The 144,179-nt window shown below is 36.7% G+C and overlaps 2 protein-coding genes and 3 long non-coding RNA genes across 6 annotated transcripts; 3 read left to right on the top strand and 2 right to left on the bottom strand.

Annotated features, from left to right (window-relative positions):
* The first annotated feature begins 51,913 nt into the window (after nucleotides 1–51,913).
* LOC148305064 (neogenin-like) lies at nucleotides 51,914–106,698 on the top strand. Its single transcript, XM_088267286.1, has 32 exons — nucleotides 51,914–51,932; nucleotides 53,460–53,631; nucleotides 54,859–55,010; nucleotides 56,181–56,347; nucleotides 57,127–57,278; nucleotides 64,131–64,237; nucleotides 64,320–64,407; nucleotides 65,240–65,381; nucleotides 66,864–67,027; nucleotides 71,079–71,194; nucleotides 73,034–73,637; nucleotides 74,571–74,697; nucleotides 75,268–75,432; nucleotides 75,695–75,922; nucleotides 76,524–76,697; nucleotides 79,588–79,708; nucleotides 79,818–79,979; nucleotides 80,554–80,837; nucleotides 81,486–81,633; nucleotides 82,059–82,217; nucleotides 84,294–84,488; nucleotides 85,884–85,925; nucleotides 87,409–87,556; nucleotides 88,722–88,828; nucleotides 91,219–91,368; nucleotides 92,219–92,389; nucleotides 94,606–94,742; nucleotides 96,282–96,402; nucleotides 96,744–96,876; nucleotides 99,169–99,290; nucleotides 102,324–102,443; nucleotides 102,895–106,698. The coding sequence occupies exons 1-32, from the start codon at nucleotides 51,914–51,916 to the stop codon at nucleotides 103,035–103,037; spliced, it is 5,040 nt and encodes a 1,679-aa protein (XP_088123412.1). The 3' UTR covers nucleotides 103,038–106,698.
* A 12,662-nt stretch (nucleotides 106,699–119,360) lies between these two features.
* Nucleotides 119,361–121,732, top strand: LOC148305063 (uncharacterized). Its single transcript, XM_088267297.1, has 3 exons — nucleotides 119,361–119,489; nucleotides 119,570–120,267; nucleotides 120,369–121,732. Exons 2-3 carry the CDS (start codon nucleotides 119,601–119,603, stop codon nucleotides 120,881–120,883), a joined length of 1,182 nt encoding a protein of 393 aa, XP_088123423.1. The 5' UTR covers nucleotides 119,361–119,489; nucleotides 119,570–119,600; the 3' UTR covers nucleotides 120,884–121,732.
* A 9-nt stretch (nucleotides 121,733–121,741) lies between these two features.
* On the bottom strand, nucleotides 121,742–125,555 carry LOC148305062 (uncharacterized). 2 transcript variants are annotated; one of them, XR_015838248.1, is made up of 3 exons: nucleotides 125,427–125,555; nucleotides 124,151–124,711; nucleotides 121,742–123,917 (listed from the first exon to the last, which is right to left on the bottom strand). It is a non-coding gene; the product is annotated as an uncharacterized LOC148305062 (long non-coding RNA). The 2 variants fall into 2 exon arrangements; XR_015838249.1 differs by having other exon boundaries at nucleotides 125,485–125,555.
* A 354-nt stretch (nucleotides 125,556–125,909) lies between these two features.
* Nucleotides 125,910–128,480, bottom strand: LOC148305061 (uncharacterized). The gene is made up of 2 exons (XR_015838246.1): nucleotides 127,606–128,480; nucleotides 125,910–127,201 (listed from the first exon to the last, which is right to left on the bottom strand). It is a non-coding gene; the product is annotated as an uncharacterized LOC148305061 (long non-coding RNA).
* Nucleotides 128,481–135,120: 6,640 nt separating this feature from the next.
* Nucleotides 135,121–137,708, top strand: LOC148305060 (uncharacterized). The gene is made up of 3 exons (XR_015838247.1): nucleotides 135,121–135,322; nucleotides 135,430–135,885; nucleotides 136,564–137,708. It is a non-coding gene; the product is annotated as an uncharacterized LOC148305060 (long non-coding RNA).
* The last annotated feature ends 6,471 nt before the right edge of the window (nucleotides 137,709–144,179 follow it).

Below are 144,179 nucleotides of genomic sequence, written 5' to 3'. Positions count from 1 at the left end.
TCACAACCCTCAGCAATGAGGATTAAGACGGAGAAGAAGAAGTTCCATATAAAGGCCAAATTATGAATTATCTTGAAAATTTAGAAATACAAAAAAACCTGAATTCTAATAATAATTTATTAAATAATATATTGTTTCAAAATTCTTCGCCATTGCTTTCAATTTTTCCTTTGTTTTCAAACTCCGTTCCTTGACTAACCCCTTCCCCTTACTTTCCCCTCTCCTTATTTATAGAAAAATTTTATATTTTATATTTTAGTTATTATACAGACCTGAATGATGGAAGTTTAACTTCTGAAACATGTAGTCTTTAATAAAAACTCAAGTGGTAAAAAACAAAGTGTTTTCTTTAATTATTGTAAAATTTACTGACATTAAGGAAAATATTTTAAAAAATATTCGATCTATCTTAATTAAATCGTATTAAAATGTGGACAGTAGTAATGGGTCTTTGTCAGACGGGAGGAATATCTAATTTAACACACTCAACCTATAAAGGATTGTATTAGACTCGTGAAGTGTTTATAACAGCCGATATAATCAATATTTTCATTCATCATTTTCTTTTGGGTAATTCGCCTTCGAAAAAAAGTTATTTTCGTAAAATGGCAATGAACGACGTCACAGAAACGATGGAGTTATTTTAATATTGGTGACCTTGCTAAATTATTGGCGGCTCTATTTGTTGATGTCAATAGTTTAGAGTTTTAGAGACTAGAAGGAATGTGTATTTAATTACGCATTTTTATCGATTGTTCCGCGGTATGATCGATAATCCTGAAATTATCCGGAGCATTGGTATGTATGTTTCCGGTAGTTACCTAAGACAGCGTCGGCATAGATTGTTTCACATTCCTATACACAGGAGCAACCTGCCGATGGTTATGCCTGTAGGAAGACCTACCGCTATGTTGAACAATATCACATTGGATATTGATCTGTTCCATGTGTCCGAGGGAGTTTTCCGAAGCGGGATTCTTCTACACCTTTAAGTCTTCTTGCTTACTTTTAATATATACGCCTTGAATATTGTTTGTTATGTATATATTATTTTTTTTATTGAATAAATTGAAATTGAAATCGAAATTGAAACTGAAAATTGAATGTCTATGGAAGACCCTCCCGCCCCCCCCACTCCTCATATTTGTATAACACAAATAAATAGTGGTAAAGAAACAATCCACACTACTACTATTACAGCTCTAAACTATAGATATAACAAACCATATGACGTCATAAAACGTTCGACGACGGAAATTTGATGACGTATGCGAACGCACGTTTTTCGTTTTATAAAAATATGTAAAGTTTGAACCTTCATATCTCCCTTAGTTCCCTACAGATTTCAATAAGAATGCTACCGATAGTCTTGTGATTTTTCAAATTAATTTAGTAGCCAATAATCACTATATATATATATATATATATATATATATATATATATATATATATATATATATATATATATATATATATATATATATATATATATATATATATATATATATATATATATCCATTTACAACATTTTGAGTGTGTCCAAATACTTGTTCACGACGGTCGTCAGCCCCGTAAATGCCCAGACTTCCATATTCTTCTTCATCTTTGATGAGATGTCAAAAATAATATGAAAATAACTCCTGTAATTGGAGATAATCCAGATTTTGTGAACAAGTATTTGGACACACTCAAAATGTTGTAAATAAATTGTCTGGTCAAATTATAAGCTTAAACAATAAAAATGAAAATGATATTTTCTGGCGTTTCTCATGTGTGTGATTATAATCCAGGATTCGGACCTCACATACTAATATAAGAGTTTCTGCTTAGTAAAAAGCTTCTTTACATCTCACCAATAGATGTCTCTAGTAAAGTTCTAGTGATTCAAGAACAAGGTTTCTAAATTGGTTCATATATACAGAACTTCCAAGAATTTGAGTGGTGTGGTTGTCAATAATGGGTAGAATTAGTGAATGTTACACGTGTGTAAAGTGATCACTTAAACCAGCCTATGACGGTCGTCAGCCCCGTAAATGCCCAGACTTCCATATTCTTCATCTTTTATGAGATGTCAAAAATAATATAAATCCATTATTGTTACCTTCAATGTGGAGGTCCTCACCAAAACGTTACGTTTCCATTATAAATGATTTTAAGTAATCAGGAATTCTAGCTTGTAAAATTGCTGCGTTTTGGTGCGATTTAATGATTTCATATTGGTTTAACACAGGATTGGTCACGTTTTGTCGCGACTTTAATTAAGATTTCTATAGACTACAGTAAACAGAACAGATTTGCATTTAAAGGATTTTCGTGCAATATTGAAATTGTACACTTTTTGGTGGGGACCTCTACATATGTACCAATGAAATTAGGGTCATATACACACTCATATATCGCTCACTCCTTTTAACAACGTCATATATCAAAAATCGTCAATTTTCAGTTGTACGTGTTTTTGGAATGCCCAGAAAATGTATTATATTCCAGCAAAAGCGGCATATTTTTAACTTAATATTTACCCGCTACAGGGCAGAAAGTGTTGTTTTATTTTTTTATTCATTTAATATATTTACATTTTTATTTATAACCTAATACATTTGAATCATTTATACATATGGAGAACTTTTATATTTCGATTCGCTGTGCCTCTCCATAAAAGAGTCTGTGCTTTTGTGCTTGGAAAGGGACTTACACTCGTGGTTTAATGTTATATAATAGTTTTTTTTTTTTTTTAAGATTTAAATGTATAGAGCTTTAATTTTTTTCTTCAGGATTTTTATATCATCAATTTGTGTTGTTTTTGCATTTTGAAGAAAAGGTATTATTTAATTATTTTTTAAAATATACTGAATATTTTTCTAATGGAGAAAAAAATCTTCAGGTTTTACCTAAAAAGATCTGTTGCACAGTAAAAAGTTCAATAAGTGGCTTGATATTTATTTTTAATACATTTCATTATATGTTTAAACTTTAAAAACGATCTCCTGAAAATCAAATTTTTTGATTTATGACGTTCTTGAAAGGCGTGAGCGATATGCATTATTTTAAAGGCTTTAGCCGTTCAATTAATAAATTCAATATTATTCTTCATCTATTTTAAGATATCAATATAAAAACATATAACTCCAAGTGGACAAAACCCTAATTTGTGAACATGGATTTGGACACACTCAAAATGTTTGAATCTGAAGAACGTACTTTGTTTCATTGTGCGGAAAATGAGGCTTATTACGCACTTATTATTTTCTAGTGTCGATATGTAATTTAACTGATCCGATCGAATCAGCGTTGATAGTGTTCTTCGAATGCGTCGATAAGATAGTTGTAATCGCATAGATTACAATGTATTTTATTTTATGTCGATGTTAGTCATACGATTTTTTTACGATACACAAAATACCGTTATTATTATTTATACTTAACTTTTTCTTGTAACTCATGAGACATCGTGTCGGGCTGTGGTCCCGTGGTTAGTGTCGCGGACTATTGAGTCAGAGTTTCTCGGTTCGAACCCACTCTACCATAATTTGATACCTATTTCTAATAATGAGCCGCTTAGACTCACAGAAATAGTATGAAATTGAAGTGTTTTGAATATTGAAAGCATTAACTTTGTGGATCATATTGATATATTATTTCGAAAAATAAAAATACTTTGTGTTTTGATCCACTCACATTTTTTTAACCAACTAGTTTCGGCAACAACCTGTTGCCCTGTTGCCCTCTTGTCCCAACAGTTAAATATGGAATTCTACCAACTGTCTGCAGTTACAATAAATCTTCTTCTTCTTCTAACCCTCATCCGCACCCCAATGGTGCATAGGGCACTGCATCGTATAGAAGCAGTGTTATCTTGATCGTTTAATACACGAAGGAAAGGTGATCAGCCTTGCGCTTCAGGTACCAGTCCAGGGTCATATTAAATAAATATTAGACTGAAAAATCACTAATATTTATTTTTACCCTCTTGGGAATCGAACCAGGGACCTCCAGCATGGTAGCCTAGCGCGCTAACCACTACACTATGGAAGAATAAATAAGTCAATATATATATTATACTTTTGATTATAATTAATTAATTAATAATTAATTACAGTTTTAAATCCTTTGGGATGTTTTTCGGGACAATATTAAGCTAGTAAGATATCAAATAGTCAATGATCACGTTTTTGTAAAAAATGCACTTTTTTTGGTCACTTTCTCCTGTATGACAGATCCTGTATCTACGATATGTGAGGAGAGGCGCTCGTAGATCGATCGGTAGGTACTTTTGCTTTTCAAAATCACGTGTTTTACGACTAATCGTAAAGCTACGTCACGGCAGGGGTGGGGTGTAGCCAGTGGCGTCCGCAGAATCATTTTTTTAACATATCATTCTTTCCTTTCAACAACGTCATATATAAAAAAACTTGATTTTTCAGGAGATCGTTTTGAATGATTAAAAATATAATAAAATGTATTAAAAAAAATGTCAAGCCACTTATTGAACTTTTTACTGTGCAACAGATCTTTTTAGGTAAAACCTAAATGTTTTTTCTCCATTGAAAAATATTTAGTATATTTAAAAAAATAATCAACCAATACCTTTTTTCAAAATGTAAAAACAACACTTTCTGTCCTGTAGCGGGTAGATATTAAGTTAAAAATATGCCTCTTTTGCTGGGATATAGTACATTTTCTGGGCATTCCGAAAACATGCACAACTGAAAATGGGCGATTTTTGATATATGACGTTGTTGAAAGGAGTAAGCGATGCAAGCGGGATTTTTTTATTTGTTAATTTACATATATTTCGTCATACACATAATTACAGATTACACAATAATGTGCCCTCACTGAGTTTTCCCATGCCGAGGGCACATTTGATACCTATTTCTAATAACGAGCCGCTTAGGCTCACAGAAATAGTATGAAATGAAATAATTTTTGGAAATAAATAATAAAATAAAAATCCGTGCAGTGCACAAGCGCCCTAAGGCGCCGCGCCCCACGGTTGTAGGATCTTCGGTAGCTGGGTTCCGTTCGTATCGCAGCTAGCTCGCGCGTGAACAAAATCGCTTTTCCACTTACTCGTTTTGTCACATAAAAAGTCGACATCCCCATCCCCCCCCCATCTCCTCCCCAGCGCCACGCACACCTCACGCGTCCCCTGTGGAGCGAGTTCCGTGAAGGCACGTCAAACGTGCCTACCCTACCTAGCGGGCTGGAATATATATATATATATATATATATATATATATATATATATATATATATATATATATATATATATATATATATATATATATATATATATATATATATATATATATATATATATATATATATATATATATATATATATATATATATATATATATATATATATATATATATATATATATATATATATATATATATATATATATATATATATATAATTGTGTATATATATATATATATATATATATATATATATATATATATATATATATATATATATATATATATATATATATATATATATATATATATATATATATATATATATATATATATATATATATATATATATAATATATATATTTGTATATATATATATATATATATATATATATATATATATATATATATATATATATATATATATATATATATATATATATATATATATATATATATATATATATATATATATATATATATATATATATATATATATATATATATATATATATATATATATATATATATATATATATATATATATATATATATATATATATATATATATATATATAAATATACATATATACATATCGTGACAGGAGAAAGTGACCAAGTGCATTACAAAAACGTGATTATTGGCTATCTTACTAGGTCAATATTGCCCTGAAAAAAATCCCAAAAAGGATTTTAAACTTGGAAGTATAATATATTGATTAGCCCCATAAATGCCCAGACTCCCATATTCTTCTTCGTCTTTGATGAGATATGAAAAAATAATACGATTTTGATTTTTTTTTTCATTGTTGATCAATCTTAAATTATTTTTATTTATTTTTCAGGTAAGATGGAGTTTCTTTAAATAATTCACACCATCGCACTTCATCCCTTGCGTATTAGTGGTAAGTTATCATATATTTATTATTATTATATTTCCCTTTCCCAAACTTAAAAAAAATATCTAGTTAGACAGTTACATTCCAATTGGAACTTTTTACTGTGCAACAGATCTTTATAGGTAATACCTGAAGGGTTTTTTTCTATTTGAAAAATATTTAGTTTACTAAAAAAAAAAATTAAACAACACCTTTTCTTCTAAATGCAAAAACAGCACTTTCCGCCCAGTACCGGGTAAATATTAAGTTAAAAATATGCCGCTTTTGCTGGGATATAGTACATTTTCTGGGCATTTCGAACATGCACAACTTAAAATTGACGATTTTTGATATCCAACGTTGTTGAAAGGAGTGAGCGATATATGCTCCACTTAGGGAGCAGATATGGTGAAATTAAAAATTTAATTGTTGGGTAATATATCTAAAATAAAACAAGGTTTGTTGGATTGAATTCTACATTTATTTATGTATATGTTAATAAGTGACGCGTTTGTCTTCTTAGGACATTATCAAACACAATGAGTGTGTTTGATAATGTTCTGAGAAGTCGAAACGCGTCACGTATTAACATATACATTAATAAATGTAGAATTCAATCCAAAAAACCGTGTTTTATTTTGGATATTTTACCAACCAATTCAATATGGAATTCTACCAACTGCCTGCAGTTACAATAAAAAAAATAATGTTTTGGTTGATTAGCCTGTCCTCCTCCGTGGTGTAATGGTCAGCGTGTATAGCTACCGTGCTGGATGTCCCGATTTCGATTCCCAGGGGGGGGGGGGGGTGAAAATAAATATTAATGATTTAACATTGTAATTTTTATTTAATATTACCCTGAACTGGTTCCTGAGGCGCAAGAGTGATCACCTTGCCTTCATGTAAGTAATGATCAAGATTGTCGATTTTTGATTTATGACGTTCTTGAAAGGAGTGAGCGATACGTCAGGACAGAAGATTGTGGCATTCCTTCCTTTCTGTCTAGCCCTGCGGGGAAACGGCGTGATGGTAGTAGTTAGTAAAAATGTGCTGTTAAATTCACATCTCTCAGCTTTCCATATTGGCGTCGGTCCGTAAAATTGAGCTCGCGATGTTATGGGACGAAGAGGCCCTATTTGGTATCGCGCGAGCCATAGTTGGTCGTGCCATACATTGTATTCCGTTATCGACTCACGAAACCATAATCTCCCGGCGATGATCTCTCGCCGCCTCCTATATTACGAATGTCGTGCTGCGATATTGGTCCGGCAACTCCGGACAGCGAGGTGTACCGAAACGACAGTGATGCCAGAACTGCGATATATATACACACACATATATATATATATATATATATATATATATATATATATATATATATATATATATATATATATATAAATATAAATATATGAGTAACTAACTAACCAACCATCACGCCACTTCACCGCAAGGGTAGGCAGAGAGAATAGAACCTTTCTTAATTTCATCGATAATAACGCGAGATTTATATAAAAGGGTGTTTTTTTTTAAGTTTGATTTTTAAACAGGCAACATTGTTTCTACTGACTGTCAATTTGACAGTTGATTTGTAGTCAGTAGTTTTGCCATTTCACCATGAATAGGCTGACGTCAGAACTTCTTCTTCTTCTTTATAAGCCCTCTGACCTCCACTGCTGGTTATAGGCTCTAAAATGGCTATAAAACTTATGTAGCAGAGACCTTTTAATATTCTTCACGGATTATTTTACGCATTAGGAAGCGCTTGAAGACATGATTTGATATTTTTATAAATTTTATATTGCGACTAGTTTTTTTTATATATTTTAAGTTATTTTCCAACTCTATGCCTCACTCCCATACATTACGATCGGATCCAGTCAAATACTGTCGATCAGTGTGATCTATTATGACCTTCCATCCTTTACGTTCATCCCTTAAGGTGCTAATCTGGAGGTAACGCGTGTAGCGGGCGATAGATGGCTCTGCAGTTGCCACCCCGTAGAGCATGTAGTACACCATCCCTCTCCCCATAGAATCTCCATAGAACACAGACAAGTCGCTCTTCATTTGGGTGAGAAAACGTAGCGTCATCCCTTCGCATCCGCCTTCTTTAAACCCCCCGCACACTATCGTTTCGCGAGATTGTCTGATGAATACCGTGATAACGCGATCGCTTATTATATCGCACACCTACATCAAAACTGTATCAACTCAAAATTCATGATTTTTTTTAGATAATCACTTATTCGGATTCTACAAACGAAGACTCATGTATCAATTTATCCGATTTGCCAAGAAGGGGAAGATGGAGTTTATCGATCGATATTCATGCCAAGTTTAGATTTTTTTAAACCCTTATCCGCACCCGATGGTGCATAGGGCACTGCATCATATAAACACATCGTATCTTGATTGTAAACATATGAAGGAAAGGTGATCAGCCCTCCGTTTCAGGCACCAGTCCAGGGTAATATATATAAGGCTATATATGGTATCAAACGTTTTGATCAATATCACTAGTCCGTCTTTGGTCGGTTGGAAGATATTGCTTTTTAGCAATAAGCCCGCCAATGTACTTTTTATTTTCTGTACATGAAGTTTAAATAAATAAATAAATAAATAAATAAGTATTAGAGTGAAAAAATCACATATTTATTTGACCCTCCCCCAGGGAATCGAACCCGGGACCTCCAGTACGGCAGCCCAGCGTGCTGACCATTACACTAAGGATGTAAGGCTGAGATATGCATTATCGATAAAATTAAGAAGGGTGTATTGAGATGGTTTGGACATGTGGAACGTATGAGTGAAGAAAGAACGGTTAAACAAATTTATGAGGCGAATGTAGTTGGAAAAAGAAGCAGAGGACGACCGAGGAAAACTTGGCACAATCAGGTATGTCAAATACTTGAAAGCGGCCGGGTCAAGAGTCGTAATAATCGTCGGGTATGAATGAGGAGATGCATGAATGTAGAAGAGACAAAGAATGTTTGCAAAGACAGAGTGGTGTGGCGTTCGATTATCTCTGCCTACCCCTGCGAGGAAGCGGCGTGATGGTTAGTTGGTTAGTTAATGAAAACACCTCATAAGGGTGTATTCTCGCAAATGCCCCTTGCGGCAGACGCGACAGCGACCGCAGACGCGACGCGACACGACACTGACCCGTGCGCGGCGACCCTTACTGACCCCCCTCCGGCTGGCGGGCGGCCGGGGGCGGGAGCCGCGGAGCCCGTAATTAAAAGGGATTCGACAAAGTAAATCAGCGCCACGTGCGCTACAAGTTTAGAGCGACGAAATTAAAGTTTCGCAGTGGGGAAGGTTGACATTGCCATTGGCTGTGACTACTAAATTGTTTTGCCGAATTGATTAGCATGCAGGGTGAGGAAATTTTATACGCTCAACACGTTGATGCTGTGTGCTATAAGTACGCGCTAGGCGCGTACATAAATGATTGAAAAAAACTTAATAAAAAACTCGTTTAAATTGTACTCGGTAGGCGCGTAGTCACCGCATCTCGTCAAGTGGGCAATACGCGCCTACCGCGTAATATTTATATATTCTGGGAGGTTGTTTAACCGAATTGATAAGCGCGCGCGTACGGAAATTTTGCACGCGTAGCACGTTGATTGCTGTGTGCTGTGAGTACGCGTTCGGCGGAATACGCGCATTTGTGATCCCGGTAGTACGCGCCTACCGCGTACATGAGTATAAACGACTTTTATTCACGCACATCATCTCAATACACTTCTTCATCTGTTGAGATGATAAAATTTTTTTGATTAATTAAATAGAAATACGTTAATCCAGAGCTTTCCTACCGTCTTAAGGGGGTACTCGCAATCAAATAATTTAGTAAGCTAACGGCTGCGCTAGAAGCCAGACGTGTCTATGCGCAATAAAAAAATTGTCTCCTTTTTTTAATCTTTCCCCATCAATAACTTTGTCCGCCTTCGTAGTGTAATGGTCAGCACGCACGGCTACCGTTCTGGAGGTCCCGGGTTCGATTCCCAAGAGGGGTAAAATAAATATAAGTGATTTTTTCACTGTCATTTATTCAATATTACCCTGGACTGGTACCTGAAGTGGAGGGCTGATCACCTTTCCTTCATGTGTAAACGATCAAGTTGACACTGCGTTTATATGACGCAGTGCCCTATGCACCATTCGGGTGCGGATAAGGGTTTTATTTTTTTATTTATTTATCAATAACTATTTTCTTTTCAAAGAAGAAAAGCTTATTTTTACAACGCGGTGTTTAAAGCAATAAATAAAAATACGTAAAATGCTACCTATGTTTAAAGAAAGTATTTTTGCGGGCTATCCAATATCCCGCCTTTGAAGAATACTGCCGACAAATTTTGCGATGGCAGCATACCGAATGTGTGGAGCGCGGGATCAGGAAAGGTGTTGCGGGGAGGGGGGTAAAAACAAAAAAAAACATAATAATAAATCACTCATCGAATGAATGAGTGAATAGAACAAACGCAGAACTGAAGACCAACTTAGAATAATAATTTTTTAAAAAATCACGCCATCTTATTTTTTTATGAAAAGACTTCGCGAAACCCGCGCAAAATGAATGAGGACTACGTCCATTTTTAATTTTGCTGCCGAAAAAACCCCTTTGACGATTTTACGCGGTCATTGTGTGAGGACAAAAGGTGGCTCGATTCGGAGAGACGTGCTCTCGGCTGGGAGCGTGTGGACACTAACCGTTCCGTGGGATGGCTTCGTCGTCGGAGCGTTCTGTACTGTCCGTATTGTCATGGTAAAAAGGCGGCTGAATATCATAGATCGTTGGATAGTTTCTGCATAACACGGTCGACTGGACCGTGTTACGCGGAAACCGTCCGATCCACAATTTGCAAAAATTGACTTTCTGACGGATGCTACTCGGCTGTCCAAACTTAAAACACAGTAAGGGACAATTTTTTTGTAGTACCTACGTTTTTTTGCATTTTGAACTAAGTTGAATCTACATAGTCCAAAAATGCAAAAAAAACGTACTACAAAAAAATCTTACTACAAAAATCAAAAGAGTCTTCTTCTTCTTCTTCTTTTTCTAGATCCTAAGGATCTGTTTGTGCCTCCGCTTGCAGCTCTTGGGATGTTGACTCCCAGCTGTTTTTCCACCTTTTTGTAGGTCTGCCTGGGGGTCTGCGTCCTTCAGGGTTCCCTTGGAGGGCGATACGTGGAAGTCTGTCTTCTGATATTCTGTTTTTAGTTGCTTGCTGTATGCGGATGACGCCGTACTGCTAGCGAGCAGTGCGGAGGATTTGCAGCTAATAGTGTCAAGAATATATCGCTCACTCCTATCAAGAACGTCATAAATAAAAAAAAACTTGATTTTTCAGGAGAACGTTTTTAAAGTTTAAAAATATAACACAATGTACTTAAAATAAATATCAATCCACTCATTGAACTTTTTACTGTGTAACAGATCTTTTTAGGTAAAACCTGAAGGTTTTTTCTCCATTTGAAAAATATTTAGTATAATTAAAAAAATAATTAAACAATACCTTTTCTTCAAAATGCAAAAACAACACTTTCAGCCCTGGAGCGGGTAAATATTAAGTCAAAGATGTGCAGCTTTTGCTGGGATATAGTACATTTTCTGGGTATTCCGAAAACGTGCACAACTGAAAATTGACGATTTTTGATTTATGACGTTCTTGAAAGGAGTGAGCGATATGATGTATGAATGGAAAATGAAATAATTCAAAGGTCATGGTGTTTGAAAGAGAGAGAGATATGACAGAATGCAAGATTATCGTACACAATGAATCCCTGGAACAGGTGCAAGAATTTTTATATCTAGAAAGCATGTTCACAAGGGATGGAAAAGTGGATAAGGATATTGAGAGAAGAGTGAAGCAGGGAATAGAATAAATGGTGCTTTGAACAGAGTGATTGCAAATAAAAATATGTCCATGGAAGCCAAGCTAGCGGTTCACAACGGCGTGCTGCTACCATCGCGCCGTTTCCCCGCAGGGGTAGGCAGAAAAGATGGAACGCCACACTCTTCTGTCCTGACATACACTCCTCGCCTCCTTCACATCCATACATCTAGTCATACGTGCCCTCCGATTACGCAGACTCATGACACCGCCAGATTTTAGGTTCTGATTGATCTGATCGTGCCAAGTATTTTTCGGTCGTCCTCGTTCTGTTTCCCCGCTTACATTCGCCACATATATTTCCTTAGTCTTCCTAATCTTTTCAATAATCCCTTGTTCAGCCTTACATACCTTTCTTATATCTTCGTTTTTAATTCTGTCATACAGTGATTTTTCACACTTTCGTCCAAGGGAACGCATTTCAACAGCGTCCATTCTGCTTTCATCCTTCCTTTGCCAGTTCCACGTTTCGCTTCCATGCATTAGTGTCGGTACCATCGCACCATTGGGAACCGCTAGTTTGAATCAAATGAGATTTTAAGTTAATTTTGAGCAAGTTCTTTAGTTAAGTTATCAGGAGCGCAGAGAGTCGCCAGTTTCCTTAACGTGTCGCTGCGAAGTATTATTCATGCAGTCTCCTGTCGCCATTAGCGTAACTCTTCGCGCTAATGAAGCCTCCAGCCGCTACCTAGCGCTCGGCGACAGCCCGCTCGCGTTATGGAGCACCGCACCGCCCGGCCCGCGTCATAGGTCGGCGAACTTACTAGCCAGAGAGCTAAATATTGTAAAAAAATGCACCTTCTCTAGTAACTGGAAGGAATAATAATTGGAAGGGACAAGGTAGAAAGTGATTTGATTTAAGTCCAGGCGTAATTATTTTATTGTAAAACCTTTGTTCTGTAAATTGTTATTGGATCTATTGTATGTAATGTATATAATCTAATAAAAAAAAATGATAATACAAAATTGTGAAAACAGAACGAGGACGACCGAAAAGCACGATCAGATCAATCACAACATAAAATCTGGCGGTGTCAAAAGTCTTCGTAATCATGAGGGTATCTATATAGATGTATGGATGTGAAGGAGGCGAGGAGTGTATGTCAGGACAGAAGAGTGTGGCGTTCCATCCTCTCTGCTTACCCCTGCGGGGAAACGGCGTGATGGTAGTAGTAGTAGTAGATTTCACCAAAGTTTCACAAAGCTAACGTATCTTCTCAGCCGTTTTATATCTCCCTGTCGTACATCGCTCTACCGCAGAGTCCTCTGCGTCCCTCATATCATGTATGCGCTCTACCGTGTACCGTGTAACGTAATACATGCATAATACATGTCGTTTTGTGTTCCCCTGGCGCGCTAAAAGCTTTTGGTCCTTCGACTCTAGATGTATCGCCCATTGGGCGCGTGTTTACGCCTCGCAATGGACCTAAACAATGCCCGGCCAATGTCGTCGGACGGCAGACCGAATTCACCCGCGGTAATAATACAAGGGAAACGATGATATAACAGTCGAACCCCGATATAACGGACTAATCGAGTGAAAGGGGTGTCCGTCATAGTCGATAGTTCGTTACATAAATATCTTATTGTAACCCTTATCTTTTTGTCCGCCTCCGTAGTGTAATGGTCAGCACGCTCGGCTACCGTTCTGGAGGTCCCGGGTTCGATTACCAAGAGGGGTAAAATAAATATTAGTGATTTTTTCACTGTCATATTTATTCAATATTACCCTGGACTGGTACCTGAAGCGGAGGGCTGATCACCTTTCCTTCATGTGTAAACGATCAAGATAACACTGCGTTTATATGACGCAGTGCCCTATGCACCATTGGGGTGCGGATAAGGGTTTTATTATTATTTATTATTATTAACCCTTATCTTGATCGTTACTTACTTGGAGTAGTGTTTACATTGTTGACAGATATTTTACGCTTTTTTATTATTATTTATGCTTTAATTAATTGAATTATTTTTAAAAAATTGAGGTAAAATAACTGTGATCTCGAATACGATCTTTGTTGTATTTAAAATAACAACTTTGATATTCGGCATTCAACATCGATGTTTGGTGTTCAACATTGATATTCGGTATTCACCATTGATATTCGGCATTCAACATTGATATTCGTTATTTCGAAAGACACCCTCAGCGCACCCTCGGTCGTAAATCCGAGCGTAACAAACGAATGAAACACTCGAGACAATAATGAGCCCATATATTAATTTAACGGTCGCAATCAGCGGTAATTTCAAATTAGCAACGGTGCTCTCGGCATACCGGCTGTACTAGGGGAGGGGGGTTATCTTTACACGACTCGACTACATACCCGCCTGTGCTGTGCTGGGAATGAATTGCAGCATCTCAGATACAAGATTAGGTAGGCGATACGAGACAATTGATATAATTAAGGCTCGCAATGCTTTTCCCAAATTATACGCTTATGAATTTATATCTTTTTTAAGGAATAACCTGAAAAGTCTCTATTTTAGAGCCATGTCTGTCATGTAGGGCAGTTTGAGCTTATGCACTATATCGAAGTGCCCTACGTAAAGTGCTCTAACTACATTTTTGTCAATTTTGAGATATTTGGTGTATGTTATCAACTGACCGTTATCTACAAATATAAACAAACAAAAAAATATATATAAAATAAATTACGCCTAGTTTTCAGGCGTATAAGACGCTATCTACATCGAATTTTCGAAATGAACTAACTAACTAACTAACTAACCATCACGCCGCTTCCCCGCAGGGGTAGGCAGAGAGAATAGAGCGCCACACCACTCTGTCCTTGCAAACATTCTTCGCCTCTTCCGCGTTCATGCATCTCCTCATACATACCCGCCGATTGTTACTAGTCCTAACCTGACCACTTTCAAGTATTTGGCGTACCTGTTTGTGCCACGTTTTTTTCGGTCTTTCTCTGCTCCTTTTTCCATTTACATTCGCCTAGTAAATTTGTTTTACCGTTCTTTCCTCACTCTTACGTTCCACATATGTCCAAACCATCTAAACACACCTTTCTTAATTTTATCGATAGTGCTCATCTCAGCTCTGCATTCCTTCCTTATTTCACTATTCGAACACCTATCATACATCGTTTTGTCGCACATTCTTCTGAGAGATCGCATTTCGACTGCATTCAGTTCTCACATGATATTTTTCAATGCCACACTACGAAATAGTGGTTTAATTCCATACCCATCTAACATCTCTGGCTGTAGTATACTACTCGGCTGTCCAAACTCAAAACACAGTAAGGGACATTTTTTGTGGTACGTTTTTTTTGGATTTTTTGACTAGTCCAAAAATGCAAAAAAATGTACTACAAAAAAATGTCCCTTACTGTGCTTTGAGTTTAGTTTAGTTTGTATATAAAAACGTCTTCACAACAATATGACTGTAACACCATTTAAATTAGATAAGGCATTGTAATACTGTACATTCTTGTCCTGTCTCTTATATGGGGGAGTTCCCGAAATAGGATGATAATCACCAAAATACACAGTCGCGCATTGTTTGTGCCTCGCTACCTCGCACACGTCATCAATCACGGGCGCACGCTGGCGCTAGGGGGGCTAAAAAATCGTAACGAACGCCTCGAAAATGAGCCCTAAAAAAGAGCGACTAATGAGGCAGCTAGAGCGCAAATCGCCCCGAACCGAAAAAAAGCCGAAATGGTGGTCATATGACGGTCGTCAGCCCCGTAAATGCCCAGACTTCCGTATTCTTCTTCATCTTTGATGCGATGTCAAAAAATAATATGAAAATAACTCTTGTAATTGGAGATTATCCAGATTTTGCGAACAAGTGTTTGGACACAATCAAAATGTTTTTTTTTAAAACCCTTACCGCACCCCAATGGTGCATAGGGCACTGCTTCATATAAACGCAGTGTTATCTCGATCGATTACATATGAAGAAAAAAGGTGATCAGCCCTCCTCTTCAGGCACCAGTCCAGTGTAATATTGAATAAATATTAGAGTGAAAAAATCACTTATATTTATTTTACCCCCCTTGAGAATCGAACCAGGGACCTACAGAACGGTAGCCGAGCATGCTTACCATTACACTACGGAGGCGGACACTCAAAATGTTCTAATAAATAATACAAATAACAATTGTGGTATGAATAATACCTTGGAACCAACTGAAATTTATATTTAAATAAAAAAAAGGATTTTACAGTGCCTTTAGCGAAAGTGGAGTTAGATACACGATTTAAAAAAAAGATATACATATTTTTGTGTATACGACATTTTGAGTGTGTCCAAATACTTGTTCACAAAATCTGGATTATCTCCTATTACGGGAGTTATTTTCATTTTGTTTTTTGACATCTCATCAAGGATAAAGAAGAATATGGAAGTCTGGGCATTTACGGGGCTGACGACCGTCATAGGCTGGTTTAAGTGATCACTTTACACACGTGCAACATTTACTAATTCTACCCATTATTGACAACCACACTACTCAAATTCTTGGAAGTTCTATATACATATAACCCAATTTAGAAACCTTTGTTCTTGAATCACTAGAACTTCACTAGAGATGGTGAGATGAAAAGAAGTTTTTTATCCAGCAAAACATTAAACCAGCCTATGACGGTCGTCAGCCCCGTAAATGCCCAGACTTCCATATTCTTCTTCATCTTTGATGAGATGTCAATAAATAATATGAAAATAACTCCTGTAATTGGAGATAATCCACATTTTGCGAACAAGTATTTGGACACACTCAAAATGTTGTGAACAAATATTTCTCTTCATTTAAAAAAAAAACAAAAAACATCCTGTACTCATAGCGTTTTCAGCTCCCGGCTTCAAATGTCGCGGCTGGATGTGGAATTATCGCGGTGTAATTACAAAGATTTATTTCCGAAATATGTATACACAATAAATAGTCTACCCTGGAGGTGAGTTATGGGCCTGGCTTGGAATTTTTACCACCGTTAATAGTACTACAAAAATGTTTGTTTTACTTACAAAACGGTGACGGGAGAAACATTGCCATGGTGTTGACACATAACCCCAACAGATTCTACTCCTGTGTCCCCCATAGCACGCATACAATGGTGCATAGGGCACTGCGTCGCACAACGCAGTCTTTTCTAGAATGTAAGCTACACTAAGGCAAGGCAAACGGTCCCAAAACTAAAATATTGAGCTATATCTTTTAACATTTTTTTGGCATCTCAATGTAGATGAAGAAGAATATGGATGTCTAGGCATTTACAGGGCTTACGACCGTCATAGGCGTAGTTAAGTAACCACTTTACACACGTGTAACATTCACAGATTCTTTATTTATTGTTTCGGCATTAACTTTGTGGTAAGACATGTTACAATAATTAAAGAAAACACTTCGTTTTTTACCACTTGAGTTTAATTATAGACTACATGTTTCAGAAGCTAAACTTCCATCATTCAGGTCTGTATAATAACTAAAATATAAAATATAAAATTGTTCTATAAATAAGGATAGGGGGAAAGTAAGGGGAAGGGGTTAGTCAAGGAACGGAGTTTGAAAACAAAGGAAAAATTGAAAGCAATGGCGAAGAATTTTGAAACAATATATTATTTAATAAATTATTATTAGAATTCAGGTTTTTTTGTATTTCTAAATTTTCAAGATAATTCATAATTTGGCCTTTATATGGAACAAGGTGTAATAATTTTAATTTATGGGAGTGAAATGAGTGATTAGTATTTTTTTCACAGATTCTATTCATGATTGACAACCACACTGCTCAAACTTCATGCTGCTGTGAAAAAAAAGTAATAAAGAACTCCAAAGTAGAGATAATCCAGATTTGTGTACAAGTATTTGGACACACTCAAAATGTTGTAACTATATTTTTTCGTTTCATATATTTTTATTTATATATCTTCTTCTTCAAACCCTTATCTGCACCCCAATGGTGCATAGGGCACTGCATCATATAAACGCAGTGTCATCTTGATCGTTAATACATGTATGAAAGGTGATCAGCCCTCCGCTTCAAGTACCACTCCAGGGTAATATTGAATAAATATTTGAGTGAAAAAATCATTCATATTTATTTGCCTCCCCCTGGTAATCGAACCCGCGACCACCAGTACGGTAGCCGAGCGTGCTGACCATTACACTACGGAGGTGGACAAAATAAAAAACAATTAAATTTAATAATGTTTCAAAATTGGTTCACGTATATAGAACTTCCAAGTATTTGAGTAGTGTGTTTGTCAATAATGGGTAGAATTCGTGAATGTTACACGTGTGTAAATTGATCACTTAAACCAGCCTATGACGTTCGCCAGCCCCGTAAATGCCCAGACTTCCATATTCTTCTTCATCTTTGATTAGATGTCAAAAAAATATATGATTAAAATTAATACTAGATGTATATTATCACATCCGCCTCCATGGTGTAATGGTCAGCGTGTTTAGCTACCGTGCTGGAGGTTCCGGGTTCGATTCCCAGGGGGGGGTGAAAATAAATACTAGTGATTTTACACTGTTATATTTATTTAATATTACCCTGGACTGGTTCCTGAAGCGCAAGAGTGATCACCCTGCCTTCGTGTAAGTAATGATCAAGATAACACTGCGTCAATTCGATGCAGTGCCCTATGCACCATTGGGTGCGGATAAGGGTTATAAATAATATTATCACAAATGCCGAATATAAATGAATGAAACTTCCCTCTTAGTAATGATAAAAAGATGCTTTAATAGGGATGTGTTATACAAATGAAAACAAGAGGCCCCAAAAGGGCGTTTCGAAACTTAAACAACTGGCCCCGAAAAGGAGCGCGTTCCCATATCATAATAGCACTAATAATAATAATATAATAAAACCCTTATCCGTGGCACCCCAATGGTGCATAGGGCACTGCGTCATATAAACGCAATGTTATCTTGATCGTTTACGCATGGAGGAAAGGTGATCAGCCCCCCGCTTCGGATACCAGTCCAGAGTAATATTGAATAAATATAACAGTGAAAAAATCACTTATATTTATTTTACCCCCCCTTGGGAACCGAACCCGGGACCTACAGAACGGTAGCCGAACGTGCTGACCATTAATTACACTACGGAGGCGGACATAATAGCACTAGTGAAAAATAATTAATTCAGGAAACTGAACAAATTTTAGCTGAATCGTAAACGCGAACAAGGTCTCGGACTCGCTCCTAACCTTAATGAATTCAATCTCAATTGCGGGGCTTTCCCTCAAATACACGCGCTGTTTATTGCGACCCTCCGCTTGTATAAAATTAGCATTTCCGCCCTTGTGCTGATAATATTTATCCGCTAGTTTCTTATAGCAGGAGGCTATTTGCTGATATTATACTCGTATATCGCTCACTCCTTTCAAGAACGTCATAAATCAAAAATCGTAAATTTTCAGTTATGCATGTTTTCGGAATGCCCAGAAAATATACTATATCCCAGCAAAAGAGGCATATTTTAACTTAATATTTACCCGCTACAGGGCAGAAAACGTTGTTTTTGCATTTTGAAGAAAATGTATTGTTTAATTATTTTTATAAATAAATTAAATATTTTTCAAATGGAGAAAAAACCTTCAGGTTTTACCTTAAAAGATCTGTTGCACAGTAAAAAGTTCAATAAGTGGCTTCATATTTATTTTGAATACATTGTATTATATTTTTAAACTTTAAAATCGTTCTCCTGAAAAATCAAGTATTTTGATTTATGACGTACATATTATGTACGCACTCCCTCGCGGATCGACTGAAGTATGTACCTCGGGATATTACCTTGATTTACGTCTATTCGATTTGCGGCGGATATATCGACGTGCCCTACGTAAAGTGCTCTAACTACATTTTTGTCAATTTTGAGATATTTGGTGTATGTTATCAACTGACCGTTATCTGCAAATATAAACAATCAAAAAATATATAAAATAAATTACGCCTAGTTTTCAGGCGTGTAAGACGCTATCTGCGTCGAATTTTCGAAATGAACTGAACCCCTAAAACGCCAACTACTTCATTTTGACAAAGCATAAAGTTTAAAACGATTTAATACATTATTTTATCGTGTTTTTTAATGTAAAATTACTAGTTTAGAATCTCAGATAAAACCGTTAATTAATTGAAAAAGAATACGTTGAAAAAATCTTCTAAGCTCTCTCCTGTAAAGTAACAGATTTGCAGATAGAGTACTTTGCGTAGGGTCCGTCGATATGGTATACGAGAGACTCAAAATGTTGTAAATAAATTCACTGCTCAAGCAAAAATAATAATAAAATGAAAATGATATTTTCTGGCGTTTCTCATGTATGTGATTATAACCCAGGATTCGGACCTCACATACTAATATAAGAGTTTTCGCTCAGTAAAAAAGCTTCTTTTAACCTCACCAACTGATGTCTCTAGTGAAGTTCTAGTGATTCAAGAACAAGGTTTTTAAATTGGTTCATATATCGCTCACTCCTTTCAAGAATGTCATAAATCAAAAAACTTGATTTTTCAGGAAAACGTTATTAAAGTTTAAAAATAAATATCAAGCCACTTATTGAACTTTTTAATGTGCAACAGATCTTTTTAAGTAAAATCCGAAGGTTGTTTCTCCATTTGAAACTTATTTAGTATATTTTTAAAAAATAATTAAACAATACCTTTTCTTCAAAATGCAAAAACAACACTTTCTGCCCTGTAGCGGGTAAATATTATGTTAAAAATATGCCGCTTTTGCTGGGATATAGTACATTTTTTGGACATTTCGAAAACGAAACTGAAAATTGACGATTTTTGATTTATGACGTTCTTGAAAGGAGTGAGCGATATGATGTATGTATGGAAAATGATCTGGCAATGAATGAAAGTAAGTCAAAGGTCATGGTGTTTGAAAGAGAGAGAGATATGACAGAATGCAAGATTATCGTACTTCACTGTGTTTTGAGTTTGGACAGCCGAATAGATGTCTCTAGTGAAGTTCTAGTGATTCAAGAACAAGGTTTTTAAATTGGTTCATATATATAGAACTTCCAAGAATTTGAGTGGTGTGGTTGTCAATAATGGGTAGAATTGGTGAATGTTACACGTGTGTAAAGTGATTACTTAAACCGGCCTATAACGGTCGTCGGCACCGTAGATGCCCAGACTTCCATATTCTTCTTCATCTTTGATGAGATGTAAAAAAATAATATGTAATATTTATTCAATATCACCCTGGACTGCTACCTGAAGCGGAGGGCTGATCACCTTTCCTTCATGTGTAAACGATCAAGATAACACTGCGTTTATATGAAGCAGTGCCCTATGCACCAATGGGGTGCGGACAAGGGTTCTATTATTTATTATTATTGATAATAATAATTTTACAAAGGCTCCTATTAAGGTAGCATCGCACCAAGTCATGAATGTGGGTCATCCCCTTAAGTGGTGTCCGAACGGCTCACCCAACCCTTGTATCGTGATCGCAACGGGTTATTGGTCCATTTCCGGTTATCCGGCCGCCGGAAGTGATGCAATAAAGGTGCATTACTCCTTACAGACGTCTCCATAATCTATGATGGGATTAATCGGATAATCAACAGTCGAGATGTCTTAACACATATCGCTCACTCCTTTCAAGAACGTCATAAATCAAAAAACTTTTTTTTTCAGGAGAACGTTATTGATGTTTAAAAATAAAACACAATGTATTATAAATTAATATCAAGCCACTTATTGAACTTTTTACTGTGCAACACATATTTTTAGGTAAAACTTGAAGGTTTTTTTCTCCATTTGAAAAATATTTAATATATTTAAAAAAAATGATTAAACAATACCTTTTCTTCAAAATGCAAAAACAACATTTTTTGTCCTGTAGCGGGTAAATATTAAGTTAAAAATATGCTTCTTTTGCTGGGATATAGTACATTTTCTGGGCATTCTGAAAACATGCACAACTGAAAATTGTCGATTTTTGATTTATGACGCTCTTGAACGGAGTGAGCGATATATAAAATCGTCAATTTTCAGTTGAGCATGTTTTCGGAATGTCATGAAAATTTTCTATATCCCGGCAAAAGCGGCATATTTTTAACTTAATATTTACCCGCTACAGGGCAGAAAGTGTTATTTTTGCATTTTGAAGAAAATTTTTTTTTTTCAATATACTAAATATTTTTCAAATGGAGAAAAGGCATTCAGGTTAAAAAGATCTGTTGCACAGTAAAAAGTTCAATAAGTAGCTTGATATTTTCATATTATTTTTTGACATCTCATCAAAGATGAAGAAGAATATGGTCATAGGCTGGTTAATGTGATTACTTTACACACGTGTAACATTCACCAATTCTACCCATGATTGACAACCACACAACTCAAGAAAAAATTTCGTTCTATAAATATGAACCAATTTCGACACATTGTACTAGAATTTTCACTAGAATTTTCAATGGAGACATCTATAGGTGATATTAAGAGGCTTTGATTAACTCTGACAACAAGTATTTGGACACACTCAAAATGTCGTAGGACACTGTCACGTGAAATTTTTGTTAAATTTTTTTTATTGTCGCCACTTTCGAAGACAATTCAATTCGGCGATTTGAATCCTGGCGCCGATACGGCGACACTCCGAGTGTGTTTGTCGACTCGCGGCTTAAAAGGCACTATCTCTCCCGCGCAGGGAGCAGAAACTTGTACAATATACATTATTATAAGCCCCCGGATTTGCCGAAAGTCTTTTTGTATTTCTCAGAGTAAAAAGTGTCCCGCGAGAATCGCTGACTTAGTGTCGCGCGAAACATGACGGTGGCTCTCAACCTTTTCTTAGTTACTACTACTCATCGTAGTCGTACAGGAGAAAGTGACCAACTAACAAAACGTAAAATGTTCAGGAGGGCCATTTAAGTCACTTTTGCTTGGCAAGAAAATAAACATCAATGCAGTTAGTCATTTTTACCAAGTCAATATGTTATTCTTCCAAGTTTAAAATCCTTCGGGCTTTTTTCAGGGTAATATTAAGCTAGTAAGATATCAAATAGTCAATGATCACGTTTTTGTAAAACAATGCACTTGGTATTATTTATTGATTCGGTATGTTTGACGACAGATGTTTTCATCTTCTGGTACAAATTAAAACTTAAAGTTTATATATATATATATATATATATATATATATATATATATATATATATATATATATATATATATATATATGTATATAATTTTGCTACTCGTTTTAAATTGCTATGATTATTCGTAAGATACTTAAACCTTTCGAGACTCCCCGATGGAGAATCGCTGGTCTGTATATATATGTACTTCCGATATATCTCTCTCTTTTTTCAATTTCCCAAAAGAAGAAACTTGGCCAACTAATGCAAGGGTCGTAAACTGATATCCATCATCGTTTTTATTCTAGTACCTACCTAAATACACACACACATGTATGTATATATATATATATATATATATATATATATATATATATATATATATATATATATATATATATATATATATACATATATATATATATATATATATATATATATATATATATATATATATATATATATATATATATATATATATATATATATATATATATATAACGTGGTAATATTTTCCTTTTGAAAATTAAGTGTAAATAATATGTAAAGTGGGTGTATAATAATAAAATAAACAATGTGTTGCTTTGTAATTAAAGTTTATTCTTAATTTATCTTTACAATAATTTTTATATCTATATGATTCTGACAGTTAATAATATTATCGGAAGTCTTTTGTTTTCTACTGAGCGACGCATGCGACATCTGGTGGTAGAACTGTTTTATGTAGGTACTAATTGTAGGTACTTAATAAAATGTATAGGTAGGTACCTAGTTATTTTATTACATCTCCCCCCTTGGGGATGAAAATTCATAGTAAAATTTTCACTCGTCCTCCGGATCATCTTCTTGTAGTGAAGGGACTGGTATAAGTTTAGTGATATGATAAAGGTTTGATTTTATTTTTTTGTGACCTGTATCAATTCTGTATATTGAGTTAGAAATTTTTTCAATAATTTTATAAGGTCCAATTTTTAGTTCATCCAATTTTTTTCTGTTTAGCTTGTTTCCATTTTCCACATACACCATGTCTCCTACGTTGAATTCGCAGCCTATTCTATTTTTGTCAAATAATGTTTTATTGTAATTATGTGATTTTATTGTATTTTCAAGGGCTATTTTCCTGTCTCTAATCCAGTCATTATTAGATTTTCCTTGTTTTAATTCGTTGGGTAAAATATTTACATCTGTACCATATAAAAGATAACTTGGGGAAAAGTCAGTGACTGAGTGATTAGTATTATTATATTTACTAACACATTCTTGAGCTATTGTGGTCCATGCTCTTCTTTTCCCTTTTTCATTTATTTTGCATCTGATTTTGTTCACCAATGTTTGATTCAGCCTTTCATTTAGGCCATTTGAGAATGGTGCATTTACTGCAGTGAAGATTATTGGGATCTGCTTGTCATTTAAGAATTCCTTGAATTCTTTCGAGTTTATTCCTGGGTATTGGTCGGTGAGAAGCATACCAATATCCTCGGTTTCTGTTATTTTCATGACTAGTTTTATAAAATCATTTGCATTCTGAGTTTTCGAGGTTAAAATAAATGCGTATCTTGTAAAGTGATCCACTAAGAGATGTAGATATTTTTTTGTTGATCTTGAACCTCCTAAACCTCCAATTGTGTCTAAAGATATTATTTTAAAAGGCTTTGTGGCCGGGCCTAGATGAGACAAAAATCCAAATTTCTTTTGTCCTCTTGATTTATTTTTAATACAAATTTCACAATTTCTACAAATTGTTTTTATGTTTTTCGTCAAATTTTTGGCTGTGTAATGTGGACTAATAGTCTTTTGCATTTGTCCAATTCCAATATGGCATAGGTTTTCATGTATGTCTTTTATGATTTCGATGCTAAACGGTTCTGAAAGAATTATTTTTTCTTTTTTCTTGACCTTTTTAAAATAGACATTGTTTTTTTCAATCCATTTGTTTTTTTTCTGTTGAATTCTTTCATTTTTATTCTGATCTCTTAAAATATCTTCTAATTTAACCAAATTTACAACTTTTAATTGTTCATCTGCATTTTCACTCGATTCTAATACTGGATTCCTGCTTAGACAATCTGCTTCTAAATTCTTCTTTCCTGGATTATATTTTATTTCAAATTCATATTGCGATAAATAATATGTTAAATCACCTAACTCTTCATCGGTCCTAGATTTCAGATTCATATTTTCCAAAGGTTTGTGATCTGAATAAACCGTAAATGATTTACCTATTAACCAGTATTGCCAGTATCTTACTGCTTCCTTAATTGCTAAACATTCTAAATATATTGCATTTTTTTTCTTCTGGGCTTCATTTAGTTTTTTTGAAAAGTATGCCACTGGTTTTTCTCTACCATCGGGCTGCTTTTGTTTCAAAATGGCCCCAACACCTTCTAAAGAAGCATCGGTATAAATGTTGATTGGTAAATCCTGATCAAAAATTTCTAGAACGGGCTGTCAGCAAAGCATGCTTTTTGTTATTTCAAATGCTTTTTGGCATTTATCACACCAAATAAATTTTTGATTTTTCCTTAGTAAGTTATGCAATGGATCTAGTATAATTGCACTCTTTGGTATGTATTCATGGTAAAAGTTTATTTTCCCCAGAAATTGTCTTACATTTTTTATCGTTTTTGGAACAGGAAAATTCTTTATTGAAATCAAATTATCCTTTACTGGTTTTATTGAATTATTTTGAATTATATGACCTAGATATTTTACCAAGTCTGACGCAAATGCGCATTTTGTAAATTTTAACCTGAAACCTTCCGTTTCGATCGCTTCCAGCAACTGTGTTAGATGTTTAATGTGCTCAGCAAAAGTTTTAGAAAATATAAGAATATCATCTATGTAATTAACGGTGAAATCTGTAAGTTTATACTTTCTTAATATGTTACCTAGTATCCTTTGAAAAATTGCTGGTGAGGTCTTCAATCCAAATGGTAGGCAAGTCCATTGGAAATGTCCTTCTTGTGTAACAAATCCCGTCTTTTTTCTGTCTTCGATTCGTAAAGGAATAGACCAAAACGCTGAGTTTATATCTAGTGTTGAAAAAAATTTGCAATTCCTGGTCTTTATCATTAGGTCTTCAATTAAAGGAAATGGTTGAGCTTGAGGCACTACTATTTTATTCAAGTCTCTGAAATCTATACACAGTCTGGATTTTTTGTTTTCCTCTTTTTTAAATGCCAATGTAACAGGTGCAGCAAATGGACTGTAGGATTCTTCTATTAGCTTATTATCCAGTAATTTTGCAATTTGTTTTTCTATCTCCTTTTTATCTTCTACAGTACATCTGTAAGGCCTCTTACTGCAATATCTGTCTACTAGTAAGTCTATCCTCGCTTCGTATCCACTAACAGTGCCGATATCATATTTGTCTTTTGCAAAAACGGATTTATATTTGCAAATCAGTTCATTTATTTTAGATTTTTGAAATTGATTTAAATGATTTATTTTTATTTCAAAATCTTCTTCTTTTACATGTTCATTATAATTTATTTTGCATTCCTCGCTGTTGTTATTTTCTGTATTTTTAAATTCAGTATTTTTTATTTTATATTTTGTAGAAATTTTTTCTACTTTGTTTTTATTTTCATTTTTCAAGCATTGTCTCTGTGTTATTTTTAAGTCTTCATTTTGGATTAGTTTAAATTTTTTTATCATATCTAATCCTATCAAAAAATCATATTTGAAATTTTCTTCATCAATAATATATACATCAACGTTTTTTTCCAATTCAAATATTTTTATTTTCAAAGTCGTCAAACCGTTTGTCTTTTTAACACCATTAATTGTTACTAAATCTGCTTCATTCATATTGTTTCCTTTTCCTTTTAGTTTTAATAACTTAGAATTTATTAGAGAAACATTTGAACCTGAATCGTAAATTCCAAATATTTCAATTTGATCATTTAGTAATAGTTTGACATTTATTAATGGTGTTACTATTCGTTTTTTTGATCGGTTTCATTTAACTTAGCTTCTATAACTGAATTGTTTACATGTCTGATAGTATTTTTATTATTAAACTTATCATCCTCCTTTGTTCTAAACCAGCACGTTACTTCAGGGTGATATCGAGTTCCCTTATTTAATTTTTCACAAATCTTACATGGACTTTTATCTTTAATTTTACCACTAGTTCTTAGATTTCCATATCTTCTTTGATCCGAAAACCTTTTTTTATTTACAATGTTTTCGTGTTTTTTTACTTCATTGAATAAATCGACTGAATCTTCTAATTTTTCTCTATCAATCTTATTAATTATAAATTCTGGTAAACCAGCCACAATAAGATCTACTAAGGTACCCATGTCGATCGTTCTTCTCATCTCCAACAAAAGTTTTTCCTTCCTTATGGCATAGTCTAACAAGGATCCGTCATTATATTTAAAAGATAATGCAAACATTACATGGTTCCATCCCTTGTTTGTAAATGTTTTACAAAAGTTGTTTTTCCATACTATCCATTCTGAGTTCATGGAAAACTTTATCATCATCGAACTGTACCAATCTTCACAACTTTTATCCATAAACAATCTTAATATTTCAATTTTTTTCTCTTCCGTTGTCACCTCAAAACGTGTACATTCTTTTTCAAAAATATCCATCCACTGGTTTGCATTAGGATTTTTGCTTGTAAATTTTTCAATGATGAACTTCTCTGAAATATCTTTTAAATTTTGATGTTTGCTTACCTGAGCATTTTGTATTAATTTTTCTAGTAAGTTTTCTAATGTTTGAGGAGCAGTATTCATTTTTTTTAAATTTTGTTTCTTCATTTTTGATTGACAAAATTGTCGTTTTATAACGTGGTAATATTTTCCTTTTGAAAATTAAGTGTAAATAATATGTAAAGTGGGTGTATAATAATAAAATAAACAATGTGTTGCTTTGTAATTAAAGTTTATTCTTAATTTATCTTTACAATAATTTTTATATCTATATGATTCTGACAGTTAATAATATTATCGGAAGTCTTTTGTTTTCTACTGAGCGACGCATGCGACATCTGGTGGTAGAACTGTTTTATGTAGGTACTAATTGTAGGTACTTAATAAAATGTATAGGTAGGTACCTAGTTATTTTATTACATATATATATAAATATATATATATATATATATATATATATATATATATATATATATATATATATATATATATATATATATATATACATATATATATATATTGTTTATTTCTCCTCATTACATTTTGAGTGTGTCCAAATACTTGTTCACAAAATCTGGATTATCTCCAATTACAGGAGTTATTTTTATATTATTTTTTGACATCTCATCAAAGATGAAGAAGAAAATGGAAGTCTGGGCATTTACGGTAATATTTAAGTATTTGAACACACTCAAAATGTTGTGAATAAATTATCTGGTAAAATTATAAGCTTAAATAATAAAAATGAAAATGATATTTTCTGGCGTTTCTCATGCGTGTGATTAATCCAGGATTCGGACCTCACATACTAATACAAGAGTTTCCGCTCAATAAAAAAGCTTCTTTTCATCTCACCAATAGATGTCTCTAGTGAAGTTCTAATGATTCAAGAACAATGTTTCGAAATTGGTTCATATCAATAGATCATTTAAGAATTTGAGTAGTGTGGTTGACAATAATGGGTAGAATTGGTGATTGTTACACGTGTGTAAAGTGATCACTTAAACCAGCCTATGACGGTCGTCAGCCATTACTATACGGATATATATATATATATATATATATATATATATATATATATATATATATATATATATATATATATATATATATATATATATATATATATATATATCCGTATAGTCACGGCAATGTCGTAACACGGTAACGCAGTGCGTAGCCGCACCCATCATGTGACATTTCGCGATGACAATGGAACAGAGCTTTTTTTTATCCGAAGCAATCTTCTCTTCGTGATCGCACCGCGAGTGACTTTTTCCTACACCTCAAAATAATTATTTTTCTTTTTCTAACATTCTTCTCCTCCCATTAACTGAGGCCAGAGCATATACAGTATCGAACAGATTAATTATTATGTACGATAATCAAAGATCCCTGGCCGAAAGTCAGGTAAGAAATATACCAATACATTATCAAACAGATTAATTGAAACACAACTTTTTGTTGTTGTATTTTCGTAAAAAGTTTTGTAAAATCTTTTGTTTATTAGTTATATCACAAATTAATATTTAATATGATCTCATTTGGGCTCAATCAAAGATTCTACTCTTCTTGGCATGTATTATACAAGGTTTTGGCACGTGGATGCCATTTTAACGTCTCGAAACCATACCTGAATTACGGACAAAATGAGCTTTTCCACCGTAGTGCAATCAATTTTGGAGAGCCGATTCTTACAGATTGCCGATAGATTTTCAATAACGTTTATGTCTGGCGAAATTCTTGACCAGTCCAACACAGTTCATTGTTTTTGTGTGAAATATTTCATCGTTTTTTTTGGATTAGTGGCAGGGGGTTGAATCCTGCTGAAATATTCCATTACCATTTGACTTTCGTTTTTGTAGCTCTGGTAGTATCTTTTCCAGTAGAATTGGGTGATACTCCTCGCTATTCATCATCTCAGTCACTGAAAGAAGCAGCCCTGGTCCGTAATACGAGGATAACCCCCAAATCATTATCAAACGAATTCTTATTCTTATGAATTAATTATGACATTCGTTTGATAATGCCATAACTAGGCGAAACAATTGTCATAATATAAATTTTTTATGTGTTTTTGTTAATAAAATACAACTTAGTAGACTCAAAAAATCTGTGTTTGATATAAAATTAATACATATCGCTCACTCCTTTCAAGAACTTCATACATCAAAAATCGTCAATTTTCAGTTGTGCATGTTATCGGAATGCCCAGAAAATGTACTATATCCCAGCAAAAGAGGCATATTTTTAACTTAATATTTACCCGCTACAGGGCGGAATGTGTTGGTTTTGCGTTTTGAAGAAAAGATATTGTTTAATTATTTTTTTAAAATCAAGTACTTAATATTTTTCAAATGGAGAAAAAACCTTCAGGTTCTACCTAAAAAGATCTATTGCACAGTAAAAAGTTTAATAACTGGTTTGATATTTATTTTTAATGTATTGTATGATAATTTTGAACTTTAAAAACGTTGTCCTGAAAAGTCAAGTTTTTCGATTTATGACGTTCTTGAAAGGAGTGAGCGATATGTTATATTTCTGTTCAGTTATTTATCCGCGCTTTGTTCTTGAGCTGTGGCAGTGCAGTGGTTAGCGCACGTGCGTCGGTAATGGGTGTAGCAGACCTCGCGCCCGCTGTGCACTGTATGTATACCCGGAGTTATGGTCCATCGATGCCGGAGCAATACTACACTGCGAATTTCTGAGATGATACTCTGACGCGCTTACATAGCGTTGCACAGTACATACTGTGAGGTCAATCGTATGAGGGGGGGATTTAAAATAAATCGGGAATTGTACAGCTTAACATATTAATTTTTCAAACCCTTATCCGCACCCCAATGGTGCATAGGGCACTGCATTATATAAACACAGTGTTATCTTGATCGTTTACACACAAAGGAAAGGTGATCAGCCCTCCGCTTTAGGTACCAGTCCAGGGTAGTATTGAGTAAATATTAGAGTGAAAAAATCACTTATATTTATTTGACCCCCCCTGGGAATCGAACCCGAGATCTCCAGAATGGTAGCCGACCGTGCTGACCATTACACTATGGAGGCGGACATATAAAAATATAAAAAAAACTTTACATATAAAAAAATGATATAATAAACTGATAAAATGATATAAAAAAGATGAAAACATGGAAGGATACGGATGAGACCTATATCCAGGAGTGGGAGACAGAGGCCTCATGAAGAAGAAGAAAAATAAGAAGTATTTTTATTATTTTTATTTTTCGGGAATTGTATAGCTTTACATATAAAAACGTTATATAATATACAATAGTTACATTAAGGATAGTAAATATTACATTACATTAACAAAAATACAATAGTTACGTTAGAAAAAACAATTAAACAATTCCACATTTATGTTATAATAACTATTAAAAAACATTCAGAGATTTAAAAAAAAGGTATGGTATAAAAAAATAGATTTTTCAGGAAGGAGAAGGAAAGGAGAGGAATTAATGAGGGTGGTAATTACCAGAGCTAGGTAACTTTTGAAAAATCTTTGTGTTTATATCTCAATATGAAGAAGATTATATCTCAACGTAGAGAAACTGAACATCATATTGTAAACCAGGCGATCGCCATGTATCTTCCTTCCAGGAGTTTGTGAAAAACCTGTGATATTTTCCTTTAAACATGCTTCTTACCTTATATTCATTTCTTGTGCCTATTCGCTGTTTTGTCCGCTTCCGTAGTTTAATGGTCAGCACGCTTGGCTTTTGCATTGTAGGTCCCGGGTTCAGGGGTTCCCATTCCCAGGGGTTCCCATTCCCAGGGGAAGGTCTAATAAATATAAGGGCAAATAAATTAGTGATTTTTTTACTGTAATATTTATTTCATATTACCTTGGACTGGTACCTGAAGCGGGAGGCTGATCACCTTTCCTTTATGTGTTAACTATTTGGATAACACTGCGTTTATATGATGCAGTGCCCTACGCACCATTGATTCCGGATGAGGGTTAAAAAAACTGTATTTTACATTTCGCCCTGTGTTTTCTTATTTGCCTACTTACTCATTAGTTTTTCAGTCTTGTTAACCTCAATATTTAAGCTTGCAATTTGACCAGATAATTTATTTACAACATTTTGAGTGTGTCCAAATGCTTGTTCACAAAAATCTTGATTTTGTGAACAAGTATTTGGACACACTCAAAATGTTTTAGCATCATTTTTAGTTAATTTTAAACTCGATTATCTCAAAACTACTGTTTTTAACTTGCGGCTATTTGCTTTTGCATTGTAGCAGTGTAGTATTTGGACACACTCAAAATGGTAGCATCATTTTTAATAATAATAATAAAACCCTTATCCGCACTCCAATGGTGCATAGGGCACTGCGTCATATAACGCAGTGTTATCTTGATCGTTTACACATGAAGGAAAGGTGATCAGCCCTCCGCTTCAGGTACCAGTCCAGGGTAATATTGAATAAATATTACAGTGAAAAAATCACTTATATTTATTTGACCCCCCCTGGGAATCGAACCCGGGACCTCCAGAACGGCAGCCGAGCGTGCTGACCATTACACTACGGAGGCAGACGATCAGCAGAGCATCATTTTTAGTTAACTTAAAACTCGTTTATCTCAAAACTACTGTTTTTAACTTGCGGCAATTTGCCTTTGCACATTGGTATTGTACACTGTATGGAATGGCGCTCCATACAAACTGATCCGTACACACTCCTATAAGGAGGCAATGAAATGGATCTCTATGGAATGATAATAATCATATTGTGTGCGGAGTGGTGGGATGAGGATAGCAGTAGGGGGGGGGGGGGAGGGACTGTTCCTCTCCCTCCACCCCCCCTCTCCTTCACCCGTCATCGGAGATCCCAAACAGCCATTGCCTACTTGGCTGTCCAAACTTAAAACACAGTAAGGGACATTTTTTGTAGTATGTTTTTTTTTTGCATTTTTGGACTAAGTAGAATCTACTAAGTCCAAAAATGCAAAAAAAAATATACTTAAAAAAATGTCCCTTACTGTGTTTTGAGTTTGGACAGCCGACTTACTCTAAATTGATAGTCGATGTCAGGGGGACCTCGGCTATCCACACTCAAAACACAGTAAGAGACATTTTTTTGCAGTACGTTTTTGGTGTATTTTTGGACTAAGAATGTTCTACATAGTCCCAAAATGCAAATAAAATGTAACTAACTTACTAACTAACCATCACGCCGCTTCTCCGCAGGGGTAGCAGAGAGAATCGAATGCCAAACCACTCTGTCTTTGCAAACATTCTTCGTCTCTTATACATTCATACATCTCCTCATACATACCCGACGATTATTACGACTCCTGACCCGGCCGCTTTCAAGTATTTGACATACCTGATTGCAACATATATATTAATATTTATATTTTTATTATTATCACATTGTTTGCAGGATTCTACTCCTTTCCTAAGTTTTCTCTTATTTCTCCCATCTAATATTTTAAGGCATGGGTGGCCAACATTTTCAGTAGCCGGACCAGATTTGAAAAATGAGAATACCTGCCGGGCCATAAAACAAAATTTATTTCATTATTCAATGCAACACAATTATACTTTTTCAAGATAGAAACAGAATCATTGCATATCGGGCATGTTGGCTTTGTTTTAAATTCCACGAAAAAATAGTTTATCGTCCGTCTGTCGTTAAAACTTGTCAGTTCTTCTGTTACTCTTCTCTTCTTCAGTCCAACGTCTTTACTACTTGACGCCATTATGGGTCTTGAAATGACAGGATAGTGAAATACTCCCATATATGGGGTATGATACGAACTACGCACGGTGGAATGTTCTTTTGGTGGTTTTGTGTATACTAAAGGAAAAAATGTGTGATTTGCTCCGCGGGCCGCTGGTTGGCCCACCCTTGTTTTAAGGAAACCTCACGTCAGATCAGATTGATGCTGAATATTCAGCTTTTATTTTTAGTTTTTGAGAACATCTGTAGTTCTCGAAACGTGTCGTGTTTACATTGATAAACACAAAAAGCGATTATTAAAATAAAGTTTTTATTTTAAATCATTATAAATATTTTATTATAACTTAATTATAATGTCTACCGGTTTCGAAGCTAACCGCTTCTTTATCAAGACTGATAATACTAATAAATTATAATAAGTGCTGTTTAATACTTGTTGAGATGGTTTGGACATGTGGAACGAATAAGTGAGGAAAGAACGGTAAAACAAATTCATGAGGCGAACGTAATTGAAAAAAGGAGCAGAGGAAGACCGAGAAAAACTTGGCGCGATCAGGTATGCCAAATGCTTGAAAGCGGTCAGGTTAGGAGTCGACACAATCGGCGGGTGTGTATGAGGAGATGTATGAACGTGGAAGAGGCGAGGATGTTTGCAAAGACAGAATGGTGTGGCGTCCTATTCTCTCTGCCTACCACTGCGGGGAAGCGGCGTGATGCTTAATTAGCTTGATAGTCAACGGTGTTCTAATCGCAGAAACGGACTCCGCATACCCTTCACCTAGCGATGATGAAAGCGCTCATTAAAAAAATATCAAAAAGTTATATATATTTTTTTACATTTTCTATATCCGTATTAATTCCCTATATCCGGATTTGCCGCGATCCCTTGTTACGCGAGTCGAGAGCCATCGTAATGAAAGGGCTCCGATTGTAATAACATCGCAAAGGTCACAGAGTCGCTCCCCTGCACGCCCCAGCCCGCGAGAGGTGTGGGTTGTGCGTACGTTCAGTTTCGTGACGTAGGCCAGCGGTCCTCAAAGTGGGGTCCGCGTGCCGCGAGGGGCGTGCGGATAGTTCGACACGTTTGCCTTAAATAATAATTAAATGGTGGTGTGGCGTTCTATTCTCTCTGCCTACCCCTGCATGGAAGCGGCGTGATGGTTATTTAGTTGGTTTGTTAGTTAGTAAATTTAAAAAAAAAAATCAATTTATGACTTAACGCTTTTTGCCAGCGCAATGTGCGCAATGCTCAGCTATGATGGCTCGCTTTCTGACGCACTTGTGCATGTTCTCAAAGGCGTGATAGGAATATCGAGACGACACCCTCTTCCTCCGCCCTCGCAATAAGGGCCGCATTCGTTGCCCTTTGAAAAACGATAAAAATATTCAAATTCGACTTTGGCATTCTAATTTTCTGGCCATATTATTTTTCCACGTGCTCGCTCTCCTCGCCCGACCCAGCTCGACCAATTCACCCCCCTCCCCTCAGCAAATAAGTCATCCCTTTAAAATATTTTAAGTATCCATTTCAAGAACTGGCCAAGGGTGAAATCGGAGTTAAAAACATTGAGTTTTCAAGACGTAATTTAAAGTGTATTTTGACATATTTTTTTTGGGGTCAAGGGATCTTGCATCCCTTACGTCACTGCGACCATATTAGGTCTATTGTGACCTCCTCACTGCCAAGACCTACGTGAGTCATGTAACTCACGACCTGTCTTGGTGGTAGGAGCTTCACCTTCTCGGAGTCCAGTACCTAGAGGTCGTCCAAGGATGTGACTTCGTTTGTGAGCGAGTGCGTCACATATCAACATACAGTATCGAACAGATTAATTGAAAAAAAACTGTTTTTCGTATATTAAACTAAAACACCCTCTAAAAATTTTTGGCGGTGTTCTTCGTATTATGGACCAGGGCTGCTTCTTTCAGTGACTGAGATGATGAATAGCGAGAAGTATCACCCAATTCTACTGGAAAAGATACTACCAGAGATACTAAAACGAAGGTCAAATGGTAATGGAATATTTCAGCAGGATTTAACCCCCTGCCACTAATCCAAAAAAAACGATGAAATTTTTCACACAAAAACAATGAACTGTGTTGGACTGGTCAATAATTGGAAAGATAGTTTATCATATCGCTCACTCCTTTCAAGAACGTCTTCAAGAAGTCTTTCAAGACGAAAAATCGTCAATTTTCAGTTGTGCATGTTTTCGGAATGCCAGAAAATGTACTACATCCCAGCAAAAGAGGCATATTTTTAACTTAATATTTACCCGCTACAGGGCATAACGTGTTGTTTTTGCATGTTGAATAAAATGAAAAATAAAATAAAATAAAATAATATCAAAAAATAATTTGAATAAAATGTATTATTTAATTATTTTTTAAATAAACTAAATATTTTTCAAATGGAGAAAGAACCTTCAGGTTTTACCTAAAAAGATCTGTTGCACAGAAAAAAGTTTAATAAGTGGCTTTGATATTTATTTTTAATACATTGTATTATATTTTTAAACTTTAAAAATGTTCTCTTGAAAAATCAAGTTTTTTCATTTATGACGTTCTTGAAAGGAGTGAGCGAAATGGTATCAAACGTTTTGATCAATGTCACTTCGTCTGTTTTTGGTTGGTTGGAAGATATTGCTTTTTAGCAAAAAGCCATCCAATGTAAATATTTCTTTCAATTTAAATAAATAAATGATTGGAAAGATGGTTTTGGTTGAAGATGTTTTCAAATTTCCCTTTTTGCGTGTACATATATTTTTTTTAAAGCCCTTATTCGCACCCCAATGGTGCATAGGGCACTGTGTCATATTAACGCAGTGTCATCTTGATCGTTAACACATGAAGGAAAGGTGATCAGCCCTCCGCTTCAGGTACCAGTCCATGGTAATATTGAATAAATATTACAGTGAAAAAATCACTAATATTTATTTTACCCCCCTTGGGAATCGAACCCAGGACCTCCAGAACGGTAGCCGGGCGTGCTGACCATTACACTACGGAGGCGGATATACATGTTGAATATTTGCAAATATATTTGGTTTGGAGAGCATAGTTTGTTTGGCCAGTGGGGACAGGCGACAATATCGCTCACTCCTTTCAAGAACGTCATAAATCAAAAATCGTCAATTTTCGGTTGTTCATGTTTTCGGAATGCCCAGAAAATGCACTATATCCCAGCAAAAGAGGCATATTTTTAACTCAATATTTACCCGCTACAGGGCAGAAAGTGTTGTTTTTGCATTTTGAAGAAAAGGTATTGTTTAATCATTTTTTTAAATAAACTAAATATTTTTCAAATGGAAAAAAAACCTTCCGGTTTACCTAAAAAGATCTGTTGCACAGTACAAAGTTCAATAAGTGGCTTGATATTTATTTTTAATACATTGTATTACATTTTTAAACTTTAAAAACGTTCTCCTGAGAAATCAAGTTTTTTGATTTATGACGTTCTTGAAAGGAGTGAGCGATATAGTAAACAGTGCAATGTTTGCACGCTTTCGGTTCACTTCCCGGTATAGCCAAATTCCATCGGCAGTTTCGTTATTCACACATCCTGTCGTGTGTGTACTTTTTTCTGTCATCGCGTTCAAATTTTAACGTATCGCGATTATCGCTAATTCCTCATCGCGAATAAACAAAACGAAATATACAATTTATAAACTACAACTCTAGGTTTTGATTATTGAAACAATTAACTCTGTGGATCATATTGGTATATTATTTCGAGAAATAAAAATACTTTGTGTTCTGATCCACTCTCGTTTTTATTAACCAACTAGTTTCGGCAACAACCTGTTGCCCTCTTCGGGGTTTAAAGTAATAAATTAAACCCTGAAGAGGGCAACAGGTTGTTGCCGAAACTAGTTGGTTAATAAAAATATGAGTGGATCGTTTCGGCAACAACCTGTTGCCTTCTTCAGGGTTTAAAGTAATAAATTAAACCCTGAAGAGGGCAACAGTTTGTTGCCGAAACTAGTTGGTTAATAAAAATGTGAGTGGATCGTTTCGGCAACAACCTGTTGCCCTCTTCAGGGTTTAAAGTAATAAATTAAACCCTGAAGAGGGCAACAGGTTGTTGCCGAAACTAGTTGGTTAATAAAAATGTGAGTGGATCGTTTCGGCAACAACCTGTCGCCCTCTTCAGGGTTTAAAGTAATAAATTAAACCCTGAAGAGGGCAACAGGTTGTTGCCGAAACTAGTCGGTTAATAAAAATGTGAGTGGATCAGAACACAAAGTATTTTTATCTCTCGAAATAATATATAACTCTAGGCCTTGCACACTCTCAACTCTAACAAAAAATACACTAATACAACACGGCTCACGGTGCGTTATATTGGCAATCTAGCGGAACTTTATTATTTTTTCGATGGCTTATATTTTGAAAAAAATATTTTATTCCAATAGAAAACAAACCATTTTACTAAACTGTTTAATTATTTTTAAATTAAGTCATTCCGAAAAATACATAATCGTATCGGAAACCCGAGCTTCAGCGCGCCGTTGGGGGTGAGCGGTTTTAAACGAATGCGCATCAGTCGCTTGAGTCATCATATTATAAATTTGTGTTATGTATGTGTAATATTTGTTTATATTTTTATAGTATTAATTTATCAAGGTATACTGTACGTGTTTTTATTTGAGTAAATATTATTTCATTAGCCTGCAAAGTCTTGTTGAACTTATGGCTCGTAAATATAAATTATATTGGTTTATTCCAATTATAACTAGGCTTTTAGTATGCCATACCCTAAAATACCGTACTATGACAGTATTTTTATAAAAGCTTAACTTATATTCTTATTAGCATATATAATAACTTTTTGCTTAATTTGCCATACCCATACATTTTTTTCTCAATTTCAGAATGACTACGTAAATTTCTCGTCAGGCTATTTTTGACATATGGGTCGTAGATTCGAAACGCGTGAGAGTTGAAGCCATAATTGCATATATTTTGGAGCAATTTAATATGCTTTCAGTGTTATTTAAGATTTTGACTAGTTTTAAAACAAAAATCAGAAGTGTTTGTCAAAAAATTGGGCAAAAGTGGAATAAATCGGGTAGATCTCGAAAACAATTCTTGAGTTCAAATTCTTTATAGATTATTCAAGGAAATCTTATGTTTTCTAATATTTTTACTCAAGTTCTATCAAGTACTTTGAAAAGTAGCTCAACTTGTAAGCCTTGTAGGCCTTGAAAGGTTTTTGAATCGTGTGCATCGAAGGTTAAAAAACGAAAAATACAAAATCATGTTAAATTAACAACCCAACAAGAGTTGTCCTTGGCCACAGTAATCAAACTGAGAAAAACTGGAAAAAGAGATTCTACCGCCTTCATCAGAGAGTTATCTTCTGCTTTCCTCACAGTAAAAAAATATTTCAATAAAAAATAAGCCGAATTATCTGCGGATTAAGCACTGCCTATAAAATAATCTAAAAACCCATCAGTATGATATCATGAGGCAACAAATGATAGATATAAATAGGAAACAATATCCACCTTACTAAGCGAAAGAATCTGTGAAATTCTCCAGCAATCACCATCAACGAAATTTCAGCTGAAATTCCGCTTTAGTCACTTAACGATCATACTGGGGCGCGATTATCCAAGGTTCAAGAAGAAGTGCTTGAAACTCTTTGTTACTCGAAAAACATTAGTTAAAATAAAATTTTAAAGTGGGTCTGTCATGGTGCCGACAAAATAGGTACCGACAAAATTTTCAGAAGACCATCATACAGACGAAAAGTTGTTTAGTATTACTATGATGTCAATACAAATATGTATACTTATAGTGGAACGGTTAAACACAACAAAAAATATATTTGGCAAAATCGTTCACCATTGTCGACTAGATATTGGCACCCCATTTAATTGGTTTTGATTAAAGAAACGGTGAACACAATAATTACAGAAGTCGATGAAAGAAAAAAATTTGGATGAAATTACGACACTTTCTCCAACAAAAATACTTGTGAATGAAATAAAAATGCACGTGAAGCTTACGATGAATTTTGTATGATAGACGGTAAAGTATCCGATGCCATGTGATCATGTTTATCTATTCAAACAGAACTTAAAATATGAGTTTAATGAATCAGAAGAATATTTAAATAATGGTGATTCTGAATAAAACATAACTTGAATATTCTCCATTTTCAAATAATTCCTGGCCTTATATACGAATATATACCTTTCTTTTACAAACATTGGTGATGACGTTTTATGCATATATGCATCTACAACAAATATTAAAATAATATTAATATCTGCCAAAACATTTAAGTGTAAATACAAACACATTTAACTGTGACCTCTTTTCATAAAGCATAAAAGTTGTTTTAATACCCATTTTATCATATCTTTCTAGAAATACTATAAGATAAATACAAAATGTACACTCATTCATGTATTTTATAAGTGATAGTATCCAAAAACCTAATAAAACCGGTATATTTTAAGCGTAATAATAAAGTACCCCTAGATTGCCAAAATAACGCACTGTGCGGCTGTCCAAATTTAAAACACAGTAAGGGACATTTTTTTTTGTAGTACATTTTTTTTTGCATTTTCGGACTAAGTAGAGTCTACTTAGTCCATAAATGCAAAAAAAACGTACCACAAAAAAATGTCCCTTACTGTGTTTAAATTTGGACAGCCGAACACACCACACCACACCACACCACCGCCACATCAGGCAAACACATTTTATTTTGAGCTTAATAGTATTTTCACTCTTTCTACTACTACTACTACCATCACGCCGTTTCCCCGCAGGGGTAGGCAGAGAGGATGGAACGCCACACTCTTCTGTCCTGACAAACACTCCTCGCCTCCTTCACATCCACACATCTAGTCATACGTGCCCTTGGATTACGCAGACTTTTGACACCGCCAAATTTTTAGGTTCTGATTGATCTGATTGTGCCAAGTCTTTTTCGGTCGTCCTCGTTCTGTTTTCCCTCTCGCATTCGCCACATATATTTTCTTAGTCATTCTCTCGCTATCCATACACATGGTTTTTAAATATGTAAAAGAAAAGAAAACGTCGAATTAAGCGAACGATAACGAAATTGGATTATTTGGTGTTTTTCCTACATTATTGGGGCGAGTTTTATGCCTTTGCAAGTTCGCTAATTCGCTGCCAATCGAACTGTCTGCAAGTTGAGCGCGAAGTTCGAGCGAACTTACTCTATCAAACTTTTTATATGTACGAGTATGTATATACCATACATATCGCTTCCTTTCAACAACGTCGTATGTAAAAAATAGTCAGTTTTCAGTTGTGCACGTTTCCGGAATGCCCAGAAAATGTACTATATCCCAGCACAAGCGGCATATTTTCAACTTAATATTTACCCGCTACAGGGCAGAAAGTGTTGTTTTTGTATTTTGAAGAAAAGGTATTGTTTAATTGTTTTTTTTTAAATATACTAAATATTTTTCAAATGGAGAAAAAACATTCAGGTTTTACCTAAAAAGATCTGTTGAACACACACACACACACACACACATATATATATATATATATATATATATATATATATATATATATATATATATATATATATATATATATATATATATATATATATATATATACATATATATTAAAATAAATATTTAAGTAAAATTTTAATAAATGGATATAAATAACCATCACGCCGCTTCCCCGCAGGGGTGGGCAGAGAGAATAGAACGCCACATCACTCTGTCCTTGCAAACATTCTTCGCTTCTTGTATCTCCTCATACATACCCGCCGATTGTTTCGACTCCTAACCTGACCGCTTTCAAGTATTTGGCATACCTGATCAAGCCAAGTTTTTCTCGGTCTTCCTCTGCTCCTTTTTCCAATTACATTCGCCTCATAAATTTGTTTTACCGTTCTTTCGTCACCCATTCGTTCTACATGTCCAAACCATTTCAACACGCCTTTCTTAATTTTATCGATAATGCTTATCTCAGCTTTGCATTCCTTCCTTATTTCACTATTCGAACATCTATCATACATCGTTTTGTCGCACATTCTTCTGACAGATGGCATTTCGACTGCAATCAGTCTACGTTCATCCTTCTTTTGCCAACTCCATGCGTCACTTCCACACATTAGGGTCGGAACCAGGACTCCTTTGCGAAATGGAAATATGGAGTATGTTACTCCTAAGTGAGATTCGTGAATCACAATTTGAACACATTCAAAATGTCATAATTAGAATTGCTAGCATTCGCGATTTTGTTTTCTGAAAATTTCCCCGTATTTTACATTTTTTCCTTCGCTATCTTCCTTATTCTTTCATCTTCCCTCACACTATTTGCGAAATTGATGAAACACATACATCTCCTTGCGCGACGCTCGCAAATTGGCCTTACGCCTTTTCCGCTCTCCACCGTCGATGTGGCAATCTCTCAAACCAAATGTATCTGTCGCAAACAGTCCTCGAAATGGACCGCTTTATTTCGGCCCGCCTAACGAAGGGTTAGGTAAATATTTCCCCATTCGTGTTTGCCCGAGGACCGAGGCATTAGTCGGAAAAGTAATAGTCATGTGAGTCGAACGTTCACGGTGGAGTTTCGCTATTCGCGTGACGCGATATTCGTCGTTTTTTTTTTATTTGTTGACATAACATTAATTAAAAATAAAATAAACATAAGTTCTCCGCCTCCGTAGTGTAATGGTCAGCACGCTCGGATACCGTTCTGGTGGTTCCGGGTTCGATTCCCAAGGGGGGTAAAATAAATATATGTGATTTTTCACTGTAATATTTATTCAAAATTACCATGGACTGGTACCTGAAGCGGAGGGCTGATCACCTTTCCTTCATGTATAAACGATCAAGATAACACTGCGTTTATATGACAGTGCCCTTTGCACCATTTGGGTGCGGATAAGGGTTTTATTATTATTATTAAGTACTCCAACGAAACTTTATGCGGCGAAAGTGATTTAATGTGACACCTGAGCTTATCAGCTTGTATAAATTTCAGTGGTATTAGGTCTTATATTTATTTTGATATTCACACCATTTTGACTGTGTACAAATACAGGAGTCATTTTCATATTATTTTTTGACATCTCATCAAAGATGAAGAAGAATCAAGGAAGTCTGGGCATTTACGAGGCTGACTACCGTCATAGGCTGGTTTATGTGATCAGTTTACACATGTGGAACATTCACCAATTCTACCCATCATTGTCAACCACACTACTCAAACTCTTGGAAGTTCTATATATATATGAACCAATTTTGTTCTTGAATCAATAGAACTTTACTAGAGACATCTTATGGTGAGATTTATTCGATGTAGCTACTCTCATTTCTTCCTCCAAACTGCTAAGCCAAGGTATACAAATCAAGGGTCACAAATGCTTTTATTGAACCTACCATTGATGGAGCACCGTCTGTACAAATTCCTAAACATTCCCATGATAATTTCAATTGCTGTAAGTATGATGACATCGTAGTCATTCAGGAGAAAGTGACCAAGTGCATTTTTAACAAAAACGTGATCATTGACTATTTGATATCTTACTAGCTTAACATTGCCCTGAAAAAAATCCCAAAGGATTTTAAACTTTGAAGCATAGTATATTGTCTCGTTAAAAATGACTAACTGCATTGATGTTTATTTTGTTGGCAAGCAAAAGTGACTTAAATGGCCCTCCTGAACCTTTTACATTTTGTTAGTTGGTCACTTTCTCCTGTACGACTACGATATGGAATCAAAGTTATCGTGACCGCTGTTGTGAGGTGAACTCATACAACTTCACTTTGCCAGGGTGCTGCCATCTAGGCATTATATTTGCAACTCAAATCGCACAGTTAATGTGCCAACATTGAATTTTCGCCTTTATAATTTCGCGTAGCACCGGTTAAGAACCGCTGTCTTAGCGCGTTTGTCCACTACCCGGAATTACACGGAATTTTACCGTCCGACATGTCAGTTAGCGTTTTAAAACGACGATTGGCTTGTGCTTTTGTACATCTTTCTTCGGATCGGAGCTCTTGATCGGTGCGTGAACACGTTGCGCGTAAATTCCATCACGCTAAACTGTCGCAGTCGCTTTCTTTTTTCAAAAACGGACTGCCTGACGGTGAAATCCCGTGTAGTGGACAAACGCCCAAAAGCATAAGCCAATCTTCCATTTTATCATGCTAACCGGACTGCCGGACAGTAAACTTCCGTGTAGTGCACAAGCCCACTTAGACTCTTCGGCTGTCCAAACTTAAAACACAGTAAGGGACTTTTTTTTGTAGTACGTTTTTTTAAAATTTTTGGACTAAGTAGAATCTACTTAGTCCAAAAATGCAAAAAAAACGTACTAGAAAAAAAATGTCCCTTACTGTGTTTTGAGTTTGGACAGCCGTCTTGCCAGATATTCTTTTACACAATATTGCAATATTTTTTTACGGGATATTTGAGATATTCGTGCGGTTCGCTATTCGACCAGTACGAATACGGAGGTTTCGCCGTACGTGCTGTGTTTTATACTGTCGCGTGCAAGTCTGGGTACTTCCAAACTCAATTTACTTCGAGTCGTATAGGATAAACACGATATTTCGAATCGCGGGTCAACTTTCCGAACTGTGTAACTCAGTTCCGGCGGTAGCTCGCTACAATGGCAGATTTATTAAATTAAACTATGTAATGGTGCTTTGAACAGAGTGAGTGAAGATAATATGTCCATGGAAGCCAAGCTAGCGGTTCACAACGGCGTGCTGGTACCGACACTAATCGGCTTTCAAAACTCAAAACACAGTAAGGGACATTTTTTGTGGTACGTTTTTTTTTGCATTTTTTTGCGTTTTAAATACAAAAAAAGATCCCACAAAGGCATGGCCTGTGTGTGGGTGTATACATTATATTTTAGGTTATAGTAAAGGGCACTGGCAAGAATGCAATAGATTTCAGAAATAAAATTAGATTAAAATTGCTAATATAAACCACAAATATTTGTAATTTATATTTGAAGCACTAATTTTGTGAGTTTCCATTTTATAATTAAAATGTAAATTTGTTTTAAAATCACTATAAATATTTTATTATAACTTAATTATAATGTCTACCGGATTCCAAGCTAACCGCTTCTTTATCAAGACTGATTAATACTAAAACGCTATAATATTGTTAAGTAGATAGTATAAATATTTTATTATAACTTAATTATAATGTCTACCGGTTTCCAAGCTAACCGCTTCTTTATCAAGACTGATTAATACTAAAACGCTATAATATTGTTTAGTAGATAGTATAAATATTTTATTATAACTTAATTATAATGTCTACCGGTTTCCAAGCTAACCGCTTCTTTATCAAGACTGATTAATACTAAAACGCTATAATATTGTTTAGTAGATAGTATAAATATTTTATTATAACTTAATTATAATGTCTACCGGTTTCCAAGCTAACCGCTTCTTTATCAAGACTGATTAATACTAAAACGCTATAATATTGTTTAGTAGATAGTATAAATATTTTATTATAACTTAATTATAATGTCTACCGGTTTCCAAGCTAACCGCTTCTTTATCAAGACTGATTAATACTAAAACGCTATAATATTGTTTAGTAGATAGTATAAATATTTTATTATAACTTAATTATAATGTCTACCGGTTTCCAAGCTAACCGCTTCTTTATCAAGACTGATTAATACTAAAACGCTATAATATTGTCTAGTAGATAGTGTTTTAGTATAAATCAGTCTTGATAAAGAAGCGGTTAGCTTCGAAACCGGTAGACATTATAATTAAGTTATAATAAAATATTTATAGTGATTTTAAAACAAAGCAACATTTTAATTATTCACAAATATTTGATTTCAACCGAGAACAAAAAATCAAAAAGATGAAAATGAAAAAAAGCAAATATGTATTATTTGAGTTATACGTTTAAAAGAAGAGGGTTTTGAGCCAGCAGTTTGTCTTTGGGTAGGCTGTCGGCTGACCACCCTTACTGGGTCCATGGGGGCCGGTCTCTGATTGCTCTCGCGACACCATTATCGTCCCCATGACCGTCTAAGGGCGCCCATGGGAAATATGCGAACTGCGTGTTGACAATGGGATGGAGAGTGCCCCTCCAGGCGAGACAAAACCCCATCGGAGACTGCTGTCGAGAGCGAATATGGGATTTGCGTTAGGTTTGAAATCGCGGTCGTTTGAATTCAGAACGCGAGCGGCCGCGCTAGAGGTTAAACGTGTCTCCACGCACATTTTTATTTATTATCAAATACATATATTACGATAATTTTTTTGTAGAATGTCAAACCAGCCTATGACGGTCGTAAGCCCCGTAAATGCCCAGACTTACATATTCTTCTGCATCTTTGATGAGATGTCAAAAAATGATATGTCGAAAGAGAATGAAAAAAACCTTTGTCCAAATGTGACGATGCAGCGTCCAGACCCCGCCGTTGCGTCCATATATCGCTCACTCCTTTCAACAACGTCATAAATAAAAAAAAACTTGATTTTTCAGGAGATCGTTTTTAAAGTTTAAGAATGTAATGAAATGTATTGAAAATAAATATCAAGCCACTTATTGAACTTTTTACTGTGCAACAGATCTTTTTAGGTAAAACCTGAATGTTTTTTCTCCATTTGAGAAATATTTAGTATATTAAAAATAAATAAACAATACATTTTCTTCATAATGCAAAAAGAACACTTTCTGCCCTGTAGCGGGTAAATATTAAGTTAAAAATATGCCGCTTTTGCTGGGATATAGTACATTTCCTGGGCGTTTCGAAAAAATGCACAACTGAAAATTGACGATTTTTTATATATGGCGTTGTTGAAAGGAGTGAGCGATATGTCTTTTATCGTAATAAAGAAATGAATTACCGAAAAAGTTGCTTTATTCGCTTTTACGACTGTCCCATGAAATGTCAACTGACGCTCTTGGTTCAGAAACCCCATTAGATTCAATCGCTCGTCGAGTCGGGGATTGAACTTAAACTCGGATTACGTCCAGCCGAAATGTACGGGCCAATCCTTCGGTAGCTGTTGAGCGCCTGCCTGCCTTAACCGTGCGGTGACTGTTGTATGGAGAGATGCTGATAGAATTGCGATGGGTGAATTTCATGATGTGCTGTTATTGGATAATATATTAATATGAAAAATCACAAGACTATCGGTAGCATTCTTATTGAAATCTGTTGGGAACTAAGGGAGATATGAAGGTTTAAACTTTGGATATTTGAATAAAACGAAAATCGGACGTCCGTATACGTCATCGGGTGTGTTATGGGGCGTATCCCTTTACGTATCTGCTTTATAGAGCTGTAATAGTAGTAGTGTGTACAGTTTGTGTACCACTACACTACCATTTGTGTTATACAAATATGGTGGAAGGGTGGACCATAGACACCAACAAATAGAGCCGCCAATAATTTAGCAATGTTTCCAATACTAAAATAAGTATATCGTTTCTATGACGTCATTCTTTACCAACTTACGAAAACAACGTTTTTACGAAGTTGAATTTTCCTAAAGAAAATGATGGATGAAAATATTGATTATATCGGGTGTTATAAACACTTCACGAGTCTAATACAATCCTTTATAGGTTGAGTGTGTTAAATTAGATTTTCCTCCCGTCTGATAATGATGATATAAAAAAAAAGAGACATACAATGCGAGAGACAAAGAAAGAGCATCTCAAAAGAAATACAACAATACGCGTGTTGGGTTCGTGGTCCCGTCTTCTCGGTTCGACCCACTCTACCACAATTTGATACCTATTTCTAATAATGAGCCGCTTAGGCTCACAGAAACATTATGAAATTGAATTCTTTTTTTGTAAATAATAAAATAAAACACTTTAGAACCAGTTTTACATAAATCGTTTTGCCGCACATTAGTCTGAGAGATCGCACTCCGACTGCACCCAGTCTACTTTCTTCCTTCTTTTGCCAACTCCACGCTTCACTTCCATACATAAGGGTTCGGAACCAGATAAGCATACAACGTTTTGCCGCACATTCGTCTGAGAGATCGCACTCCGACTGCACCCAGTCTACTTTCTTCCTTCTTTTGCCAACTCCACGCTTCACTCCCATACATAAGAGTTCGGAACCAGATGAGCATACCACGTTTTGCCGCACGTTCGTCTGAGAGATCGCATCTCGACTGCAACCAGCAGTCTACTTTATTCGATCCACAAGTGACGAAAATAAGTCAATTTTACTTTTTACCCCGGTTCGAATCAGGCAGATGTTTTTTTTCGCTTGTCCGATTGAGGGTTAAACGCGGGTCGGGTTTAAGTGACGGTTAAACCCCGCCGAACAGTGTTTGACGAGCGCGCGTAATGCGGGCGAAAGCCGATTCCAGCTGGGAGTATAGGGTGTTCTTTTAGAGGTATACAAATTCAAATTTCCCGCAATAAGTCGATGGCGGCGCCCGCCGTGTGGCATGTTGCGCCATCTTGTTTATTGATTTGGCGTTTAATTTGTAGAACTCCATTTTAATTTATATATTAATTTCAAATAAAACACAGATTTTTTGAGTCTACTGAATTGTATTTTATTAACAAAAACACATAATTTTTTTTATTGTGACAGTTGTTTCGCCTAGTTATGGCATTTTGAAACGAAATACAACTTAGTATACACAAAAAATCTGTGTTTGATTTAAAATTAATACATAAATTGCGCCATCTTGTTGAAACCACAGGTCTGTCACATCAACTGAGGCACGAAGAAGTCAGTAATCATGGTTCTGTAGCGCTCTCCATTGGGTAGCATAGCTTGTTTTAGAGGTAAACAAATTTAAATTTCCCGCAATAAATCGATGGTGGCGCCCGCCGTGTGGCATGTTGCGCCATCTTGTTGAAACCACAGCTCTGTCACATCAATGCCATCCAACTGAGGCACGAAGAAGTCAGTAATCATGGTTCTGTAGCGCTCTCCATTGAGTAGTATAGGTTTTTTTAAGAGGCAAACAAATTCAAATTTCCTGCAATAAATTGATAGTGGCACGCGCCGTGTGGCATGTTGCGCCATCTTATTGAAACCACACCTCTGTCATGATGTCAATGCCATTCAACTGAGGCACGAAGAAGTCAGTAATCATGGTTCTGTAGCGCTCTCCATCGGGTAGTATAGATTTTTTTTGGGGGTAAACAAATTCAAATTTCCCGCAATAAATCGATGGAGGCGCCCGCCGCGTGGCATGTTGCGCCATCTTGTTGAAACCACAGCTCTGTCACATCAATGCCATCCAACTGAGGCACGAAGAAGTCAGTAATCATGGTTCTGTAGCGCTCTCCATTGACCGTAACATTCTGGCCGGCATCGTCTTTAAAAATATATGGGCCAATGATTCCGCCTGCCCATAAAGCACACCAAACAGTGACTATGAACGGATGTAAGGGCGTCTCGACAAAGGCTTCTGGGTTTTCTCCACTCCGAATTCGGCAATTCTGCTCGTTGACATACCCATTGGTGATTGGTTGGTGTGCCGTGGAAAAAAACGTCTAGTTTTGTGAAAATAACACGATTGCTCAAAATTTTGATTGCCTGTGCTCAGTCGAGTAGGCTCACATTTCGCATTAAACATATTATCGCTCACTCCTTTCAAGAACGTCATTTAAACCCTTATCCGCACCCAATGGTGCATAGGGCACTGCGTCATATAAACGCAGTGTTATCTTGATCGTTTACACATGAAGGAAAGGTGATCAGCCCTCCGCTTCAGGTAATATTGAATAAAACAAGAACGTCATAAATAAAAAAAAATCGTCAATTTTCAGTTGTGCATGTTTTCGGAATGCCCAGAAAATGTAGGTACTATATCCCAGCAAAAGAGGCATATTTTTAACTTAATATTTACCCGCTACAGGGCGGAAGGTGTTGTTTTTGCATTTTGAATAATATGTATTGTTTAATTATTTTTTTAAATATACTAAATATCTTTCAAATGGAGAAAAAAAATTCAGGTTTTACCTTAAAAGATCTGTTGCACAGTAAAAAGTTCAATAAGTGGCTTGATATTTATTTTTGATGCATTGTATTATTTTTTTAAATTTTAAAAACGTTCTCATGAAAAATCAAGTTTTTTGATTTATGACGTTATTGAAAGGAGTGAGCGATATGTTAAATATGTTACCATAATATGGTAAAATGTCTTAATTTGGTTGGTGTACCTTGAATAGAAAATGTTTGCGGAACCCTGCTCTAAAAAACACCCTATAGTTTGGCTCGCGCACAGAATCGAGTGCACACATCTCCATTTTGCTCCTTTTTTCGGTTTTGCTATCGCCGCCGCTGTCTGTTGTGCCGGCGATTCCTGGCCGCGCGCCAGCACGGCCCGCGTCTCCGCGTGACGCGGTAATGCATAATGGCAGCCCTCGGGAGCGTCTGGCGTTTCGAATGCGAAAAGGAGCCGTTTGCGTAATGCTTTTTTGCGTTTTCAATGCGTTTTTACGTAATTTTTGCTGTGCGCCTAAAAAGGCGCTTTAAAATTGCTTTTGAGAGGTGGTCATCGATGGTATTATGAGGATGCATATCTAGACAAGAAAAAAGCTTTTAATTTAGGCTTGTTTCCGATCTCGCGCAGAGTGTGGGAATTATAGGGCGATAAGCCTGCTAAGCTCTGTCGGTAAACTCTATAGTAAGATTATAATTGGAAAAGTTAGAATGGTGACGAAAGAACGGATTTGGGATGTGCAAGGTGCTTTTATGAGTGGAAGAGGTTGCACAGATCAAATTTTTGCACTACGAATGCTGACGGAAAAGTTTTTGGCTAAAAATCAGAAACTCTTCTGTGCTTTCGTGGATTTGCAGAAAGCGTATGATAAGGTTGATAGGATAAAATTATGGAGCGTGCTGGAAAAATATGGAGTAGACAATAAACTTATACAAGCAGTTGCTTCCCTCTACGAGGGCAGCACAGCTAGTGTAAGAGTGAATGGGGACATTACATCATGGTTTGCAATATCCAAAGGCGTAAAGCAGGGATGTGTAATGTCACCATGGTTGTTTAATCTCTATATGGACCATTGTATGAAAGAGATTGAAAGTATGGGAGTCGGAGCGAAAATGATGAATATAACTGTTAGTTGCTTGCTGTATGCGGATGACGCCGTACTGCTAGCGAGCAGCGCGGAGGACTTGCAACTAATAGTGTCAAGAATGTACGATGTATGTATGGAAAATGATCTGGCAATGAATGAAGGTAAGTCAAAGGTCATGGTGTTTGAAAGAGAGAAAGATTTGACAGAATGCAAGATTATCGTGCACAATGAATCCCTAGAACAGGTGCAAGAATTTTTATATCTAGGAAGCATGTTCACAAGGGATGGAAAAGTGGATAAGGATATTGAGAGAAGAGTGAATGCAGGGAATAGAATAAATGGTGCTTTTAACAGAGTGATTGGGAATAAGAATATGTCCATGGAAGCCAAGCTAGCGGTTCACAACGGCGTGCTAGTACCGACACTAATGTATGGAAGCGAAACATGGAACTGGCAAAGGAAGGATGAAAGCAGAGTGAATGCTGTTGAAATGCGCTCCCTCAGACGAATGTGTGGAAAATCATTGTATGACAGAATTAAAAACGATGATATAAGAAAGGAATGTAAGGCTGAACGAGGAATAATTGAAAAGATTAGAAAGAGCTCTTTGCGGTGGTATGGACATGTGGAGCGAATGGATAGCGAGAGAATGACTAAGAAAATATATGTGGCGAATGTGAGAGGGAAAACAGAACGTGGACGACCGAAAAAGACTTGGCACGATCAGATCAATCAGAACCTAAAATCTGGCGGTGTCAAAAGTCTGCGTAATCGTAGGGCATGTATGACTAGATGTATGGATGTGAAGGAGGCTAGGAGTGTATGTCAGGACAGAAGAGTGTGGCGTTCCATCCTCTCTGCCTACCCCTGCGGGGAAACGGCGTGATGGTAGTAGTAGTAGTAGTAGTGTTTAGTGTTTGAATTAGACACGGTCGATCGAATTGAAAAACCGAATTAGACTTTGAATACTTTCAAAGACCTTTTATAGATCTATAAAGGAACCTTTAAAGACCTCTTGTAGATCTACGAAGGACTTTTTAAAGACCTTTTATGTATCTATGAAGGTGCCTTTAAAGACCTTTTATAAATCTATGTAGGAGCCTTTAAAGATCCCTTATAGGTTAAAAAAGTAGCCTTGAAAGACCTCTTGTAAGTCTATGAAGGAGCCTTTAAAGACCTTTTATAAATCTATGTAGGAGCCTTTAAAGATCCCTTATAGGTTAAAGAAGTAGCCTTGAAAGACCTCTTGTAAGTTTATGAAGGATACTTTAAAGACCTTTTATAAATCTATGTAGGAGCCTTTAAAGATCCCTTTTAGGTTAAAAGAAGTAGCCTTGAAAGACCTCTTATAAGTCTATGAAGGATCCTTCAAAGACCTTTTAAATATCTATATAGGAGCCTTTAAAGATCCCTTTTAGGTTAAAGATGTAGCCTTTAAAGACCTCTTGTAGGTCTAAGAAATGGCTTCAAAGACCTTTTGTAAGTCTACTAAGCGACATTTTAAGACCCGAGATAAATTTATATAGACGCCTTTAAAGACCTCTTTTTGGCCTACAAATAAGCCTTTAAATAACTCTTTTAGGTCTACGAAGAAGTTTTAAAAGACCTCTTTTTGGCCTACAAATAAGCCTTTAAATAACTCTTCTAGGTCTACGAAGAAGTTTTAAATGACCTCTTATTGGACTATTAAGGAGCCTTAAAAGACCTCTTGTGTGTGTACGACGGAGCTTTCAAAAACCTCCTGTACATTTTCAAAAGAGCCTTTAACGATCTCTTGTTGGTCTATGAAGGGCCCTAAAATGATCTCTTGTAGGTCTACGATATAGCCTTTGACACCCTCTTGTAGGTCTGCAAATGAGCCTTCAACGACCTCTTGTTGGTCTATGAAGGAGTCTTAAAGAACCTCTTAAAGACTTCTTGTAATTTTACGACGGAGCCTTTTATAACCTATTGTATGTCTACGACGGAGCCTTCAATGACCTCTTGTTGGTCTATGAAGGCTCCTGCCTTTAACGATCTCTTGTAGGTCTATAAAGTGGCCTCAAAAGACCTCTTCATCTAGACTCTTAAAAACCCAGCCAAACCTCGTGGAAAGCTTAAATTATTATTTTTCTTTATCGTGTAACTATCATTGCCATCCCTGCTAAAGCCCGACCCGTTTATGGAGTCGTCGCTGTGTACTTTGCACCCAGACTGAGGAGAACCCCCCCCTACCCTCCCACTTCCGGCGCCGTGACGTCACGCCCGAAATTGCCCGGAACTGCACGTACCGACACGATAGACGATAATGACCTTATCGTCTATTTGCCCGACTATTGACTGACTGTGCGCCGAAGATTGACCGTTTTTAGTTGATGTTGTTTTATTGATCGATCTGGCATTAATTTACAACGTCGCAATAATCGGCGGGTATGTATGAGGAGATGCATGAACGCGGAAGAGGCGAAGAATGTTTGCGAAGACAGAGTGGTGTGGCGTTCTATTCTCTCTGCCTACCCCTGCGGAGAAGTTAGTTATACTACTTTAATGAGTTTTATTTATATTTACGACTAGTTTCGAAAACGACAGATGTTTTCATCTTCTGGTACAAATTAAAACTAATTTAGTTTTAATTTGTACCAGAAGATGAAAACATCCGTCGTTTTCGAAACTAGTCGTAAATATAAATAAAACTCATTAAAGTAGTATATTTATTTATTTTATTTTATTTTATTTATTTTATAAATACATAGATACATTCACAGATACATATTTATTTCATATGTACATTTACTATATGTATTACGGCTCTTTAGGCATGGCAATAATAATACAATTTTTATATATTTTTTTAATTTTATTTGTTATTTTTTTTAATTATTAGATTATATACATTACATACAGGAAATACAATAATAATTTACAGTATAAAGGTTTAAAGTGTTTGATTATAAGTGTTAAATATTCAAGTGTTTAATTTTATTAAAATATTATTAGTATTGTTATTAACCCCCTGTTTGTCCGCAGGCGCCGCGGCGCTCCGGTTCGCGGCGGAGCCGGCAGACGCGGCGGCCGCAGCGGGCGGCGCGCTGGCGCTGCACTGCGCCCCCGCGGAGCCCGGGGCGCGGGCGCGCTGGCGCTGGGCGCCCGCGCCGCCGCTCGACGAGGCGCCGCCCCTCGATGCCAGGGACCCATACAGGTAACGCGCGTGACGTCTACGTTATAGCTGCGTCTACATAAGTACATCAACACTATATCTACAAAAGTACACCTACATTATAAACACTTTACATACACGTATTACATCTACATTATATCTACAAAAGTAACCTACATTATATCTACAAAAGTACACCTACATTATGAACACTTACATACATACATGTATTACATATACAGTCTATCTACATAAGTACACCTACATTATGTATACTTTAATCTACATGTATTACATCTGCGTTCTATCTACATATGTACCTATGTACCTTAGATCTACAAAATTACATCTAAATTATATCCATTTTTCCTTACATGTATTATATCTACATAAGTACATAAATATTATATATACTTGTATCTACGTAAGCATATCTACATTCTATCTACAAAAATAAATCTACATATATTACATCTACTTTCTATCTACAAATAAGTACATCCAAATGTGTACTTCCACCTATATTTTATATACGTGAGTACATCTACATTCTATCTACATAAGTACATCCACATTACATCTACAAAAGTTCATCTACATGTGTACATCTACCTATATTCTATGTACGTGACTACATCTACATGAGTTCATTTAGAAAAGCGCCTTAATACAACTTAGCACACTCAAAAAATCTGTGTTTGATTTAAAATGAATACATGAACATATATTTCTCTTGTTAAGATCTACAAAACTTGTGTCCGACCCATCATGAAGTATGGAATCCAAAGTAGAGCGGACACCGCTGCCACACAAAACGCGCTTAGAGTGTCAGAAATGAAGACTCTGAGAAGCATATCAGGCAAGAGTCTTCGAGATAGAATCAGAAATGCAAGGACCAGGGAAATATGCGAGATGGAAGATGTCGTTAGGTGGGGAAGGCAACGAAGGAGACAATGGTGTGCGGAGAATGGAACCATCCAGACTCCCCCACATCGCACTGTACGGCCGACCGCATGGTAGACAACTCCTGGGCAGACCACCAAAGAGATGGGCCGATAGCTGGGAATCGACGTCGCAGGAGGCTAATCCCTCTTAAAAACAGGCCGCAAGGCCTATAATAATAAGAAGAAGAAGAAGAAAAAGATATTTCTCTTCTAAAAACACATATTTCTCTTTATTTAACTTTTTTTTTAAATGTATGCATGAGTAGAACTATGATCTATAAACTTTGATGCCCATATAATACTCCGACTTGATGCATTTCTCAAGACCTTCCTTTGCTGACAGAGTGATGCTGCCCAACGGGAGCCTGCAGCTGGAGCAGCTGGGCACGGGGGCGCCGGCCGGGGGCTACCAGTGCCTGCTGAGCGCCGACGGAGCCGGGACCATCGTGTCCAGGGTGGCCACCGTGCAGCTGCCGGGTGAGTCCCAACACTTCACTAATCTTATAAGTATTAGGACATCTACATCGTAGAATGCTGCGCACTCCATGGACCGATATGGTCAGCATATCGCTCACTCCTTTCAACAACGTCATATATAAAAAAACTTGATTTTTCAGGAGATCGTTTTTAAAGTTTAAAAATATTCATTCATTCAAACCCTTATCCGCTCCCTAATGGTGCATAGGGCACTACATCATATAAACGCAGTGTTATTTTGATCATTAACACATGAAGGAAAGGTGATCAGCCCTCCGGTTCCGGTACCAGTCCAAGGTAATATTGAATAAATATTAGAGTGAAAAAATCACTTATATTTATTTGACCCCCCCCCTGGGAATCGAACCCGGGACCTCCAGTACGGTAGCTGAGCGTGTTTAGCTACCGTGCTGGAGGTCCCGGGTTCGATTCCCAGGGGGGTGAAAATAAATACTGTATTAGTGATTTCACACTTTAATATTTATTTGATATTACCCTGGACTGGTTCCTGAAGCGCAAGGGTGATTACCTTGCCTTTGTGTAAGTAATGATCAATAAAACACTGCGTCAATTCGATGCAGTGCCCTATGAACCATTGGGTGCGGATAAGGGTTATAAGTTGTGTATTAAAAGCATTTGTTAGCATTGTGGTATACTGTATTATGGTTAGTTCGTTACTGAGTAAGTTAGTAAGTCAAAACAACGATGTGTGAACCGCTTCTGTACATATATCGCTCACTCCTTTCAACAACGTCATAAATCAAAAAACTTTATTTTTCAGGAGATCGTTTTTAAAGATTAAGAATATAATGAAATGTATTAAAAATAAATACCAAGCCACTTATTGAACTTTTTACTGTGCAACAGATCTTTTTAGGTAAAACCTGAAGGTTTTTTCTCCATTTGAAAAATATTAAGTTTATTAAAAAAAATAATTAAACAATACCGTTTCACCAAAATGCAAAAACAACACTTTTTGCCGTATAGCGGGTAAATATTAAGTTAAAAATATTCCGCTTTTGCTGGGATATAGTACATTTTCTGGGCATTCCGAAAGCATGCAGAAGTGAAAACTGACAATTTTTAATATATGACGTTGTTGAAAGGAGTGAGCGATATACCTTCCCCAGTCGAACCACCATAGGTGATGACGTAATGTCTCCATTTCAGGTCTGCCGGTTTTCGATGCGGAGCCGCACGACCTCACGGTCTACCCCCGGGAGTCCGCCTTCTTCGCCTGCTCCGTGAGGTCCCGCGTGCCCACCTACACCAAGCCCATGGCCGTGGCGAGGCAGCATCACTCTGCTGGACACCCCCCGGGGCCGCTGGACATCAAGGTGAGAGTCCCGGAAACTTTTAGCTATGAAATGCTTTATTTTAAGTTTACAAGTTCTTGCGCACACGCAAGTCTCGCGTCCAAACAAGACGGTGTTGTCCCCGCCTCACGATATCCTCCGCCTTACACATGCTTCGGATATCGGTGTTTCTTACTCGGTCTCGCAATGTGTTTCCAGTTATGGATCGGAGCGTCTTCATATCGGAGGTATCTGCTCTTGCCTCAATCCCATAAGTGGCTATTATATCACGTATATATAATCCTATAAGTGGCTATTATAGTACGTATATATAATCCTATAAGTGGCTATTATATTACGTATAAATAATCCTATAAGTTTTGAATATTGAAAGCATTAACTTTGTGGATCATATTGATATATTATTTCGAGAAATAAAAATACTTTGTGTTCTGATCCACTCACATTTTTATTCACCAACTAGTTTCGGCAACAACCTGTTTCCCTCTTCAGGGTTACATTTATTATAATTCAGGGTTACATTTATTATAATTATTTGTAATAAATGTAACCCTGAAGAGGGCAACAGGTTGTTGCCGAAACTAGTTGGTTTATAAAAATGTGAGTGGATCAGAACACAAAGTATTTTTATTTCTCGAAATAATAAATCCTATAAGTGGCTATTATATACGTATACCAAGTTGGACTTATACAAAGCAGACATATACCGAGATTCCACTGTATTAAAAAAATAATAAAATGGAGATTGTCAGATTTTCAAACTTGTCATCTTTTTAAATGAATTTCTTGATTGATTTTAGATCCAGTGGCTGAAGAACGAGGCCCCCATCCGATTGGACGCGACTCGGATGACTGTGCTGCCCTCGGGGGCCCTGGAGATAGACCCCGTCGTGCCGCAAGACAGCGGGGCCTACCGGTGCAACGTGTCGCGCCACGGGGGCACCGGTTACAGGTCGGTACACCATAATAACGTTTTATTTTTTGACATCTCATAAAAGATGAAGAAGAATATGGAAGTCTGGGGCTGACGACCGTCATAGGCTGGTTTAAGTTATCACTTTACACACGTGTAACATTCACCAATTCTACCCATTATTGACAACCACACCACTCAAATTCTTGGAAGCTCTATATATACGAACCAATTTAGAAACCTTGTTTCTGAATCACCAGAACTTCACTAGAGACATCTATTGGTGAGATGTAAAGAAGCTTTTTACTAAGCAGAAACTCTTATATTAGTATGTGAGATCCGAATCCTGGATTATAATCACACACATGAGAAACGCCAGAAAATACCATTTTCAAATAATAATATTTTTGTAAATAATGTTTTATTATTTCAAGTTTAATGGCCGAAGCTAAACTAGCCGTGCAAAACGGAGTCCTGGTAGCAATGTCACTGAATGGAAATGACGCGTGGAGTTGGCAAAAGAAAGGATGAACGCAGTCGAAATGCGATCGTTCAGACAAATTTCCGGCAGGAGTTTGTATATTTAAAAAAAATATATATACAAACTCTTGCGAATAAAAAAAGAGAAACATTTGTGTTTATATTATTTACACGATTTGGAAAATAAATTAATATGAAAAATCACAAGACTATCGATAACCTTCTTATTGAAATCTGTAGGGAACTAAGGGAGATATGAAGGTTTAAACTTAAGATATTTGAATAAAACGAAAAACGTGCGTTCGCATACGTCATCAAATTTCCGTTATCAAACGTTTTATGACGTCATATGGTTTATTGTCTATGGTTTATAGAGCTGTAATAGTAGTAGTGTGGATTGTTTGTTTACCACTACACTACCATTTGTGTTATACAAATATAAGGGGAGGGGGCACAACACGACGAACTGTCAAACATACAACTGCTTAGTTATAGTGCTCCTAGTTTTTTGTGTTTAAAAATAATATAATCGAAGTTTTGTGAACCAAATGTTATCGTAGTTTATTAATTATATAGTTTTGCATTAAAACTATCGTTTTCTGTGCCCTTTATTTATAAAACTAGAGTCCTTTTAAACATTTCAAGTTATAAATCATTTTTTTGCAACAATAATATTTTTATTTTTTTTTTATAATTTTTTTATATATTTTTTTTGTTCTTTATATTTAAAGTCTTTTACTTTAAAACTTATTAAATATGGAGGCAGGTGAAAAACCTCCAGATCCCCCAGATCCTAGATTTGAAGATTACTCCAATGTGGGTTCGCCCATTATTCACCCAACGGTGAGGTATAAGCGAAACCTTAAGGCAGATTCTTTTGAAGAAGGTCCTCCACCGTCAAAGCAGGTAAGTATGAACACTCATTCGAGAGATGAAACAATGAAAAATTTGTATACAGAAAAGGATGTCGGTCCTTTTATTGTTTATATTCAAAAAATTGCAGAAAATTCCTCCATCAATAGCTTAGAGGTAGGAAAACTCCTTTTTAATAATAAAATACAGGAAATCATACCTCGAGGTGGTATACGGGCTATTGGCCGCAATAGGATTGCCATAGAACTTAATTCATTCGAGGCTGCAAATAGTTTTGCAGAGAAACAAGGTATTCTCAATCAAAATAATTACAAGGCATACATCCCATATCATATGGTGTCACGCATGGGTTTGGTTAGGGGCATTCCGACAGAATGGTCCCATGAGGACATTCTGGAGAATGTGACCCTCCCAGATAATTGCGGTAGAATTATCAAATCTCGCCGTCTCTCTCGGAAAGTAACATCTCCAGACTCTTCTAATCATACATGGGTACCGACCCAAACAGTCGTGCTTACGTTTCAAGGACAAATTCTCCCTAAAAAAATTTTCTTTTTTTACTCCGCTGTAGAGGTGGAATTTTATATGTTTCCCACAATGCAATGTTTTCAATGCTGTAGATTTGGTCATTCGAAACCAGTATGCCGTTCCCAGCCTCGGTGCTACAAATGTGGATCCAACCACCTAGGAGAGTCATGTTCCGCTTCCTTAGAAAACGCCAGCTGTATACACTGTTCTGGCAACCATTTTTCTACCAATCGTAATTGCCCAGAGTTTATACGCCAAAATTTGATTAAGAAAAATATGTCAGAATTAAATATTTCCTATTTTGAAGCTTCTAAACAGACGTTTAGTAAGGGGAAATCCTATGCGGATAGCTTAAAATCCTCAAATAAACATCCTTCTCAAAACATTTCAAAATCCTCTTTAGATGGTGAAGCTACACTCAATTCATTACCCGCCACAATTACCGCTCCCCAAAAAAATCGTGCCAAATTTACATACAAAACTCCCAGAGCTCCTCTTATTCCCGGCTACGACCGATCCAACCATAACTCCCTTCTCATCCATCCCAATGGCTCGGTAAATTACCAATCACCCGATGGATGTGCTATCAATCAAAGCTCTTCTCCAGCCATCAACTCAAACTCTGCTGAAAGTTTATCACAGAGTCTCGCCTTCTCTAATGAATCTTTCTCTAAATCCATTCTAACCATATTACTTGATCTCTTACTCTCCCAAAAATCCTTACCGTCCAACGTTGCTATTATTATTCCTGTCCTTCAAGCTTTCATACAAAATGGCCCAAATCACTTCAATTAATTCTCTTTCGATTCTCCAATGGAACTGTCGTAGCGCAGTATCCAACAGAGATGACATCAATCTTTTAATCCGCTCTCACAAAATTGATATTGCGACCCTATCTGAAACCTGGTTCTCTCCGGGTTCAGTTATCTCATTCCCTGGCTATTCTTGTGTCAGAGACGACCGCCTTGACGGAAGGGGCGGTGTAGCTATCTTAATAAAAAATAATTTAATTTTCGATTTGATTCCACTTCCATCACATCCCAGAATGCAAATATTAGCCATAAAAATTCTAGATTTATCAATTGTTTCCGTTTACTCAGCTCCCAGAAACGTATTTAAGCAATCATACTGGAGATCTATCGTGAGTTGTCTCTCCCCAAATTTCTACATTTTGGGAGACCTTAATGCTCATTCTACGTCCTGGGGCTGTACGTCGTCCGACACTGCAGGAAGGGCCATCGTTGATTTCATGGAGGAATCAAACTTATGTATATTGAACAATGGTGATCCAACGCGTATTGCTCCGGCTAATCATAGCCAAAACGCCTTGGACATCTCAATCTGTTCCTGCAACCTGGCAAGCTTGTCCTCTTGGAATCTATTGAGTGACCCTTTCTCCAGTGATCATTTCCCTATCATCATCAAAATGATTAATTCCTCAAATCACAGTCATCATAAACCCAAGAGATCTAACTATTTGATCGGTAGGGCTGACTGGAAAATCTTTGAAGATTCATTGAATGCTAAGTCCAAGTCCCTGTCGATCGATGGTGACAATAACAACCCCAACACAATAGCTAACAAAATCCACGAGTTGATAATCGAGGTGGCCAACGTTGCTATCCCCATATCTAAAAAGGTTTTGCACAAGTACTCCCCTCCTTGGTGGGATAAGGAATGCACGGAAATGGTTAAAAATAGAGCATCCAGTATAAGAAAGTATAAAAGAAATATAACTTCTGACAACTTTTTGGAGGTTAGACACGTACAGGCCCTAACTAAAAAATTTCTTAGAAAAAAAAAAAGACAGGGTTGGCAAAATCTCTGTAACTCTTTGTCTCCCGAAACCCCGCTCGGGGATGTCTGGGATTCAATAAGAAGATTCAGAGGATCATACTCTCCGAAGGTGAACACTTCCAAATGTACATCCTGGATAGAGGATTTTGTTGGGAAACTTGCTCCATCTTACGTTCCCAGTATTTCCGAACTCCCTAGAGAACCCCCAATCCTTCCAGGCGCTGACTACCTAACATCTCCGTTTTCACTCGATGAATTATCGATGGCAATCCAATCTTCTGGAGATTCTTCTCCGGGCCATGACATGATTCCCTATTCCTTTTTCAAACACTTTCCTAAACCATTTATGATCCTAATCCTAAAAATGTATAATCTCATTTTAAAATCTTGCACAATCCCAGACTCCTGGAAAAGACAAATCATAGTCCCGATCCCCAAACCTGGTAAGGATATATCCCTTGGAACTTCATACAGGCCAATTGCCCTCTCATGTTGTTTTCTCAAAATTCTGGAACGCATGGTAAAGACTAGGCTCGAGTGGTTTGTAGAGAGAAATAACCTCCTACCGCACTGGCAATTTGGTTTTCGAAAAAATAAATCCTGCATCGACAACCTAAGTGTACTAATTACTGATATCCATGTTTCACGGTCCTGTAAAACCGACTTAATCGCCTGCTTCTTGGACGCAAGTAGTGCTTATGATAATGTCCTTCTCCCATTACTGCTGGAAAGAATGAATGCCCTCGGGATCTCCAGTGGTGTTGGCTGCCTGATATTTAATATGATGTGCAATAGAGATATTACCATAGATACTCCAAAAGGATCCGTGATTAGAACGGTGTACAAAGGTCTGCCACAGGGATCGGTATTGAGTCCACTGTTATTTAACATCTACACTCAGGATCTTCAAACACATATTCCCCCTGAAATCTCCATTTTGCAGTATGCGGATGACTTCGTGCTGTATACATCAGACAAATCCACACCTCGCGCTTCGAGTGTATTGAATAGGGCACTGGAACCCGTCGGGGCATGGTTCGAGGAAAGTAATTTGGAATTGGCTCCGTCCAAAAGCCAAATAGTAGTATTTTCTAGAAAGCGTAACATCCCCGAGTTAAATATAAAATTGAGGAAAATTCGGATTCCTGTGAAGGACAATGTAAAATTTTTGGGCGTCACATTGAATAATAAGCTGTCATGGAACAAACACATTGAAAACATTGTGGCTAAGTGTGAAAAGAATATTAACATCCTACGGGCAGTTTCAAGAGTGTGGTGGGGTGCCCACCCGACTACAATGAACATGCTTTACTGCGCTCTTGTCCGAAGTCATATTGATTATGCGTGCTTTATAATGGACCCTCTTCCAAAGTATCTGCAATCTAAATTAGATAGGATACAATATAAATGCCTCAGATTAATTTTGGGAGCAATGAAATCATCTCCTGTGATTGCCTTACAAGCGGAGTGTGTTGATATGCCGTACTCTTTGAGGAAAAAACTATTATCCAACAAATTCATCCTCAATAGGACTAACGATAGTAATCATCCAATTTTTCCGAGGCTTCAACTTCTTCATGCTTTTTTTCAATCAACCTCAAACAAAAATACTGACAGTCCTCCTATTCTCTGTAGATCCTGGCATCACATTGTAAACACCATGTCATGTCCTCTTGAAGCCACTCTTCCGTTATATAACATTTCATATGAAGCTGCTATTTATAAACCTGATGTATTTCTTTCTATTGGAATAGATAAGACCTCGTTGGTTCTTAATGCCTCTTATGTTAAACGATTATTCATACAAAAGTTGGAAGAACTTTGGCCTAACCACGTTGCAGTATATACTGATGGCTCAAAAAGTGCCGTAGGAGCGTGTGGTGCTGCATTATATATTCCTTCCCTTAATATAGAAGAGCAATTCCAATTACCTCGTGAAGCATCCATATTTACAGCGGAATGTGTGGCCCTTAGAGAGGCTCTGAGAATAATTATTAAACAATCCTTGTCACCGACAGTAATTTTTACTGATTCTCTCAGCGTTGTGAACCTTTTATCTTCAAATAATAATCACTCTGTCCTTAAGAATAATCATATTCTTTGTGATATAAAAAGAATGTTATATATGGTTAATGTTGAAAATAAAATTGTCTCGATAGTTTGGATTCCATCTCATATAGGAATTACAGGTAATGAGAGGGTGGACTCCATGGCCAAGGAAGCCCGGGACTGTGGCGTGGTTCCCAGTCTATTCACCCTTCCCATTCCTGACTACCTTAGTGGGCTCAAAGCTGGTGCAAGCGAGGAATGGAATGAAATGTTCTCCATAACATCCACTGGATCCTATTACAAGTCAATCCAACCCGTGATACCCAAATCCCCTTGGTTCCGCAAAGTTAGGATTCCCAAGCTGAATGTGTCCCTTCTGTGTAGGCTGAGGATCGGACACACAGTACTTGCATCCCACCTCAAAAGGATTAATATTCTAACTTGTTCGTTGTGCGCGTGTGGACAGGAGGATGAGACTGCTGACCACGTATTTTTCAACTGCCCCTTACTCCCTAACCTCGAGTTCATTCAGGACATTCGGTCTGAGGGTTTGTCCTTCCCGCTGAATGTCCAACACCTATTGTCAATGAACTCGAAAAATGTTAACGGTGCGATTATTAAACATTTAAAAAAGTATAGCAAAAGCGTGTGACCCCAAAAAAAATCAATAAAAAAAAAAAAATTATTTAAGTATATAAAATCACTAGTATGGCAGGTATCACCCAAAATTGGGTGCTTTGCCAAAAATAAACAAAAATAAGGGGAGGGGGGGGAGTGGTAGGGTGGACCATAGACATCAACAAATAGAGCCGCAAATAATTTAGTAATGTAACCAATATGAAAAAAAGTCCATCGTTTCTGTTACGTCGTTCATTACCTACTTACGAAAACAACGTGTTTATGAAGGCGAATTTTCCAAAAGAAAATGATGAATGAAAATATTAATTATATTGGCTGTTATAAACACTTCACGAGTCTAATACAATCCTTTATAGGTTGAGTATGTTAAATTAGATATTGCTCCCGTCTGACAATGATCCATTGGAAGGAGAGAGGCTCTTGATGAGGTGCTTTCATTAACTTGCGTTTTTTTTAAGTGGCATTGCAACGCATGCCGGGTACACGTTGGTAATAAAAAAAAATTGTATTTTTTTGTATTTCCAGACTCAGCAACAAAGCGCAGCTGACCATCAACTCGGATCTTTCCCTCGCGGAAACGGTGACGCCTCCCAAGTTCATAGCGGAACCGCTCTCTCACACCGTCATTGAGGGTAAGGGGTCAACGACACCTTTCAGACAAATCATTACCATCTTTTACTTGGTGTCACAGTTGAATTAATGAATATCTTACAGGGTCGCCCGTTGCGATGGATTGCGCGGCCTCTGGCAACCCTCGCCCAGATATCATTTGGCTCAACAACGGTGTCGCCATAGATCTAAGGTAAGTACTCTTTCTCTCTCTGCTAATAGAAACAAGATGGCATCATTTCCCCACCTTCTGACCTACCCAGACCAAGGGGAATTTCAAATCCTTCTTAAACAATAATAATAAAATTAATAATAAAATTAAATTACTTTTTGTTATCTTCAAAATTAAACTTACCATATTTTATACGGACTATAAGATGCACCATGATTTAAAAGCAATATTTTTTTATAATGTCTCCCAACTCTTGATGCAACGGAATACTGGATCTCTCGTGGAATCCTTGTCGGAGTGGATGTTCATTGGCATTACGCAATTGTGTGTTTTGGAATTACACAATATGTAAAATACGGTAGCAACAACTGGAATTTTATGTTTTGGTAATATTTCACTGATACCCCTCTGCCTTGGAGTGAGTGTACACACAGACATATTTCCCTAATTTCTCTCTGCCCTGGAGTGAGTGTACACACAGTAATGTTTCCTGATTCCTCTCTGCTCCTGAGTGAGTGTACACACAGTAATGTTTCCTGATTCCTCTCTGCTCCTGAGTGAGTGTACACACAGTAATGTTTCCCCGATCCCTGTCTGCACCTGAGTGAGTGTACAAACAGTAATGTTCCTCTGATTCCTCTCTGCCCCGGAGTAAGTGTACACTCAGTAATGTTTCACTGATCCCCCTCTGTACCCGAAAGAGTGTACACACAGTAATGTTTCCCTGATCCCTCTCTGCCCTGAGTGAGTGTACACACAGTACACTCACTCGGGGTAGAGAAGGATCAGTAATGTTTCCCTGATTCCTCTCTGCACCTGAGCGAGTGTACACACTGCACGTCTCCCATTGCAGCCACCTGGACAGCCGCTTCAAGCTGCTGGGCAGCGGGGTGCTGTACATCAGCGCAGTGGCGGAGAGTGACGCCGGCACCTACCAATGCCGGGCTGACAACCGCGAGGACTCCCTGGACGCTACGGCCATCCTAGACGTTCAGGTAACTCAATCAGACAAGTTTCTTGAGATGTAAATGCAGAGATCTGAATGGTGGTATTTACCAAGTAAAGTTTGAATTGAAAATGGATGGAAATCACATTGATATGACCTGATTTTTAATTTTTAAAAATTTATTCACGATTATTTTTTTAACATTACTTTATACAATACTGTAATATAATTTTTTACTATATTAAATATATATTTTTTGAAGAACGCCTCACTAAGCATAGCCTGTCAGGAGACGTGCGGTTACATTATTTAAAAAAATATAAGAGAATGATAGAATGATAGAATTGTTATTCCGAAACCGGAAGTCTTTAAGTAGAGTTTTTAAGCGGTAATACACAAATTCCGCCTCCGTAGTGTAATGGTCAGCATGCTCGGCTACCGCCCTGGATGTCCCGGGTTCGATTCCCAAGGGGGGTCAAATAAATGTAAGTGATTTTTTCACTCTAATATTTATTCAATATTACCCTGGATTGGTACCTGAAGCGGAGGGCTGATCACCTTTCCTTCTAGTGTTAACAATCAAAATAACACTGCGTTTATATAATGCAGTGCCCTATGCACCATTGGGGTGTGGATAAGGTTTTGAATGAATGAATGAATGAATACACAAAGTGTTATATTACCATACCACACAAACTTAACACACTGTTTGCGGGAAATGCTTAAAAGTGTCTTTTACAAACTTCAGATACTCAGTCTAGGGTAATATTGAATAAATATTGTAGTGAAAAATCACTTTTTTAAATTTTTTATTTATTTAACCCCCCCCCTGGGAATCAAACCCAGGACCACCAGTACGGTAGCCGAGTGTGCTGACCATTGCACTATGGAGGTGGACTACAGTCGTAATAATTAAAGAAAAAAACTACAAACTACAGTCGTGTAAACATTGTATATATGGGAATTGGGTGTTGCGGCTACTTGTGATTAGTATACTGAGGGTCGGGCGGCAGACTGCCAGAGTATAATTAGGGTCCTTTTCCATACTGTTGGTAGAGAGCGGGAGACGCTTGCGAGCGTTCTATTTGCTTACTTTAGGTAGAGCGCGAGAGACGCCTGCAAACATTGTACAGATGGGAATTGGGTGTTGCGGCTACTTGTGATTAGTATACTGAGGGTCGGGCGGCAGACTGCCAGAGTATAATTAGGGTCCTTTTCCATACTGTTGGTAGAGAGCGGGAGACGCTTGCGAGCGTTCTATTTGCTTACTTTAGGTAGAGCGCGAGAGACGCCTGCAAACATTGTACAGATGGGAATTGGGTGTTGCGGCTACTTGTGGTTAGTATACTGAGGGTCGGGCGGCAGACTGCCAAAGTATAATTATAGGGTTGGGGTTGATGAACAAAGCTGCTCGAAAACAATGTGTTGAATATACAAAACACTCAAAATATTTGAGTGATATGAGTTCTGAGCTCGTATTTGATTGTTGTCCTGTGTGGAAAGTACTAATTTGTAAATGGTGGTTTGTCAGGTGCCCCCGCGGTTCGTGAAGCGCCCGGCGGACACGGCGGCCGCGGAGCGCCAGGACGTGGAGCTGCCCTGCGAGGTGTACGGGCGCCCCGAGCCCCTCGTGCGCTGGCTCAAGAACGGGGAGCTCATCACGCCCAACAACCATGACATGGCGCTGGTCGGCGGGTAAGAATACTAAAGACAGAATACTCCCCTATAGAATATAGAAGACAAATATATAGAACTCATACAGATAAAAGGATTCTCCTGTTTTCTTTTTCGGATGGGAATTGCATTTATTATTTATGTACGAGGTTTATAGGTCATTTGGTAGGTTTTTGTTCCCTACTTCTAACTTTAACCGGTTAACTGCCAAAAGCGTCTTAAGACGCATAATTTTCTGTGAACGGAGCGCCGCTCATACAAAAATTAAGTCTTAAGACGCGCCGTTTTAAATGGGCTTTTACTAAAGAAAATCAATTATTTAAAATGTACAAATATATTGAACGCATAGTGACATCTATTGAGAATATCTTTGCATACTTAGAATTGGAACAGAGCTTTGAGGAAAGAGAGCTTTGTCGCCGGAACAACTGATGGTGCTCAGGGTTGTCCAATAATCCCCGAGTTGCCGTCACTGCCGAATCTGATGACAGTGATTTTAGTGTCGATTCTGATGATTTTTTATTTTTATTTTTTTTTAAATAAAAATAAAAAAAATTATCCGCCTCCGTAGTGTAATGGTCAGCACGCTCGGCTACCGTTCTGGAGGACCCGGGTTCGATTCCCAGGGGGGGTAAGAATAAATATGAGTGATTTTTTCACTGTAATATTTATTCAATATTACCCAGGACTGGTACCTGAAGCGGAGGGCTGATCACCTTTCCTTCATGTGTAAACGATCAAGATAACACTGCGTTTATATGACGCAGTGCCCTATGCACCATTGGGGTGCGGATAAGGGTTTTATTATTATTATTTATTGAATCATAGTTTGTGTGTGTGTATACTTTTAATATTAAACTAACATAAACAATTACTTTTGACATATAATTTAGCTTTCATATTTTCAATGACATATTTTGTGACAACCCTGCACCATGAACAATTAATTTTATGATTATGGATAAATGACTGCACGACTGGTGCACTCTTCATTTATTTGGTAAGTTTTATCAAATAAATGTTAATACACTTTCAATAACGATATGTTTAGAAGGTTTTATTTTTCTGGTTAAATTCGCGGCGTGCTGGGTACCGCCATACATACATACCTGTCGGCAGTTAACCGGTTAAAAAAAATAGTTTCATTTGAATCTGTGTCGGGAACAGGAGGGATAATCTAGTGTGGGCCGATCGGGAACTTGTCAGCATTTGCTCATTGCTGGGAGGAAACCACGTTGCACTCCTCGGGAGAAGCCGGACTGCTGACTGTCCTCAACAGGCCTTCCGTTCCACTAGAAGAGGGTTGGGCATTTTGTGTCCTAGCTTGGTTTATGGCACCAATGCCCTTCACTAGTTTTATCATGTATGATACCACCTCTCGTGAGAGTTGGTTAAGAATTAACTAACTAAAAAAACTAACTAACTAACCATCACATCTCAACTCTTCCGCCAATGAGGTTCTTGGCCCCAGGATAGGAGAAAGACCCCATTGGATGTCAGATGAGACCTGGGGAAAGATGGCTGAGCGCGCTCACTTAAAAGCACTGAGGGACAGTGAAAGTGACCCCTACCAACTGGACACCCTCAGAGATGACTACAGGCGCCAAGATCGTATAGTCAAACGATCATGCAGACTCGATAAGCGCCGTCATCTCGATTCTCGATATTGTAACGGCGGAACATGCTGCCCAAGGAAATGACACGCGGAAATTATTCCAAATAACAAGGAAGATCTGCGGAAAGAATTCGGTAACCCCTGGAGCTGTGAAAAACACAAATGGAGTTACCGAATCTGACGCGGATCGTATAAAGGAAATATGGCGTGATCATTTCCACAGGGTCTTGAATCGCCCTCCTCCTCCAATCATCCTCGATATTCCCACGGAGGCTGCGTCAAGCATTCCGCGGGCGGTCGCCATACCTGATGGTCCACCGACACAGGCAGAAATTATAGCTGCCGTGTCGAAATTGAAAAATGGGACTGCCCCTGGTGTTGATGGTATCCACCCGGAATTCTTGAAATGCAGCGTTACTGGCATTATTGGCCCTTTACACCAATTAATGTCCAGTGTGTGGGAAGAAGAGCGATGCCCTAGAGACTGGGTAAATGGGGAGATTACCGTGTTACATAAGAAGGGTGATCCACTCAACTGTGACAACTACCGCGGCATTACGCTACTCAGCGTACCTGGGAAGGTGCTTGCCCACGTGATCTTGCAGAGAATCCGAGCCCCCATTATGCAGGTGCTCAGAGAAAACCAGGCAGGGTTTCTGCCTGGCAGGTCCTGTGCGGATCAAATCCATAATATTCGCCACATTCTACAGCAGAGCCAGGAATTTAACAGTTCTCTGGCGATGTGTTTTGTAGACTATGAGAAAGCGTTTGATAGTCCGCACAGGCCTACACTCTGGAAAGTACTGGAAGCTTATGGGGTGCCTGCGAAATTAGTGGAGCTAATTAAGTCCCTTCACCTCAATAGTGAATGCCGAATGAGAGTTGACGATGTTGTCACGGATTGGTTTGGGGTCTCTACCGGAGTCAGACAAGGCTGCGTCCTTGCACCGTTTCTCTTCATCATCCTCATGGATTTCATTCTTCGAAAGTCATTACCATCTGACCGAGGTATATCCATCTCCCCCTCCCGGAAACTCTGCGACCTAGAGTACGCAGATGATGCTGTTTTAATTGATGACTCCGTCGAGGGTCTTCAATTGATCGTCGACAGGGTAAATAGGTACTCTACGCACATGGGGCTTACAATAAATGTTGCAAAAACCCATGTGTTGTGCAACAGCTCATGCCTAGATGCCCAACAACCCTTGACGTTGAGTAACCAGCGCATCGAAAGGGTCGAGAGTTTCAAGTACTTGGGAGTGTACGCGACTGAAAATGGCAGCCTTCAAAAGGAACTGGGAGTGCGATTAGGACTCGCTGGGTCCGCATTCAACAGTATGAAGGCTGTCTGGAGATCGGATTTATACTCGGTGAAAACCAAATGCCGCCTATACAATGCCTGCATTGCTCCTGTTCTCTTATACGGCTGTGAAACATGGCACCTTACAAGGGCCCAAAGCAGCCGTGTACTAAGCTTTGAGAACAGGTGTTTGCGGAGAATCTTAGGCTTGCGGTGGTTTGACTTTGTGAGGAATGAAGAGATAAGGCGTAGGACGCAGCAAATCCTGGTCACAACTGTCGTCAAAAAAAGGCGATTCAGTTGGCTTGGCCACGTACTCCGCATGCCTCCTGAGAGCCTTAATCAAGCTTGCCTCTTTTACAAGGCATCAGGTTCGCGCCGCCCAGGATGACCATTGCTGACAATTCGTCGGCAGTTCTCGTCAGAACTTCGCGACGCGGATCTGACTTGGGAGGATGCAAGGGAGCTGGCAGCCGACAGAAAAGCCTGGAGACAGTTTGTGGACTCCATATGCTCCACCTAGGGAGCGGATATGGATATTATTAACTAACCATCACACCGCTTCCTGAACACTTTCAAGTATTTGGCATACCTGATCGTGCCATGTTTTTCTCGGTCTTCCTCTGCTTCTTTTCTCGCTAACATTCGCCTCATAAATTTGTTTTACCGTTCTTTCCTCACTCATTCGTTCCACATGTCCAAACCATCTCAACACACCTTTCTTAATTTTATCCATAATGCTTATCTCAGCTTTGCATTCCTTCCTTATTTCACTATTCGCACATCTATCATACATCGTTTTGTTACACATTGTTCTGAGAGATCGCATTTCGACTGCATTCAGTCTACTTTCATCCTTCTTTTGCCAACTCCATGTTTCACTTCCATACATTAGAGTTGGAACCAGGACTCCGTTGTGCACTGCCAGTTTAGCTTCCGCTGATAGGTTTTTATTTGCTATAACTGATTTCAGTGCACCATTCACTTTGTTCCCAGCATTCACTCTCCTTTCTATGTCTTTATCAATCTTTCCATCCCTAGAAAACATACTACCCAAATACACGAAATCATCTACCTGTTCCAAAATCTCTTAAATTCATGTTCATGATTAAATGTTCAAACATGGGGATATTGACGGAATCATGAATTTTTTACAGGTACAATCTCCGTATTCAGGGATTGATGGCTGTGGATGAGGGAATGTTCCAGTGTGTTGCGTCCAATCCAGCCGGGAACATTCAGACCTCGGCCCAACTCACCGTTCTCACTGCGGGTATGTGAAAACATATGAGAACTATATAATTCGTTAATTTTTCATATCAATCATTATTATAAATAGATAAACCCTCATTAGGTATTAGTACCTGTGTTTAGGAAGAAGGCTAGTTTATATAAAACTGGTTCACTTATACAGTGAAACTTCTATCTACCGTTTTTAAAGGGACCTATTAGAATAAACTATTAATTGTTGGGTAATATGTCCGCCTCCGTAGTGTAATGGTCAGCACGCTCGGCTACCGTTCCGGAGGTCCCGGGTTCGATTCCCAAGGGGGGTAAAATAAATATAAGTGATTTATTCACTGTAATATTTATTCAATACTACCGTGGACTGGTACCTGAAGCGGAGGCCTGATCACCTTTCCTTCATGTGTAAACGATCAAGATAACACTGCGTTTATATGGCACAGTGCCCTATGCACCGTTGGGGTGCGGATAATAAATATGACAGTGAAAAAATCACTTATATTTATTTTACCCCCCTTGGGAATCGAACCCGGGACCTCCAGAACGGTAGCCGAGCGTGCTGACCATTACACTACGGAGGCGGCGAAATCTGTATTTGGTTTACAATAATGAACGTTTTGACATGATTCATTGTTTCCGTGACAGGTGACACTTATTGTCACCATACGTTCATTATCGTAGACCAAACACAGTTTTAAATCTCTTTTTTGTACTGGGCTCGAGTAACAGGTCAGAGTTCAAGTAGCCCCGTTCTACGGCACATTGTATATTTTGTATAATAAAAGCATTGTTAACTTTGTGGTATGGTAATATAACACTCTCCTTATCATTCATATTTAACTTTGTGTAATACCACTTTTATAAACACTTTTACATGACTACCGGTTTCGGAATAATCACTCCATCATCAGGTCATTGAAATAAAATTATTAAGGTTTGACATTTCGCTCACTCCTTTCAAGAACGTCATAAATCAAACTTGATTTTTCAGGAGAACGTTTTTAAAGTTTAAAAATATATTACATTGTATTAAAAATAAATATCAAGCCACTTACTGAACTTTTTACTGTGCAACAGATCTTTTTAGGTAAAACCTGAAGGTTTATTCTCCATTTGAAAAATAATTAGTAAATTTTAAAAAATAATTAAACAATACATTTTCTTCAAAATGCAAAAGCTACACTTTCTGCCCTGTAGCGGGTAAATATTAAGTTAAAAATATGCCTCTTTTGCTGGGATATAGTACATTTTCTGGGCATTCCGAAAACATGCACTACTGAAAATTGACGATTTTTGATTTATGACGTTATTGAAAGGAGTGAGCGATTTGTACAAAAATATAAAAAATCAATATTTAATTTTTGTACAAATTTCAAACCGTAATAATTTTATTTTAATGACCTGATGATGGAATGATTATTCCGAAACCGGTAGTCACGAAGAAGTGTTTATAAAAGTGGTATTACACAATGTGAAAGATGAATGATACGGAGAGTTTGAATTAGTCATTTATTTGACTGTACTGTAGGCATTCCGGTGTCCCGGTTGAACATTCCGGAAATCTGGCAAGCCTATGTTTAAACAGTAGCATGGTCGGTTCAACCAGAGTAGTGGTCCAGCTGAGAGCAGACGTTTAGGGTCATTTTATTTTCAAACAATAATCTCGAGTTCTTTTGTTCGAAATAAGCGATGTTTACTTTTTTATATGTTTATGTTTTATTTTATTATTTTATTTTTATTTTCTTTTTTTTTTTCCTTATCTCCCTCAATTTTTCATAATCCCGTCGTCCCGTTCCCTCCTTTCGGTGTCGTGTTGTGTTTTATTTGAATCTATTTCCATTTTATTTTTAATTATTTATACGTCAAGTCGAAAGCGCGGTCAAAAAGCCGAAAAACATAAAAAGTCACAAGAGCCACAAGCGGAAAACGTATTCGCCGTCTGAATCTTACGAAAATCACTTTTATTCGGACAATCCGGACGTGCCTTTGAGCGATAAGATCGCCAAAAGAAACTTCGAAGGCGTTCACAAAGCGCTCCATCAGAATCCGTTTGACGCAAAGTCGATTCTGACCTCGCTGAAGAGCAGCGACGCCAGCTTGGGCAATCCGTTCATGGCCAAGATAAACGGGAAGCGAGACATGTCCGTGGACTCCGACTCCTCGATCTCGGATGATCTGACGGAGAGCGATGTGTTGGGGAAGGTGTCCCTAGTGTATACCTCCACGCCCGGCAGCATGGTGAGCATCGCAGACCATGACTATCCGACTTCCTCCGATTCCCCGGACGTTCCTCGTCCCCTAGGTGGCGGCGAGGAGTCCCCGGATGCCGGGAAGACGCCCTCGGAGCCGCTGGACCTCGCGGCGCTGATAGTCAAGGCCAGGTTCGTGACGCTGAGCTGGAACGAGCCGCTGACGAAGAACGGAGAAATCGTGTCGTACTCGGTCATCTACAAGGTGAAAGGATTCGTCAGGTGAGCTGTTTGTCAACTAAAGAAAATTTAACATCTTTAGCTATATTTTGTACATTAAAACTTCTCTTTTTGTACTCATTCACACCCAATGGTGCATAGGGCACTGCATTGTATTATCTTGATAGCGTAGGAAGACCAATGAAAACTTGACGCCATCAATTTCAATTAACATTTCCTATATTTTGTACATAAAAACTTCTCTTTACTATACTCATCCGCACCCAGTGGTGCATAGGGCACTGCATTGTATTATCGCAGTATTATCTTGTTGGCACAGGAAGACCAAGGAAAACTTGACGCCATCAATTTCAATTCAATTTTAATTAATATATCGTACACACTCGCTTGCAAGCGGAGGACCCCTACTGGACTCCGAGAAGGTGAAACTCACACCGCCAAGACAGGTTGTGAGCTACATGACTCATATCGTAGTCATACAGGAGAAAGTGACCAAGTGCATTGTTTTACAAAAACGCAATCACTGACTATTTGATATCTCACTAGCTTAATATTGCCCTGAAAAAATCCCAAAGGATTTGAAACTTGGAAGTATAATATATTGACTTGTTAAAAATGACTAACTGCATTGATGTTTATGTTCTTGCCAAGCAAAAGTGACTTAAATGGCCCTCCTGAATATTTTACGTTTTGTTAGTTGGTCACTTTCTCCTGTACGACTACGATATACATTACAAACTAAAAAATTTAAAGTGTATGTATTGAATGCATACAAAAATCTAAAATATGCAAGAACTATTGCTAAAGGTGTAGAAGAATCCCGCTTCAAACTCCTTCGGACGCATGGAACAGATCAATATCCAATGAGATATTGTTCAACATAGCTGTAGCTCTTCCTCGACCCATTTGAACGTCTGAGTTCATGTGATCGATGTCCGTCTGGATGCACTTCTCAACGTCGTCACGGTTTTGCAGGGAGCGCATCGTCAACACCACGCGGGGCGACGTCCACAAGATGAACGTGCCCTCGCTCGTGCCCAACACTGCCTACCTCTTCAGGGCCGTGGCGTACAACAAGAACGGCGCGGGGGCCAGCACGCAGGTTCGTGTACACTTGCCAATATTTGAAAATTAATTATTTAAACCCTAAAAACATGCAAAAAATAATATGAAAACGTACATGGAAGATGTCAAATAAAACCAAGCATATACCAAGTTTGGCCCAAAGAGCTTTGCTTTTCAATTTAAAATCAAACACTGGGCATTTTAATATTAATTTTGTGTATACCTTTGCCGCCTCCATGGTGTAATAGTCAGTAAGCTCAACTACCATTATGGAGGTCCTGGGTTCGATTCCCAGGGGGGGTCAAATAAATATAAATGATTTTTCACTCTAATATTTATTCAATATTACCCTGGACTGGTACCTTAAGCGGACGACTGATCACCTTTCCTTCGTGTGTTAACGATCAAGATAACACTGCATTTATATAATGCAGTTCCCTATGCACCATTGGGTTGCGGATAAGGGTTTGAATTGAAATGTATAACTTTGGGTATAATAGTACCTGAATTTTAGAGACAATTTTTTTTAATAAAAAAGTTTGTCTCTGTCTGTAAATTATGTTACGCTGTAAACTAGACCCTTACCTTGCAATCTGTATGTGTCCAGGTGCTGGAGATCAGCACGGGCTCCGAGGAGATGTCCCTGGGCCCCCCGCGGGACCTGCGGGTGGTGGCGGCGGGGCCCGAGGAGCTCTCTGTGTCCTGGCAGCCCCCGCTGCCCATCCCGGGCTCCCGGGTCACCGTGGCGCAGTACCAGCTGCTCTGGACCGAGGTAAGATGCCCCCTTTCCTCTCTGCGTTCCGGAAGATTCCGCTAACTTTACGCTAAAATCATAATACACAAAATAGGCTTGAACTTTTTCAATCAAGTATATATTAACCTTTAGACCCCCCGCTGGAATATCATAATCCATTGTTTACTTTGTGTAATACCACTTTTTTAAAACACTTATTTTTGACTACCGGTTTCGGAAAGTTATTCCATCATCAGGTTTGGTTGGCACCAAATTTGACGATCTTTCTTTTCCCCCCCAGGGTGACTCCAGCGAGGAGCGCTCGCTGCTGACGGCGGAGCACGGAGCCCGGCTCGGGGAGCTGCGCCCCTTCACGCTGTACGCGCTGCGCGTGGTGGCGCTGGCCGCGGGGGACGCGGGGGGCGCGGCGGGCGCCGGCCCGCCCTCGGAGCGCGTGGAGGCGCGCACGCCAGGGGCCGCGCCCTCGCTGCCGCCGCTCAACCTGACGCTGCTGCCCTACACCAGCTCCGTGAGTCCAGAGACTAAATTGTGTCCATCGATATCTTCACCTATGGTCAGAATGGGAAAGCTGTTTGGTTCACGAAGCTTTCAACAGATGGCAGTTGCGACTGAGATGCAGATACGGTTGTCAAGATATTGCATATATGGAATGTTTAAGAATTTCTGGAATACGGGTGTTCAATAATGAGATAATTATTTAAGCCAGCTGAAGACATGTCATAAGCCCCGTGAATGCCCAGACTCCCAGTTTCCTATTGAATAAAATGATTCTTCGTCTCGTTTGAGATACTTAATATGTCTTCTTCTCTTCTTTGTCATTTGTATATATATATACACACTCACACTCACTCACTCACACGCACACACCCATACTCAAGCACACATACGCACACGCACGCATACGTATGCACATGCACACACACGCCTAGACAGAGATACACACATGCACACACACACACATGCACACACACACATGCACACACACACACACACATACAATCACGCACTTACACACACAGACACAGTCAGACACACACGCACACACACATACACAACACACACACATGTGTGTGACGATGAGTGCATAATAATGTGGTGTCTGTTTGCAGAGCGTGATGGTGAGCTGGGAGGCGCCGCCGGCGGAGGGCCGCCACGGGGACCTGACGGGCTACAAGGTGCGCTACCGCCCGCACTCGGGGCGCGCGCGCGCCGCGTTGCTCACCACGCCCGCCGACGTGCGCAGCGTGCTGCTCAAGGACCTGCTCCGCCAGGCCACCTACCAGGTACCGGGCACAAGTCCCTCCGGAACACCGTCCAGTATTATCTAGTAATATCTGTAACTCACTGTGTGCGTCCAACGCGCCTTCTGTATCCGTGCTAATGTTGCAACCACACTCCTCTTCATTCTGGAACAGTCCCCAGTGTATCAAAACACAGCTCTTTGTCCTTGCAAGTGTCGCAGCCGCGCCTCCCATGCCCTCTCCCATTGCCAATCCTTATAGAAACTTTTCATTCTATCATTTAAGAATGCTACTCGTATGTGTAACTCACTGTGTGTATCCAACACGCCTTCTGTGTCCATGCTAATGTCGCAAGATCATGGCTCACATGCCCTCTCCCAATGCCATCCTTCCGGAGACTCTGCATTTCATTGTTTCCAACGTATATCCTGTATTTTTAATTAATGTTTTACTTAGTAAATAACACCGACCCATCATGACGTATGGAATCGAAAGTAGAGCGGACACCGCTGCCACAAAAAACGCGCTTAGAGTGTCAGAAATGAAGACTCTGAGAAGCATAACAGGCAAGAGTCTTCGAGATAGATTGAGAAATGCCAACATCAGGGAAATATGCGAGATCGAAGATGTCGTTAGGTGGGGAAGGCAACGAAGGAGACAATGGTATGCGCGTGTGAGGAGAATGGAACCATCCAGACTCTCCCACATCGCACTGTACGGCCAACCCCATGGTAGACGACTCCCGGGCAGACCACCAAAGAGATGGGCCGATAGCTGGGAATCGACGTCGCAGGAGGCTAATCCCTCTTAAAAACAGGCCGCTAGGCCTATAATAAGAAGAAGAAGAAGAAGAAGACCATTTCTTAAAATCTACTCTGACACGTGTTTCAATGCATTCTGCATCATTTTCAAACACCGTAAGTGAAACTAATTCTAAATTTTAGAGTTGGGTCCTTGGGACGTTTAATGTTGAAGAGGGGGTAGTAGCTGTTACTTATTTTTATTTATCAATTTTAAAAAATAGTGGTATTTACTTAGTAAAACATTAATTAAAACTAGATAGATTTTACCACAAAGTGACTGCCGAATCAATTAATGAAAGTATATCCTCTACTTGCAAGCGTTGCAGCCAGGCTCCCGTTCCCTCTCACAGTGCCATTCTTCCCGGACTCTTCATTCTATCATTTCAGAACGTTCCTCGTATATACTTCACTCGCTCTGTGTAGCAATTGAATTCAATTTCAATTTAATTTAATTGTTTATATATTTTTTGACATCTCATCAAAGATGAAGAAGAATATGGAAGTCTGGGCATTTACGGGGCTGACGACCGTCATAGGCTGGTTTGAGTGATCACTTTACACACGTGTAACATTCACCAATTCTACCCATTATTGACAACCACACTTCTCAAATTCTTGGAAGTTCCGTATATATGAACCAATTTAGAAACCTTGTTCTTGAATCACTAGAACTTCACTAGCGACATCTATTGGTGAGATGTAAAGACGGTCGTCAGCCCCGTAAATGCCCAGACTTCCATATTCTTCTTCATCTTTGATGAGATGTCAAAAATAATATGAAAATAACTCCTGTAATTGGAGATAATCCAGATTTTGTGAACAAGTGTTTGGACACACTCAAAATGTTGTTAATTGTTTATAATTAACACACGTTACAAACTAAAATTTAAACAGTGACACAAACGTTAACAAAAAAATTTAAATTAGCGTGAATGCTCTTGTAAAAGATGTAGAAGAATACTTTGGAATACCCCCTCAGGCACATGGAACAGGTATTGTTCAGCATATCTTCCTACAGGCATAACCATCGGCAGGTTGGTCCTGCGTATAGGAATGGGAAACAATCTATGCCGACGCTGTCTTAGGTAACTATCAAACACAGCTTCGTGCCCGTGCAAGGTTGCAGCCGCGCGTTGAACACAGCTCTTGTGTTCATGCAAATACTGCAACCACAGCAGTCAGCAATTGCAAAAATGGTCCTATTTACTGTTGAAATGTGCTCCCTCAGAAGAATGTGTGGAAATTCATTGTATGACAGAATTAAAAACGAAGATATGCAAGGCTGAACGAGGAATAATTGAAAAGATTGTGTTTTAAGTTAGGACAGCCGTAATGTATGTGAGCGAAACATGGAACTGGCAAAGGAAGGATGAAAGCAGAGTTAAGGCTGTTGAATTGCGCTCCCTCAGACGAACGTGTGGAAAAACATTGTATGACAGAATTAAAAACGAAGATATGTAAGGAAGGAATGTAAGGCTGAACAAGGAATAATTGAAAAGATTAGGGTTCCTTACGGTGGTATGGACATGTGGAGCGAATGGATAACGAGAGAATGACTAAGAAAATATATGTGGCGAACGTGAGCGGGGAAACAGAACGAGGACGGCCGAAAAAGACTTGGCACGATCAGATCAATCAGAACCTAAAATCTGGCGGTGTCAAAAGTCTGCGTAATCGAAGGGCGTGTATGACTTGATGTACGGATGTGAAGGAGGCGAGGAGTGTATGTCAGGACAGAAGAGGGCGTCCCGTCCTTTCTGCCTACTCCTGCAGTGAAATGGCGTGATAGTAGCAGTAGTAGTAGATACAAACGTTCATGAAATCAACGCGTAGCCATGAAACAAACCTTTTTAAGTAGCGTGAATTTATTTTCGAATGAAATTTGATTTACTCAAAAGATGTCATTGAGTTAGACTACTTATAAACCCGCGAAAACACTAGACCGGTCTTGAAGGGGAAATTGAAATTGAACAGGCCAAATATTTAACAAAACGCTGCTAAAATTTATGCTAAGTTTTGAAAGAATGACACTTTTCTTCAATATTATACATATGGAGAGATCCAGATATGCGAACAAGGAATTGGACACACCTAAAACATGTTTATACGTAACATATATTTATTCCCAGGTTCGCGTGTGCGCTTTCAATGTGAACGGAACGGGACCGTTCACGGAATGGCTGTCGGTGGAGACCCTGCAGAATGACCTGGATGAGAGCCAGGTTCCGGCAGAGCCCAGTCCTTTAAAAAGTGAGCCTTCTATCCTTTTTACTATCCAAATAAGTTGTGTCCGTTTTGTCCACTTCTGTAATGTAATGATCTTCCCCTTTTTCTCTACTCATGTGACATCTTGTTGCAGCGGAAGCCGGATCAGACTCTATATACGTGTCGTGGGGCCCTCCGCTCCGGAATCAGAACACGCGGGTCAGCGGCTACATCCTCACCTGGGGCAAGGGCATCCCGGATGTGTACTTCAAGAGCCTCGGGGAGCAAGTGCGGCACTTCACCATCTCCGGACTGGGTAAAGATACTCCATAAACCACTCTTTCTTCTTCTTCCTGGCTCCATTCAAACTTGTCGTCTTTGTAAACCTCCGTCAGACTGTCTTTGACGTCTTCCGATGCCCTTTTTGTTTTCCCAAGGTCTCCATCTCAAGATTTTAGGAGTCCATCTTTTGTAGGCTTACCTCGTTAATTTGCAGAGCCGAACTCGGAGTACGTGATCACCCTCTGCGCCAGCAACAGCTCTCGCTTCTGTCTGAATTGGCTAACCTTGTTAATTTGCAGACCCGAACTCAGAGTTGTTCATTGCAGAATATTGTCAATTTGCAGAGCCAAACTCGGAGTTGTCATTGCAGAATATTGTTAATTTGAAAAGCCGAATTCAGAGTTATCATTGTAGAATATTGTTAATTTGCAGAGCCGAATTCAGAGTTATCATTGTAGAATATTGTTAATTTGCAGAGCCGAATTCAGAGTTATCATTGTAGAATATTGTTAATTTGCAGAGCCGAATTCAGAGTTATCATTGTAGAATATTGTTAATTTGCAGAGCCGAATTCGGAGTTGTCATTGCAGAATATTGTAAATTTGCAGAGCCGAACTCGGAGTACGTGATCACGCTGCGCGCCAGCAACCAGGTGGGCGAGGGGCCGCCCGTGTACGCCACGGTGCGCAGCAAGGACCCCAGCGAGGCCGACGGGGACCTGGAGGCGGGCGGCGAGGCGGAGGAGGGAGAGGAGGAGGAGGAGGGCGCGCAGGGCGGCGCGGGGCGGGGGCGCGCGCCCGGCCTGGTGCCCCCGGTGGGCGTCAAGGCCGACGTGCTCAGCGGCACCACGGCCGTCGTGTACTGGACCGACACCACGCTCACCAAGTCGCAGGTACGGACGGAATGGAGGCATATCGCTCACTCCTTTCAAGAACGTCATAAATCAAAAACCGTCAATTTTCAGTTGTGCATGTTTTCGGAATGCCCAGAAAATGTAGTATATCCCAGCAAAAGCGGCATATTTTTAACATAATATTTACCCGCTGCAGGGCAGAAAGTGTAGTTTTTTCATTTCTTAGAAAAGGTATTGTTTAATTATTTTTTTAAATATACTAAATATTTTTCAAATGGAGAAAAAACTTTCAGGTTTTACCTAAAGAGATCTGTTACACAGTAAAAAGTACAATAAGTGGCTCTATCTTTATTTTTAACACATTGTATTATATTTTTAAACTTTACAAACGTTCTCCAGAAAAATCAAGTTTTGATTTATGACGTTTTTGAAAAGAGTGAGCGATATCTTGACTCAATCTATGCCCTATGCCCTACGGTTTGATGACTTCCCAAACAAATAACCAACCCCACCAGGTTGCCAGGTTGCCAGTCGCACGTACGGACTGGCCATAACTTGAGTTATTCTTCTTAGTGTGTCTTGTCTCCCCGTAATTGGCGATCACTATGGCTATTGCCACAGATGGCTCTAACACTAAGTACTTGTTTTGCCGGAAATGGCCCTAACTGTGTACTTGTTACCCCGCAGATGGTGACTGACCAGAGGTTCTACATCGTGCGCTACAACGCGGTCGGCTCCCAGCGACAGAAGTACTTCAACACGACGCATCTCAACTGCATGCTGGACGACCTGCGCCCCTTCACTCAGTACGAATTCACCGTCAAGGTCGTGAAAGGTCAGTTTGGTCTTTTACTTACCACTTTAAAGTGAGAACTTTTCCTTTAAATGATACCACTTTGTATCTAACTTTTTTCCTTTATTAAAACTACTTTGAAGTGAGAATTTTTCTTTTGAAAACACCGTTTTGAAATGAGAACTTTTGCTTGAAAATTCCACTTTGCAGTAAGAACTTTTCCCTTCCATGATACCACTTTAGATGTGAAATTTTCCTTTGAAAATGTCACTTTGAAGTAAGAATTACTCTTTTGAAAATATCACTTTAAAATAAGAACCTTTTTTTAATACCATATTTAAGTATGAATGTATAAATGTATGCTTGCCTATTAAAAAAATACCACTGTGAAGTGAGAACTTTACACTGAAAATAACACTTTGAAATGAGAACTTTTCCAAACTTACCAGTTTCAAACTAAACGACAGGTAATCGCGAGTCGCCGTGGTCGATGGTCGTGGTGAACAGCACCCTGGAGGCGGTGCCGGGCTCCGCCCCCCGGGAGGTGCGCGTGGCGCAGGGCCCCACGCCCTCCTCGGTCACGCTGCACTGGCTGCCGCCCACCAAGGCCAACGGGGCCATCACAGGTAGGGGGTCTGTTGATACTAAATTGCCCCGTGCACCGTTGAAAGGTGAATTTTTATAAATGGTCCTGAAAAGGACTTACAGATAACTGTGCCCTATGCAACATGTGCCCTGTACAACATTGTCCGCTGATCCATGACAAATTCACATCACTCCCATTCAAGGTCAAATCAGCAATCTTTTAGAAGGATGCTGTATTCTTTAATTTGATAATGACGTTTCGTGAGTAGGTCCTTAAAAATTAATATGACGTAAAATTGATTGATTGTCCGCCTCCGTAGTGTAACCCTTATCCGCATCCCAATGGTGCATAGGGCACTGCATCATATAAACGCAGAGTTACCTTGATCGTTAACACATAGGCTCCGTAGTGTAATGGTCAGCACGCTCGGCTACGGTACTGGAGGTCCCGGGTTCGATTCCCAGGGGGGTCAGATAAATATAAGTGATTTTTTCACCCAAATATTTATTCAATATTACCCTGGACTGGTGCCTGAAGCGGAGGGTTGATTCCTTTTCCCTTAAGTTATTACGATTAAAAAAATCCCAAAACATACCCCATGAGCTAGTTTCCTTGTAACACTCTTGTGTTTAACCCATCCGCATATCAGTTTTTTTTCAAAACATGTATATAAAGACACTAATTGAATGTATCCCTGCAAGAAAGAAAGTTGCCCCGCCCGGAGGGGAGGTGTTACGGTTTGTCAAACAACGAGGCGCTAATATTTTGCACCTGATAAAACGAGAACAAACATAGAAATAATCTTTAAATGCAGAAAAATGTACCGCGCACTAAACAGACTGATGTTTGTGGAAGCCGACCAATCACAACGCTCGCGTGTTTGAGGCGTCAACGGCGTTCAAATTCAACCGAGTTATAAAAATAAACTATCGCATAAAATTATAACTTTTACTGTTTTACCAATAAATATGGTACATATAACTATTATGCAAGTATTTTATCGTGTGTCTAGATCAGAAATGTGATAAATTAACATGAAAACTTAACTCAATAAAACATTATACCTGGGAAGTAAAGTTTTGATTTCTAACTGATTTTAGTTGGTATTTCAATCAAAAGGATAATTGTATCCTTACAGGGACATCTTTGGTCAAGTGTCGTCAGTAAATTTGTATCAAAATTATAAGAAATAATGCTTTTAAAAAAGCTTTCTTTACTGATTAGTACATAGATATCACACGAAAGTATCTTTATAATATGAACTACCACGGATGGGGGCGTGGCTTAAACTGCGGCTGATTTGCAAATGTAAAAACATACCTACCGCCAACGTTTGGTGCAGATAGGCCGATGGGTTAAGAACAGTGTCCGTCGATGGTTGCTTCTCGTTGGAAGGGACAAGGTAGAAAGTGATTTGATTAAAGTCCAGGTGTAATTATTTTATTGTAAAACCTTTATACTGTAAATTGTTATTGTATCTATTGTAAGTAATGTATGTAATCTAATAATTAAAAAGGCAGATAATAATAAATAAAAAATTGTATTAACATGTAAGTATTTCAGCTCAGCACACAAAAAAGATCAGCACACACGGCTACCGTGCTGGATGTCCCCGGTTCGATTCCCAGGGAATGGGGGGGGGGGTAGAAATAAATATTTGTGATTTTACACGCTTATGTATATTCGTCCGCCTCCGTAGTGTAATGGTCAGCACGCTCGGCTACCGTTCTGGAGGTCCCGGGTTCGATTCCCAAGGGGGGTAAAATAAATATAAGTGATTTTTTCACTGCAATATTTATTCAATATTAACATGGACTGGTACCTGAAGCGGAGGGCTGATCACCTTTCCTTCATGTGTAAACGATCAAGATAACACTGCGTTTATATGACACAGTGCCCTATGCACCATTGGGGTGCGGATAAGGGTTTATTATGTATATTCAATATTACCCTGAACTGGTCCCTCAAGCGCAGGAGTGATCATGTCTCACCACAAAGTGAATACCATAACAATAAATTAAATCGCGTTTGGCGGCAAGTAGGCGGATGGGTTAGATAGCGAATGTTATCGCGACCGCTGTCTGGGTGTATGGTGATGTTTCCTCGCTTCCCGCAGGCTACGTGATCCTGTACACGACGGACCGCAGCCGGCGCGACCGCGACTGGGTGGTGCAGGGCGTGCTGGGCAGCGGCACCTCGGCGGGCGTGCGCGTGCTGCGCGCCGCCACGCTGCACTACTTCAAGGTGCAGGCGCGCAACGCCCTGGGCTACGGGCCCTTCAGCCACGACGTGCCCTACACCACGCCGCCAGGTGAGAGACCACCCGTCGGTCACTTCCACACCACTCTGCTACACATCAATAACACATTGTTCACTTTAACACTACTCTGCTACCAAAAAGGACACATTGGTTACTTTGACTAACAAGACCTCTGTATGCCAGCGAGAAACATATTGGTTACTTTAACTAACACTACTCTTTACCAATGAGAAACACACTGGTCACTTCAACACCACTCTGCTACACATTAATAACACATTGTTCACTTCGACACCACTCTGCTACCCATTAGGAACACATTGGTCACTTCAGCACCACTCCGCTACCCTTAGGAACACATTAGTTACTTCTGCTACCCATTACTACACTGCTCTACACCAGTGAGAAGCACATAACTTTAATGAACTCCACTCTATCTCCACATTGGTCACTTTGACACCACTCTGCTACCCATTAGGAACACATAAGTCACTTCAACACCACTCTGCTACCCGTTGGGAACACATTGGTCAATTCAACACCACTCTGCTACCCGTCAGGAACACATTGGTTACTTTAACACTACTCTGCTACCCGTCAGGAACACATTGGTTACTTTAACACTACTCTACCTCCAGCGAGAAACACATTGGTCACATTAACCGAGTGATAAATACATTCGTCACTTTAACTAACCTCACATTCGTGCCATATCGATTATTCATCCGGTTTTAACTTTAGACACTTCATTATTTGTGTTCATTGTATGTACTACTAGTTTCGGAAAGTAATACATTGAAATATCATTGAAATAAGTGTTTAGAATGCACATTGCATGCTTTGTTTCATATTTATCGTGTATTTGGTAAGCATGGTATAATTTTATAGAAAATTGGACGTTTTCAAATCAAATTGGACATTTAACAAACCAAATCGGACATCTTACAAATCGAATTGTACCCCTTACACACCACATTGGTAATTTGACAAATCAAATTGGACATTTGACCAAAATGGACTTTTAACGTTCCAAATTGAACATTTTACCAACCGAATTGGAATTGTACAAATCAAATCGAACATTTTACAAATCAAATTGGACGCCTTGCAAAACAAATTCGACGTTTGTTCCAATTCGAAGTGAAAAACCTGTACATACTTTGGCTTTGTTCAAATTTACCCGTATTTATTGGGTCGTATGCTTATCGTACTACTTAACGTGGAGACTGACCGGAGCCATTTGGTCGTAACGTAACACGTTACGATGCGACCATTCGTATAGTCAGTACAGCGAGCCGAGCGCTCCATCCTTAGTTTCGGACGTTCGCTGATGATCGCCGCGAGCGATGTTACCACGTTATGTTACGACGAAACGCTCCGGTCAGTCTCCCTTTAGACTGTTTTTATGTTGTTTGGTATTTTATATATTTTTTCCTTTTCATATAGGTAATGGTTTGGAAGAAGCAGACACCATTTCCTATGGAAAAGGTAATTTTTTCTTTTTTTATCTTAGTAATACTAGCTCCGAAATTTAGGTACGGCTTATGCAACACCGCTTATCGTGTCCCTACTCAGGCTTCATGATCAAAGTTACCATAATTTCATTTAATATGAGTATTAATTAATTCAGGCCTTGGCAAACTCTTGCTATCTTGTTAAAGGCACAAACTGTGTGCCGAACGCATAATGGGCACGTTCCAAGCTGGCATTATGTGCCAAACGCATAATGGGAATATTCAAGCTGGCACAAACTGTGTGCCAAACGCATAATAAGTACATTCCGAGCTGGCACAAACTGTGTGCCAAACGCTTAATGGGAACATTCTGAGCTGGCAGATACTATGTGCCAGACGCATAATTAGTACATTCTGACCTGGCACAAACTGTGTGCCAAACGCATAATGGGCACATTCTGAGCTGGCAGATGCTATGTGCCAGATGAATAATTAGTACATTCTGACCTGGCACAAACTGTGTGCCAAAGCGCTTGGGCACTATCTATCCTGACACAAACTGTGTGCCAAACGTATAATTGGCACATTCCGAGCTGGCACAAACTCTGTGCTAAAGCGCAGTGTGCAGTATCCAAGCTGGCACACACTGTGTGCCAATAATATGTTTACTGTATCATCATATATAATATTTACTGTGATTTTGAAGTCCGACTGTATGTAGTGACCTATTGCATGAATTTTGGCATGACGTATGAGGTAGTACGAGGGGCTGTCGATGTCCTCATTCCTAGTCATACATACCCTTGACACGAGCCTATCACAATCCTAAAAAAACATGGACAGAAAAAATTCAACCCTTTCTCACAACCTAGCACAAACTGACGAGAGGTGGTATCATACATGATTAAAATAGCGAAGGACATTGCTACCATAAACCAAGCTAGGACACAAAATGCCCAACCCTCTTCTAGTGGAACGGAAGGCCTGTTGAGAACAGTCAGCAGTCCGGCTTCTCCCGAGGAGTGCAACGTGGTTTCCTCCCAGCAATGAGCAAATGCTGACAAGTTCCCGATCGGCCCACACTAGATTATCCCTCCTGTTCCCAACACAGATTCAAATAAAAACATATTGAATTAGCTAGAAGAAACAAAAATCCACTTAATGATCTATAAACCTTGTACATAATAAGCAAAGTAAATAATAAATGCATTTCCCAACTAAAAAAAAAACTGGCACCAAGTCCTAATTACGACACAGATAGACAATATCACAATGCAACACCTTACCCAAAGACAACATCACAATGCAGCACCTTACCCAAAGACAACATCACAATGCAGCACCTTACCCAAAGACAACATCACAATGCAGCACCTTACCCAAAGACAACATCACAATGCAGCACCTTACCCAAAAACAACATTACAATGCAGCACCTTACCCAAAGACAACATCACAATGCAGCACCTTACCCGAACACAACACCCTTTGAGCAAGCGTACCTTGTTGCGTTGCAGAGAGTCGGTCGGGCTTCTCCATGTACGTGTACATTGCGGTGGGCGCGATGGTGGTGCTGGTGGCCGGCGCGGTGCTCGTGGGCACCATCTTCTGCTGCAGGAGGAGCGGCTCTGAGCCCACTCCCAGCCCGGAGACCAGAGCCAAGAGGTGAGGCGTTTTTTCAACTGTCTTGCTTGAAGTTTCAGTGCAAGTGTCTTACTTGATTTGTAGTGCAAATATCTTATGTGAATTTTTAGTACAATTATTTTACTTGAAATTTCAGTATTGTACAATTTGCTTACTTGAGATTTAGCGCAATGATCTTATGTGAAGTTTTAGTTCAGTTATCTTACTTGAGATTAAGTACAATTACCAAGTCTACCAGATAGACGAAAAAACCATAGTCGAAAGTAAAGGAGAATATATTTTAGATAAAAAATGGTGAACACACCTTAATTTAAAAAAAATAAAAGTACTATAAAAAACTCTTTACTTAAGCAATGACCCAATACATTATCTTACTTGAAGTTTTAGTATTTTACAATTATCTTACTTGAGATTTAGTACAATGATCTTACTTAAAGTTTTAGTATAATACAATTATCTTACTTGAGATTTAGTACAATGATCTTACTTGAAGTTTTAGTATTACACAGTTACCTTACTTGAGATTTAGTACAATGATCTCACTTGAAGTTTTAGTATTGTACAATTATCTTACTTGAGTACAATGATCTTACTACATTGAGATTAAGTACAATGATCTTACTTGAAGTTTTAGTCAATACTACAATTACAATTATCTTACTTGAGATTTAGTACAATGATCTTACTTGAAGTTTTAGTATTACACAGTTATCTTACTTGAGATTTAGTACAATGATCTCACTTGAAGTTTTAGTATTGTACAATTATCTTACTTGAGTACAATGATCTTACTACATTGAGATTAAGTACAATGATCTTACTTGAAGTTTTAGTCAATACTACAATTACAATTATCTTACTTGAGATTTAGTACAATGATCTTACTTGAAGTTTTAGTATTGTACAATTATCTTACTTGAGATTTAGTAAAATGATCTCACTTGAAGTTTTAGTATTGTACAATTATCTTACTTCAAGTTTTAGTATAATAATTTGTAATACTGACATCACAATTTAAAAAATATATACTAGGCATTATTTGCCTTGGAAAAACTGATCGTAAGGTGTTTTAAAAGGTACCAGAGAAGTCCCTGAGGCACACTGCAAGGTATAATGAATGATTACCGGTGGTGTACCGCAGGGAGCTCCAATAGTTCCCCATCAATAATTTTGTTGAACGTTCCAGCACATACCAGAAGTCCAGTGCTTCCAATATCAAACCGCCCGACCTATGGATCCACCACGACCAGATGGAGCTCAAGCAGATGGACAAATCTCATCACAGCACATCAGGTAAGGGCATATGTCTTCTTCTTTCCATGTTCGCTCCCTAGGTGGAGCACATGGCCAACACGAGACGTCTCCGAGCCACTCTGTCACGCGCCATCTCCTTGGCTTCCTCCCAGGTCAGTCCGGCGTCTGGAAGTTCCGCTGAGTATAGTCGGTGAATGGGCGCCGGAATCCTCGGGGTTGGAAGAAGAGACACGAGGGATTGATGCTCTCAGGTGGCATTCTAAGGACATGTCCCAACCATGTCCACCTTCTCCTCTTCAGGATAAATGTACTTCCGCTTTACTATATTCTCTCTGTTTCTTCCAAAATCTGTGTATTTTTTTGAATAATTTATGTATTAAAATAGTATTCATAAATGTCCGCTGCCGTAGTGTAATGGTGTAGTGTATTTATTACAAAAAAGTGGTGTTTATGAAATTTCGTGTGGAGATTGTGATAGAAAATATATTGGCCAAACTGCGAGAAATTTAAAGATTAGAATTAAAGAACATCAAAGCGGTCTTGTTAGTAATTATTTTTCGGAATTTGCAAATCATATAATAGATACTAATCACTCATTTCACTCCCATAAATTAAAATTATTACACCTTGTTCCATATAAAGGCCAAATTATGAATTATCTTGAAAATTTAGAAATACAAAAAAACCTGAATTCTAATAATAATTTATTAAATAATATATTGTTTCAAAATTCTTCGCCATTGCTTTCAATTTTTCCTTTGTTTTCAAACTCCGTTCCTTGACTAACCCCTTCCCCTTACTTTCCCCCTATCCTTATTTATAGAACAATTTTATATTTTATATTTTAGTTATTATACAGACCTGAATGATGGAAGTTTAGCTTCTGAAACATGTAGTCTATAATTAAACTCAAGTGGTAAAAAACGAAGTGTTTTCTTTAATTAGTGTAATGGTCAGCACGCTCGGCTACCGTTCTGGAGGTCCCGGGTTCGATTCCCAAGGGGGGTAAAATAAATATAAGTGATTTTTTTCACTGTCATATTTATTCAATATTACCCTGGACTGGTACCTGAAGCGGAGGGCTGATCACCTTTCCTTCATGTGTAAACGATCAAGATAACACTGCATTTATATGACGCAGTGCCCTATGCACCATTGGGGTGCGGATAAGGGTTTTATTATTTATTAAATGTATGCGAGAAGAACAAGGAGACGCAGTTCATCGACTTTTATTTTGTTTATAATATTGTCCCCACCACATGTAGCTCGCACCAATGAGTCCATTCGTCAGGAACTACGCTTGGATAGCTTGACTCTGGCCAATATCTGTACCCGACGGATTCTCCAGTTCTTTGGACACGTTGCGCGTGGCAACGAGGATAGCCTGGAACGACTAGTTGTGATCCTAGATCCTGCCTGGAGGGAAAGAGAGGGAGAGGAAGATCCCCCACACGATGGACCGATCAAATTAAGGCAGCAGCAGGCACCTCGGTGGTTGGAGCGCTACGTGCAGCGCAGTCAAGGGATAACTGGAGAAGAGTCATTGCTTCTGCAAGGGTCACAACCCTCAGCAATGAGGAATAAGACGGAGAAGAAGAAGACATGTAACTCCTCTAAAATCGTATATAAGGGGTGGCGGACAAATTTTTGTGTGCTCATATTGAATAATATTCGAAACGTATATACGCCGCGCTCGCTCTGTTCCTATTGGCGTCGCTTTGTTCTTCTCGCCCTTGTGTTTTGTAATTTTTTTATATTTGTGTCCCTTTGTTCTTGTAACTTTGATTTTTTTTATAAATAAACAATTGTCTTATAACATTTTGAGTGTGTCCAAATACTTGTTCACAAAATCTGGATTATCTCCAATACCAGGAGTTATTTTCATATTATTTTTTGACATCTCATCAAAGATGAAGAAGAATATGGAAGTCTCATCTCAGATCTCACCAATAGATGTCTCTAGTGAAGTTCTAGTGATTCAAGGACAAGATTTCTAAATTGGTTCGTGTATATAGAACTTCCAAGAATTTGAATAGTGTGGTTGTCAATAATGGGTAGAATTGGTGAATGTTACACGTGTGTAAAGTGATCACTTAAACCAGCCTATGGCGGTCGTCAGCCCCGTAAATGCCCAGACTTCCATATTCTTCTTCATCTTTGATGAGATGTCAAAAAATAATATAACAATTGTCTTCATTTGCGCGTTTCCGTCTTCCTCGTCACAAGTGTTCCAGTACCGTTAGCAGTAACACTCTCCGACATCTGTGAAATAAATATTGTAAAATGTGCCCTCGGCACGGGATAATTCAGTGTCGGCACAATATTGTTAAGTGTACGGTGAAAAATAAAGAAAGTCAACCTTGACGACTAGCGATCTAACGCTGGACGGCAAACACATTACTCAGTTAACCTTCGATTGGTATCGCCAGGTTCGGGCGACGGCGTGTCGGGCGTGTCGTCCATGACGCTGCCGCGCCCGTCTCGCGACAGCTGCGAGTACGACACGGCGCTGCCGTCGGGGCACTCCAACCCGCCGTGCTCCTCGCTAGACAAGCGACACTACGTGCCCACATATGTCGGTAAGTCGTCAACACGGGCTTCCTTATTTCATAACCACCTCATGTGTAATTTGTCCTTGCCTTATTTTTTTACCATTTCATATGTAATTTGTCATTGCCGCTATTCTCCCTTTGCTGCCTACTGCTCTTCCCTCATTTCCTTTCCCAAACAGCAATTGTGTCCTTCACCCTTATCATTGCACTCCAATCTCGTGTCCAAAAATCTGGACCGCAGGACTTATTATTTTGACTTCACACAATTGATGATCAAGTACATACTTAACATTTTAACTTCACACAATTGATGATCAAGTACATACTAATCATTTCGCCCTCACACAATTGATGATCACTTGATATGTACTTACATACTTAACATTTTGCCTTCACGCAGTTGATGATCAAGTTCATACTCAACATTTTACCTTCACACAATTGATGATGAAGTACATACTAATCATATTGTCTTCATACAATTGATGATGAAGTACATACTAATCATTTCGCCTTCACACAATTAATGATCAAGTACATACTAATCATTTCGCTTTCACACAATTGATGATGAAGTACATACTAATCATATTGTCTTCACACAATTGATGATGAAGTACATACTAATCATTTCGCCTTCACACAATTGATGATGAAGTACATACTAATCATTTCGCCTTCACACAATTGATGATCAAGTACATACTAATCATTTTGTTTATAAATTCATTAGTTCTCAGTACTCTAACTGTCGAATATCATAAAAATTTTACTGCACTCTTATGATTTGTCCCCCGCACCGCACATTTTTTGTTTTGGCTCACTCCCGCTTTTTCTCTTTTGGTTTCGCTCCACCGTCACTCTGTCGACCAATCAGGATCCTCGTCGCCGACCCGCCGGGAGCCCTCATTGGGCGGCGGCTCCTCCACGGGCGGGGCCTCGTCGCGCAACTCTGCCCTGCTGTCGGCAGGCGGCCAGTCGGGCACCAGGATGGTGATGCCCAAGCCGAAACCCATGTTGTCCGTAGACCATTATAACCGGGACAATTGTAAGTTCTGATGGTAACTTTGGATGATTTGTATAGTAACATTTTCTTGAAGGGTGCTCCGATGTGATGTTATATCGCTCACTCCTTTCAAGGACGTCATAAATCGAAAAACTTGATTTTTCAGGAGATCGTTTTTAAAGTTAAAAATATAATAAAATGTATTAAAAAAATATATCAAACCACTTATTGAACTTTTTACTGTGCAACAGATCTTTTTAGGAAAAACCTGAAGGTTTTTTCTCCATTTGAAAAATATTTAGTAAGTTTAAAAAAATAATTAAACAATACCTTTTCTTCAAAATGCAAAAAACAACGCTTTCTGCCCTGTAGCGGGTAAATATTAAGTTAAAAATATGCCTCTTTTGCTGGGATATAGTACATTTTTTGGGCACTTCGAAAACGTGGATAACTGTAAATTGACGATTTTTGATTTATGACGTTCTTGAAAGGAGTGAGCGATACGATATATTGTTTATTTTAAGGTCTTTGAAAGAGAAAAAGATATAACATAATGCAAGATTATCCGTACATAATGAATCCCTGGAATAGGTTCAAGAATTTTTATATATTTTTTATTTTATTTATTTGAACTTCATGTCCGCCTCCGTAGTGTAATGGTCAGCGCGCTCGGCTAACGTTCTGGAGGTCCCGGGTTCGATTCCCAGAGGGGGGTCTGATAAATATAAGTGACTTTTTCACTGTAATATTTATTCAATATTACCCTGGGCTGGTACCTGAAGCGGAAGGCTGATAACCTTCCCTTCGCGTGTCAACGATCAAGATAGCACTGCGTTTATATGATGCAGTGCCCTATGCAGCATTGGGGTGCGGACAAGGGTTCGAATGAAATGAAATTTATTTAAACTTCAAATACAGAAAAAAAGCGAAATCTTTCAACTAACCAAAAGCAGACTAGTGAAATTGTTCCAAGCTAGTACACAAAATGCCGAACCCCCTTCTAGTGGAACGGAAGGCCTGTTGAGGACAGTCAGCAGTCCGGCTTCTCCTGAGGAGTGCAACGTGGTTTCCTCCGAGCAATGAGCAAATACTGACAAGTTACCGATTGGCCCACACTAGATTATCCCTCCTGTTCCCAACACAGATTCAATTAAAACACCAAAACAAAATTTGATACCTTATATGTTTGCAATCAGAGGGCAGATAGTACTTGAACATTAAAAGAAAAACAAATTATATACAAATTGATGATAATAAGGAAAGCCAATATTATATCGCTCACTCCTTTCAAGAACGTCATAAATCGAAAAACTTGATTTTTCAGGAGAACGTTTTTAAAGTTTAAAAATATAATACAATGTATTAAAAATAAATATCAAGCCACTTATTGAACTTTTTACTGTGCAACAGATATTTTTAGGTAAAACCTGAAGGTTTTATCTCCATTTTAAAAATATTTAATATATTTAAAAAAAAAATTAAACAATACATTTTCTTCAAAATGCAAAAGCAACTCTTTCTGCCCTGTAGCGGGTAAATATTAAGTTAAAAATATGCCGCTTTTGGTGGGATATAGTACATTTTCTGGGCATTCCGAAAACATGCACAACTGAAAATTGTCGATTTTTGATTTATGACGTTCTTGAAAGGAGTGAGCGATATGATGTATTATTTATTCTTCGACAGCAATCTTCTTCAAAACCTTATCCACACCCCAATGGTGCATAGGGCACTGCGTTTATACGCAGTCTTGATTGTTAACACATAAAGGAAAGGTGATCAGCCCTCCGCTTCATGTACCAGTCCAGGGTAATATTGAATAAATATTAGAGTGAAAATATCACCTATATTTATTTGACCCCTTCCGGGAATCGAACCCGGGAGTTTCTCGGTTTAAACCCACTCTACCACAATTTGATACCCATTTTTAATAATGAGCCGCCAAGGCTCACAGAAATAGTATGAAATTGAAATAATTGCGTAAATAATAAAAACACAAAACTTATATATGTATATGTATATATATATATATATATATATATATATATATATATATATATATATATATATATATATATATATATATATATATATATATGTATAATAAACTTAAATAAAATGCATTTATACACACAGGCCATGTGCAGGCTTTGCGGGATTTTTTGTTGTATTAATATCTATCATATATGTTTTTGAACTTTTTCTTGTAAGAATTTGAAATAAAGAAAAAAGTGACTGATTTTCTGTTTGCATTGTAGCGATGTCGTCCATCAACGCCTGCAGCATCAGCTCCTCCAACCCGGACGCCATCCCTCCCGGCATGCGGCCCATGTACCCCCGGAGCCAGTACCCCGTCCCGGCGCAGACCTCGCGCCACCATCTCGGCATGGACCAGGTGACGTGACGACCCGCATCCGTGACAACTACCTCCGTCACCTGTCGGGATGTTTGCTACCCTATTTTACAGATTAAAAGAAAATGCATTTTGATATTTCAACCAAGATGATGAAGAAATGGAAGTCTGGGCATTTACAGGGCTTATGGTCACTCATTTTATGGGTTGAGTGATCACTTTACACACTTGCTACATTCACCACGGCTGTCCAAACTTAAAACACAGCAAGGGAAATTTTTTTGTAGTACATTTTTGTCCGCCTCCGTAGTGTAATGGTCAGCACGCCCGGCTACCGTTCTGGAGGTCCCGGGTTCGATTCCCAGGGGGGGTAAAAATAAATATAAGTGATTTTTTCACCGTAATATTTATTCAATATTACCATGGACTGGTACCTGAAGCGGAGGGCTGATCACCTTTCCTTCATAAGTAAAAACGATCATGATAACACTGCGTTTATAAGACACAGTACCCTATGCACCATTGGGGTGCGGATAAGGGTTTTATTATCATTATTTATTATTACATTTTTGGACTAAGTAGAATCTACTTAGTCCAAAAATGCAAAAAAACGTAATACAAAAAAAATGTCCCTTACTGTGTTTTGAGTTTGGACAGCCGACCATTCTACATCACATGATTGACAATTTCACTAATAAAATTTTTGGAACTCCTAGATGTGCCGGTTGCTAAAGAATTACATACAACATTTTGAGTGTGTCCAAATACTTGTTCACAAATCTGGATTGTCTCCAATTATTAACTAACTAACTAACTAACTATCACGCCGCTTCCCCGCAGGGGTAGGCAGAGAGAATAGAGCGCCACACCACTCTGTCCTTGCAAACATTCTTCGCCTCTTCCACGTTCTGTTCCAATTATAGGAGTTATTTTTAAAATTTAGAATTACCTTCGCATACGGTGTTTGAAAATGATGCGGAATGCATCGAAACACGTGTCACGGTGGATTTTAAGAAGTAGTGGTATGTGTTTACTAAATAAAAATGGATAGGTTTTTGCCACAAGTGACTGCCGAATCAATTAATTTAATTTTAAAATACAACATTTTGAGTGTGTCCAAATGCTTGTTCACAAATCTGGATTATCTCCAATTGTAGGAGTTATTTTTAATATAATTTTTTTACATCTCATCAAAGATGAAGAAGAATATGGAAAAAAATATGAAGAGTGTGCAAAGTGATCACTTAAACCGGCCTATGACGGTCGTCAGGCCCGTAAATGCCCAGACTTCCATGTTCTTCTTCATCTTTGATAAGATGTTAAAAAAATAATATTAAAAAATTACATAGTTGATACATTATTCTATGATGTTTCACTTGTGTAAAGTGATCACTTCAACTAGCTTGTGTCAGGTGGCAAGCCCTGCAATACCCAGGCTTCCATACATATTCTTCCTCTATGTCGAGATATCAACATTTGAAGTCGATAAGTGTCGGAATGATCAATATCCGGGGTCTAACAAAAAAAAATTACAAGAAAATCCTTGAGAAGCATTTGAACGTTGAAATGTCTCTATTCCAGAACACTCCGCTGCTGTCGGGCGGCGGCAGCTCCATGTCGGGCACGCTGCCCTCGCAGTCCTCCATCAGCTCGCTGGGCCACCACCACCCCATGCCGGCCATGGGCATCTCCCCCATGTCCTGTAAGTTCAGCTGGCTTCCCCGTAAAGTGTAAATTATGCAACCACCAATGAGTTACTGTAGACTCTCAATTCTACAGGTTTTTTTTACTTCAAATTGGATGTTTTACATATGGAATTGGCTGTTTGACAAACCAAATTGGATATAAATGTCACTTTGTTTAACGTTTAACAAACCAAATTTGATGTTTTACTAATCAAATTAAAAGTTTACACACCAAATCGGACATTTGACAAACCAAATTGGATGTTTTGAAGAGATTCCACCGTATTGTTGATGTTAAGTTGATGAAGAGAGTCCACCGTATGGTAGATGTTGAGTTGATGTGTGTGTTTGCGGGCAGGTTCGCAGATGTCGTGCGTGGCGCCGGGCGCCCCCGCGTGCCCCTCCCCGTCGCCCGCCTCGGAGGGCTTCCCGGCCGACGCGCGTGAGCGCGAGCAGGGGCACTACGTGGCCTACGAAGCCCTGCATCCTCCGTGAGTACTCGTATCAGTCCCTAATGGCTATTCATTTATCAATGTTGAAATTTAACCATATTTTTCTTATTATTTTTTGACATCTCATCAAAGATGAAGAAGAATATGGAAGTCTGGGCATTTACGGGGCTGACGACCGTCATAGGCTGGTTTAAGTGATCACTTTACACACGTGTAACATTCACCAATTCTACTCATTATTGACAACCACACTACTCAAATTCTTGGAAGTTCTATGTATATGAACCAATTTAGAAACCTTGTTCTTTAATCACTAGAACTTCACTAGAGACATCTATTGGTGAGATGTAAAGAAGCTTTTTATTAAGCAGAAACTCTTATATTAGTCACAATTTTTATGTCAATCAAGTGTTTTTAATAATAGAATACAATTTAGTAGAAAAATTAAGGGGCAGCGGCAAACATCTTGGCTGCGCAATATAAGAGATTGGACCGGGATAAGACATGTGGGGGAGCTGTTCCGGGTCGCGCAAGACAGAGAAGCCTTCGTCAGAGTTGTTGCTAACGTCGGGGGGATCTGATAAGGCACAAGAAGATGAAGAAGAAGAATTTAGTTGACGCTCAAAAATCAGTATTTGATTTTAATATTTAATACGTAAATTAAAATGGAGTTCTACAAATTAAACGCCAAATCTGTAAATAATTAATAAAGTGTTTTAATAATAATAATAAAACCCTTATCCGCACCCCAATGGTGCATAGGGCACTGTGTCTTATAAACGCAGTGTTATCATGATCGTTTTACACATGAAGGAAAGGTGATCAGCCCTCCGCTTCAGGTACCAGTCCATGGTAATATTGAATAAATATTACCATGAAAAAATCACTTATATTTATTTTTACCCCCCTTGGGAATCGAACCCGGGACCTCCAGAATGGTAGCCGAGCGTGCTGACCATTACACTATGGAGGTGGACGAGTGTTTTACTTTTATTAATATTTATATGTAGATTTGGCGTTTAATTTGTAGAACATTTTGAGTGTGTCCAAATACTTGTTCAAATAAATTATCTGGTCAAATTATAAGCTTAAATAATAAAAATGAAAATGGTATTTTCTGGCGTTTTTTCATGTGTGTGATTATAATCCAGGATTCGGACCTCACATACTAATAAAAGAGTTTCTGCTTAGTAAAAAAAGCTTCTTTACATCTCACCAATAGATGTCTCTAGTGAAGCTCTAGTGATTCAAGAACAAGGTTTCTAAATTGGTTCATATATATAGAACTTCCGAGAATTTGAGTAGTGTGGTTGTCAATAATGGGTAGAATTGGTGAATGTTACACGTGTGTAAAGTGATCACTTAAACCAGCCGATGGCGGTCGTCAGCCCCGTAAATGCCCAGACTTCCATATTCTTCTTCATCTTTGATGAGATGTCAAAAAATAATATAATTTGTAGAACTCTATTTTAATTTATATATTAAATATTAAAATCAAACGCTGATATTTTGAGTCTACTGAATTGTATTTTATTGTTAGAAACGCATAAAAGGAAAATTGTGACAATTGTTTCGCCTAGTTATGGCACTTTCAAACGAATGTGAAGATTAAATGGACTGACGGTCCTTATATAGCTATACAATTCTAGATACTTAAGTAATATGTAGGAAGAATCTGTTAACATGGCATTGCAAGACAATTAATGATTTTATAGTGTCATATATCCAGTTATAGCAAATAAAAACCTGTCGGCGGAAGCTAAACTGGCAGTGCACAACGGAGTCCTGGTTCCAACTCTAATGTATGAAAGTGAAACATGGAGTTGGCAAAAGAAGGATGAAAGTAGACTGAATGCAGTCGAAATGCCATCTCTCAGAAGAATGTGCGACAAAACGATGTATGATGGATGTTCGAATAGTGAAATAAGGAAGGAATGCAAAGCTGAGATAAGCATTATCGATAAAATTAAGAAAGGTCTGTTGAGGTGGTTTGGATATGTGGAACGAACGAGTGAGGAAAGAACGGTAAAACAAATTTATGAGGCGAATGTAATTGGGAAAAGAAGCAGAGGAAGACCGAGAAAAACATGGCACGATCAGGTATGCCAAATACTTGAAAGTGGTCAGATTAGGAGTCGTAACAATCGGCGGGTATGTGTGAGGAGATGCATGAACGTGGAAGAGGCGAAGAAGGTTTGCAAGGACAGAGTGGTGTGGCGTTCTATTCTCTCTGCCTACCCCTGCGGAGAAGCGGCGTGATGGTTAGTTACTTAGTTAGTTATATATCCTGTACAAAAAGTTTGATAAGTGAATAAATAATATGTGTTGCAGACGTGACAGCTTGGAGGCGGGCGCGGCCGGCAGCTTGAGCCGGGCTCCGGTACACCCGCTGCGCAGTTTCAGCGTGCCCGCGCCTCCGCCCAGCGACGCGCCACACACGCCGCACCATCACGGTAAGACCACGCAAGCACGCGGCCAGGCGTCGTTGGATGAACGAGCCAAAACAATGTGTTAATTTGCTGGATGGTGTTTATCTCAGCCTTGTGCCCTTTCCTTATATCAGCATTGGAACATCTACCATACATGGTTTTGCCGCACTGAGAGATGGCATTCCGACTGCATTCAGTCTACTTTCATCCTTCTTTTGCCAACTCCATGCTATACTTCAGTCAGTACTGGGACTCTAGACGTTGTGTACTGCCAGTTTTACTTTACTATAAATGTGGAAGTCCTCGCCTAAAAGTTACATTTCCAATATTGTACACAAAAATCCTTTGAATGCAAATCTGTTCTGTTTACTGTATTCTATCAAAATTTTTGTCCGCCTCTGTAGTGTAATGGTCAGCATGCTCGGCTACCGTTCTGGAGGTCCCGGGCTCGATTCCCAGGGGGGTTTAATAAATATAAGTGATTTTTTCACTCTAATATTTATTCAATATTACACTGGACTGGTACCTGACGTGGAGGGCTGATCCCCTTTCCTTCATGTGTAAACGATCGAGATAACACTGCGTTTATATGAAGCAGTGCCCTATGCACCATTGGGGTGCGGTAAGGGATTTATTATTTATTATCGAAATCCTAATTAACCTTCCCTTGCTGGTGTTGTGTACCTGGTACACATTGCTTCTAATAACCATAACATCTCTGTAAATACAGTGAAACCTCTATCTATCGTCCCTCAAATAATCGTTTTCCCGGATGTGTCGTTTATTTCTTCTACCCCGAATTCACTTCATACAAAAATAGATCGCATCGATCGTTTATCTATCACCATTTTACCGCATTCATCGTTAGAATTACGCTGCATATTTGATATATTTTGGCTGTTTTTTTTTAACATTCTCTTCAATGTTGTTACATTCGATGACAATGTTCCAACGTGTGGGATAGAAACTATCGAAAGCCCATGTGACGCAAGGTTGACGGATACAGCAGGAGAGGTCGATATTGATGAAGAAAGGCTGCTGCCTGTACTTGTATTTTCAGAAGCATGCACACTCTTTGAAAGATTGAAAACTTTCTTCGACGCACATTCGTTGGCAAAAAAAAATATTTGCAAAGATGAAAACATACTGTTGACTTACGGAAATAAAACAGAAAAAAAAAACAATGTCGATCACAGATTATTTTAATATTTTTTGGTTCTGTTTTATATTTCAACTTTGTATTTTTCAAAAAATAAATACTGTGGCAACCCACAACAATCGAATGAACGAGCATAATCGAACACGCTGTGGCAACTCGACAATCGAATGAACGAGCATAACCGAACACCCAAACCGAGCTCGCACCGAACGGGAACCAGAACGCTACATTTCGTCACCGCCCGTCCAGTGATCGACACGTCCTTCAACTGTTCTCACATTAGAATCACCCGATTATTCTTAAATATTTCTTGATTGTAATTTTCTAGAACTGAATAAATTTGTGTTAAAAGTAATCCGCTTTCATCTTGCTTCCCTTCTGTTAAATTAAGTTGGTGTTCAACTAGAACCCATAATACATTTATTTACATCTAAACGTTGTATTCCTCTTAGAATTTGAACCTACCACCAATGGTTATTCAGATTGGGAGGACAGTATTTTCACTCAGTAGCATCTCCTTGTGTATAAACTTCTTAATCCCGCTTTCATTGTTTTCCCGCATTCATAGTTAATTTCAATAGGTCCCTTTAAAAACTATGGATAGAGGTTTAACTGTATAATTAATATAATTCTAAGATTTTAGGTATTCCTCCATAACATATTTACGCATTCATTTCAAAAATAATATTTATAATAATCAGGATTTATCGGGTACATCAGAGGTATTTTGTGAATATGGGAAACAAATTCGCGTATAAACAGCGCGTGAAGAGTGTGCGGGAACCGCGACACTATATTCGCATCTCACTCTTGCATACTTACACTGTGCAAGCGTGAGGAGCTCAAAGCTCAATGTTCTCTGGCTAGGTAGCTCTTGAGCTTTCGACAGGAGTGGACCTATGCTTGTTCCGTGAGCGTTGCCAGATGGTTTTTTAATATTTTCAGCAAATAAATATAAATTATTTAAATTTTTTACTTCATTTATAATTAATTAAGGGGATTAGCTATGAATGTCTGTATTTTTCCGATTTAAAATTGCTAATTTTTGATCGTGTAATGACTACCCAACTCTGGGATGCGTGTTTTATTTTAGCACCGGAGGGAATGGTTAAAGTTGCGACAAAACGTTACCAATCCTATGTTAAACCAATATGAAATCATTATAAAATTAAATAACTTTGCTATAACCACTTTTTTATTTATACAATTTAACCTACCGGTTTCGACAAGAACTTTGTCATCATCAGGGTTTATTTTAATTCAAAAACATTGAAATACTCTCACTAAAAAAACTTCTACACGCTCCGTAAAAATCCTAAATGTTATTTTTATTATTCATTGCATACCAGCCCCAAATAACAACTAATGGAATCACCCAAAAAAACAGTATGAAGATACGTACGATACACATACGTAAAGTGGAGAACACACACAAAAAACATTCAGGAAAACAATTTTAAATCATTCAATCGCACCAAAACGTGACAATTTTACAAACTAGAATTCCTAAAAAAAAAACTAACTAACCATCACGCCGCTTCACCGCAGGGGTAGGCAGAGAGAATAGAACGCCACACCACTCTGTCTTTGCAAACATTCTTCGCCTCTTCCACGTTCATGGATCTCCTCATACATACCCGCCGATTGTTACGACTCCTAACCTGACCACTTTCAAGTATTTGGCATACCTGATCGTGCCATGTTTTTCTCGGTCTTCCTTTGCTTAAAATCATTTATAATGGAAATGTCACGTTTTGGTGAGGACTTCCACATATAAGGATTGTTCTATCTTTTATAAAAATCTGACTTTTTTGTATGACGACCATATCTGCAGTTCCAAAGGTAACAGAGGAGTTCTACTCTATATTTGTGGTGTTAACCGAGTGATTTGTTCGCAGCCGTGTCGGTGACGATCCGACCGACCAACACATCGCCGTACAAGAAGCCGCTGGTGCCGGCCCTCCCGGCCAACCACTCCCCCAGTGCCACCGCGGCCATGATCAACCGGCTGCAGCAAGGTAAGTGTTGGTGACGCGCAGCGCACTACAAAAAGTGCAATTCTGCAAGAGTGACAAGTACTCATTTGTAACGTAATAAAAAACTTCTTATGAAATGAAAAGTAAGAGAGAGGGAGAGGGTTAGGTAGAGGGAGGGGGATAGTGAGAGAGTGAGGAAGAGAGAGAGGGAGGAAGAGAAGGAGGAAGAGAAGGAGGAAGAGAGGGAGAGAGAGAAAGGGAGAGAGATGGAGAGAGAGTGAGGGAGATTGAAAGGTGAGTGAGGGAGAGGGAGAGAGATGGAGAGAGGGTGAGGGAGAGAGAAGGTTGAGAATGAGGAAGAGAGGGAGAGATGCCTGCTCGACACTATCTTATTCCAATTACTGATTGTCGAATCGCTTCCTAAGAAGTCTCACTTACCCAACGTTGCAAGTCGCAGTATGAATGATAATTTAACGACGCGTTTTGGTTCCAGGCTTGTCGGTGCCACATACCGGGGACGAGCTGGAGCCGCTGGCGCCGTCATGCTCTACGGAGAGGCTCCATCAGGAGATGGCCAACCTCGAGGGGCTGATGAAGGACTTGAATGCCATCACCGCTAACCAGTTTGAGTGCTAGACTTCCATCCCCGCTCACTGCCAACCAATCTGAATCTTGGCCTGTATCTCTGCGCGAGGACACTTCATCGCTGCGAAACGTAAACTGAGTTATTTAAACTGAGTGACTCAAACTGAGTGATGGTGGCCTTCATAACTGCACAAGAAACTACTCAGTTTATCAATCACTCGATTGACCTTCATCACTGCACGAGAACACTCTATCACTGCCAACCAGACTGAGTGATTGGCCTTCATCTCTGGACGAGAACTTTTCATCACTCCCAAATAATTGTAGTGATTGGACTTATCTCTGCACGAGAACATTTCATCACTGCCAACCACTGAGTGATTGGACTTCATCATTGCACGAGAAACTACTCAGTTTATCATTCACTGGATTGTCCTTCATCACTGCAATAGAATAGTTCATCACTGCCAACCAAACTGAGTGATTGACTTTCATCACTGGCATCCAAACTGAGTGATTAGCCTTCATCACTGGCATCTAAACTGAGTGATTAACCTTCATCACTGCACGAGAAACTACTTAGTTTATCAATCACTCAATTGACCTTCATCACTGCCAATCAGACTGAGTGATTGGTCTTCATCTCTGCACGAGAACACTTCATCACTGCCATCTAAACTGAGTGATTAGTCTTCATCACTGCACGAGAAACAGCTCAGTATATCAATCGCTCGATTGACCTCCATGACTGCAAGAGAACAGTTCATCCATCACTGCCAACCAAACTGAGCGATTGGCCTTCATCACTACACGAGAGCCCTACATCACTGGCATCCAAACTAAGTGATTAGCCTTCATCAACTGGCGAGTGATTGACCTTCATCGCCACAATACCACTTCATCACGGCCAACCAATTTGAGCGCTTGGCCTCCACCACTTCACGTCATCGCGGCATCACCGGCTGACCAATTAGACCACTAAGTCCTCACCCGATGAAGTATAATCATTCGCACCTAATTTACGATAGAAATGCTAGGCTTTTTTGATATCCCATGTACTGATATTATATGCAAATTTGTGCAGCAAGTTATATTATGATTTCATCATGTTATCCAACGGATGAAACCCATTTCTGCCGTGCTAAGCGCACAAGGGCTATCTACGTTCAAAGCAAACAGTATATCTTTGAAGGTCAGATGTCGGTTAGCCCGAAAGCGCCTAGTGCGGCACGTGGAGTAGTCAAAAATTTATTATACTTAAGTTACGATGCGGATATTTCATCGTAAGAAAAATGTAAAATAACTGATTTATACGTAGTTTACAAATTCGATGTAACGTTCTCACGGTTGATATTATTATTTAAAAATGTAAATAAATATATTATTATTGTTTAATATTAAATGTACGTGCAAATTGACGATAATTTGGTGATAATATATACACGGGAATGTACGCAAATTAAACTAAATGTATTATATAGCAACGTTTAGGATAAATTTTACGAATTTTTTTTCATCTTTGTAAAATGAAATATGATAATTTTTTTTATTGTTATCAATAATGTGTATGTAATTATTGCGATTTACGAATTTTTGAAATTTTTTGTAATATTTATGAAATTTCAGCGTTTTTTGAAAAATCTAAATGTGAAATGAATGTACCTCATTTGTGATTTTTTTTTTACATTTTTGTACATCTAGCAAGTAAGTCTGTTTATTGTGTATACATATATAGATTTTGGACATTTTTTGGGCATTTTCGGCCTAAAAGAGTTGACATATTTGACGACCGCTAAAGTATATTGACAATTGAAAATAAATTATTTGGGCATTTTTTAGGACGTCTAGGGACGTTTTGGGCATTTTTGGGCACAAAAAATTACACTATTTAATGGACAGTGTTTGACACTACAGTGTGTTTACAACGACCGTATTATTCTTTGGGCGTTTTTCTTTTTGGGCACAAAAATACACTGTTTAGCACGTAAGTGTGTTTACAGCCGCATTATTCTTTGGGCATTATAGGAACATAAGGCGTAAGGTATTTTTCGGCGCAAAAAATTGACACTAAAAAGAGTGTAAAATCTCTGAAGTGTGTTTACAGCCGTATTATTCTTTGGGCATTTTAAAACTTTAAAATTTAAACAGTTTCAAATTTTATTTAATTGTGCCCAAAATATTTCTTTTTTGGGCACAATTTTTGATTATTATCTTTAACACTCAATTGTGTGAAAACAACCATATAATTATTTGTGCTCTTTAAAGCGCTCAGGGTTTTGGGTATTTTTTGGGCACAAAAAAGTGTGTCTACAGCAGTATTATTCTTTGGGTTCTTTGGCTTTTGAGCATTTTTGTAACATTGACGGAACTGAATATCACCGTATCGCACCAACATATCAGGCAACTATATTATTTATTTTATTAGTTTAAGCGATTTATAATTTTAAGTATGTATTAATTTAATTTAATTTGTATTGCATCATGTTTATCACATATTGTATAAAGTGAACGCCATCGTAATGATAATTTAGTAAATTGTGGCATCGTTGCTCGTCATTACAGCAACTTTTCTTTACATGAATTTGAATATTAATTTCTCCACCGGTTTCTTTAAATAATATATGACGCCATGATGTTTCAAAGGGTGAGTGTGTTTGTGACGGAATTTGGAACGTTTAGGTTTTGGGCATTTTTGGGCACAACTAAAAATTACACTGTATAAAGCACTAACATGCGTTGGATCAACCATATTATTCTACGGGAATTTAAGGACGTTTTAGGATTTGGGCATTTTAGGGCACAGAAAAAATTTAAACTGTTATTACAGCTTTAATGTATGTTACAATAAATGCTAATTCTTTGGACGTTTTAGGAGTTTAGGATTTGGGCACTTTTGGGCACAAAGAAAATTGATACTGTTCAAAGCACTAACGTGTGTCACCACAACCATACTATTTGGGCATTTTTGTTCGTTTTTGGATTTGGGCATTTTTGGGCACAAGGAAAATTGACAGTTTATAGCAATAATGTGTGTTGTATCAACCATATTATTCTTTGGGCACTTTACATTTAGGATTTGGGGATTTTTAGGCACATAGAAAATTGATACTGTTCATATGAGTAACATGTGTTACAACTACCTTATTTGGGCATTTTGATACGTTTTAGGATTTGGGCATTTTTGGGCACAACAATAATTTACACTGTTTATGTAGCACTGATGTGTGTTACAACAACCATATTATTCTTTGGACATTTAATGACGTTTAGGATTTGGGCATTTTTGGGCACAACTAAAATTGACACTTTATAGCACTAACACATGTGTTACAACAACCGTATTATTCTTTGGACATTTAATGACGTTTAGGATTTGGGCATTTTTGGGCACAAAAATTGACATGTTTAAAACTATAAAATGTGTTTCAATAGCTATATTATTCTTAAAATATTATATAGGACGTTTAGTTTTTTGGTCATCTTTGGGCTCCATAAGTGGAATTTTTTTTTTTTTTTTCGGCACATTTTAAAACACCCTTTGTATCTTCCCGGCCTCATTTATTTTTAAAACGAATTATTTTCCATACATTTTATAAGACTGATAGCTTTTAATTATGTTTATTATACTTGTGTATTTAAATTTACTTAAGGCATTTAATTTTTATTATTATTATTATTAAGATATTTCAAAAAAGTGACATCTGTAGCGGTATTTCGGAGTTAATTGTGATCACAACATTTTGAGTGTGTCCAAATACTTATTCATGATGTTCAAAATGTTGAGAATGAAAATTTAAAGCGTAAAAATAGAAAAATCGTTAAAACAAATTTGTCAGAAATAGGAGCAGAGAATATTTCAAATTGTTAGGTCAGGAGTCGATCGGCGGGTATCTTACAAAGAGATGCTCGAATGTGGAAGAGGCGAAGGTTGCTCGCAAAGACAGTGGTGTGGCGTGGCGGTCCATTCTCTTTGCCCGGTCAGTTAGTTAGAAAAAAAGTAGAAATGAACCAATGGCTAGGGGACTTGGGGTTGCATACCTGCACTCGTGCTAGCTTGTGTGAGTGCCTTGGGTAAATACCAAAGTATTCATTCAAACCCTTATCCGCACCCCAATGGTGCATAGGGCACTGGATCATATAAACGCAGTGTTATCTTGATCGTTTACACATGAAGGAAAGGTGATCAGCCCTCCGCTTCCGGTACCGATCCAGGGTAATATTGAATAAATATGAGTGAAAAAATCACTTATATTTATTGGACCCCCCCTGGGAATCGAACCCGGGACCTCCAGTAGCCGAGCGTGCTGACCATTACACTACGAAGGCGGACAAAGCAAGACCACAATGAACTATCTGGAACGTCTCACAGATGTCATTTCTATGTACTTTTTGCAACACCTACGCGAATATTATCTGGTAATAAATAAAGTACTTAAATAAAAAAATGTCTTTTAAAAGCACGTCAAAGTTAACTGTACCCGAGACATTGATGGTGCTTAGAGCACTACATTGCATCGACGCAGTGTTATCTTGGTCATTGATAGTACAAAGGCAAGGCGATCGGTCCTGCGCTAAAAATAAGTCAGAAAGATTCAAAGGCAAGATCAATTTAAGCTTTATACTTCACTAATTCCTCGACTGAGGACGCCACCGTCAGCCGTAATTCTGCATCTATCAAAATTGCAAGTGACATACGAAAGAAATCCAATAACCAATGCATATATACATTTTTGAAAATTAAATGAAGAGTACGTTATATGTTTTACAATTTTTTAAACTGATGGCGCCACAATCAGCCATATTTTCAATTCTATTGAATTACTACCGACATGTGAAAGGGATCCAAGATCATTACATACATACAAGATTAAAAAATTAACGCAATATGGATGTTCAATAATAGGCAGAATGCTTACCTTCAAATTCTATTGAATTACTACCCACATGTGAAAGGGATCCAAGACCATTGCGTATAAACAAGTTTAAAAATTGTACAATACGGATATTCAACAAAAGGCAGTATGATTACTTTCAATTCCATTGAATTACTACCCACATGTGAAAGGTATCTAAGACCATTGCAAATATACAAGGTTCAAAAATAAATGCAATACAGATGATCAATAGCTGGCAGAATGGTGAGCGTTACACAAGTGCCAGGTCTTAAGCCCTAGCACGGTCAGACTTCCATCTTCCTTCGTATAAAAATGATTAGATGCTATGTCTCGGTTGGGATACATACAATATATGTAAATAAAATATTTTTATAATTTTTTTTGACTTGATGCTTTTTGCTAGTAATATATGTATGTGCTTTAATTTCTCTAATGACGAATTTTAAAAAATGACTTATTATCAGTCAATACAGATTTTTTTTATTTATTGACTGAGTCAGGAATTGAACCTTGGATACACTGTAGCCAATTCCTAAGTTGAGGTTTTTGAGAGAGATTGCATTTTTACGGGTCGTAAGCCCCGCAAATACTCGGACTTCATAATTCCCATTCAACCAGCAATAGAAAAATCCGAAGTGAATCCGGAATTTGTAAACGAAAATTCCGACAAGCTCTAAATATCGTAAGTTTTCATTTTATCTTAAGCGGAATTGTAAATAATCCTTTCACATTATTTGTGTATTGTAAAACTTATGCTTTGGCAATTTACGAAACTTGCCATATTTTGTAAAAAACAAAAATTTACACATTTTTAATTGTATGTACAAAATTATATGTATTTATTGTATTTACAGTGGAACCTCTTATAACGAGAACTTTTTATAACAAATAATTCGCATAACGAACTAAAAAAAAAGGTACAACATTTTGAGTGTGTCCAAATACTTGTTCACAAAATCTGGACTATCTCCAATTACAGGAGTTATTTTCATATTTACATCTCACCAATAAATGTCTCTAGTGAAGTTTTAGTGATTCAAGAACAAGGTTTCTAAATTGGTTCATATATACAGAACTTGAGTAGTGTGGTTGTCAATAATGGGTAGAATTGGTGAATGTTACACGTGTGTAAAGTGATCACTTAAACCAGCCTATGACGGTCGTCAGCCCCGTTAATGCCCAGACTTCCATATTCTTCTTCATCTTTGATGAGATGTTAAAAAATAATAATAAAAAGGTGATAAAGTAGCCCCCTTAACGAGGGACATTCGAGCCCCCTTTTTACGACATTCACTTGTGAGCCGAGACTTCCGCGTAAATCTAAACCAAAAATATTTCCTTTAACGAGTAAGATTCCGATAACGAATTATTCTCTTTATGAGAGGTTCCACTGTATATATTGATGTCCCAGTGTATTATCGACGGCACTGAGCAAAAATGTCTCCTCACTTTGTATTTTGGTGTTTTCACTGTCAACGGATTGTCGTGCACCTTTTTATAAAATTTATCTAACGGCCTAGATTTTATATGCAACCATAAAAAATTAATTATAATCGAAACGTTTACTGCCATTATCAACGACTTGCGAATGAGAAAATTGATTACACACAATATCTATCCATCTAAAAGGGTATTTAATTCAAACCCAATGGTGCATAGGGCACTGCATCATATAAACGCAGTGTTATCTTAATCGTTAACATGAAGGAAAGGTGATCGGCTCTCCGCCTCAGATACCTGTCCAGGGTAGTATTAAATAAATATAAGAGTGAAAAAATCATTTAAATTTATTTGACCCACCTTGGGAATCGAACCCGGGACCTCCAGAACGGTAGCCGAGCGTGCTGACCGTGCACTATGCAGGCGGACAAAGGTATTACATCATTCAAACGGGTTCAACATACTCTCCATATGGACTGTTGGCAGTCAAAGGCTGGAAAAGGGTATTACATCACTCAAATGGATTTAACATACTCCCCATATGGACTGTTGGCAGTCAAAAGTGTGTGTGACAAACGGCTACATTTCGGGAGACACATTCGAATCGCTATAACTCACCCAGGTAGTCATGTATATCAACATATCGCTCACTCCTTTCAACAACGTCATATATCAAAAAACTTGATTTTCAGGAGAACGTTTTTAAAGTTTAAAAATATAATACAATGTATTAAAAATAAATATCAAGCCACTTATTGATCTTTTTACTGTGTAACAGATCGTTTTAGGTAAAACCTGAAGGTTTTTTCTCCATTTGAAAAATATTCAGTATATTTTAAAAAATAATTAAACAATTCCTTTTCTTCAAAATGCAAAAACAACACTTTCTGCCCTGTAGCGGGTAAATATTAAGTTAAAAATATGCCGCTTTTGCTGGGATATAGTACATTTTCTGGGCATTCCGAAAACATGCACAACTGAAAATTGACGATTTTTGATATATGACGTTGTTGAAAGGAGTGAGCGATATTATACATTGACTTATTGACAAGACTTCATTCTACATGGTTATTATAAAATAATATTTATTTATTTAAATTTCATGTGCAGAAAAGAAATATGCACATTGGCGGGATAATTGCTCAGAAGCAATATATTACAACCAACCAAAAACAGACTAGTGATATTGTCAAAACGTTTGATACCATATATAGCTGTTTGCAATCAGAAGGTAGATAGTACTTGAATATAAAACATAAATTAAAATAGATGATAATAAGGATGGCAAAGGAAAAAGGGAGTTTAGGGAAGGCGGTAGAGGGAGGAGGTTTGATGGACAGTTAGGATTCTAATGATATAGCGACATCACTCAGACAGATTTAACATACTCCCCATATGGACTGTTGGCAGTCAAAAGAGTGTGAGTTACAAACGGCTACATTTCGGGAGACACATTTGAATTGCTATAATTCAGATTACATTAAAATATTGTAAACTTATTGACAAGACTTCGTTCTTATGATAAGATCATTATAAAATAATATAGCGACATCACTCAGACTCTTTTTTTTTAATTAAAGAGAAATATTTGTGTTTTTATTATTTACATAAATATTTTAATTTACTATTTCTGTGAGCCTAAGCGGCTCATTATTAGAAATATGTATCGAATTGTGGTAGAGTGGGTTCGAACCGAGAAACTCTGACTTAAGAGTCCGCGACACTAACCACGGGACCACAAGCCGACTCAAAGATTAATAATCCTTTGTGTATTTAACAATCAATAAAACACTGCTTATATACGATGCAGTGCCCTATGCACCATCGGGTGCAGAAAAGGGTTAGAAGAAGAATATTTCTCTAAATTGTTATTTTTCACGTCCCCAAGTTTGCACTACAGCAATCCAACGGAGTGCCCTAGGCGCCATATTTAACTTGTGTGTAATTTGTTTTCTCCTCGCATTTAAAATAAGAAACTAAACCTAGCACTATTTTTACTATTTATTATTTTTATTTTTTTAAAATACTCAATAGTGAATTGAAACCATCTGTGAATATAAAATATTTAGTGATTATTTTTATTATTTTTAACATACATATTGTCTTTGAAGTACGAAAAGTCAACAAATTCAAATTTATCTAATTGATTGTCTGAATTATATCGCTCACTCCTTTCAACAACGTCATAAATCAAAACACTTGATTTTTTAGGAGATCGTTTTTAAAGTTTAAGAATATAATACAATGCATTAAAAATAAATATCAAGCCACTTATTGAACATTTTACTGTGCAACAGATCTTTTTAGGTAAAACCTGAATGGTTTTCCCAATTTGAAAAATATTTAGTATATTTAAAAAAATAATTAAACAATACCTTTTCTTCAAAATGCAAAAACAACACGTTCTGCCCTGTAGCGGGTAAATATTAAGTTAAAAATATGCCGCTTTTGCTGGGATATAGTACATTTTCTGGGCATTCCGAAAACACGTACAATTGAAAATTGACAATTTTTGATATATGACGTTGAAAGGAGTGAGCGATATGTCAAATATGATTGGCGTACGACGCCATTTGTATAAATTACAACATCTTCCGATATTGTGATTAATTTTGTGTCATCCTGTATCATTCGTAGGGTGAATTATCTAGTGTCTGAATTTTTTAAAAAATAATTGATATAATTTGAATATTTTTTGTTTTATAAATATGCAGCAAAAGACATTGTTGGACTGTAAAAATATTATAATTTAATTTTTGACTTTTGACATTGTACGTACAGATTCTGTCCACGTTAGCGATGACGCATTGAATAATTTGTATCATACATTACTTTTGAATATGCCGGTATGAAAAGTAGTTATTTACAATAATAATAAATTTAAAAAATGTATTTTAAATGTTAATTTATTTGACTAAGCGATTGTACAATATTATTTTAAGGTATGTATAAAACCAGCTCTGTATTCTCTTTTGAAAAAGGTTGATATTTTATCAAGAAAACCACGAAATTTGCTTAAATATCAATAATTTCATTAATTGATTTGGCAGTCATTTTGTGGTAAAATCTATCCATTTTTAATTAATGTTTTACTTAGTAAATACCACTGTTTCAAAAATAGGAAATAGTGGTATTTACTAAGTATTAAAAAAATATATATATATCAACAGTTTAATCCCATGATATACGAGCGAAAATCACCAAATCCCTTAAAATCATTTTAATACACTGTATAGCATTTTGAAAATTTAGATTTTGTATCGTAATTTTTTACTTTATTCTTCTTCTAACCCTTATCCGTACCCGATGGTGCATAGGGCACTGCATCGTATTGACTCAGTGTTATCTTGATCATTAACACATGAAGGAAAGGTGATCAGCCCTCCGCTCCAGGGTAATATTGAATAAATATTAGAGTAAAAAAATCACTAATATTTATTTGACCCCCCCTGGGAATCGAACCCGGGACCTCCAGTATGGTAGACGAGCGTGCTGACCATTACACTACGGAGGTGGACAACTTACTTTATAATTACTTTATCCACACACAATGGTGCATAGGGCACTACACCATATAAACGCAGTGTCATGTTGATTGTTAACACATGAAGGAAAGGTGATCAGCCTTCCGCTTCAGGTACCAGTCCAGGGTAGTATCGAATAAATACTAGAGTGAAAAAAACACATTTGTTCATTTGACCCCCTCCCCCCGGGAATCGAACCTGGGACCTTCAGAACGGTAACAGAGCGTGCTGACCATTACACTACGGAGGCGGACAATCAATCAATTTTACGTCATATTAACTTTCAAGAACCTACTCACGTAATGTCTTAATAATAATAATAAAACCCTTATCCGCACCCCAATGGTGCATAGGGCACTGCGTCATATAAACGCAGTGTTATCTTGATCGTCTTACATATGAAGGAAAGGTGATCAGCCCTCCGCTTCAGGTACCAGTCCAGGGTAGTATTGAATAAATATTACAGTGAAAAAAATCACTTATATTTATTTTACCTCCCTTGGGAATCGAACCCGGGACCTCTAGAACGGTAGCCGAGCGTGCTGACCATTACACTACGGAGGCGGACAAATTAAAGAATATAGCATCCTTCTAACCGATTGGTGATTTGACCTTGAATGGGAGTGATGTAAATTTGTCACGGATCAATGTAATATTGTACATTTTCCTACTGGATTACTTATCAGTATTTTGTACCCCTTTTGATTTTATTTATTCCTTAAGTCATAATGTCATTTTGTATCGAAAATAAATGAGTTAATTGACCATTCTTATTGAACATGGTCAAGATATTGGTGTTTTATTTAATATATTTTACTACATCTTTTATTGGCAGGATTTCAATATCGCTCGCTCCTTTCAGCAACGTCATATATAAAAAACTTTGTTGTACGAGAGAGCACCTTGCTAGGATTGGTGTCTTTGACTCCCCCATTTGCGAGTGTCGTTTCGAAGAGGAAGACCTTAACCACATATTCTTTGTTTGCCCAATAAATGACCAAATGCCAAATTTTTTTAAATCTCTGGCCCCGCTTATTCCCCTTCCTACAGATATCCATCTCATCCTGGCGAGCAGGAACCCAATTTTGTACAGACTGTTGTTTTTCTGAAATTAAATGCAATAAATTTATAGTTTATCCTTATAATTTATATAATAATAATAAATAAAATCCTTATCCGCACCCCAATGGTGCATGGGGCACTGTGTCTTATAAACGCAGTGTTATCATGATCGTTTTACTTATGAAGGAAAGGTGATCAGCCCTCCGCTTCAGGTACCAGTCCATGGTAATATTGAATAAATATTACAGTGAAAAAATCACTTATATTTATTTTACCCCCCTTGAGAATCGAACCCGGGACCTCCAGAACGGTAGCCGAGCGTGCTGACCATTACACTACGGAGGCGGACAAAATTTATAATTTATAATTTATAGTCTATCATATTTATAATTTATAGTCTATCATATTTTATAATTAAGAATTCAATTAACTTGACATTGGCAAATGCATTGTATTACATGTGCAACGCCATTCCATATTAAAAAAATAACAATAAAAAACTTTGTTTATTGATATATGACGTTGAAAGTTGTTGAAAGTGAAAAGACCTGCATATCTATGAATAGTTACGAGTAATATTGTGTTCTTATTATGATATCGTAGTTAGCACTGTATGACGTCATACTGTGCTGAGGTACACAATGTCACAGGACTGCCCATGACCTCCACAGGCTAAAACATCCATGTCACCATTCCTCACATCGCTCACTCCTTTCAACAACGTCATATATAAAAAAACATGATTTTTCAGGAGATCGTTTTTAAAGATTAAAAATATAATAACATGTACTAAAAATAAATATCGAGCCACTTATTAAACTTTTTACTGTGCAACAGATCTTTTTAGGTAAAACCTGAATGTTTTTTCTCCATTGGAAAAATATTTAGTATATTTAAAAAAAATATTAAACAATACCTTTTCTTCAAAATGCAAAAATAACACTTTCTGCCCTGTAGCGGGTAATATTAAGTTAAAAATATGCCGCTTTTGCTGGGATATAGTACATTTTCTTGGCATTCCGAAAACATGCACAACTGAAATTTGACGATTTTTGATATATGATGTTGTTGAAAGGAGTGAGCGATAAAAGGTATTGTTTATTTATTTTTTTAAATACACTAAATATTTTTCAAATGGAAAAACATTCAGGTTTTACCTAAAAAAATCTGTTGCACAGTAAAAAGTTGAACAAGTGATTTGATATTTATTTTCAATACATTTTACTATATTTCTAAACTTAAAAATGATCTGAAAAATCAAGTTTTTTGATAAATGACGTTGTTGAAAGGAGTGAGCGATATGTACCCTAAAGCTTCCGTTCTGTGTACATTCATATTTACACTCGGAACACTAAAATGGTTTCTCGCCAGTGTAAGATAACACGTGCATTTTTAAAGTTAATACTTTTATATCTGCACTTGGACCATGAGTGTTGTGTTTCACCTGTTTTGTGAGTGAGTTTCATGAATATGTAGATACGTGCCTTCTGTTATTCAAATCCGGAAAGAAATGAGATTTTATTTTATTTATTTATTAAAAATGACGGTAAATAAACATGAATGACTCAGAAAGGCTGAAAATTATTGACATGTATATCATTACATGAAAAACCCAAAGGAACAGCCGAAAAATCAAACAATAGAAATCGGTCATTTTGTACGGGAGTTGCTACTTCGGATAACTTTCAATAGATGGCGTTCGTGGCGCATCTTTCGTTTGACAGCTGCGTCATGCTGTTATGCATTCCGTATTCCTTGCGGTTGTTTACATTTAAAAAGTCGAACACATTTAAAAATCATTTTATGTAAAAAAAGGTAGTGAATTTTGTGAATAGATTTCGTTGAAGCAAATTTAATTACATTTTGCGAACATTTTTAAAAATTAGACAGTAGAGTTAAATTGACGTTGCAGGCCTACTTCAAATTCAATCAAATGTGTTTTAACGAGACTCGCAGTCTGAGATATTGTATATTGTATTTAAATACTGAGGATTTTAAAGTTCTCATGGTAAGTTCGAGAGATTTGAGTGATTGAAAAGAATTCCTAAGTGTTTATTACAATGCCGAGGAGACGACAAGCCGACATAGGTTGTCGAAGTCAGTCAAGTGTGCGCATAGGTAAAGCACGTGAAAAACTCACTGATGACCAGCGAGAGACGTATAATGAAAAAAATCGTATTTCCATGTCCAAATTACGCTCGAAAGGGAATGAAAATGAACGAATAGCGAGTAAATTCAGAATGCGACGAATCCGTGCGAGTAAAAAACTAAGCCAACATCATGTGGATTCTAAAATTATTTGCCAAGAAACTACTCAACTCCACGATTCAACGCGGATCAAGGTGGAACCGGGAGACGTTGAAGACGCTGATCTTCCTACCGGAGAGGAAGCGTCGTATTCAGACGTACTCAAGAGCGAATCAGAATCTCTAATGGATGAATATGATATACCACAGCGTAATGTGGATTCTAAAATTATTTGGCATGAAATTCCTATAGTCAAGGCAGAACCAGGATCTGATTGTGAAGAAAGTGATACTCCCCATATTGAGGAGGAGGCACCATGTTATGACTTGACTGGACTGGGGACCAGTACTGAACTAAAGTACGAGGAGGTAGCTAGCAATATGAACTATATGGATATCGTTTATACCGACATAAAACAAGAATGTTTGGGGTCCTCTCTCCACATGGAAGGTAAATCTAATTAATTAGCACTCCATTCCTAAAGTTACTTTTATCCCGTAAATTGCCATTTTGAAATATGCATTACGACGTATTAGTTAATAATTTCCATTTTCATATCTACTTGGAATTAATAAAATAAAACAAAATCTCATTTCTTTTCAGGTTTGGATAAGAGTACGCACGTATCTACATATTCAAGAAACGTCAGTAAATCATCTCATAAAACAGGGGATAAACAGCACTCGTGTTCGAAGTGCGATTATAAAAGTCCAAAGAAAGGAAATTTAAAAGCACACATGTTAACTCACACTGGCGAGAAACCATTTTCATGTTCCGAATGTGAATATAAATGTTCACGGAAAGGACACTTAAAACGACACATGTTCATTCATACTGGTGTGAAACAACTTTCATGTTCAGAGTGTGATTACCAATGTTCACAGAAAGCTCATTTGGATATGCACATATTAACTCACACTGGCGAGAAACCATTTTCGTGTTCCGAGTGTGAATATAAATGTAGTCAGAAAGGACGCTTGACATTACACATGAAAATTCATACTGGTGTGAAAAATTATTCATGTTCCGAGTGTGATTACAAATGTTCACGAAAAGATCGTATTGAATTACACATGTTAATTCACACTGGTGAGAAAAATTATTCATGTTCCGAGTGTGGTTATAAATGTTCACGAAAAGATCGTTTAAAAGTTCATATGTTAATTCATACTGGGAAGAAAAAAATCTCTTGCTCAGTGTAAATATGAATGTTCGCAGAAATGTAATTTGAAGGTGCATGTAAGATTGCGTCATTGTGAAACGGAAAGATTTTTATGCTCGGAGTGTTTGAAATAATTACATATTAACTCAAACTGATCGAAAACCATTTTATGTTAAGAGTGTAAATATAAAGCTTTTCGAAGAAGTTATTTTAAAATACACCTGTCAACTCAAGATGGGATAACAAGTTTCCTAATTATTTCCATCCATCGGCAGTTCTTGTCTGAACTTCGAGAAGCAAACTTGACTGGGGAGGATGCAGTAGAGAATGCAGCTGACGGAAAAGCCTGGAGGCAGTGTGTGAACTCCATATGCTACACATAAGGAGTGGATATGAATAAATGATTGAATATTCAATGGGTGTGCCTCAATTTACAATTTGTTGTAATTTTTTTAATTGGACCGTGTTATCCAGAAACCACCCAACTCACAAATTGCAAAAGTTGAGTTTTTGAAGAATGCTACTTTATCGATGGTAAATTTTGATTTTGCTGAAGACACCCAACCCAAAAGATAAACACAATAGTTTTTGGAGAACTTTTTTCTAACCTACAACCAATAAATCTATGAAAAAATGTTAGAAACATACATGTGGGTTGACAGCTTTCAGTATTTTTTACGTTGAAATAATTTATTATGAAAAAATTGCAGAAAAATCTATGTGGTTTGGATGTGTTCGACTACAAGAAGAAGCAAAAACAATTTCGCTGAAAACATCCGAAATGGTTGGATGTTCATTCAATATATTTTTTAAAATTTTTCCTGAAACTATCCAACCAATTAAATACCGAACTATGACCTTATCGACGAAATAATATAAATTTTGAACATAACAAAGTAAACAATACTTCTTTATGGTAATATTAAAACAAACCTAACATCTACCATTTAACACAGTGATGTTATATATAACCGAATAAAAAATGTAGTTAAAAGGGAGCAGAGGAAAACCGATAAAAACATGGCATGATCAGGTGTGTCAAATACTTGAAAGTGGTAAGGTCAGGAGTCGAAATAATTGTCGGGTATGTATAAGGAGGATTGTACATTTTCCTATCGGATTACTCATCAGTATGATGTACCTCTTTTGATTTTATTTATTTCTTAAGTCGTTATGTAATTTTGTATCGGAAATAAATGCGTTAATCAACCATTCTTATTGGACATGTTCAAGATATCGGTGTTTTATTTATTACATTATTTATTTACAGGATTTCATTAAACCGACATGAGCGATTTTAAATGAGAATTATGTATTTGCATTCTGATAATGAAAATGGTTCATCGTCATAAGCTTCTTCTCGAAAGATAATAATTTACTTTCTTAGCGCCTTAAAATCGCTCGTAAACGAGTGGAGGCTTAATAAATCAAATAAATGATTTGTAACCAGTATGAGTTGACATGTGTATTTAAAAATAACTTATTCAGGAAACTTAATAGTTACACTCTGTACATGAAAATGGTTTCTCATTAGAATGAGTGTTTACTCAAACTGATGAGAAACTATTTTCAAGTAGAGAGTGTAACATGTTTACTTGTAATTTCGTGAACATTTATAATCGCTCACAAGGCATGAAACATCTTCACGCCGGTATGAATTAACATATATAACCTCAAGCTTCCGTTCTGCGTACATTAATATTTACACTCGGAACACGAAAATGGTTACTCGACAGTGTAAGTTAACAGTGCAAAAATCTCTTTTGTTAAGACTTTAATATTCGCACAAGGACATGAGTGCTGTGTTTTACCTGTTTTGTGAGATTTACTGACGTTTCCTGAATATGTAGATACGTGCCTTCTCTTATCCAAACCTGAAAAAAAATGCGATTTTATTTTATTTATTAATTAAAAATGACAGTAAATAGACATGACTGTCTCACAAAAGCTGGAAATTATTTAAATATATTTCATTACATGAAAATAAAGAAAAACCCAAAAAACAGCCGAAAAATCGACACAATAGAAGTCATATTGTAGAGTTGCCACTTCGGATAATTTTCAATAGATGGCGTTCGTGGCGAACCTTTCGTTTGACAGCTGCGGCATGCTGTTGATGCATTCCGTATTACGTACTGTTGTGTGGAGTCAATTACATTAAAAATCATTTTAGGTAAAAAAGGTACATGGTTGATTTTGTTAAAAGATTTCGTTAAAGCGAGTTTTATTACATTTTAAGAACTTTTTTTTCAGACGTTCTATTAAGTTTAATTGACTTAGATTCATGATGCAACGAATCCATCCGTGTCAAAAACAACACCAACGAACACAACGTCATGTGGATTCTAAAATTATTTGCCAAGAAACTCCTAAATTCCACGAATCAGCGCGGATCAAGGTGGAACCGGGAGACATTGAAGAAAATGATCTTTTTACTGGAGAAGAGGCGTCGTATTCAGACGTACCCAAGAGCGAACAAGAGTCTTTAGTAGATGGCTATAATTTACCACAACCTAATGAGGATTCTAAAATTATTTGCCAAGAAACTACTCAACTCCACGATTCAACGCGGATCAAGGTTGAACCGGGAGACATTGAAGAGGATGATCTTCCTATCGGAGAAGAGGCATCGTATTTAGACATAGTCAAGAGCGAACCAGAGTCTCTGGCGGATGGCTATCATTTATCACAATGTAATGTGGATTCTAAAATTATTTGGCATGAAATTCCTATAGTCAAGGCAGAACCAGGATCTGATTATGAAGAAAATGATACTCTCCATATTGAGGAGGGGGCACCACATTATGACATGACTGGACCGGAGACCAGCACTGAACTAAAGTCCGAGGAGGTAGATAGTAGTATAATGAGCTTAACCAATATAGATATCATTCATCCCAACATCAAACAAGAATGTTTGGAGTACTCTCTAAACATGGAAGGCAACTGTTGTAAGTAGCACCACATTCCTGAAGTAACTTCCAATTTCCATGTAATATCTGTCATTTTGAATAAATTAAATAAAACAAAATCGCTTTAAAATTCATTTCAGGTTTGGATAAGAGTACACACATATCTACATATTCAGGAAACGTCAGTAAATCATCTCGCAAAACAGGGAAAAAACAGCACTCATGTCCCAAGTGCGATTATAAAACTACAAAGAAAGGGAATTTAAAATCGCACATGTTAACTCACACTGGCGAGAAACCATATTCATGTTCCGAGTGTGAATATAAATGTACACAGGAAGGACACTTAAGACGACACATGTTCATTCATACTGGTGTAAAAAAACTTTCATGTTCAGAGTGTGATTATCAATGTTCACAGAAAGATCATTTGAAAGTGCACATATTAACTCATACTGGTGAGAAACCGTTTTCGTGTTCCGAGTGTAAATATAAATGTAAACAGAAAGGACGCTTGACATTACACATGTTAGTTCATACTGGTGTGAAAAGTTATTCATGTTCTGAGTGTGATTATAAATGTTCACGGAAGGATCGTTTTAAATCGCACATGTTAATTCATACTGGCAAAAAAACATCATCTTCTGCGGTGTAAATATTCGCAGAAATGTAATTTGAAGGTGCATGTAAGATTGCGTCATAGTGAAACGAAAAGATTTTTGTACTCAGTGTTCATATATTATTTACAAAAATACCGTTTAAAATTTAAACTTTTTGAAGATTTTTTTAAATTCACATGTCAATTCACACTGGTGACAAAGCATTTAGAAAGTAAATATGAATTTTAAAATTGAAGATAGAGACAACAAGTAAATAAAATTATACGACACGGGATGCCTTGCAAAAGCTTTTTAAAAATACTGAAGAAGTTTTCAAAATTATCCAAGATGGGATAACAAGTGTCCTAAATATTTCCATCCATCGGCAGTTCTTGTCTGAACTTCGAGAAGTGAACCTGACTAGGGAGGATGCAGTAGAGAATGCAGCTGACAGAAATGCCTGGAGGCAGTGTGTGTATAAATTATTGAATATTCAGTGGGTATGCTTCAGAAAAGTTATTTTAAAAAATCCATTGCTTAGATGAATGGCCTCTTTGGTATCCACTTCACACGAGGGGGTACGTTTAGAGGTATTGAAGCCTTTTGTCACCCTAATTAATATTGAAAATGAATAAAATACCAATAGCTCGACCGTGGCCAATAAGAATGGTTGATCAACACATTTATCTGCTATACAAGATGACATTACATCAAAGAATGATCATCAATCCTTCGTCTATCAAGAATATATGAATGAAAATAAACAGATAAATATTTCTAAGTAAATACGCAAAACCCTTTTCAATTTATAAAATAAAAGCTTTTGAATCTAATAATGCTTTGTATGTTTAATTTATCACCGTACATACACATATAAAATGGAATATATTTTTAGAAAAAAAAAACTCAACAAGCAATCGAAAAATGTTTAATTATCTCATTTATACATACATCAATCCAGAACATTTAAGGAAACTACATTAAATATAATTAAATCGCGTACATTTTTTAGATGTTTTTTTTTTGAATTTTGAAAATACTACCTCAAGGGTGTTTCTAAAGATATGATGATAATGATCGATAAGAAATAAAACGTCATCAATCATCTCGGGGCGTCGAGTAGGTTGAGTTTGGGGGGAGGGGAGAAGAGGAGTCATCGTATTATTATTATTACGCCTTCTAAGGCAGGAGCACGCCCCGGATATTGGGCAAGACGCCACCTTGAGCGATGGTCACACCGTAGAGCAGCTTTTTCAGCTCTTCGTCGTTACGGATGGCCAACTGCAGATGGCGGTGGATGATTCTGGTCATCTTGCTATCCCTAGCCGGCTAACTCTTCGCCGGTCACTTGCTGACGGGGCGAGGTACACGAGCTCACCGACCCCGACTCTCTCGGTATAGTTGGCAGCCTGTGGAAACGGCTCTCGGGGAATTGGAGGCCAGCGGGGTTCGAATGGGACATTGCCTTTCGCTTCACTTTGTCTCCCTTTCCGCGAACATTTCGATGTGTCTCTGAAGTTTTCTATTTTAGCTAGCTGTTTTTTTTTCGACTGCCTACATAGTGTAAGCTCGGCTACCGTACTGGAGGTCCCGGGTTTGATTTCCAGGGGGAGGTCAAATAAATATATGATTTTTTCACTCTGATATTTATTCAATTGGACTGGTATCTGAAGCGGAGGTCTTTCCTGCATGTGTTATTCATTAATCGTTAGACCAAGATAATACTGCGTTTATATGATGCAGTGCTCTATCCACCCTCGGGTTCGGATTAGCGTTTGAAGTTTTCTTTTACTAATTGCATGTATGAGGTTGTCGCTCAATCCCATGAAGTTTAAAAGTTTGAAGAGTTTAACGTTATGCAAGGATATTCTTTTTCGCAAAGCTTTAATAACAAATAGACGCCGGAGTAACCACGTGTTCATGGATTGCCTTTCTTTTATACTCTCAATCATGACGTGACAACAAATGTGTTTTCAAGTATAATTACTAGAAATAAACATAATTACAGTTTGACGTAAGAATGAGTTAACGCGTGCTTCTTTAAATCTGCCTTTCGTGAACATTGATATCGACATTCTAAACAAGCGAAAGGTTTGACGCCAGTATGTGTAATCATGTGTAATTTTAAACTTACTCTCCGTAAACATGTGTAATGACACTCTGAGCATGAGTAGGGTTTGACGCCAGTATGAGTTAACATGTGTGATTTTAAATGCTCTTTTAGTGAACATTTATACTGACACTCAGAGCATGAGAAAGGTTTGACGCCAGAATGAGTTAACATATGTTTCTTTAAATCCCCTTTTCGTGAACATTTATATGGACATTCTAAGCAAGAGTAAGGTTTGAGGCCAGAATGGGAAACCATGTGTAATTTTAAATCGGTTTTCTGTGAACATTCATAGTGACACATTGAGCATGAGAAAAGTTTGACGCGAGTGTGAATTAACACGTGTTTCTTTAAATCTGCTTTTCGTGAACATTTGTACTGACATTCTAAGCAAGTGAAAAGTTTGACGCCAGTATGAGTTAGCATGTGTTTCTTTAAATCACCTTTTCGCGAACATTTATACGGACATTCTACGCAAGAGTAAGGTTTGAGGTCAGAATGAGTAATCATATGTAATTTCAAATTTGCTTTCAGTGAACACTTATAATGACACATTGAGCATGAAAACAGATCGACGCCAGTATGATTTAACGAGTGTTTTTTTAAATCTGATTTTCGTGAACATTTATATTGACATTCTAAGCAAGAGAAAGGTTTGACGCCAGTGTGAATTACCATGTGTAATTTTAAATTGCCTTTGTGAGAACATTTATACGGACAATCTGAGCATGAGAAAAGTTTAAGGCCAGTATGAGAAACCATGTGCTTATTTAAGTCCCCTTTCCGTGAACATTTATAATGACACTCTGAACACGAAAATGGTTTCTTATTAGCATGAGTTAAAACTTGACTCTTAAAATGTTTTTTTCCCGAATTTTCATATGTACACCCGGAATGTGGGGGTTGTATTTTCCTTGAAGTATTAGAATATTTACGGATATTTCCTGAATTTGAGGATGTATGTCTGGTTTCATCAAAATCTGAAAAACAATTGCAATTTTATTAAATTAAAATGACAGTAAATAGACACGACTGTCTCAGAGACCTGGATATTATTTATGTATAACCAGTGCTGAGAGTGTAGATGATTATTTATTCTTATAGGCTGCAGAACAATAAGTCGATGGTTATTTTTTAAATAAAATGTAAATGTTAAAAATGGAGTACGGTTAGAGCTGCGTGCAGTTATTACATAATTTTGCAATGCACTTACTAGATTCTATTTTCATGTGGCGAAGGGGATCCAGAGATGCCTGTTTAATATTAGGACAGGTAATGTCAATGTCAATGGACTTAAGAGCAGCACTGGTCTCTGGAACAGCTAGCTCCTGTCCTGATTCATGTTGGGTCTTGGTGTATTTTGGATCTTCAGGGTAGATTATCTCAGTCTTAATAGCTGAATATGATACATCTCCACTACACTGTGGAACATTGGAGATAAATCTATCAGCCTCTGGTTCACTTTTGGGTATAAAACAACATGGTATTTCCTCACCATTTTCATCTTCAGTTCTTAGTTCTTCTTTTATAATTGGAACTTCGAGGTAGGTGTTCTCATTTTTAACACCACAATACGATATATTTTCGCTACAGCGTGGAATATTACAAATGACCCTGTTAGACTCTGGTTCCAGTTTGACTCTGACAGGAGATAATGCCCCTTCCTCAGTATGGAGAATATTATCTTCCACATCTTCCGGTTCAACCTTGATATACAAAGAAGTATTCTCCATCTGTTGTTCAACTCTGTATATTTCTCCAGTTTATGAATCACCTGCAATTATTGCAATATTATAACACCGCGTTAGGTATCAAAGGATTAAGTTTGGTACGGGTTCGATAAACATTCTATAATCTCCTGACAGGGCGGAATGATCGTTAGCACGAATGTACGAATATAAGCATACTTTTCAATTTGTGTTCAATTATAATTTTGTGTATAAAGGTAAACTGCTTAGTTGGTAATCAAAGGGTGATTTGTGTAAAATGGTTACTTTTGAGTGTAAATGTGGTTTTATCAAAGCTGAGATAAACTTATCGATAAAATTTTTAAAAAGGTGTGTTGAGATGGTTTGGACATGTAGAACGAATGGGTGAGGAAAGAACGGTAAAACAAATTTATGAGGCGAATGTAATTGGAAAAAGGAGCGGAAGAAGACCGAGAAAAACTTGACACGATCAGGTATGCCAAATACTTAAAAGTGGTCAGGTTAGGAGTCGAAACAATCGGCGGGTATATATGAGGAGATGCATGAACGTGGAAGAGGCGAAGAATGTTTGCAAAGACAGAGTGGTGTGGCGTTCTTTTCTCTCTACCTACCCCTGCAGAGTAGCGGCGTGATGGTTAGTTAGTTAATTTTTAATGCTATATTGACAGAACGCTTTTAAACTCAGAGGACATAGTCATGTGCACGCCTGACAGGCTTGACTTGTAAAGACATAGCACATAATATGGACAAAACAAAAGTTTAATATGTATGTATACGTACTAATTAAAATGATCTATTCGTTACTAATGCATTAAATAGTAAAAAAGAAATATATTACTTAGATTAAAAACATTATCACTTGAATAAGATTAGTGCACACAATAAGGTAAAGTACATAGACAATAAAGTAAGCATAGACATTAGGCCATCTCTGACGACAATAATTGTGCTAGATACCTACTTACAAAAAAAGAGGAACGAGTCTAAACCCACAACTAATATAAACTATTATTTACTCTTGATTTACATCATCTGTATATATATATATATAAAAACAGAACAGCGAGTCATTACTTTATACATTGAAGAATATATGAAGAATAAACATAAAAATTATTATAGGTAATATACGAAAAATACGAAAGAGCATTTTTATGAAAAAAAACGACATACTTTTCATAATCTTTTAATGCTTCATATATTTAATTTATCACCGCACATACATACAACGAAAAAAATCTAAGGAAGAAAAACCCGCTCAAGTGAGATGAAATATGTTTTATTTTTCGAATAATACAAAATCCATAAGAATTTGAAAATCAAACACATGTCGTTACAACAAGCAGAATAACGTCATTATATTAAAATATATATTTTGCAAATTTTTCAGTTCAAAATTCTATTAGATTATTAAATACATTGCTTATTCACAAAATTCATCTTATTTACTTGACTTTATCCGGATTGTCGTGTGCATTAATCGGAATTCAGAGATGTATATTTTGATATGCCTCGTAGCAAGTTTTGCTAAGTGAGTTGTTCATCAAAAAATGTATTAAAAAAGTAAAAAAATAAACTAATAAAAATGACAAAAGCTAAAGCATATTATTAGTAATGTATTAATGTATCGCTTTAAAGAATAAGGCGCTTATGATTTCTTTATGAAGCTGAAACACATGTCGTCAGCACGAAAAAAAATTTATTAAGGAACAAAGAAAACTACAGTTTTACATCAGTATGGGTTAACATGTGTTTCTTTAAATCTGCTTTTCGTGAACATTGATACCGACATTCTGAACAAGCGAAAGGTTTGACGCCAGTATGTGTAATCATGTGTAATTTTAAGCTTACTCTCCGTAAACATGTATAATGACATTCTGAGCATGAGTAGGGTTTGACGCCAGTATGAGTTAACATGTGTGATTTTAAATGCTCTTTTAGTGAACATTTATACTGACACTTAGAGCATGAAAAAACTTTGACGCCAGAATGAGTTAACATATGTTTCTTTAAATCTCCTTTTCGTGGACATTTATATGGACATTCTAAGCAAGAGTACGGTTTGAGACCAGTATGGATAACCATGTGCAATTTTAAATTTACTTTCTGTAAACATCTATATGGACACTCAGAGCATGAGAAAAGTCTGACGCCAGTATGAGTTAACACGTGTTTCTTCAAATCTGATTTACGTGAACATTTATATTGACATTGTAAGCAAGAGAAAGGTTTGACGCCAGTATGGGTTACCATGTGTAACTTTAAGTTGCCTTTCTGAGAACATTTATACTGACAATCTGAGCATGAAAAAAGTTTGAGACCAGTATGAGAGACCATGTGCTTATTTAACTCGCCTTTCCGTGAACATTTATATTGACACTCTGAGCATGAAAATGGTTTATTTCCAGTAATAGTTAAAGCGTGACTTTTGAAATGTCCTTTGCCCAAACTTTCACATTCACGCCTTGAATATGGCTGTTGTATTTTCTTTTGTGTGTAAGAATATTTGCTGTTATTTCCTGAATATGTAGATGGGCGTCTGCTGTCACCAAAATCTGAAAACAATTGCAATTTTATTTAATTATAATGATAGACATGATTTTCTGAAGAGCCTATTTATATATATAATCAGTAGTGAGAGCGTAGATGAATGTAGAATATTAGCGGCAGTCCAATAAGGCAATGAATTATTTAAGGATAAAAATAACTTTGGGATTAAGATATGGTAAAAATGGAGTATGATTAGAGCCATTCCCATTTAATAACTTTTATTTAATAAATATATAATAATAATAAGTTAATTTCGTAATCAGAATTAAAATAAATCAAAAGAATCAATTTCCATGTTGGTAAAGGAATCCAGACATTCCTGTTTTATACCAGGACAAGTAATAGTACAAGCAATTGTAAGAGTACGATTAGAGATGCTTGAACTTAGTACATGGTTTAATGTACTTACTAGATTCAGTTTCCATGTTGCGAAGGGAATCCAGTGATGCCTTCTTAATATCAGGACAGATAATGACAGCACTGGTCTCTGGAACAGCTTGCGCCTGTCCTGATTCATGATGGGTCTTGATGTATATTGGAGCTGAATATGACATTTCTCCACTACACTGTGGAAGATTAGAGATAACTCTATCAGCCTCTGGTGCCCTTCTGTATATGAAAGAACATGGTATTTCCTCACAATTTTCATTTTCAGTTCTTAGTTCTTCCTTTATAATTGGAACTTCGAGGAAGATTTTCTCATTTTTAACACCACAATACGATATTTTTTCACTACAACATGTAATATTACTAATGAGCCTATTAGACTCTGGTTCCAGTTTGGCTCTGACAGGAGATAATACCCCATCCCCAGTATGGAGGTCATCTTCTTCGTCTCCCGGTTCAACCTTGATATACACTGAAGAGATCTCCATCTGTTGTTTAACTCTTCATACGTCTATTTCTCCAGTATATTAATCACTTGCAATTATTACATTATAACTCCATGAAGTACCAGAATATTTAGTTCGGTCCATGTTTTAATGCTTATAATCGACGTGGGAGCTAAAAGAGGGTTATATCAATGCACGTAATGTTTTCTTGACAGAACGATTTAAAACTCAGAGGACGTAGTCATTATGTGCACACTTCTGGAGTTATCATTTGACGTGTTTGACTTTTAACAGCCTAGCTCATTATACATATATAATAAAAATTATCTCTTCGTTATACTATACGTACCAATTATAACGAACTATATTGGTTACATTAATTATTACCACAGGAATAAATAAAATCATACGGATGAAGGATCGAGTTATGAAAAATACATAGACAAAATACAAATATAGTCATAGACATTTAGCCATCGCTAGGAAAAATAATTGTAGTAGGTACCTACATAAAAGGGGAAACGAGTTTTTTTTTACCATCAGAGGTATTTCGCGAAACTTAGAACAGCTTAGGTTTTTGATAGATATTATACTGATGAACTTAAAACAAAATATAAATGAAATTTTCTCGGTCTAAGACTACTTAAAAGGAATACGTCATATTATGGGACACCCTGTATGTATATATACATATATATATATATATATATATATATATATATATATATATATATATATATATATATATATATATATATATAAATATATATATATATATATATATATATATATGTATATATATATATATATATATATATATATATATATATATATATATATATATATATATATATATATATATATATATATATATATATATATATACATATATATATTTATATATATATATATATATATATATATATATATATATATATATATATATATATATATATATATATATATATATATATATATATATATATATATATATATATATATATATACATATATATATATATATATATAAATATATATATAAATATATAAAAAAAATAAAAACTCTAAAAAACAGTTTGATTTTAATATTAAATATGTAGATTAAAATGGAGCTCTACAAATAAAACGCAAAATCTATAAACAAATTCAATGTATTTGACGTTATACAATTTTTCTTTATGTATGAGGCACAATGAAAATTTTTTTTTTTAAAATATTATCTTTTTTCAAAATTTAGTATAGAATAATTATTATGACTAAATAATTCATCGGTTCATATAGATTACACACAATTATCATATTATTTTTTTATATCTCAACATAGATGAAGAACCATATGGAAGTCTGGGCATTTACGGGATTACGACCGTCATGGGCTGGTTTAAGTGCACTTAACACACGTGTAACGTTCACCAATTCTACCCATGATTGATTCTTGGAAGTTGTTCTTGGAAGTCTTGGAAGTCTTGATACATGATCCAATTTTGAAACATTACACTTGAATCACTAGCGAAAAACATTTTGAGTGTGTCCAAATACTTGTCACAAATCTGGATTATCTCCAATTATATGAGTTATTTTTCATGTTACATTTTTATCAATATGAGCATGAAAATGGTTTCCTACTTACGGGAATGAGTGTACATGTGTCGTTTTAAACACCTTTTAGCTGTACATTTATATAGACACTCTACGCATGAGAATGGTTTCACCCCAGTGTGAGTTGACATGTGCTTTTTTAAATTCTCCTTACATGAACCTTTATACTGACAATCCAAACAGGAGAAGGGTTTCTCATTAGTATGAGTTAACTTGTGCCGGACTAAATTTCTTTTATCTGAACATTTATACTGACACTCGAAGCACGAGAATGGTTTTTCACCATTATGCGTTGCCATGTGTCGTTTTAATTGTGCTTTATCCAAAGATTTATAGTTACATTCTAAACATGAAAAGGGTATTGCACCAGAATGAGTAAACGCGTGTCTTCTTAAAGTTTTTTACGTGAACATTTATATTCACAATCTAAACAAAAGTAGGTTTTCTTAACAGAATGAACGATCATGTGTTTATTCAAATTCGTTTTGAATGAACATTTATACTGACACTCTGAGCAAGAGAAGGGTTTTTCACCAAGATGAGTTAACATGTGTCGTTTTAAAATCCCTTTTCGTGAACATATATATACTGACAGTGTGGGCACAATATTGGTTTCACGCTTGAATGAGTTAAAATGTGCTTTCTTAAAGTCCTTTTAAATTAACATTTATTGTTTGTAAAAAAATTGAGTTTATCAATCGACTTGTTTTCGAGTTTTGCGTACACAAACATACGAGAACTTTATTTTATACAAATACATTCAGTTATTTTTAATTTGGTACAAGTTAATAGGCTGTATCAGAGTAGCTAAAATGCCTCAGGTTTGCTATCCCTAGTCTTGATATTCCAACTTTTAAATTTTCCTTTTTTTAAATACCTAATGTCCAAGTTTTTTTTAAAAGCTTGACTGCAGATAAAATAATAAGGATTGGAAAGGTAAATGTTAAAAATAGATCACAAACACTAAGACTAATTGAAAGCTAATCTCTCTTGAATTTATTTAGCAATCGACGGATATCGAACCCATTACGCTAGTTTCGCAGTCAAGTGTTTACTCAACTACGCCACAGCGCCTATCTAAACTAACTTTAAAATTTAGCCAAGTCTTATGCAACACCGCTTATCATTGTTTTGCTTTAGCTCCAACTTTATGAGTTTTATAGCCAATTCCTACTTATGATTGGGTTTACTCTTTATGTTTAAATGGGATACGTTGCCTCTTCCCTAGTATGGAGAATATCTTCTTTATCTTTTGTTTCCGCTTTGATCCTAACTGAAAGGAGTTTCACTGTTCATAAATCATTTAGTGCCAGTCGACAAATTTTCCCTGTATTTTTTCACCAAATAAATGTACTTTAAGTATTATTATATATTATAAAGTTTAATTCTGTTCCGCATGTAATATTCATTTATTTAATTTTTATATATATACTCGGGCTGAGAGGTTATAATTATACGCCGCGATCGAACTAAAGATCTACCTTTGTGAAAATGAATCACTTCCTATCGTTTCTTGAGTAGATACCAATTTTTCTAAGTTACGTCGCATTATCTATACTTTTCTATTATTGTCAATGTTTCTCTTGAAATAGCGTCCGTGTCGCTTGAGTACAGTGGAGTTCAGTGCTAGATATAATAATAGTGTTTCAACGAAAATGTTTATGCCATGTAGGGATTTCCGCTTATGAAAGATCGGTTTAATGGTGTTTCTATAATCGCTGCGTATTTTGTGACTCCCAAACGGGAGCAGATACCAATATCTGTCAAAGTTTGGATGTGAAAACAACTATTGAATATATTGAATTAAGTTCACATTACTTACTGTATTAATTAACACGGATTTATAAAAGCACAAAAAAAGTTTCAGCTTGTCAATTAGACTACTGAAGAACTGATGGAACCCCCTTCAGTAAGGGTCAAGGCGAAACCGCAAGATGTGGATGTGGATATTCTTCATACTGGAGTAGGGGCATCATGCCCTGTTATACCCAAAAGCGAACCAGAAACCGATAGAGTCATCATTAATATTCCAATCTGTAAGAGAGATGTATCATATTCCGATTTAAAGGAGGAAATAACATACCCAGAAGTTCCAATTGTAAAGATCGAATACGAATCTTGCAATGAAGAGGGTGATGATGCTGGAGAAGGGACATCATCTCCTGACGTTAGTGAACCGTGTACCAGTGCCAAACTACAGTACGAGGAGGCAACTGGCAAGGTAGTGCCCTACACCGAAATCGATATTGAATATGCCAACATTAAACAAGCATGTTCGGAATCCTCTGGTATATTTAAAGCAGATCCCAGTGAGTAATACTAAATTCCTTTTGACCTATCATTATTTTTACTTATTTATTTTTTTACAAAAATGTTAATAAAATTAGTATATAACCACTCACCGAGATTTTTACGTCTACCGGTTTCGAGACGTACCCGTCTCTTCGTCAGGACAATCACTAACACAGCATGCAAACAATACTACCCTTTACCACCATAGCACCATTTACACACTCAAAACTACACAAAATGTCTAACACATGCGATTTTTGGTCGACCCGAAGACCAACATGCACTATAGTTTTCAATACAGACATGCGTTACGAGCCGAGGTTAAACGTATATTGTAGGGTAGTATTGTTTGAAGGTGAATATCTGAAATTCGTGAATATCGTGAAAAGGGTAGTATTGTTTGAAGGTGGTGAAGGGTAGTATTGTTTGCATGCTGTGTTAGTGATTGTCCTGACGAAGAGACGGGTACGTCTCGAAACCGGTAGACGTAAAAATCTCGGTGAGTGGTTATATACTAATTTTATTAACATTTTTGTAAAAAAATAAATAAGTAAAAATGACTAATCACAAAGTAAATGCTTTAAATATTAATAATATTGAGAATTATATCATTATTTGATTACATTTTTAAATACGCGTCAACACATTTCGTGTTTTAAGAAAAATATTTGCTTTATATTTATTAGTTGCCTTAGAAAATTCCCGTATGAATGACCCGTAAAATTTTTAGTTTGTTTTCATTTCGCGATTGGTTTTTATCTTTATCTTATTAATTGTTTTTATTTTAAAGATACCAACGATTCGAGTGAAGCTTGAAGCGTATGGCTAAGAACCTATGCAATTGAATATTTACATAAAACGTATATATTATTCTTATAGAGTAATTACCATAAATACGAGAGTAAAGTTTTTAAGCGAAAGCTTTCCGAACATAAAACTCAGTGATGTTTTAAAGCGATACTTATTTTATAGATAATAGATATAGAATTATTATTAATATAAATAATATAAATATATAATTATAGAATTATTATTAATATAAATAATTCAAAACCACGCGACGTAACATTGAATGTTGTTGATGATTCAAGATGATCCTATGGTATATATATATATATATATATATATATATATATATATATATATATATATATATATATATATATATATATATATATATATATATATATATATATATATATATATATATATATATATATATATATATATATATATATATATATATATATATATATATATATATATATATATATGTATATATATATATATATATATATATATATATATCAGTATATAAAAATGGCAGTTCAATAGTATTTTTAATAAAATTGATTGATGTTTTAGCCTTTTTTAAATAACATTTTCCGTTTCTTTTCAGATTCAAAGAGTATTAAAAAAACGCCGAAAAAACATTCCAAAACAAGGAAAATTATATCATGTTCTAAGTGTACATTTACATGTTCCATGAGAGCGATCTTAACTTCTCACTTGTTAACTCATATTGGTGAGAAACCGTTCTCATGTTTGGAGTGTCCATACAAATGTTCTGATAAATGGAGTTTGAAGCGACACATGCATATTCATACCAGTGACAAGCTATTCTCGTGCTTAGAATGTCAGTATAAATGCTCACGGAAAGGGGATTTAAAACAACACATGTTAACTCATACTGGTTTAAAACCTTTCTCATGTTCAGAGTGTCAGTATAAATGTTCAGATAAAGGGAATTTAAAACAACACATGTTGACCCATACTGGCGAAAAACGTTTCTCATGTTTAGAATGTCCGTGTAAATATTCAGATAAAAGGAATTTAAGACTACACATGTACACTCATACTGGCGAGAAACCCTTCTCTTGTTTAGAGTGTCAATATAAATGTTTGGATAAAAAGAATTTAAAACGACACATGCTAACGCACACTGGTGAGAAACCCTTCTCGTGTTCAGAGTGTCAGTATAAATGTTCAGATAAAAGGAATTTAGTCCGGCACATGTTAACTCATACTGATGAGAAACCATTTTCATGCTCAAAATGTAAGTATGTGTGCTCCCGCAAAGACCATTTGGAAAGACACATGATCACTCATACCGGGGATAAACCCGTCCACATTTAGATTTTCAATGTAGCCGTTAAGATAATAAGTTTGAACACTATTTCACTCCAAAGAATGAGTATTCATACTCTTATTTTATTCTAGGGATCATTATGTTGATACATTTATTGAATTGTTAGTGAAACAGTTTTTCATATATAGTTGTTATGTGTGTGAGTGCGCCTTACATATACAAATATAAACGTAGATTTTCATGACCTTCGCTTCTTTACTGAATTCGCTGCATACTGAATTTCAGATATCAATCAAACTGAAACTATTTGGAATAAACACTTGAAAACTACCCAAGTTACAGTATCACTTCACGATACATATACTTTGGCTAACGAATATATTTACTTTTTTGTACATCTCAAAAGATTTAAAACATTATCCTCAATAAACATGAAATTTTTTGCAAAAACCCTCTTTTTAATTAATCTTTCCCCATTCTTCAATATTTTATCCTAGCTACCCTACTGGGTTTATTCTACATGAATTACTAACGATTGATGGCGCCATGCACGACTGTTTTCAGTGTTCTTTTTGAAAACGTGACGTACCCTGAAATGTACATCCATAAAAAATTACCAGATCTTCACCTCTTCAGGCATATCCCCATTTATATAAACATCATTTTTTATTTTAAATAACCGCCGTTCTATATATATACTAATATTTGATATAAACGCAATCTGAATCGTTATGTTTAACGAAACGGCAAACGGCAATAATAATCCTAATTATATTTTCTACTCAATTTGTGTACTATTTTAAGGGACTCCGAATAAAACATAAAATAAATTCAAAATAATTTTGACGAATTTAAAATTATATTTTACAACAAATAATGCAATATGGGTATGTATGTAAAACTATATTGATAACACACGGTGTTTACTGATAAGCTTTGTTTTAAATCGAGGTTAGGTCTTAAGGTCTAAATTACAAAAATTAATATATTTATGGGGTTTTCTTTATTTTGTATGTACGTAGGTAGGTATTTGAGAATACAATTGTTACTTGGGTAGGTACAAACTATTTCAGAATTCGGTGGCGCTACTTTGTCTATACCTTTATCGATTGTCTATATCTTTCTTGAAATGGCGTAAACGTCATTTGAGGTTGGTGATGGATATAATATCATTTTAACGAACATCCAGAGTTTGTTCCTTGTTACTGTTAAGATTAAAGAATCCCTACTCATGGTTACTCAAGTATTAAAAATTAGTTTTATAACCAAGTATTAGTTGAATTGCAGTTCACTGTTATAATCTCTAAACGAGAGTACTGTCAAGTTTCGATGAGATAATTGAATACTGGATTAAACATTACTCTCATACTTTACACGGATTTATAACGTAATAATTTTAGACATTATTGATGTATTTTAGAAGTAGAGGCGAAGTTTGATGGGTAGAATATTGAATAACAGATGGAGCTCTCTTTAGTGAGGGTCAAGGTGGAACCGGGAGATGTAGATGTAGATATACCCCATTCTGGAGAAGATGCACTATATCCTGCTGTACTCAAAAGTGAACCACAGACTGATAAGATTCTTAGTAATATACCACACAATACTAAAGATGTATCATGTTCCGGTATAAAGGAGGAGATAATTTACCCCGAAGTTCCAATAATAAAGGCCGAACCGGAATCTGGTGATGAAGAACATACTAACCATACTTGGGAAAGAGAAACATGCCTCGCATCATTTCCCGATACGACTGAAGCGGGAACCAGTGCTAAAAAGTGCAACAAATTAACTAGTGCAGCAATGACGTGTAATGAAATAGAAATAGCTTATTCTGAAGAATGTTTGGATTCCTCTGGTATAATTACAGACACCAGTAAGTATCATCGTTTTTTCTCGTTATAATTCAAATGAACTTGAATTGTCGCTTTGATTGCGTGCGTTAGCACTGCCATAAATGGAATTTCCAAAAATTTGCAGATCAAATTTAGTATACATATGTCGTTTGCCTATTGAATACCTACGGACATATGGCATTACTTTACGGACAAATACCTGTTCCGTTAGGATTTTATTTCCTGTTAATTGGGTCCAATTGACTCGAGCGAATTTTGATTAAGGACTGAAATAACTACATATTTATGTATTTCTTTAAATACATAATTTCTTTGTTAATATGTGTTTAAATAATCAACTAATTAACGAAATCAAACGTAAAATTTTGTATTTGTTGGTTTTAAAATTTTACTTGTATTTATAGTAAATTAATTAATAATTCATTAAAAAATACATCTATTTTTCCTTAGCCGTTTTGAACATTTTAAAACAACTATTTAAACGCTAATTATTTTAATTACAGTGGCATTTTTTTTTAAATTTCTTTTCTGAAATATATTAGGGTATGCGTTTCTATATTTTCAGCGCAGTGATACAAAATTCTAACTCTGATGAAATAAATAATATTTAACGATGATTTAATTAAAACCAGTTATGTTTATTATAAAAACTATAATGTTTAAAAGATTATTTCTCAAAGATTATTCCCGTTTTCCAGATTTGGAGAAAATTAAAACCAAGCCAAAAAAGTTGGGTACTACAAAATCAACGAGAAAAAAATGCTCCAAAGATAAATTTATACGGCCAGTGGAAGAAAAATTAACGTCGGACATGCTACTAACTCAGACTGTTGAGAAACCATTCTCATGTCCTGACTGTCACTATAAATGCTCACGTAATAGCGATTTAAAACGACACATGGCAATTCATAATCTCGATAAACCCTTCTGTTTAGAGTGTCAGTACAAATGTTCAGATAAATGGGTTTTAAAACGCCACATGTACACTCATACTGGCGAGAAACCCTTCTCATGTTTAGAGTGTCACTATAAATGTTCACGGAAAGGGAATTTAAAACAACACATGTTGACCCATACTGGCGAAAAACGTTTCTCATGTTTTGAATGTCCGTGTAAATATTCAGATAAAAGGAATTTAAGACTACACATGTACACTCATACTGGCGAGAAACCCTTCTCTTGTTTAGAGTGTCAATATAAATGTTTGGATAAAAAGAATTTAAAACGACACATGCTAACGCACACTGGTGAGAAACCCTTCTCGTGTTCAGAGTGTCAGTATAAATGTTCAGACAAAAGGAATTTAGTCCGGCACATGTTAACTCATACTGATGAGAAACCATTTTCATGCTCAAAATGTAAGTATGTGTGCTCCCGCAAAGACCATTTGGAAAGACACATGCTCACTCATACTGGGGATAAACCCGTCCACATTTAGATTTTCAATGTAGCCGTTAAGATAATAAGTTTAAACACAATTTCAATCAAAATAATGAGTATTGATACTCTTATTTTATTATAGGGATTATTATGTTGATATATTTATTGAATTGTTAGTGAAACAGTTTTTCATATATATAGTTGTAATGTGTGTGAGTGCGTCTTACATATACAAATATAAACGTAGATTTTCATGACCTTCGCTTCTTTACTGAATACGCTACATACTGAATTACAGATATCAATCAAACTGAAACTATTCGGAACAAACACTTAAAAACTACCCAAGTTACAGTATCACTTCACGATACATATACTTTGGCTGACGAATATATTTACTTTTTTGTACATCTCAAAAGATTTAAAACATTATCCTCAATAAACATGAAATTTTTTGCAAAAACCCTCTTTTTAATTAATCTTTCCCCATTCTTCAATATTTTATCCTAGCTACCCTACTGGGTTTATTCTACATGAATTACTAACGATTGATGGCGCCATGCACGACTGTTTTCAGTGTTCTTTTTGAAAATGTGACGTACCCTGAAATGTACATCCATAAAAAATTACCAGATCTTCACCTCTTCAGGCATATCCCCATTTATATAAACATCATTTTTTATTATAAATAACCGCCGTTCTATATATATACTAATATTTGATATAAACGCAATCTGAATCGTTATGTTTAACGAAACGGTAAACGGCAATAATAATCCTAATTATATTTTCTACTCAATTTGTGTACTATTTTAAGGGACTCCGAATAAAACATAAAATAAATTCAAAATAATTTTGACGAATTTAAAATTATATTTTACAACAAATAATGCAATATGGGTACGTATGTAAAACTATATTGATAACACACGGTGTTTACTGATAAGCTTTGTTTTAAAACGAGGTTTGGTCTTAAGGTCTAAATTACAAAAATTAATATGTTTATGGGGTTTTCTTTATTTTGTATGTACGTAGGTAGGTATTTGAGAATACAATTGTTACTTGGGTAGGTACAAACTATTTCAGAATTCGGTGGCGCTACTTTGTCTATACCTTTATCGATTGTCTATATCTTTCTTGAAATGGCGTAAACGTCATTTGAGGTTGGTGATGGATATAATATCATTTTAACGAACATCCAGAGTTTGTTCCTTGTTACTGTTATGATTAAAGAATCCCTACTCATGGTTACTCAAGTATTAAAAATTAGTTTTATAACCAAGCATTAGTTGAATTGCAGTGCACTGTTATAATCTCTAAACGAGGTACTGTCAAGTTTCGATGAGATAATTGAATACTGGATTAAACATTACTCTCATACTTTACACGGATTTATAACGTAATAATTCTAGACATTATTGATGTATTTTAGAAGTAGAGGCGAAGTTTGATGGGTAGAATATTGAATAACAGATGGAGCTCTCTTTAGTGAGGGTCAAGGTGGAACCGGGAGATGTAGATGTAGATATACCCCATTCTGGAGAAGATGCACTATATCCTGCTGTACTCAAAAGTGAACCACAGACTGATAAGATTCTTAGTAATATACCACACAATACTAAAGATGTATCATGTTCCGGTATAAAGGAGGAGATAATTTACCCCGAAGTTCCAATAATAAAGGCCGAACAGGAATCTGGTGATGAAGAACATACTAACCATACTTGGGAAAGAGAAACATGCCTCGCATCATATCCCGATACGACTGAAGCGGGAACCAGTGCTAAAAAGTGCAACAAATTAACTAGTGCAGCAATGACGTGTAATGAAATAGAAATAGCTTATTCTGAAGAATGTTTGGATTCCTCTGGTATAATTACAGACACCAGTAAGTATCATCGTTTTTTCTCGTTATAATTCAAATGAACTTGAATTGTCGCTTTGATTGCGTGCGTTAGCACTGCCATAAATGGAATTTCCAAAAATTTGCAGATCAAATTTAGTATACATATGTCGTTTGCCTATTGAATACCTACGGACATATGGCATTACTTTACGGACAAATACCTGTTCCGTTAGGATTTTATTTCCTGTTAATTGGGTCCAATTGACTCGAGCGAATTTTGATTAAGGACTGAAATAACTACATATTTATGTATTTCTTTAAATACATAATTTCTTTGTTAATATGTGTTTAAATAATCAACTAATTAACGAAATCAAACGTAAAATTTTGTATTTGTTGGTTTTAAAATTTTACTTGTATTTATAGTAAATTAATTAATAATTCATTAAAAAATACATCTATTTTTCCTTAGCCGTTTTGAACATTTTAAAACAACTATTTAAACGCTAATTATTTTAATTACAGTGGCATTTTTTTTAAAATTTCTTTTCTGAAATATATTAGGGTATGCGTTTCTATATTTTCAGCGCAGTGATACAAAATTCTAACTCTGATGAAATAAATAATATTTAACGATGATTTAATTAAAACCAGTTATGTTTATTATAAAAACTATAATGTTTAAAAGATTATTTCTCAAAGATTATTCCCGTTTTCCAGATTTGGAGAAAATTAAAACCAAGCCAAAAAAGTTGGGTACTACAAAATCAACGAGAAAAAAATGCTCCAAAGATAAATTTATACGGCCAGTGGAAGAAAAATTAACGTCGGACATGCTACTAACTCAGACTGTTGAGAAACCATTCTCATGTCCTGACTGTCACTATAAATGCTCACGTAATAGCGATTTAAAACGACACATGGCAATTCATAATCTCGATAAACCCTTCTCCTGTTTAGAGTGTCAGTATAAATGTTCAGATAAATGGGTTTTAAAACGCCACATGTACACTCATACTGGCGAGAAACCCTTCTCATGTTTAGAGTGTCACTATAAATGTTCACGGAAAGGGGATTTAAAACAACATATGTTAACTCACACTGGCGAGAAACCCTACGCATGTTTACTGTGTCAATATAAATGTTCAGATAGAGGGAATTTAAAACAACACATGCTGACTCATACTCGTGAGAAACCCTTCTCGTGTTTAAAGTGTCAATATAAATGTTCACGGAAGGGGGATTTGAAACAGCACATGTTAACTCATACTGTAGAGAAACCTTATTCGTGTTCAGAATGTCAATATAAATGTTCCGATAAAAGGAATTTAAAAAGACATATATTAACTCATACTGGTGAGAAACCCTTTTCATGCCCAAATTGTCAATACAAATGCTCCCGCAAAGGCCATTTACAAACACACATCAAGTTTACACATGCTTGGATGAAACTTTTCCCTGTTTGAGTGTCAATTCAAATGTTGAGATTTTTAAATAAAAATGATTTTAAAATACATGGTCACTCATTTACTAGGACAAGTAACAGTAATAATCTTTAAAGCGGACTTTGTAGTTAATAATAATAAACCATATCCGCTCCCTAGGTGGAGCATATGGAGTCCCCAAACTGTCTCCAGGCTTTTCCGTCGGCTGCCAGCTCCCTTGTATCCTCCGAAGTCAAATCCGCGTCCCGAAGTTCTGACGAGAACTGCCGACGAATTGTCAGCAGTGGTCGTCCTGGGCGGCGCGAACCTGCGCCTTGTAAAAGAGGCAAGCTTGATGGCGGCTCTCAGATCTCCAGACAGCCTCATACTGTTAAATGCGGACCCTGGGAGTCCTAATCGCACTCCTGCCTTCTTTGTATTTAGACAGAAAAAAAAAAAAAAAATAAAAATAAAAAATATATATATATATATATATATATATATATATATATATATATATATATATATATATATATATATATATATATATATATATATACATATATATAAATACACATGCATATCATTGTTGAACTTATTTCAAAGTATATCACATTAGCAGGTCAGAAACCTTTATCATGTTTGAAATCAAAAACAACATATCTCGATTCGTACGACGTTAACACATATGAAATTAACTCATGGTTGAGAGAAACCATTGTACATTACGAGTGTCGATTTAATATTCCAATAATCAAATAATCAGGAATTTAAAATACATCTTTTGTCATTGTAGGCGCGAGCTAGTTCGCAAAGTAGATTATTATATTTTGAAAAATGTCTGCTCAAATGTATGATAAGGATATGGAAATTAATTGACTGACCTGTTTGTAGATCTACTGATTCTTCTAAGGAGAACTGTTATAAGCTGCAAACTCCACACTGCAATGTTCCTTGTGTATCGTCACTGTAACTTTGATTTATTTAATACTTTATATCGATTTAGCGCGGATTTGTTTAATATTTTATCACGTCGTTTTAGCGAGTTTACCGAACGAGTATACCGTACCAAGGCGAAACGAGTACTCCTTTAGCGAGATTTGATTAGCGGTTTCAACAAGCGTATCGAACCAACGTCAACAAAGTACTGAAAAATTGCAACAAAAATGTTACAATTTGCGATTTCGGAATCTTCAAAATGTGCGAAAGGGACAGGCTAGAGTTGTGTAGTTTTTAATAAAATAAAAAATCTTCTCTGTAACAATAATATAAATATGAAGTTCAGACAAAAAATTATCAAATGTTATGTGTGGTCAGTTTTACTTTATGGTGTCGAGGCATGGACCCTCAAGTTTAATATCACTAACCCCTTGGAGGCTTTTGAAATGTGGATCCACCGAAGGATGCTGAGAATATCCTGGACTGACATGATAAGTGACATTAAAGTGCTGCATAGAGCAAATGCGCAGAGAGAATTGTTCACAGCAATCAAGCTCCATAAAACTTTAGTCATAGAGGTGAAAAGTATGCCATCCTAAAACTGGTCACAAAAGGGAATATTGAGAGTCGCAGAGGGGTTGGAAGAAGGCCGCTTTCCTGGCTTCGGAACATTCGAGAGTAGACTGGGATGAGAGGTGTGCAGGAGCTGTTTCATGCTGCCCAGGACAGACAAGGTTTCTCCAGAGTGATCGTCAACGTAATGAAGAAGAAAAGAGTAGAATAGAAGGTAGGGATAGGGATCAATTTTGCACTGTGACACTTTATGAACGGCCTAACCACTTATACTGGGGAGAAACCCTTTTTATGTACGTATTGTCATTTCAAACGTTAGTATCACCGTCATTGAGGCTACATGTGGTATAACGCGACACGCAGAAATGGTTATCGTGCTAATTGATAATTTTATTGAAGAGCTTGACACCCGATATCACCAACGACACCAACGAAAATAAATGTGTGTCATAATCAGTTGCAATCACTGGGTTTGCAGCGGGAAGGGGAATGGAGCCGTATTTTACTAATAAAAAAAAAATGGACAGAATACAACTGGAACGTACGAACATTAAAAATATGGAGGATAACACCTAAGCATAATTTTTATTAGATTTAAAAAGAAAAAGAATAAATATATTTGTAACAGATAAATTGATTATTTCTACAATTTTCCTCATGCCTCATTTTTGTTATATGGGTGATTTTTTATTTATTTATAAACATTTATTTAAATCACAATTTATACATATTTAGAACTTTTTTTTTGCAGAGACCCACCAAGCCGCCACCTTGTGTGTCTTGTCGGTGGAGTTCTTTTTTAATACATTTTTATTGTTTTTAACGATTTTAACCAAATATAGACACAAAAAAGAGAAAAAATTAAGAATATAAACATTTTACAATTTTCATAAAATGAACTCTTGATCATTTACCCATTCCTTTATTTTGCCTTTGTTCCATATTTTATTTTGACCTCTAACATCCGTCGGCAACAAATTAAAAATGTTCGGAACGATATATTGCAGTGTTGGACTCCCATATTTATTGTTAATTCTTGGCAATTTAATAGCAAACAGAATTTTTTTTAAAACACATAAAATTCATAAAAATTCATGAAATCTTCATTTGAATCGATAGTACGGTATATATAATTTAATGTTTGAAGATTATTTCATTGAATTGTTGACTCAAATGGTCCATCCGCTTAGTCCAATTTTGGCATACACTTTCCAACATTTCGGCCGGTATCTCTCGAATAAATGTATGTATATATATATATATATATATATATATATATATATATATATATATATATATATATATATATATATACATATATATATATATATATATATATATATATATATATATATATATATATATATATATATACATACATATATATATATATATATATATATATATATATATATATATATATATATATATATATATATATATATATATATATATATATATATATATATATATATATATATATATGTATATATATATATATGTATGTATATATATATATATATATATATACATATATATATATATATATATATATATATATATATAAATATGTATATATATATATATATATATATATATATATATATATATATATATATATATATATATATATATATATATATACATACATATATATATATACATATATATATATATATATATATATATATATATATATATATATATATATATATATATATATATATATATATATATATATATATATATATATATATATATATATATATATATATATATATGGTTATTGATAAAAAAAAGTATATTCACAACAAGAATTACAGGATTTAACAGCATCTAACGGATTTGCAGATCTTAATAATCCTTGTGAGGATGTTCCAGCATTTGAAACATCCACAGAAACTGGTTGGGAGGAAGATCTTCTTTTTGTATCTCTTGAATCATCAGACGAAGAAATTGAACCAATTGTTCAAGAAATTCCAATTCCCAAGCCCACAATTCAAGGTGCATTTGCCAGCTTAAAGTGCCTCTCAGATTTTGCCTATACACATGAGGTCAAAGGTCTTTCACAGACTTTAAACTCTGTCCGCCATCAGTTGTGCAAGTACCAAGTGGAAAACGTAAAACAAATGACAATTGAAAATTTTTTCTC

The sequence above is a fragment of the Brachycentrus maculatus genome, unplaced genomic scaffold (assembly GCF_059751285.1).
Source record: "Brachycentrus maculatus isolate JH-2025_06_01 unplaced genomic scaffold, ASM5975128v1 h1tg000288l, whole genome shotgun sequence".
Classification (NCBI taxonomy): domain Eukaryota; kingdom Metazoa; phylum Arthropoda; class Insecta; order Trichoptera; family Brachycentridae; genus Brachycentrus; species Brachycentrus maculatus.
The sequence above is the reverse complement of the archived record's forward strand: the minus strand, read 5'-3'. Positions and strand labels throughout refer to the sequence as shown.

Excerpts from the sequence above, each read along its gene's own strand:
- LOC148305063 (XM_088267297.1), top strand. The coding sequence starts at position 119,601 with ATGATGCAACGAATCCATCCGTGTCAAAAACAACACCAACGAACACAA. Across the intron at positions 120,268-120,368 it reads AAACATGGAAGGCAACTGTT|GTTTGGATAAGAGTACACAC; the intron begins GTAAGTAGCACC and ends AATTCATTTCAG.
- LOC148305064 (XM_088267286.1), top strand. Across the intron at positions 55,011-56,180 it reads GGCCACCGTGCAGCTGCCGG|GTCTGCCGGTTTTCGATGCG; the intron begins GTGAGTCCCAAC and ends TCTCCATTTCAG. Across the intron at positions 73,638-74,570 it reads AAGGTGAAAGGATTCGTCAG|GGAGCGCATCGTCAACACCA; the intron begins GTGAGCTGTTTG and ends ACGGTTTTGCAG.